Source organism: Eptesicus fuscus, chromosome 21 (assembly GCF_027574615.1).
Source record: "Eptesicus fuscus isolate TK198812 chromosome 21, DD_ASM_mEF_20220401, whole genome shotgun sequence".
Lineage (NCBI taxonomy): Eukaryota > Metazoa > Chordata > Mammalia > Chiroptera > Vespertilionidae > Eptesicus > Eptesicus fuscus.
Genome location: NC_072493.1, coordinates 40766444 through 40909834, shown reverse-complemented (window position 1 = coordinate 40909834; position 143391 = coordinate 40766444). Strand labels below are relative to the sequence as shown.

General features: G+C 45.7%; 5 protein-coding genes across 5 annotated transcripts; 2 read left to right on the top strand and 3 right to left on the bottom strand.

The window, feature by feature from the left end:
• Positions 1–21308: 21308 nt before the first annotated feature.
• On the bottom strand, positions 21309–25613 carry LOC129147786 (placental protein 13-like). The gene is made up of 4 exons (XM_054711139.1): positions 25575–25613; positions 23884–23960; positions 23180–23390; positions 21309–21422 (listed from the first exon to the last, which is right to left on the bottom strand). The coding sequence occupies exons 1-4, from the start codon at positions 25587–25589 to the stop codon at positions 21309–21311; spliced, it is 417 nt and encodes a 138-aa protein (XP_054567114.1). The 5' UTR covers positions 25590–25613.
• Positions 25614–52999: 27386 nt separating this feature from the next.
• LOC129147785 (galectin-10-like) lies at positions 53000–57880 on the top strand. Its single transcript, XM_054711138.1, has 4 exons — positions 53000–53014; positions 54625–54701; positions 55195–55405; positions 57767–57880. Exons 1-4 carry the CDS (start codon positions 53000–53002, stop codon positions 57878–57880), a joined length of 417 nt encoding a protein of 138 aa, XP_054567113.1.
• An 18385-nt stretch (positions 57881–76265) lies between these two features.
• LOC129147784 (placental protein 13-like) lies at positions 76266–80583 on the bottom strand. The gene is made up of 4 exons (XM_054711137.1): positions 80569–80583; positions 78877–78953; positions 78173–78383; positions 76266–76379 (listed from the first exon to the last, which is right to left on the bottom strand). Exons 1-4 carry the CDS (start codon positions 80581–80583, stop codon positions 76266–76268), a joined length of 417 nt encoding a protein of 138 aa, XP_054567112.1.
• Positions 80584–97130: 16547 nt separating this feature from the next.
• Positions 97131–101289, top strand: LOC103301426 (galactoside-binding soluble lectin 13-like). Its single transcript, XM_054710963.1, has 4 exons — positions 97131–97145; positions 98711–98787; positions 99280–99490; positions 101176–101289. Exons 1-4 carry the CDS (start codon positions 97131–97133, stop codon positions 101287–101289), a joined length of 417 nt encoding a protein of 138 aa, XP_054566938.1.
• Positions 101290–109018: 7729 nt separating this feature from the next.
• Positions 109019–114690, bottom strand: LOC103301429 (galectin-10-like). The gene is made up of 5 exons (XM_054711136.1): positions 114676–114690; positions 112982–113058; positions 112292–112496; positions 110529–110633; positions 109019–109087 (listed from the first exon to the last, which is right to left on the bottom strand). Exons 1-5 carry the CDS (start codon positions 114688–114690, stop codon positions 109019–109021), a joined length of 471 nt encoding a protein of 156 aa, XP_054567111.1.
• Between the last annotated feature and the right edge of the window lie 28701 nt (positions 114691–143391).

Sequence of the window (143391 nt, the reverse complement as noted above, 5' to 3'; positions counted from 1 at the left end):
CTGCGACCTGAGGGTGAAGGACTAGGCGATGGCAGGACAAACATGTGGTAGATGGTGTGTGAGCAGGGTGAGCCTGAATACCTGCTAGAAGTGGGCGGAGAGCTAAGTGACTCAGGTGACCTTGGATTCCCATCTGGAGAGCGGAATGTGGAGCTGTGTGGTGCGGGGGATGATGGCGATGCAGCTGCAGTCACGGTGGCAGAGGATGGAAAGGCGCCTGGGGTCCCAGGTGAGGAGAAGCCTCTTTGGCCTGGGTTCCTTGGCGAGGAGACTGGGAAGCTGAGTGAGGCTGACATGGAGTTTGGGAACGCAGGGCCTGGGGACCGATCCGGGGAGGAGCCAGACATGACCCACTCTCTACAGGTGCCCACCTGGTTGAGAAACCTGCGGCTCCCAGGACTCTCTGCCCCTCTTCTGTCTCCAGCAATGACGGGAGGTGTGTGTGTGTGTGTGTGTGTGTGTGTGTGTGTGTGATGTGTGAGCGTGTCCTCCAAAAAAAGGGGGGAAGTAAACAAAGGAGATAAACGGGCAGAAGGACTTTCACTTACCAAGTGCTCTGTCCAAGTTGCAGCCGCGGCTCAGACGCAGAGGTCCTCACACAGCTGTCCTCTGAGAGGATGTGAGCCCAGAGAGGCGGGCCTGGGTTTAAATACCAGTTGACACCGCCTGGGGGGAGCCGCGGAGGATCACGGGATACGAGGGGCGGGGTTTCACGCCTCCCCGCCCCCAGGTCAATCCGCTTTGTCAGTGACTCCCCTCAATAGAAAATTGCTCTCTTGACCTGACAGTCTATCTATTCTAAAATGCAAACACTGTAAGGGGAGAACGTAGGTGTTTCGTTTTAGACATTTACAGAGGCCCTGGCCCGTTTGTCTCAGCGGTGGAGTGTCCACCCGTGAACTCAGAGGTCACCGGGCAGTTGTGTCACATGCCCAGGTTGCAGGCTCCATGGCCAGTAGCGGTTGTCCAGGAGGCAGCTGAGCCATGATTCTCTTTCACCTTGGATGTTTCTATCTTTCTCTCCCTCTCACTTCCACTCTCTGAAATCAATTAAAACATTTTTTTTTTAAAAAAAGAAAGACTAGAAACACTCAAAGGTTAAAAGGGAAACCTTATTTAGGATAATTACCCATGATTAAGAAGAAGAAATAAAAAAGAAACGGATCCTTAACCCAAATATTTGTGCTTCCCATCATCGATGCACAAAAAGAAAATCAAATGACGGCTGGAGGGAACCCGCACCGAGTTTCCGTTCAGGAGGTGACCTTCCATGTCTGCGGTTAGACGCTTTTGCCAGATATTTTGCGAGGACATTTGAAAACATCTTTACGATATTTTCACTGGAAAACATCCTAGTGTGTAAAAGTACACACCTGAAGCAAATAATTGGAAGCCAAACGCAAGGTGTCCCCTACTGAAAAGCGGAGTGACATTTTTGAGGTCTACACTTGCCAGTATTTTCTGGGTCTACTCACAGACCACAACCCCGGTCTGATGGGCCCTGAGTGCTACTCAAACCGGCCTGACCCGAGGCCCTGGGCCATGCCCGCCCTCGGCATCAGCAAATCCGTGCCAGCCCCCACCGCCATCCACCAGGGCTTTGCCACCCAGTTTCCTGTCGCCTCTTTAGGACGCTTCCACTGTCCACTTCCACCCCAACAGACCGGGAAGCGCTTCCGGAGGTCCTGCACTCCCCGAATTACAGCACACGGGAGGGACCCGGGGTCACAGAGGCCCCACTTTCTAAAGAAGGACCGGGTTGAGGGAGGACGTCGGTGTCCACCGAGGGTCCCAAGGGCTGGGAGGAAGAGACGCCCTGGAGCCTGGAGGGTCTGCACCACAACCCCCACCCCCACCCGCCCCAGCTTGGATGGAGAGTTGGGCCTTGGGCAGGAAAATAGACGCCAGGACCCTGGACAGAGGCCCTCAGGGCCCCAGAATCTTCTCCAGGTGGATGAGTCCCTGAAACCTGGGGCTCCCAGGGAGAGGAAACCTCAGCGCCACCTGCAGCCCAGTGCTGCGACCCGCGCATGCGCACAACAGCGGACTCTGCCCTCCCCACCCACTCCCAGATGAGAACAAGATTAGAAAGGATTAAAGAGGGAAGGAGAGAGACCTGGCCTTGGAAAGTTGAAGAGAAAGAGGATGGGAAGAGAGAAGTGAAATGAGGAGAAGGATGGTGGGAAGTGAGAATCGAGAGGAAAGGGGTTGACATTGAGAAAGGGGAACTCTCAGCGAGTGAGAACTTGTGTTCAGTGAGGGAGTGGGGACAGGAAGGAGGCTGGGAGAGGAGATGCAGACACCCAGCAAAGGAGGAGAGACAAGGAGGCCAGAGAGAGGGGCCCAGGGAGGAGGGCTCAGGCCTTGAGCCCCTGGCGTGGAATAGAGAGAAAAAACGTGGCCTCAGGCAGAGGGTGAGCGGCACCGACGGAGGACAGCGGAGAGGCCCAGGCACGGGGAGGGCAGACACAGAAGGGCCAGCAGTGGGCCAGGGAAAACCAAGTGAGGAGGGGAAGGTGGGTGGACATGGTGAGACGCTGGGAGGCTGAGAGGGTGTGTGAAGGCAGGCCCAGGCTGATGTCAATAGTCACTTTGTCCCCCCACCCCCACCCCAAAAGGTGATATATGAGAGAGGGGACCCCTCCAGCAAGGACACAGGTATCCCAGGGAGACAAGTGGCTCAGCGTCGTCTCCCGCGTTGCCCACAAGGTCGCAGACATGCGGGAGGGTCTCGCTGGCGTGGTGGCCGGCAGCAGGGTCGGACGCAGGCAGGAGGGTCCCGCTGCACAGCTGAGGGGTGACGAGGGCCAGGGCGGTGCTCTCTGCCCCTGGAGGGGTGCCTTCTGTGAGCCAGTGAGTGACAATAGCAAGTGGGAGGGCAACGGTGTGAGTGAGGGAGGGTGCGAGCAGGGGCTCTCCCGCTGGTGGGTGTGTGACCATGACCAGACCCAGGCAGAGATGAATGCCACCGTGAGTCCTCCTGGCCCCTCCCTTGGCCCTCACATGTGGCAGTCATAGGACCATAACGGAGAGGAGCTGTGAGGGCCTGGGTGTGTCCGGGTGTGAAAGGAAAGCAGTTTGGGACTGGAGAACATCTGGGAGTCCCTGTGGTGTAAACGGGGGAGTAAACCTCCGAAGTCTGTGAGCACCGGGGGGGTTCCAGTGTGTGATGAGCTGACTGCCGCAGAAATCGGGGGACCGTGGGAGAGTAGCTCGGTGCCTCCGGAGAGTCCCAGAGGCCAATGGCTGAAGACATGGGAGACCTCGGGGAGGAACCTGGTGAGGTCTGTGAGTGACTCCCTGTTCCCTGTGTATGATGGGCTGACTCCCGCAGAAATCGGGGGACCGTGGGAGAGTAGCTCGGTGCCTCCGGAGAGTCCCAGAGGACAATGGGTGAAGACATGGGAGACCTCGGGGAGGAACCTGGTGAGGTCTGTGAGTGACTCCCTGTTCCCTGTGTATGATGGGCTGACTCCTGCAGAAATCGGGGGACCGTGGGAGAGTAGCTGGGTGCCTCTGGAGAGTCCCAGAGGACAATGGCTGAAGACATGGGAGACCTCGGGGAGAAACCTGGTGAGGTCTGTGAGTGACTCCCTGTTCCCTGTGTATGATGGGCTGACTCCTGCAGAAATCGGGGGACCGTGGGAGAGTAGCTGGGTGCCTCTGGAGAGTCCCAGAGGACAATGGCTGAAGACATGGGAGAGCTCGGGGAGGAACCTGGTGAGGTCTGTGAGTGACTCCCTGTTCCCTGTGTGTGATGGGCTGACCCCCGCAGAAATCGGGGGACCGTGGGAGAGTAGCTGGGTGCCTCCGGAGAGTCCCAGAGGACAATGGGTGAAGACATGGGAGACCTCGGGGAGGAACCTGGTGAGGTCTGTGAGTGACTCCCTGTTCCCTGTGTATGATGGGCTGACTCCCGCAGAAATCGGGGGACCGTGGGAGAGTAGCTGGGTGCCTCCGGAGAGTCCCAGAGGACAATGGGTGAAGACATGGGAGACCTCGGGGAGGAACCTGCTGAGGTCTGTGAGTGACTCCCTGTTCCCTGTGTGTGATGGGCTGACCCCCGCAGAAATCGGGGGACCGTGGGAGAGTAGCTGGGTGCCTCCGGAGAGTCCCAGAGGACAATGGGTGAAGACATGGGAGACCTCGGGGAGGAACCTGGTGAGGTCTGTGAGTGACTCTGTGTTTCCTGTGTGTGATGGGCTGACTCCTGCAGAAATCGGGGGACCGTGGGAGAGTAGCTGGGTGCCTCCGGAGAGTCCCAGAGGACAATGGCTGAAGACATGGGAGACCTCGGGGAGGAACCTGGTGAGGTCTGTGAGTGACTCCCTGTTCCCTGTGTATGATGGGCTGAATCCTTCAGAAATCGGGGGACCGTGGGAGAGTAGCTGGGTGCCTCCGGAGAGTCCCAGAGGACAATGGGTGAAGACATGGGAGACCTCGGGGAGGAACCTGGTGAGGTCTGTGAGTGACTCTGTGTTTCCTGTGCGTGAAGGGCTGACTCCCACAGAAACCTGGGGATGGTGGGAGAGTAGCTGGGTGCCTCCGGAGAGTCCCTGCGACCTGAGGGTGAAGGACTAGGCGATGGCAGGACAAACATGTGGTAGATGGTGTGTGAGCAGGGTGAGCCTGAATACCTGCTAGAAGTGGGCGGAGAGCTAAGTGACTCAGGTGACCTTGGATTCCCATCTGGAGAGCGGAATGTGGAGCTGTGTGGTGCGGGGGGTGATGGCGATGCAGCTGCAGTCACGGTGGCAGAGGATGGAAAGGCGCCTGGGGTCCCAGGTGAGGAGAAGCCTCTTTGGCCTGGGTTCCTTGGCGAGGAGACTGGGAAGCTGAGTGAGGCTGACATGGAGTTTGGGAACGCAGGGCCTGGGGACCGATCCGGGGAGGAGCCAGACATGACCCACTCTCTACAGGTGCCCACCTGGTTGAGAAACCTGCGGCTCCCAGGACTCTCTGCCCCTCTTCTGTCTCCAGCAATGACGGGAGGTGTGTGTGTGTGTGTGTGTGTGTGTGTGTGTGTGTGTGATGTGTGAGCGTGTCCTCCAAAAAAAGGGGGGAAGTAAACAAAGGAGATAAACGGGCAGAAGGACTTTCACTTACCAAGTGCTCTGTCCAAGTTGCAGCCGCGGCTCAGACGCAGAGGTCCTCACACAGCTGTCCTCTGAGAGGATGTGAGCCCAGAGAGGCGGGCCTGGGTTTAAATACCAGTTGACACCGCCTGGGGGGAGCCGCGGAGGATCACGGGATACGAGGGGCGGGGTTTCACGCCTCCCCGCCCCCGGGTCAATCCGCTTTGTCAGTGACTCCCCTCAATAGAAAATTGCTCTCTTGACCTGACAGTCTATCTATTCTAAAATGCAAACACTGTAAGGGGAGAACGTAGGTGTTTCGTTTTAGATATTTACAGAGGCCCTGGCCCGTTTGTCTCAGCGGTGGAGTGTCCACCCGTGAACTCAGAGGCCACCGGGCAGTTGTGTCACATGCCCAGGTTGCAGGCTCCATGGCCAGTAGCGGTTGTCCAGGAGGCAGCTGAGCCATGATTCTCTTTCACCTTGGATGTTTCTATCTTTCTCTCCCTCTCACTTCCACTCTCTGAAATCAATTAAAACATTTTTTTTTTAAAAAAAGAAAGACTAGAAACACTCAAAGGTTAAAAGGGAAACCTTATTTAGGATAATTACCCATGATTAAGAAGAAGAAATAAAAAAGAAACGGATCCTTAACCCAAATATTTGTGCTTCCCATCATCGATGCACAAAAAGAAAATCAAATGACGGCTGGAGGGAACCCGCACCGAGTTTCCGTTCAGGAGGTGACCTTCCATGTCTGCGGTTAGACGCTTTTGCCAGATATTTTGCGAGGACATTTGAAAACATCTTTACGATATTTTCACTGGAAAACATCCTAGTGTGTAAAAGTACACACATGAAGCAAATAATTGGAAGCCAAACGCAAGGTGTCCCCCACTGAAAAGCGGAGTGACATTTTTGAGGTCTACCCTTGCCAGTATTTTCTGGGTCTACTCACAGACCACAACCCCGGTCTGATGGGCCCTGAGTGCTACTCAAACCGGCCTGACCCGAGGCCCTGGGCCATGCCCGCCCTCGGCATCAGCAAATCCGTGCCAGCCCCCACCGCCATCCACCAGGGCTTTGCCATCCAGTTTCCTGTCGCCTCTTTAGGACGCTTCCACTGTCCACTTCCACCCCAACAGACCGGGAAGCGCTTCCGGAGGTCCTGCACTCCCCGAATTACAGCACACGGGAGGGACCCGGGGTCACAGAGGCCCCACTTTCTAAAGAAGGACCGGGTTGAGGGAGGACGTCGGTGTCCACCGAGGGTCCCAAGGGCTGGGAGGAAGAGACGCCCTGGAGCCTGGAGGGTCTGCACCACAACCCCCACCCCCACCCGCCCCAGCTTGGATGGAGAGTTGGGCCTTGGGCAGGAAAATAGACGCCAGGACCCTGGACAGAGGCCCTCAGGGCCCCAGAATCTTCTCCAGGTGGATGAGTCCCTGAAACCTGGGGCTCCCAGGGAGAGGAAACCTCAGCGCCACCTGCAGCCCAGTGCTGCGACCCGCGCATGCGCACAACAGCGGACTCTGCCCTCCCCACCCACTCCCAGATGAGAACAAGATTAGAAAGGATTAAAGAGGGAAGGAGAGAGACCTGGCCTTGGAAAGTTGAAGAGAAAGAGGATGGGAAGAGAGAAGTGAAATGAGGAGAAGGATGGTGGGAAGTGAGAATCGAGAGGAAAGGGGTTGACATTGAGAAAGGGGAACTCTCAGCGAGTGAGAACTTGTGTTCAGTGAGGGAGTGGGGACAGGAAGGAGGCTGGGAGAGGAGATGCAGACACCCAGCAAAGGAGGAGAGACAAGGAGGCCAGAGAGAGGGGCCCAGGGAGGAGGGCTCAGGCCTTGAGCCCCTGGCGTGGAATAGAGAGAAAAAACGTGGCCTCAGGCAGAGGGTGAGCGGCACCGACGGAGGACAGCGGAGAGGCCCAGGCACGGGGAGGGCAGACACAGAAGGGCCAGCAGTGGGCCAGGGAAAACCAAGTGAGGAGGGGAAGGTGGGTGGACATGGTGAGACGCTGGGAGGCTGAGAGGGTGTGTGAAGGCAGGCCCAGGCTGATGTCAATAGTCACTTTGTCCCCACACCCCCACCCCAAAAGGTGATATATGAGAGAGGGGACCCCTCCAGCAAGGACACAGGTATCCCAGGGAGACAAGTGCTCAGCGTCGTCTCCCGCGTTGCCCACAAGGTCGCAGACATGCGGGAGGGTCTCGCTGGCGTGGTGGCCGGCAGCAGGGTCGGACGCAGGCAGGAGGGTCCCGCTGCACAGCTGAGGGGTGACGAGGGCCAGGGCGGTGCTCTCTGCCCCTGGAGGGGTGCCTTCTGTGAGCCAGTGAGTGACAATAGCAAGTGGGAGGGCAACGGTGTGAGTGAGGGAGGGTGCGAGCAGGGGCTCTCCCGCTGGTGGGTGTGTGACCATGACCAGACCCAGGCAGAGATGAATGCCACCGTGAGTCCTCCTGGCCCCTCCCTTGGCCCTCACATGTGGCAATCATAGGACCATAACGGAGAGGAGCTGTGAGGGCCTGGGTGTGTCCGGGTGTGAAAGGAAAGCAGTTTGGGACTGGAGAACATCTGGGAGTCCCTGTGGTGTAAACGGGGGAGTAAACCTCCGAAGTCTGTGAGCACCGGGGGGGTTCCAGTGTGTGATGAGCTGACTGCCGCAGAAATCGGGGGACCGTGGGAGAGTAGCTCGGTGCCTCCGGAGAGTCCCAGAGGCCAATGGCTGAAGACATGGGAGACCTCGGGGAGGAACCTGGTGAGGTCTGTGAGTGACTCCCTGTTCCCTGTGTATGATGGGCTGACTCCCGCAGAAATCGGGGGACCGTGGGAGAGTAGCTCGGTGCCTCCGGAGAGTCCCAGAGGACAATGGGTGAAGACATGGGAGACCTCGGGGAGGAACCTGGTGAGGTCTGTGAGTGACTCCCTGTTCCCTGTGTATGATGGGCTGACTCCTGCAGAAATCGGGGGACCGTGGGAGAGTAGCTGGGTGCCTCTGGAGAGTCCCAGAGGACAATGGCTGAAGACATGGGAGACCTCGGGGAGGAACCTGGTGAGGTCTGTGAGTGACTCCCTGTTCCCTGTGTATGATGGGCTGACTCCTGCAGAAATCGGGGGACCGTGGGAGAGTAGCTGGGTGCCTCTGGAGAGTCCCAGAGGACAATGGCTGAAGACATGGGAGACCTCGGGGAGGAACCTGGTGAGGTCTGTGAGTGACTCCCTGTTCCCTGTGTATGATGGGCTGACTCCTGCAGAAATCGGGGGACCGTGGGAGAGTAGCTGGGTGCCTCTGGAGAGTCCCAGAGGACAATGGCTGAAGACATGGGAGACCTCGGGGAGGAACCTGGTGAGGTCTGTGAGTGACTCCCTGTTCCCTGTGTGTGATGGGCTGACCCCCGCAGAAATCGGGGGACCGTGGGAGAGTAGCTGGGTGCCTCCGGAGAGTCCCAGAGAACAATGGGTGAAGACATGGGAGACCTCGGGGAGGAACCTGGTGAGGTCTGTGAGTGACTCTGTGTTTCCTGTGTATGATGGGCTGACTCCTGCAGAAATCGGGGGACCGTGGGAGAGTAGCTGGGTGCCTCCGGAGAGTCCCAGAGGACAATGGGTGAAGACATGGGAGACCTCGGGGAGGAACCTGGTGAGGTCTGTGAGTGACTCCCTGTTCCCTGTGTGTGATGGGCTGACCCCCGCAGAAATCGGGGGACCGTGGGAGAGTAGCTGGGTGCCTCCGGAGAGTCCCAGAGGACAATGGGTGAAGACATGGGAGACCTCGGGGAGGAACCTGCTGAGGTCTGTGAGTGACTCCCTGTTCCCTGTGTGTGATGGGCTGACTCCTGCAGAAATCGGGGGACCGTGGGAGAGTAGCTGGGTGCCTCCGGAGAGTCCCAGAGGACAATGGGTGAAGACATGGGAGACCTCGGGGAGGAACCTGGTGAGGTCTGTGAGTGACTCCCTGTTTCCTGTGTCGGATGGGCTGACTCCTGCAGAAATCGGGGGACCGTGGGAGAGTAGCTTGGTGCCTCCGGAGAGTCCCAGAGGACAATGGGTGAAGACATGGGAGACCTCGGGGAGGAACCTGGTGAGGTCTGTGAGTGACTCCCTGTTCCCTGTGTATGATGGGCTGAATCCTTCAGAAATCGGGGGACCGTGGGAGAGTAGCTGGGTGCCTCCGGAGAGTCCCAGAGGACAATGGGTGAAGACATGGGAGACCTCGGGGAGGAACCTGGTGAGGTCTGTGAGTGACTCTGTGTTTCCTGTGCGTGAAGGGCTGACTCCCACAGAAACCTGGGGATGGTGGGAGAGTAGCTGGGTGCCTCCGGAGAGTCCCTGCGACCTGAGGGTGAAGGACTAGGCGATGGCAGGACAAACATGTGGTAGATGGTGTGTGAGCAGGGTGAGCCTGAATACCTGCTAGAAGTGGGCGGAGAGCTAAGTGACTCAGGTGACCTTGGATTCCCATCTGGAGAGCGGAATGTGGAGCTGTGTGGTGCGGGGGGTGATGGCGATGCAGCTGCAGTCACGGTGGCAGAGGATGGAAAGGCGCCTGGGGTCCCAGGTGAGGAGAAGCCTCTTTGGCCTGGGTTCCTTGGCGAGGAGACTGGGAAGCTGAGTGAGGCTGACATGGAGTTTGGGAACGCAGGGCCTGGGGACCGATCCGGGGAGGAGCCAGACATGACCCACTCTCTACAGGTGCCCACCTGGTTGAGAAACCTGCGGCTCCCAGGACTCTCTGCCCCTCTTCTGTCTCCAGCAATGACGGGAGGTGTGTGTGTGTGTGTGTGTGTGTGTGTGTGTGTGTGATGTGTGAGCGTGTCCTCCAAAAAAAGGGGGGAAGTAAACAAAGGAGATAAACGGGCAGAAGGACTTTCACTTACCAAGTGCTCTGTCCAAGTTGCAGCCGCGGCTCAGACGCAGAGGTCCTCACACAGCTGTCCTCTGAGAGGATGTGAGCCCAGAGAGGCGGGCCTGGGTTTAAATACCAGTTGACACCGCCTGGGGGGAGCCGCGGAGGATCACGGGATACGAGGGGCGGGGTTTCACGCCTCCCCGCCCCCGGGTCAATCCGCTTTGTCAGTGACTCCCCTCAATAGAAAATTGCTCTCTTGACCTGACAGTCTATCTATTCTAAAATGCAAACACTGTAAGGGGAGAACGTAGGTGTTTCGTTTTAGACATTTACAGAGGCCCTGGCCCGTTTGTCTCAGCGGTGGAGTGTCCACCCGTGAACTCAGAGGTCACCGGGCAGTTGTGTCACATGCCCAGGTTGCAGGCTCCATGGCCAGTAGCGGTTGTCCAGGAGGCAGCTGAGCCATGATTCTCTTTCACCTTGGATGTTTCTATCTTTCTCTCCCTCTCACTTCCACTCTCTGAAATCAATTAAAACATTTTTTTTTAAAAAAAGAAAGACTAGAAACACTCAAAGGTTAAAAGGGAAACCTTATTTAGGATAATTACCCATGATTAAGAAGAAGAAATAAAAAAGAAACGGATCCTTAACCCAAATATTTGTGCTTCCCATCATCGATGCACAAAAAGAAAATCAAATGACGGCTGGAGGGAACCCGCACCGAGTTTCCGTTCAGGAGGTGACCTTCCATGTCTGCGGTTAGACGCTTTTGCCAGATATTTTGCGAGGACATTTGAAAACATCTTTACGATATTTTCACTGGAAAACATCCTAGTGTGTAAAAGTACACACATGAAGCAAATAATTGGAAGCCAAACGCAAGGTGTCCCCCACTGAAAAGCGGAGTGACATTTTTGAGGTCTACCCTTGCCAGTATTTTCTGGGTCTACTCACAGACCACAACCCCGGTCTGATGGGCCCTGAGTGCTACTCAAACCGGCCTGACCCGAGGCCCTGGGCCATGCCCGCCCTCGGCATCAGCAAATCCGTGCCAGCCCCCACCGCCATCCACCAGGGCTTTGCCATCCAGTTTCCTGTCGCCTCTTTAGGACGCTTCCACTGTCCACTTCCACCCCAACAGACCGGGAAGCGCTTCCGGAGGTCCTGCACTCCCCGAATTACAGCACACGGGAGGGACCCGGGGTCACAGAGGCCCCACTTTCTAAAGAAGGACCGGGTTGAGGGAGGACGTCGGTGTCCACCGAGGGTCCCAAGGGCTGGGAGGAAGAGACGCCCTGGAGCCTGGAGGGTCTGCACCACAACCCCCACCCCCACCCGCCCCAGCTTGGATGGAGAGTTGGGCCTTGGGCAGGAAAATAGACGCCAGGACCCTGGACAGAGGCCCTCAGGGCCCCAGAATCTTCTCCAGGTGGATGAGTCCCTGAAACCTGGGGCTCCCAGGGAGAGGAAACCTCAGCGCCACCTGCAGCCCAGTGCTGCGACCCGCGCATGCGCACAACAGCGGACTCTGCCCTCCCCACCCACTCCCAGATGAGAACAAGATTAGAAAGGATTAAAGAGGGAAGGAGAGAGACCTGGCCTTGGAAAGTTGAAGAGAAAGAGGATGGGAAGAGAGAAGTGAAATGAGGAGAAGGATGGTGGGAAGTGAGAATCGAGAGGAAAGGGGTTGACATTGAGAAAGGGGAACTCTCAGCGAGTGAGAACTTGTGTTCAGTGAGGGAGTGGGGACAGGAAGGAGGCTGGGAGAGGAGATGCAGACACCCAGCAAAGGAGGAGAGACAAGGAGGCCAGAGAGAGGGGCCCAGGGAGGAGGGCTCAGGCCTTGAGCCCCTGGCGTGGAATAGAGAGAAAAAACGTGGCCTCAGGCAGAGGGTGAGCGGCACCGACGGAGGACAGCGGAGAGGCCCAGGCACGGGGAGGGCAGACACAGAAGGGCCAGCAGTGGGCCAGGGAAAACCAAGTGAGGAGGGGAAGGTGGGTGGACATGGTGAGACGCTGGGAGGCTGAGAGGGTGTGTGAAGGCAGGCCCAGGCTGATGTCAATAGTCACTTTGTCCCCCCACCCCCACCCCAAAAGGTGATATATGAGAGAGGGGACCCCTCCAGCAAGGACACAGGTATCCCGGGGAGACAAGTGGTCACCGTCGTCTCCCGCGTTGCCCACAAGGTCGCAGACATGCGGGAGGGTCTCGCTGGCGTGGTGGCCGGCAGCAGGGTCGGACGCAGGCAGGAGGGTCCCGCTGCACAGCTGAGGGGTGACGAGGGCCAGGGCGGTGCTCTCTGCCCCTGGAGGGGTGCCTTCTGTGAGCCAGTGAGTGACAATAGCAAGTGGGAGGGCAACGGTGTGAGTGAGGGAGAGTGCGAGCAGGGGCTCTCCCGCTGGTGGGTGTGTGACCATGACCAGACCCAGGCAGAGATGAATGCCACCGTGAGTCCTCCTGGCCCCTCCCTTGGCCCTCACATGTGGCAGTCATAGGACCATAACGGAGAGGAGCTGTGAGGGCCTGGGTGTGTCCGGGTGTGAAAGGAAAGCAGTTTGGGACTGGAGAACATCTGGGAGTCCCTGTGGTGTAAACGGGGGAGTAAACCTCCGAAGTCTGTGAGCACCGGGGGGGTTCCAGTGTGTGATGAGCTGACTGCCGCAGAAATCGGGGGACCGTGGGAGAGTAGCTGGGTGCCTCCGGAGAGTCCCAGAGGACAATGGCTGAAGACATGGGAGACCTCGGGGAGGAACCTGGTGAGGTCTGTGAGTGACTCCCTGTTCCCTGTGTATGATGGGCTGACTCCCGCAGAAATCGGGGGACCGTGGGAGAGTAGCTCGGTGCCTCCGGAGAGTCCCAGAGGACAATGGGTGAAGACATGGGAGACCTCGGGGAGGAACCTGGTGAGGTCTGTGAGTGACTCCCTGTTCCCTGTGTATGATGGGCTGACTCCCGCAGAAATCGGGGGACCGTGGGAGAGTAGCTCGGTGCCTCCGGAGAGTCCCAGAGGACAATGGGTGAAGACATGGGAGACCTCGGGGAGGAACCTGGTGAGGTCTGTGAGTGACTCCCTGTTCCCTGTGTATGATGGGCTGACTCCTGCAGAAATCGGGGGACCGTGGGAGAGTAGCTGGGTGCCTCTGGAGAGTCCCAGAGGACAATGGCTGAAGACATGGGAGACCTCGGGGAGGAACCTGGTGAGGTCTGTGAGTGACTCCCTGTTCCCTGTGTATGATGGGCTGACTCCTGCAGAAATCGGGGGACCGTGGGAGAGTAGCTGGGTGCCTCTGGAGAGTCCCAGAGGACAATGGCTGAAGACATGGGAGACCTCGGGGAGGAACCTGGTGAGGTCTGTGAGTGACTCCCTGTTCCCTGTGTGTGATGGGCTGACCCCCGCAGAAATCGGGGGACCGTGGGAGAGTAGCTGGGTGCCTCCGGAGAGTCCCAGAGGACAATGGGTGAAGACATGGGAGACCTCGGGGAGGAACCTGGTGAGGTCTGTGAGTGACTCCCTGTTCCCTGTGTATGATGGGCTGACTCCTGCAGAAATCGGGGGACCGTGGGAGAGTAGCTGGGTGCCTCCGGAGAGTCCCAGAGGACATTGGGTGAAGACATGGGAGACCTCGGGGAGGAACCTGGTGAGGTCTGTGAGTGACTCCCTGTTCCCTGTGTATGATGGGCTGACTCCCACAGAAATCGGGGGACCGTGGGAGAGTAGCTGGGTGCCTCCGGAGAGTCCCAGAGGACAATGGGTGAAGACATGGGAGACCTCGGGGAGGAACCTGCTGAGGTCTGTGAGTGACTCTGTGTTCCCTGTGTATGATGGGCTGACCCCCGCAGAAATCGGGGGACCGTGGGAGAGTAGCTGGGTGCCTCCGGAGAGTCCCAGAGGACAATGGGTGAAGACATGGGAGACCTCGGGGAGGAACCTGGTGAGGTCTGTGAGTGACTCTGTGTTTCCTGTGTGTGATGGGCTGACTCCTGCAGAAATCGGGGGACCGTGGGAGAGTAGCTGGGTGCCTCTGGAGAGTCCCAGAGGACAATGGCTGAAGACATGGGAGACCTCGGGGAGGAACCTGGTGAGGTCTGTGAGTGACTCCCTGTTCCCTGTGTATGATGGGCTGAATCCTTCAGAAATCGGGGGACCGTGGGAGAGTAGCTGGGTGCCTCCGGAGAGTCCCAGAGGACAATGGGTGAAGACATGGGAGACCTCGGGGAGGAACCTGGTGAGGTCTGTGAGTGACTCTGTGTTTCCTGTGCGTGAAGGGCTGACTCCCACAGAAACCTGGGGATGGTGGGAGAGTAGCTGGGTGCCTCCGGAGAGTCCCTGCGACCTGAGGGTGAAGGACTAGGCGATGGCAGGACAAACATGTGGTAGATGGTGTGTGAGCAGGGTGAGCCTGAATACCTGCTAGAAGTGGGCGGAGAGCTAAGTGACTCAGGTGACCTTGGATTCCCATCTGGAGAGCGGAATGTGGAGCTGTGTGGTGCGGGGGATGATGGCGATGCAGCTGCAGTCACGGTGGCAGAGGATGGAAAGGCGCCTGGGGTCCCAGGTGAGGAGAAGCCTCTTTGGCCTGGGTTCCTTGGCGAGGAGACTGGGAAGCTGAGTGAGGCTGACATGGAGTTTGGGAACGCAGGGCCTGGGGACCGATCCGGGGAGGAGCCAGACATGACCCACTCTCTACAGGTGCCCACCTGGTTGAGAAACCTGCGGCTCCCAGGACTCTCTGCCCCTCTTCTGTCTCCAGCAATGACGGGAGGTGTGTGTGTGTGTGTGTGTGTGTGTGTGTGTGTGTGTGTGTGATGTGTGAGCGTGTCCTCCAAAAAAAGGGGGGAAGTAAACAAAGGAGATAAACGGGCAGAAGGACTTTCACTTACCAAGTGCTCTGTCCAAGTTGCAGCCGCGGCTCAGACGCAGAGGTCCTCACACAGCTGTCCTCTGAGAGGATGTGAGCCCAGAGAGGCGGGCCTGGGTTTAAATACCAGTTGACACCGCCTGGGGGGAGCCGCGGAGGATCACGGGATACGAGGGGCGGGGTTTCACGCCTCCCCGCCCCCGGGTCAATCCGCTTTGTCAGTGACTCCCCTCAATAGAAAATTGCTCTCTTGACCTGACAGTCTATCTATTCTAAAATGCAAACACTGTAAGGGGAGAACGTAGGTGTTTCGTTTTAGACATTTACAGAGGCCCTGGCCCGTTTGTCTCAGCGGTGGAGTGTCCACCCGTGAACTCAGAGGTCACCGGGCAGTTGTGTCACATGCCCAGGTTGCAGGCTCCATGGCCAGTAGCGGTTGTCCAGGAGGCAGCTGAGCCATGATTCTCTTTCACCTTGGATGTTTCTATCTTTCTCTCCCTCTCACTTCCACTCTCTGAAATCAATTAAAACATTTTTTTTTTAAAAAAAGAAAGACTAGAAACACTCAAAGGTTAAAAGGGAAACCTTATTTAGGATAATTACCCATGATTAAGAAGAAGAAATAAAAAAGAAACGGATCCTTAACCCAAATATTTGTGCTTCCCATCATCGATGCACAAAAAGAAAATCAAATGACGGCTGGAGGGAACCCGCACCGAGTTTCCGTTCAGGAGGTGACCTTCCATGTCTGCGGTTAGACGCTTTTGCCAGATATTTTGCGAGGACATTTGAAAACATCTTTACGATATTTTCACTGGAAAACATCCTAGTGTGTAAAAGTACACACATGAAGCAAATAATTGGAAGCCAAACGCAAGGTGTCCCCCACTGAAAAGCGGAGTGACATTTTTGAGGTCTACCCTTGCCAGTATTTTCTGGGTCTACTCACAGACCACAACCCCGGTCTGATGGGCCCTGAGTGCTACTCAAACCGGCCTGACCCGAGGCCCTGGGCCATGCCCGCCCTCGGCATCAGCAAATCCGTGCCAGCCCCCACCGCCATCCACCAGGGCTTTGCCATCCAGTTTCCTGTCGCCTCTTTAGGACGCTTCCACTGTCCACTTCCACCCCAACAGACCGGGAAGCGCTTCCGGAGGTCCTGCACTCCCCGAATTACAGCACACGGGAGGGACCCGGGGTCACAGAGGCCCCACTTTCTAAAGAAGGACCGGGTTGAGGGAGGACGTCGGTGTCCACCGAGGGTCCCAAGGGCTGGGAGGAAGAGACGCCCTGGAGCCTGGAGGGTCTGCACCACAACCCCCACCCCCACCCGCCCCAGCTTGGATGGAGAGTTGGGCCTTGGGCAGGAAAATAGACGCCAGGACCCTGGACAGAGGCCCTCAGGGCCCCAGAATCTTCTCCAGGTGGATGAGTCCCTGAAACCTGGGGCTCCCAGGGAGAGGAAACCTCAGCGCCACCTGCAGCCCAGTGCTGCGACCCGCGCATGCGCACAACAGCGGACTCTGCCCTCCCCACCCACTCCCAGATGAGAACAAGATTAGAAAGGATTAAAGAGGGAAGGAGAGAGACCTGGCCTTGGAAAGTTGAAGAGAAAGAGGATGGGAAGAGAGAAGTGAAATGAGGAGAAGGATGGTGGGAAGTGAGAATCGAGAGGAAAGGGGTTGACATTGAGAAAGGGGAACTCTCAGCGAGTGAGAACTTGTGTTCAGTGAGGGAGTGGGGACAGGAAGGAGGCTGGGAGAGGAGATGCAGACACCCAGCAAAGGAGGAGAGACAAGGAGGCCAGAGAGAGGGGCCCAGGGAGGAGGGCTCAGGCCTTGAGCCCCTGGCGTGGAATAGAGAGAAAAAACGTGGCCTCAGGCAGAGGGTGAGCGGCACCGACGGAGGACAGCGGAGAGGCCCAGGCACGGGGAGGGCAGACACAGAAGGGCCAGCAGTGGGCCAGGGAAAACCAAGTGAGGAGGGGAAGGTGGGTGGACATGGTGAGACGCTGGGAGGCTGAGAGGGTGTGTGAAGGCAGGCCCAGGCTGATGTCAATAGTCACTTTGTCCCCCCACCCCCACCCCAAAAGGTGATATATGAGAGAGGGGACCCCTCCAGCAAGGACACAGGTATCCCGGGGAGACAAGTGGTCACCGTCGTCTCCCGCGTTGCCCACAAGGTCGCAGACATGCGGGAGGGTCTCGCTGGCGTGGTGGCCGACAGCAGGGTTGGAGGCAGGCAGGAGGGTCCCGCTGCACAGCTGAGGGGTGACGAGGGCCAGGGCGGTGCTCTCTGCCCCTGGAGGGGTGCCTTCTGTGAGCCAGTGAGTGACAATAGCAAGTGGGAGGGCAACGGTGTGAGTGAGGGAGGGTGCGAGCAGGGGCTCTCCCGCTGGTGGGTGTGTGACCATGACCAGACCCAGGCAGAGATGAATGCCACCCTGAGTCCTCCTGGCCCCTCCCTTGGCCCTCACATGTGGCAGCCATAGGACCATAACGGAGAGGAGCTGCGGCCTGGGGGTGAAGGACTAGGTGCTGGCAGGACAAACATGTGGTAGATGGTGTGTGAGCAGGGTGAGCCTGAATACCTGCTAGAAGTGGGCGTAGAGCTAAGGGACTCAGGTGACCATGGACTCCCATCTGGAGAGAGGAATGTGGAGCTGTGTGGTGCGGGGGATGGTGGCGATGCAGCTGCAGTCACCGTGGCAGAGGATGGAAAGGCGCCTGGGGTCCCAGGTGAGGAGCAGCCTCTTTGGCCTGGGTTCCTTGGCGAGGAGACTGGGAAGCTGAGTGGAGTTAACATGGAGTTTGGGAACGCAGGGCCTGGGGACTGATCCGAGGAGGAGCCAGACATGACCCACTCTCTACAGGTGCCCACCCGGTTGAGAAACCTGCGGCTCCCAGGACTCTGCACTCTCATCTGACTAGAGCAATGGCGGGAGTGGTGTTCCTTCGTGGGTGCGTGTGCGTGCGTGCGTTCGTGTGTTTGTGTGTGTGTGCGTGTGTGTGTGTTATGTGCGAGTGTGTCCTCCAAATAACATGGAAGTCACCAAAACAGACAGGCAGACGGACTTTCACTTCCCAAGTGCTCTGTCCTGAGTCCTGGAAATCCCCTTGCATCCCTGGCTCAGGTGAAGAGTCCAGTCCACACACTGCTGTCCTCTGAGTGGATGTGAGACCAGAGAGGCAGGTCTGGGTTAACTACCAGTGGGCTCCTCCTTGGTGGAGCTAAGGTGGATCATGGAATATGAGGGGCGGGGCTTCACACCTGTTTTGGTATCAGAACTCCCTATGCTCTTAAAAATTATTGAGGACCCCCAACGTATTTTGGGTTATGTGTATGATTTACAGTAAGGTGTCCTGGCAAACCAGCTCTCTGAGGGGAAAAATAACCCCATGCTATGTATTTCTGTGCAGTAAATACTCCCACCATGGTCCATCTCAAGCTACCAAAGAATTAACTACTGTCTTACATGCCTAAAAAGTGAACACTTGGCTCTTTGTGTCCAGGAGGGGTCAGCACCGGTGCACCATGGGATAGCTATTCATCTTTACCCTAAACAAATTCAAACCAAGTAATTTTTTTTAGAGATTTATATATTTGTCTAAAAATAGCAACAATGAATCCATTCCATGTTAATATAAGAGCAATGGCATTATCGCATATCACGTGGCCTCTGGAACACTTTGCCTCACATTGGGTGAAAGAGTGAGGAACAGAACCTCTCACATGAAAGGACGTCAGTGGCCACCAGTGGTTGGGGACCATACTTTGAGAACCACTGGCTTAGCCTTTCTGTCCTTAATCCTCTTCAATCCATTATCATCCTTTAGGCCCGATCCCCATCACAGTCTGGCCTCCCTTTTTGGGAAGCTACCAGGCTGATCAGGGGAAGGCAGCAGCCCCATCACCCCGCTGCTGCAGCCACTGCCAGTCACTGCAGCCACCAAGGTGTTTTCATCAACACGGACTCCAGTCCCGTCACTGTGAAAAAATGATAACTTTCTTTAGGCATTTTCAAGATGTGTCTTTCATAGATATGACATTTCTTTCCTTTCTTTTTTTTTTTTAATCCTCACCTGAGGATATATTTCCATTGATTTTTAGAGAATGTGGAAGAGATAGGAAAAGACAGAGAGAAACACCAAAGTGAGAGGAACACTTTGATTGGTTGCTTGCTGTATGAGCCCTGACTTGGGCCCCAGCCAGAGAGGAACCTGCAACCTAGGTACATGCCCTTGATCAGAATTGAACCGGGACCCTTCAGTCGGCAGGCTGAGGCTCTATATGATTGGACTCTGATCATTGGATCCCCACCTGGCACCTGGCTGAACTTAGATAATTACACCCACCCCCATGTGCCTGAGTTAAAGGTCAGGACTGACGCCATCCCTGCCTTTGGCGAGGTATGTCTCCAGGACATTGCTTTGCTGATGCCGCTGGACTCAGCCAAGGACCATTGGCTCCATTGCCCCCCAGGTGCTCTCTACATAGAAGAAAGGCCTGAAGAGTGCCATTAGCAATGTATTGCCACCTCAAGGCTTTTGGATGTTAGCATGGAGGAAGGCTAAGGAAAGAGTCATTCCAGTTAGTAAGGTTGGAGTTGAAGAAGACGCTGTGGCAATGGACATGGGGCTCACGAAGTATAACTTCTCGGTACAGTTCTTTTCAATGTGTTCACTAAAGGGGCAAAATACCTCATACATGACAAACCTACACGCAGTGGACATGGTGAGAGATGCCATGATTGATGCCTGAGGTAGTCCTATTGCTGCCTCTGAAAATGTGGATTGCATTTATTCTGTGTCTGTTTCAGCATGTAGGTTGGGCATGTATGAGGTATTTTGCCCCATTAGTGCACACATTGAAAAGAAGTGTCTGAGAAGTTATACTTCGAGAGCCCCAGGTCCTGGTTTAAATGGTGATACCCTGAACTTCTGTCTTGAGCTTGTTGCTGTTATTGTATTACACTTGGCAATTCCTTGGAGAGTGGTCCGAGTTTGGGGTATGTGGGAAGTGGGAACGTCTCTGGAGCCTGATGGTGGGACAGTACTAGTCTAGGATGACTGGTCATGAATCACAAGGCAACATACCCATGCCCTGGTGTAGTCTTCTCCACATGATTTTGGCCATCTCTCTGACTCACCTTTGAACAATAGGATGTGAAGGGAGTGACACTGTATGACTTCTAGAGCTAGGTCCAATTACACCTTGTACCTTCTGCTTGAGCTTTGTCAATGGCTCTCTGTGGCAGAAGCCAGCCACCATTCATTAAATCCCAAAACCCTGAGAACTCTGTGATTTGAAGAGGTCTAACACAACCATGAAGGTTATGTGAAGAGAGAAATAACCAGCCAGCCCCAAACTGTTCAGCCACCCCAAGTGAATTATCAGACATGAGGAAAGCATCCATCAGAAAACTTCACTTCCCACCACAATTTGATTAAGGCCACATGATACACTACCCATATGAGTGCGGTAAACCTGAAACACTAAGAGAGATCATAATAAATTATTGTATTAAACCAATTGTATTGCTATTCTGTAGCGATTAAGTGGGACAACATCAAAACCAGAGTCTGGTCACTGCATCCAGGTATATAAATTGTTGTTGTTTTTATAACAATTTTTATCTTTCCTGGTCTAAAGTGGTGAGAATTCATTACCAAACATGCCCCAGGCTTCTGCCCACATAAATTGAAAAATCTTGCAATTGCTTGAATAATAGAAAAATCTTTGAGGCAAATCTTTTTGGTTCTTGAAATAGTCTTTGGATTACAATTTTATAAGTGCACCCTAGCCGGATGGCTCAGATGGTTGGAATATCATCCTGTACACCAAAAGGTTGCGGGTTCGGCTCCCAGTCAGGGCACATATGGAAGGCAACCAGTTGATGTTTCTCTCTCTCTCAAAATCAATAAAAATATATCCTCAGGTGAGGATTAAAAAAATTTTAAGTGCCTGCCTTGTCATTTTCTTTATTTTCCCCAGTGCATCTTACACAAAACGAGGAACAGTATCAATATATATTAAACATCCTTATCATAAAGGAAGAATTAAGACTTTTCACTTGATTTTCCTCAAAGTACAAAGTTTCTTCCCCAAACCAACAATTATAGCACGATGTGTGCCGACAGATGCCTAAAGTCTCAGTTTAGCTATCTGAAATTGGGGAAGGATTTTGCTTCAGAGTTTCTAGCATATCCTAAGCACTACATCATAAGAATATGGTTCCAAGGTCTTCCCAGATATTTCATGAGCCTGTCACTCACTCCTTTGATACCCTGATCTCTCCCACAATATTCTTACATCCCTCTTACTGATAACCACATACTCTTTTTTTCCTCTCTCTTTTTTCCCCGCTAAAGCAAGAAGCAAATCTTTTTTTGTTTTTAGGAGTTTTAATGACCAAATATGGGGAAGGATGAGAACCCATATTGTTAGTGAGCTCTGGGAAGCACAGAGTCACTTGGGTGGAGGGATCTCCTTGACAATGGGGTGTCTGGTCACATCCTTCTCTAAACGACATTCACTGAGGTCAGGGACACATCTCTCCACACCTGGATCATCTTCACAGATCCTGGGTCAAATCGATGGGGAAAGGTGTAACATTGACGACCATTTACTGATACCTGGAAGAGAATATGTATCAGAAATATGGCATGCCATCAAACAAACTTACCATCTTCCTTTCCTTTTCTACCCTACACACACACCATCCACCAGAAACTCCTAGTCACACTCTAAATCCCAACAGACATGCTTCTTTCTATAGCCTACCTTTTGTGATGATTTCAGACAGTTATTCACCCTATTTTCTGTGTTTCTCTCATTCTTCCACTGAGGTGTTAGCACTCTATGTTGTACTGTCCATGTTTGCCTGGGCTTCTGTCTGGCCAGGAACTGTTTCATGAATCGTGAGTCTGGGTCTTGCACAGAGTGTCATAGGCTAATTGGTCATTAAGTGTTTATTGAGTGCATTCTTTTTAGCTCTGCTAAACTTTACTGCCATTTACTCCTGATGACTCAGTAGCTCAGATTTGGGTGGTAAAGGTAAAGAATAAAACTTTTTCCCCTTTTCTTTCCTATTTTTCATAGAGCAAGGGTGGAAGAAATGGGGAAGGGAAGAGTGAGAGAGAGAGGGAGAGAGAGAGAGAGAGAGAGAGAGAGAGAGAGAGAGAGAGAGAGAGATTGAAAGAAAGAAGAGTATTAGAGAGAGAGAGAGAGATGGATGTGAGACTCAATTAGTTGCCTCCTGCCTGTGTCCCGATGGGGTTAGGGATTGAACCTGCAACTGAGATACACACCCTTGATGGAGTATCAAATCTGAGACCCTCAGTGTGCTGGCCAATACACTAACTACTGAGCCAAAACTTGAATGTTCCTAAAGAGGAGGAATAATACATAAGATTAAAGTGAGAATATTTTTATTTAGCTTATAAGCAAATGAAACAATGCCTCACTTCCATCATAGAATATTAAATCTTTTTGCTTCTCCAATGATAGAAGGTTTAAGCATAGACTTTATGGGTGTGGCTATGGAGAAAAAGTGAACTTGTTAGGTCTTAATTTTTCAAATTTAAAATGCACACACTTTTTGAACCAGTTATTCAATTCCTCTAAATTATCCTTCCTTATAAGAATAGGGAGGTTAATAATTACAAAAATGAGATAGAGAATGAAGCATCATTCATGAGAGGAAAATATGGAAACCACCTTAATGTGCCTGAATAAAGGTTAATTTTAACTATTCTGAAAATGCTTCTATTGGAATATTATGCAAACATTAAATGATGTGGGGGCATCACAAATAGAATGATGTTAGTTTCTCTAACATACATTCTCTGACAACAAATAAAATCTAGTCACTAATGTGTGATTTCTAGAGAAAATTATGACATCATTTGTTTATAAATAAAAGCAGAAAGAGATGAATGATAGATAGATCAATAGAAAGGTAGATACATAGACTTGAACAAGCATATATTATCTCTGGAAGGAGCATAAAGGAATTAGTAAGTGTTGCTCTGGAGAGAGGGACTGGGTTTGGGAATGTAGGGAAGATTTAAGTTTAGAGTGATTATAATTATTTATAGGCATATCTTAACAATCTCCTATATGAAAACTGAAGGATTGACAGCATAGGTAGAAAGAGGCTGTGAGTGAAGAAAGAAACTTCTCCACCATGGAGAAAAAGACGTGTGTGCTGATCTTGACCTGTTTAGCTTTGGAAAAGGACCTGAGCATGGCAGTACAAGCAGAGGGTGCTCTGTGATGAGAGGGGCAGGAGATGAACCACAGGTGACTCTGGGGGCCAGGCCAGGGAGAGCTGTGTGCTCCTGTGAGAGCCCTGAGAGCCCATGGAGTGGATGTTCCTGGGCACACTCACCTGGTACTCATTTGACTGCACCGAGATGCACAGTTCAAAGGGTTGGCCATCCTTAAAGGTCATAACAGTGGATTTCACTTCTTCACCGCAGTTCCCACCCAGACGGCTGTTCATCACCACTTGCTTGCCAAAGTACACTCGGAATTGGAAGGCAATGTTTGAGTCCATTTCAATTCCAGTGTAGAAATCCACCTGCATTTCTGGGCCCATACTAAAGGCAAAGCACACAGCATGTTGAGCAGGACTCTTCCTCATGTGGGCCCACATTTGACACACACATACACACCCTTCCCAACTCCTCCTGGGGGATGGAAGGCCTTCCTGGGTGACACTGCAGTACGTGTCCCTGTGGGGTCCTTCTGCTTGTCCTGCCCAGGCTGGGGAGATGCCTCATCTCTTAGCTCAGTACTCACACTGAGCAGCAGTCACTGGCCTGGGGTTACTTTTCATGCCCTGGAAATACTGTGCCCCTTGATCATAAGCTTCAGCTCCAAAACTTGTTGATCCCAGCCCCCAGACTTCAACACTAGCCCTCAGACATGCATCTGTCGGTTTAATGCCTGTCACTATATGGGTCTCCAGGAACTGCAACTGCATTGGGCTTCCATTATGCTAATTACAAACTTTAACCTCAGTCATGCATGAAGTGACCTTCAAAGCTCTAGTAATCTCACTTCTCCTCCCCGTGGGCTATAGATACTCACTTGAAAGGCATGGCAGGTGTCGCTTTGATTTTCACTGCAGAATCAACAGACAAGGATATATTTTTTGTATATGGGACCTGCCATGGGAGACAAGAGTGGTTGAAAGGGTCAAGGCCAGGTGTGGTCACCAATTCTGTAACAGTTCCCAGTGGCAAAGCAGGTTATACATCAAAGGACATACTGTGAGGACCCTCTTCTTCCCACCTCACCACAGGCAGTTCCCTGGGTCTTTGAAGAAATGAGAAGGTTGAAGTTAACATCAAGAGTTCAAAAGCCAGGTGGCCTGGATTCTAATGCTGCTTCTGCCTCTTACTACCAATGAGAACTGAGTTCCATTACTTGAATGCCCCCTGCCTCCATTTTCTCAGTACAAGGAGGATCATAAAGATTCCTATTTCATAGGATGTTCTCAGGAATAGCTGAGCTACTAGATGTAAAACCTTTAGCATGGTCACTGGCAGGTATAGGGTCCATACAGGGGTGACTTAGCAGAAGCGGAGGGCCCTTTCTGGGATACTACCCTCCCATCAGTTTTTACCTGAAACTGTGAAGATAAGGCTTTAGAATGTAAAAATATAAAATATAAGAATTCACTCCTATATAAGGTAGTTGTTTAAAGGGAGAGGGAAATAATGGAAAAGGAGACTCCTGTGTGTGGCATGTATATGCATCAGAATTTTCAAGGGCAATGGTGTCCTTTCCGGAATGTGTACAAGTTGCTGAGGAGAGTCAGTACCTGCACACAGGGTGGGAGATAGGAAACTAATTAAATAGAATCTACAGGTTGTTCCCTGATATTGACTGTAAGCTTTATCTGGACTGAGGATGGTTTTGTTCCTTCCATCTTCAGGTGATCCATTCTATGAAACCAATTCTCCCAACAACATTCTCCAGAGAGCCAGGATCAGCTTACTCCCCCACCCCTGTTTTTTGTTAGGACAAAGGAAGACTGGCTGGGGAGGAGACCTGAGGCAGGAGCAGGGGTCACTGTGTTCTGACCTAGACAGGAGATCCTGTGCCCCACAGTCTGAGTTCACCTGCCCCCAGCCTTCTTGAGAAGAGGCATCTGAGGACTGACTCATTCTGCTCTCATTAATGCTCAGAGAGGAGTGCTGGGAAACCCACTCTCCCCAAGACCTCCAGTCCTGCCCAGCAGAAGCCACAATGCTATACATGGAAGGAAACACAGCTACTTAAACAGTCACTACCATTTACGGGAGAACCCTCACAAGTGGACACAGGTGCACACATATTCATAGTTTACGCAGTCATAGATCATCATACACACACAGTTATACAAGGACGTGGAACTCACTGTCTCACACCTCCCAACACTACTACTCATGATGACATGCACAGCTGTTCAACCACTGCCCCAGCTTCACTCACACACACACACTCAGAGGCATGAAGACAAATGTGCATTCTCACCCCTTGCACCCATGCACATACTGCCTCATCCCAGTAAGCTCTTTACTTTCCACACAAAGCCACAGGGCCTCAGTAGAGTTCACCCTCAGTCAGATGCCACCAAATGGTGAAAGTAGATACACTGGCCCATCCTCTCTCTTCCACCCACTCACAACCCCCAGTAAAATATTCCCAATATTTTCATCTCAGAAAATCTCAGACTCTTTCCTCCTTCCCTTATGGGACCTGGGATCATTGAGGGCTTTGCCTTATCAACTCACCTGTAGAGTAGCCATTGTTGTGCCTTTTGCTGGAAGCTCTTCCAAATTGTGTGTAGTTATGTGTGTGATCTCTGCAAGCAGCAGGTTATAAATGATTTCTGGAAGCCCCGCCCTCTGGCTCCCTTTCACTTGCTAAGTCTTTTCTAGAAACATTTCCAGCAGGTGAAAAGGTGTGGGGTATCATAAATAGAATCAATCACAACTATGTCCTTGAAAATAATCTGTTGTGATGCAATAGAAACTTCAGTGAGGAAGTTGTGGGTGAGGAAGGATTAGCAGGAAAAATTCATGAATAAGGGGGATGGAATGAGTGGGTGAGTGGGTCTATAATCCAGCCTACATGCCTCTCACCAAGAATTTATCCCTCTGAGCAGAACCCACCCAAAAGGTACACATGTTTCTGACTTGAACAATGGCAAAGAATTGGTGATCCTGGAGGTAAGGCCTCCCTTCCAGAGGTCCTGGGAGATCATTGAAGTTGATCCTCAGCAGACCTAGAGATAGAGACAGAGAAAGCCTTTGTGTCATTTCCTTTCCACAGGAGGTCCCTTGGCTCTGTTAATGCCAACAGTGTTTTAGCCTTTTTGTTTCACCTTCTTAGTCAACTTCCAACATACATCAATCAAGATTGGACATTTAAGATGAAAAATTCTGTGTATTAACAACACTTCAATAAGTATGATTTAATCACGATGACCTATTCAATAAATTATAGCATACCCAATTAATGACACCTTTTAGAGTCATTAAAAAAGTTAAATAAAACAATAAAAAACAAGTTAAATCAGAAAGCTTTTCAACATTAAGTTTTCCAAGTGGAACATAATGAACAAAATCAACTTATGGACAAAATAGAAACAGAGGCATGGATACATGGAACAGACTGACACTTACCGGAAGGAGGAGATGAAAGAAGGTGAAGGGTTAGCCAAAGAACATGATGCATAACCCCTAGACCCAGACAACAGTGTGGTGACGGCGAGAGGAAAGGGGGGCCAGGGGCTGGATTCAGATGGACAAATTTGGGGGGGCGAGAATGGGGACATCTGTGTCAACAGATGTCAACAATAAAAGTAAAGTTAAAAAATTATTTAATTAAAAGATTCCCTCTTGCCACAGGGAACTCATGGAATACTGACACAATGGGAACAACACCAAGCAAGCCTGCTGGAGAGGCCATGTGGAGAACTAAGGATCCTTGATCAACTGTCAGACATGTGAGTGAGGCCATCAGGGACTGTCCAACCCTAAAGAAGTCACCAGCTTACTACACCCACATGAGAGAGCAGACAAAACCTACAGAAGAACCGTTCAGCTGATCCCAGCCCAAATCGTCAACCCACAAATCATGATCTCACAGATTCATTACTGTTTCTAGCAACTAGACAACAGCAATAGATAAGTTATGTAATTCTGAAAATATTTACAGATGAGTTTACTGATGTTTAGGGATTTGCTTCAGAAGAAGCCAGGGGTGCTCTAGCCCAGTGGCTCAGTTGGCCAAAGCATTGTTCTGTACACCGAAGAAGAATAGCTGCAGATTTTGTTTGATTACCAGTCTGAGTACATACCTGGGCTTTGGGTTTGATCACCGTTCTGGGTGCATATGAAAAGCAACAAATCTCTCTCTCTCTCTTTCTCACTCTTTCTCCATCTCCCTTCCCCTTTCTCTAAAAAAAATCAATACACATATCCTTAGGTGAGGATTAAAAAAAAAAGAAGCCGGGGGTGAGGTGAGTAGAGTTATGGATGAACAAGATGGTTTATATGATGATAGCTGTTAAAGCTGATAAGTAACTGAGGGCTTATTATACTATTGTCTCTACATTTGGTGATGTTTGAAATGGAAATTTCCCATAATAAATAATTAAAGGAAAAGAAGGGAAGGAGATACTGAAATAGGGGAAATAGGAAGGAATGAAGGAAAATTACTCTTCTATTAAAGACAGTGAGTTCTGCAATGTAGCACAGCCAAGACATAGACAGATTCATTACTGAACAGACTGCTGACTCCTGGGCCAGGCCCTTTCCATCACACAACATGGTCAGGGGCAGGAAATTTCCACAGGAGAAGCAGTCCAGGTAGGAATATTTTCTTTTATTACTTGAGAAAATCCTCATGGCAGGTAGGTCTAAGTCATTAGTAATGGTGAGACCTTTGATGAAAAATTATCTTTATTTGTTGGGATGTATTGTTGATCTAGTTTTGGGGAAGAAACATTTGTCAGAATGAGACAGAATAGCAAGAAGCTAGGAAAATTCTTTGGCAAGTGGAATGGGGAAACTGAGACAAACAGCTGAACAAACTAGCCCAGCAATTACTGCCAGTTACAGAATGTCACCTCCCTTGAGATGATATCTAGGCCTCCGTTGTATTTGAGCTCCAGGCTCAGAAAAGCAGCAAAACTCTGTGGGCCAAGAAGGACCAGCTGTGATACCTGGTGCCAACCAATCAGTGGAGACCATGACCATGAAAGGAAAGACCCGGAAAACTCAAGAATAGTCCATTGAGATCTCCCCTAAGACCTCCCCTAAACTCCCAGCCTTTAAAAACCTTCAAAACAAAGGACTCAGCATGAGCCCTCTCCTTCCAGGGAGCACGCCCATGCCTTACCCTTTCTTCTCTCTTTCCCCCAGAGTGTGCATCACCTAAACTTTAAGGGACCCCCTAAACCTGTCTCTAGCCGCACCTTTCTCTGATTTTGCAGTGAGCTAACGGCACCTCCAACTTGGCCCACTTTATGATAGCGTTTCTAGTGACCCCAATCAGCCCCACCTAGGCCTTCTTCTTCCTAATAATGTTTTTATTGAACCCAATCAGCCCTACCTAGGTCTACTTCTTCCTGAGAACATTTCTGTTGACCCCAATCAGCCCCACCTAGGCCTTCTAATTCCTGATAACATTTCTAGTGAACTCAATCAGCCCCACCTAGGTCCACGTCTTCCTGATAACATTTCTAGTGACCCAAGCAGTCCCACCTTGTCCCACGTCTTCTTGAGAACATTTCTAGTGACCCCAATCAGCCCTACCTAGGCCTACTTCTTCCTGAGAACATTTCTAATGACCCCAAGCAGCCCCACCTTGGCTCTCTTGTTGCTTCATCTATCCTAAGCCCTTCCTTTATTTCACTATCCACAACTTCAATAATCAGTCTCACAATGACCTTGTGTTGTGAAGTCTTTCCTGCATGCAGTCAAAAACACACACATTACTGGAGGGCCCTAGGATTATAGACTCTAGGCCTGGTCACCATCCAGTGACAAAAGTGTCCACTCAGGACTGGAAAGCCTGTGGAAGCAAGTTCTCCCCTTGTGGATGGATTGTTTTGAGATCCAGCACAGCCACAGGACCTGGCTGATAGTACTTTTTCAACTTGTTATTTTCCAGCATGTTCCTTACATTAGACTCCCTGTTGGGCCTTGATGTGGTAGGACCCAAGTTTCTGAGCTCTTTGTCCTGCTCACACCTGCACTCACCCACCTGTGATTACACAAATTCTTCCTCTGAAGCCTAATTTCTCTCCTGATAAATGAAGTACAGGTGCATAGTAAATTCCAGAACATATGAAGACTTTATCAGATTTGGTCCAAATGACCAAAAGAACATGAGAATTTGATACTTTTCACTTATGTAGTAAGAATCATTCTCCAAATACTAAAAATCTTCCGACTTAAATCTGGAAATAAGAAGGGAAACTTTTCATTACTTGCCCAAGTCCCCTTCCACTCTGGGGTAGGAGCTGGGTGAGGTAGTGCACTCAGGCTTAGGAGTCTAGAGGGGCAAGAGAGGCACCGTTTGGGAGTAAAACAATTCACCACATGCCCCAGGGCTCAGGGAAGAACCTATCAAAGTGTAGCTGTGGTTTGTAACTGGGTCTGGATTTGGGATGCATGTGAAGAGGAATTTGAAACACTTTGTATCAGGAATTACCAACTGATGCACATTTCATATTCCATAAATCAGGCCTGCACAAAGGCTCATGCCTGCTTACATTCAGTGTCTCAAAGCAAGCTGGAGGAGGAACTCCAGACAAGTGTGGGTCCTGAATTGTATGAGGTGATTGGATACTTACTAAATTATTTAAATTCATTGGCATCATCATAGATGCCCCACAACTACCATAAAGCCTCCCGTTTCCCTTCTCAAAAGGACATTTAGAATACACACACACACACACACACACACACACACACACACGCACACGCACACACACACATCATTTATGCTATGAACTATTGATGACGGCCTCATCTGCCAATTGTTAGTTCAAAACGCACTTCCTCAGGGCACTCACTCACTCACTCACTCCTGAGATTATGTCAAGTCTCTTTGTTAGCAACTCCCTTTTGGTCCCTTTACAACTCTTTAAAAACGAGTTCAATACTTCTCTCTTTAATGTCTGTCCCCCGCCCTAAACTAACCTGTCTGCCTTGTTGCCAGCTATGCACTCTGCGTCCAGCACTGGGCCCTGCCAGAGTAGATGCTCTGTTTATTGACAACATTAGCAGCCATATCCAGGAAGGAAGTGCAGGTAAATTGGATCCAATTTGATAGTGAAGGGTCAGGAAGACCAAATACTTAGGAATAAATCTGATACAAATGGGCAAGGTCTTCACACTGGCAACTTCCAAACATTGCTGAAATATATTGAAGAATATAGAAATAAATTCAGACCTCTTCCATGCTCCTGGATTGGAAGTCTCAATATTCTTAAGGTGTAAATTCTCTCTAATAGATGTAGAGATTCCTTGCAATCAAACTCAAACACCCAACAGGTTTTCTTTATTTTTGCTACAAATTTCCTTGCTGAATGTTGCCAAAGGACCTAGAATAAGCAAAATAATTTTCTTTAGGAGAATAATGATTATGTGTATGATAATAGTAATAAGACAATATGATATCACTTCAAGGACAGACAAATAATCAGTGGGACAAGACAGAGAGCCCAAATGTAGACTATGAATTATATGGGATGAAATACCCATGTGGGAAAATGACAACCTCACACCAAATACAAAACTTAATTTTAAGTGAATTACAGGACTAACGTGAATAGTGAGACCAGGAATCTCCCGGAAAAACACTTGGATTTGGATTAAACAAAGAATCCTGTAAAGGACAAGAAAGCACTAACCATCACAAAATGAATTAATAATTGATAAATTGAACTTTATTCAAATTAAGACCTTCAGTTCATCAAAACAAATCAACATGAAGAGCGTGAGAAGGCAAGACACAAACTGTATTAGAAAAAGGAGGAGAGAGGAGCGAGGGACCAGGAAATACCACATCCAAGGTATAGAGCCAATAAGAAAAAGACCAACTGTGGGGAAAGCGCCTGGCCCTGCCTTGACTTTTCCAAACAAGTCTGAGCCCCCAAGTGTTTACTTAAACGTGTTCTTGCTTAAAGGACGTATGTGCTTTCTCAAGGATGCTTACCCTGCGGGTTGTATCTTGAGTGAGGCAGCGTCCTTACTTGGTCTGGACCCTGGAGGTGGGAGAGGTAGGGCACCGTGACTTCCTGCCCAGAACCTTCAATCTGACAACAAATCTCTTCTGGGGGCCAAGGACTCAGACAGCAGAGCTCAAAGCAGGGTCAGAAGTGCAGTTAGGGCCAAAGAGGTGGGTCCCGTTCAAGGGCAGGATGGTGTGATCCTCACAGCATTGCTCCAACAGTTTGTCCATCCGGTGCCCACATCTGGTTGCTCGCTGGCACAGCCACAGGCCAGAGGTGATGTGGGTCCCTGGACAGAAATTGCCAGTGACTTCAAGGAGAATCTCCATCCCCTGAATCAGGATCCTCTTTAACCCACTTCCCAAGGTAGCCTCATCCCTCTTCATTCTTCGCCATCCTGCACTCACCTGACTCTGAGCACTGGAGGAGGAGGAAGGCTAATATGCAGATGAAACCTGAAGAAGAAGGAAGGAGGGTTAAGGCTGAGGCTGGGATTATGGACCCAAGTGAAGGCAGGCCAGTGTGGGGAAGGCTTAGTTCCAGATTTGTTTTAAAGATTTGAATTTGGCAACACCTCTGCATAGGGTCTAGTTCCCGACACAGGTAAGCATTCAGAAATATGGGCCTGAACATACTGGATCCTTTGAAGGGAGAGAATGGGGGAATGGGGAACTCTTTGAACCATATGTTACAATTGTAAGAATTCAGTGAAGTTTCCCAGTTGGGAGAAGGGCAGAGCAGGTATTAAAGATATCAATAAAGTGATTTGGAAGGATGAAGGAAGCTGAGGTTAGACAGGAGGAGAATTTGGGTGCATGTTTGCTTTTGGGCATATGATTTGGCTTGACTAGGTCTTGGAGTTGGAGCTCTCCTGTATTTCAGCTTCTGGGTGCCATGACTACAGATGAAGTTTGAGAGATGAAGTTCAAAAGAATGAGACCTGAACGGATACTCACTTCTGTGTAACAGTGTGGTGATGGCCAGAGGGAAGTGCGGGTGGGGGATGTAGGCAAACGCAGGGGAAAGGGGACATCTGTAATAGTGTCAACAATACAAATAAACTTAAAGTATACACAACATTAGTGTATAATTCAATAACAGTTAGCAATTATTCTGAGTATTAAAATACTAATACTTTTTATTAATAAAGGGTCAGTGTAAAAGTTAACCAGAAATTGCAAGATATTTTAAGAAAAAAGAAGAGATAGCATTACCTATAATAGTACTTCGCACCCTTGGGAATCAATAAAAAAAAATCATCTTTTTGGTGCTTGGAGACAAAGATAACACATCTCTTTATATTTTAGAATTACAACAGCATAATGTACAGTTATCCCAATGTTTGGCAGCAATTTAAAAAGGACAGGAAAGGATTTAATCCCTTCCACTTTGTTATAGTCAAAGTGTGGTCCCCCCAAACTGCCCTGCCCTGCAGGCCTGGTTGCCACCAGCTGCTCTCCCCTGTAGGCCTGGTCCACCCCAAATGCCCTCCCCTGCTGACCTGGTCCCCCCCAACAGCCCTCCTCTACAGGCCTGGTCACCACCAACTGTCCTCCCTTGCCAGCCAGGTCACACCTAACTGCCCTCCCCTGCTGGCCTGATTGCCCACAACTGCCCTCCCCTGCCAGCCATCTTGTGCCTGTGGCTGCTGCCATCTTTGAGGGCGGGGCAGTCAATTAGCATATTCCCTCTTTATTAAATAGGATAACCCCAAAGAAGAAAGAACCCAAATATCAAAAATAGGTGCCCCTCTGCCCCAGCTGGTTTGGCTCAGTGGCTAGAGCATCAGCCTGAACACTGAAGGGTCCCAGGTTTGATTCCGGTTAAGGGCACATACCTCGGCTGCAGGCTCGATCCCCAGCCCTGGTTGGGGTGTGCAGAAGGCAACCAACCAATGTGTCTCTCTCACATCAATGTTTCTCTCTGTGTGCCTCTCCCCCTCCTTTCCACTCTGTCTCTCAAAATCTGTGGAAGGATAAACAACAACAACAAAATACATGTCCCTCCCCATTACCTCCTGTGTCCTCACCATCCCAAGAAAACTAAATCCTGAAATTATCATTCATTGTTTTTACTTAGAGTTTTACTACCTATGTCTGCAAAAACAATAATCAAGGAAACTATAAAACACATATAATTTACTGTAATAAGAAACCTGAATCTATAGACACATACACCATATTAATAGAAGAGAATCATTTTTTAAAAATTCCAGTTCTCCCCTAAAATAACCCAAGAAGTCATCAGTTTTTAAACAAAATCCCAATAGAATGTTTATAGAAATTTTCAGTGATTCAGTCTCACAGGATGTTAATAAATCATATATTATGTGTCTAACATAATTATAGTAAGACATTTTACATTGGAGTAGATAAGGAAATAAATTAATATAGAAGAATAAAAGTCCTAGAAAAAGACCAAAGCGTAGAGGTGGCATTACAAGTGAGATGGGATGGCAGATCCCCTAGAAGTTACAAGCTTTGTGAGTTGCAATTTGGGGTCTTACAACAGTGGGGTAAGCAGGGATGTCACCAGAGACTTGGAGTCAAGAGGGAGGGCAAGGAGGAGGAAAAGGAAGGAGGGAGGCATGGAGAAGAATGTGATAAAACATGAAAGAAGGGGAAAGGAGAGAGGATGAGGAGGGGTAAGACAGAGAGGTGGCCTAAGATTAATGCCCCTTCGCTCGATCCTGGCTCTTCTCTGATGTCCTTCAGTTTTGAATATTTTACCTTTTTGTTGTAGTGAAGTAAACTTTTTGCCTGGGGTAAAATGATACTCACTGAAAAGTGCAGAAATCTTTAGTTCAGGTGAATACATGTTCACATCCAGGTCAGTGGCCGGGGATATTGAGGCAAACAGTCACTGTTATGGTCCTAGAAATGGGTTCTTGTTCTCTAAATGCTTTCAAAAACAAACCTTTCAGATGTAGAAAAACATCAGAATGTCAATGTATAACTCTTTTCATATCATCCTTTAAGCATTTCTATTTTAGTGCATTTCCATTTACTTCCTTTTCTTTTTCTTTATTTTATTTTATTGTTGACAGTATTACAAAGGTCCCCTAATTCCATCTACCCCTTTCACCCCACTCCTCCCAGCCCCTGCCCCACCCCAAGCCTTCACCACACTATTGTCTATGTCCATTAGTTATGTATTTATGTATGAAAGTTCTTTGGTTAATCTCTTCCCGTCGCCCCCCACCCCTTCCCTCTGAGATCTGTCAGTTTGTTGCATGCTTCAATGTCTCTGGACCTATTTTGTTCATCAATGCATTATGTTCATTAGATTCCACATATAAGTGAGTTCACGAGATATTTTTCTTTCTCTTACAGGCTTATTTCACTCAGCATAATACTCTCCAGGTCCATCCATGCTCTCTCAAAGGTTAAGAAATCCTTCTTTTTTACCGCTGCATAGTATTCCATTGTGTAAATGTACCACCGCTTATTTATCTACGCCATCTACTGATGGGCACTTGGGCTGTTTCCAGATTGTAGCTATTGTGAATTGCACTGCTATGAATCCAGGGGTGCATATATTCCTTCTGATGAGTGTTTCTGATTTCTTGGGATACATTCCTAGAAGTGGGATCACTGGGTCCATTTTTAATTTTTGAGGAAACTCCATACTGTTTTCCACAGAGGCTGCACCACCAGCTGTGTATCAGGGTTCCCTTTTCTCCACAATCTCGCTTTGTTATTTGAATTGTTGATGATAGACATTCTGGCAGGTGTGAGGTGATACCTCCTTGTCATTTTGATTTGCATCTCTTGGATGATTAGTGACTTTAAGCATTGTTTCATATGCCTCTTGTCTTCTGTATTTCCACTTTGGAGAACTGTCTATTTAGGTCCTTTGCCCATTTTTTAATTGAATTGTTTATCTTCCTTTTGTTAAGTTGTATGAGTTCCCTATAAATTTTAGAGGTTATTCCCTCACTGGATGTATCATTGACAAATATGTTCTCCCATGCAGTGGGCTTTCTTGTTGTTTTGTTGATGGTTTCTTTTGCTGTGCAAAAGCTTTTTATTTAGATGTAGTCCCATTTGTTTATTTTCTCCTTAGTTTCCATTGTCCTAGGAGATGTATCCATGAACATACTGCTACAAGAGATGTCTGAGATTTTGTTGCCAATGGTTTCTTCTAGGTTTTTTAACTTACATTTAAGTCTCTTATCTATTTTGAGCTTATCTTTGTGTACTAGAGGCCCAGCGCATGAAATTTATGCATGGGTACGATCCCTAGGCCTGGCCTGTGATAAGGGCCATCTTTCCCAGCTGCCTGCACCCCCAGTTCCCATTCACCATCGGGTGATCAGTGCCTAACAGTGGGGGAGAAGGGACTGAGAGGTTGGCTGTTCCCGCCCACTAGCCAGCCACACCCCCGCCACGGGTGGCCATCAGGCGATCGGAGCCTGGCAGATGGGGAAAGGAACCAAGAGATGGTCAGTGCACCTCATAGTATCTGGTCCAGTGTTAGTTCTGCCTTCAGGGTAAATTTGCATATTACCCTTTTATTATATAGGATGGTATAAGTTGGTGGTCTAATTTCATTTTTTTTTTTCATGTATCTGTCCAGTTTTCCCAGCACCATTTATTGAAGAGACTCTCTTGACTCCATTGTATGCTCCTGGCTCCTTTGCTGAGAATTTGTATGTCCTTTCTCTGTTCTGTTCCATTGGACTATATGCCTGTTCCTGGGCCAGTACCAGGCTGTTTTGGGTACAGTGGCTTTGTAGTATAACTTGATATCTGGTATTGTGATCCCTCCAACATTGTTCTTCTTTCTCAAGATTGCTGTAGCTATTTGGGGTCTTTTTTTATTCCATACAAATTTTTGGAATATTTGTTCTAGGTCAGTGAAATATGCTGTTGGCATTTTATAAGGGATTGCATTGAATCTCTAGATTGCTTTGGTTAGTATAGCCATTTTAATGATGTTGATTCTACCAATCCATGAACATGGTATATTCTTCCACTCATGTATATCTTCCTCTATCTCTCTCTCTCTTTTTTTTTAACGTTGTGTAGTTTTTGGAGTACTGGTCTTTTATTTACCTCCATGGTTATGTTTATTCCTAAGTATATTAATTTTTTCTTTCAATGGTAAATGGGATTGTTTGTTTAGTTTCCTTCTGAGAGTTCATTATCCTATATAATAAAAGCCTAATATCCAAATTTTCCACTCGACTGGCAGTTTGACCAGAGGGTGGGGTCGGCCCACCAACGACCCGTGGCCCCTCCCCCTGGCCAGCTCGGCCTGATTGCCATATTTGGGCGGGCCAGGCTGACCCCACCCATGCACGAATTTGTGCACTGGGCCTCTAGTTGATGTATAAAAATGCCAGAGATGTCTGGGTGTTAATTTTATATCCTGCTACGTTGCCAGATTCATTTATTAAATCCAGTAGTGTTTTGATGGAATCTTTAGGATTTTCTATATAAAATATCATACTGTCTGCAAACTATGACAGTTTTACTTCCTCCTTTCCTCTTTGGATGCCTTTTATTTCTTCTTCTTGTCTGATCACTATGGCTAGCACTTCTAGTACTATGTTGAACAGGAATGGTGAGAGTGGGCATCCCTGTCTTGTCCTGTTCTTAGGGGAAATGGTTTTAGTTTTTGCCCACTGCATATAATGTTCACTGTAGGTTTGTCATATAAGGTTTTTATTATGTTGAAGTATGATTCCTCTATTCCCACTTTGCTGAGAGAGCTTATCAAAAAAGGGTGTTGGATTTTGTCTAATGCTTTTTCTGTATCAATTGATACGATCATGTGGTTTTTATCTTTCAGTTTGTTTATGTGAGGTATCACATTATTATTGATTTGCAGATATTTTACCAGCCTTGCATCCCTGGAATAAATCCCACTTGGTCATGGAGTATGATCTTCCTAATGTATTGCTGGGTCTAATTTGCTAGAATTTTGTTGAGGATTTTAGCATCTATGTTCATCAGGGATATTGGCCTGTAATTCTCTTTCTTTGTAGTGTTTTTATCTGATTTTGGGATTAGGGTAATGCTGGCTTGATAGCAAGAGCTTGAAGTATTCCTTCCTCTTGAATTTTTTGGAATAGTTTGTGGAGGATAGGTGTTAGTTCTTCTTTTAATGTTTGGTAAAGCTTCTCTGTAAAGCAATCTGAACCAGAGCTTTTGTTTGCTGGGAGTTTTTATTTATTTATTACTTCTTTAATTTCATCAGTAGTTATTGATCTAGTCAGGTTTTCTGATTCTTCCTCATTGAGGTTTGGGAGAATATATTTTTTTCTAGGAATATGTCCATTTGGTCAAGGTTGTTCAGTTTATTGGAATAGAATTTTTCATAGTATTTTTTTGTGACCCATGGTGCCATTTGTTATTTCACTTCTTTCATTTCTGATTTTGGGTCCACTTTCTTTGTTTCTTGATGAGTGTGGCAAAAAGTTCATCAATCTTGCTTATTTTTTCCAAGAACCAGTTATTGGTTTTATTGATCTGTTGTCTTTTTTTCTCCTTTTTTTTTTTTGTCTCTATGTCATTTATTTCCACTCTAATCTTTATTATTTCCTTCCTTCTACTTACTCTGGTTTCTTCTTGTTGCTCTCTTTCTAGTTATTTAACTTATAGCGTTAAATAACTTACTACAAGATTTTATTGTTGTTTTGAGGTAAGCCTGTAGTGCTATGAACTTCCCTCTCAGGATTGCTTTCACTGTGTCCCATAGATTTTGAATTGTTCTGTTTTCATTGTCATTTATTTCCAGGATATTTTTATATATTTTTTGATCTTTTGGTAACCCATTCATTGTTTAATAGCATGCTATTTAGCCTTCATGTGATTGATTATTTTTTAATGTAGTTGATTTCTAATTTTATGCCATTGTGATCTGAGAAGATCCATGATATGATTTTACTCTTGTTGAATTTGTAACGACTTAGCCAGTGTCCTAACATGTGGTCTATCTTTGAGAATGTCCTATGTGCACTTGAGAAGAATGTATGTTCTGTTGATTTGGGGTGAAATGTTCTGAAGATGTCAATTAGTTCCATCTGAATCATTTAGGATTGCTATTTCCTTGTTTATTTTTTGTCTAGAATATTTACCCAGTGATGTCAACTGGGTATTAAAGGGCTCTACTATGATTGTATTGCTGTCAATCTCTCCCTTGATATCTTCCAGAAGGTGGGTTTTTAAAAAAAATGTATTTGGATGCCCCTGTATTGAGTGCATATATGTTTATAGAATTATAATTTCTTGTTGTATCGACCCCTTTAGTGTTATGAAGTGGCCTTCATTATCTCTAGTTATGGCCTTCACTTTGAGGTCTATTTTGTCATATATAAGTATTGCTACCCCAGCTCTTTTTTCACTCCCATTTGCCTGAAAAAAAATTTTTTTCATCCCTTCACTTTTAGTTTGTGTGAGTTCTTTGTTCTGAGTTGGGTCTCTTGTAGACAGCATATATAAGGGTCGTGTTTTCTTTTTTAAAATATATTTTTATTGATATCAGTGAGGAAGGGAGAGAGAGAGATACATAGAAACATCAATGAGGAGAATCATTGATGGTCTGCTCCTGCACGCCCTCCACTGGGGACTGAGCTCGAAACCAAGGCATGTGCCCTTGACCAGAATCGAACCAGGGACCCTCAGTCCACAGGCCCATGCTCTATCCACTGAACCAATCCAGCTAGGATGGTCATGTTTTCTGATCCATGTGACTACCCTGTGTCTTTTTATTGGAGCATTTAATTCATTTATGTTTAAGGTTATTATTGGTAGGTACTTATTTCTTGACATTTTTATTCTATATGCCTGTGTTCCTCCCTCCCTTCTATTTCTTTTCTTACAGCAGACCCTTTAGGATTCCTTGCATTGATGGTGGCTTGGTGGTAATAAAGTCCCTTAGCCTTTGTGTGTGTGTGTGTGTGTGTGTGTGTGTGTGTGTGTGTGTGTGTGTGTCTGTAAAGCTCTTGATTTCACCATCAATTTTAAATGCCAGCTTTGCTGGATTGAGCATTTTTGGATTCAGCCCCTTGCTTTTCATCACTTTGTATACTTCATTGCATTCACTTCTGGCCTGATGTATTTCTGTTGAGAAATCAGTTGCTAGTCTAGTGGGAGATCCCTTGTAGGTAACTTTCTGTCTCTCTCTAGCAGCCTTTAAGATTCTGAGAGAGGATTACTCCACTTTCCACATAATACAATCTTTTCAAGAGCCCTGGGATTCCAAGGTGTATGTGTGTGTGTGTGTGTGTGTGTGTGTGTGTGTGTGTGTGTGCGCGCGCGCGCACGCATCCTGCAGAGTACAATTCTAACTGGGGACAAGCAATAGAACTAGGGTGCTGGGGAGAAGAGGGGAACTTTCTCAAGTAATTAAAAACTGGTCAGAGAAGCCTCCCAGGGATATTTATTTTAAGGGGATGAGGCCCTGCCTTGGAGGTCTACCTGCTGCCCAAATCCTAAGAGCTGAGTCTGCTGAGTTCTAAGGAGGCCAAGCTCTCCAAGGGTGCATTCCAAGGGGCGGGACCTCACACGTGATAGACATCTAAGCAGGGTGGGCACAGACCTTAGTAGGACGGGGCCTCACGAGGGTAGTGGATTCCTTAGGGGAGGTGCTGGGGCTCCTCTGGAAAGATGTGAGCGGGCGGGGTCTTGTCAGGACCTGGGTTCCTGGCTCAGGGGCCTCCCTGAGGTGTAGCTTTCCCAGGGCAGGACCTTGCAAAGGTTGGAATTCCCAGGGGCGGGGCTCACCTGCTGCACAGAGGCAGTGCAGGCGTAGGAAGCTGATGGTGATTTTTTTCAAAGTGAAGGCCATCCTATCTAATAAAAGAGTAATATGCAAATTGACCATCACTCCAACACACAAGATAGCTGCCCCCATGTGGTCAAAGATGGCTGCCTCTATGTGGACACAAGATGGCCACCACAAGATGGCCAGCAGGGGACGGCAGTTGGGAAGGATCAGGCCTGCAAGGGAGGGCAGTTAGGGGTGACCAGGTCTGCAGCAGAGGGAAGTTGGGGGCAACCGGGCCTGCAGGGAAGGGCAGTTATGGGCAATCAGGCTGGCAGGGGAGCAGTTAAGTATTAATCAGGCTGGCAGGGGAGTGGTTAGGGGGTGATCAGGCTGGCAGGCAGAAGCAGTTAGGGGCAATCAGGAAGGCAGGCAGGCAAGCAGTTGTGAGCCAGCAGTCCTGGATTGTGAGAGGAATGTCCCAGATTGGAGAGGGTGCAGGCTGAGCTGAGGGATAAACACCTCCCCCCCCCGTGCACAAATTTCATGCACCGGGTCTCTAGTAACAAGAGATAAGATGCATGATAGAGGCCTTGTCCAGGTGGTCACTGACCCCGCACGCAAATGGCAGCGTGTGTGCCAGAGGATACAGCACTTCAGTCTCCTGGCTGCACAGGCTGCGAGCCACATCCCAGGACTTCTCCTTGCTCAGCTCAGTGCTAGACCTGCAGGCAGGGGCAGCGTTCACGGGCGGCCCCCCGGGAAGGGAAAGAGGTGGACGGGACAAGCACGTGGGGCGCTGCCACATGGGGCGCGGGCTCACTGTAAGGCAGGAGCTAGTTCCAGAAGCGCTCTGGGCCTGGAAGGGCTACGCTTAGGGGCTGCTTCTAGCCTCAGGTTCTATCTGCCCTCCTGTGCCCCACAGGCCCGCTCTGCACCCTCCCTGACTTATCTGCTGTTTATTCCCTGGCTTGGGACACCTGGGGAATAGGGAGGCCTCTTACTGGGAGAGGGATGGCCCATCTGGCCAGGAGCCAGGAATGTCATACACATAGATGTCAGACAACAGGCTTCCATTAGCACACTAGTCAGTATCAACCCATGTGGATTCTGATGATACACATAGTAGCAAGATCTATGTCTTAGCCTTAGGTCTATAAGCATGCTTTTGATGTTGGCATGTGGGTGTATGTGGGTGGTGCACGCACTGAGAGTGAGTGACACTGATGCATATCTGGGTTCTGTCAATAAGGGCACCTGTCATTAAGAAAACTTGCGGAAGCTCACAGTCATTTCTGCGGTCACACACATGTAATAGTCTCATGCATGTCATGGTTCCCTGTGCGGGTGTTGTGGAATATGGTGGTGTTGCTGGTGGTGCAGGTAACTGCTCTGGACAGCGTTTTGATGGGTACTGTGGCCCAAGTCCCCTGCTCAGGCCCTCAGCACTCCGGCGCCTCCTAAAGGAGAATCTCTCACTCACAGCAGGGAGGCCAGGGGTCCTTCCCAGAGCCCTGAACCCCAACTCTGGTGCACACACCTCTCTCAGAGCTCAGTGAGCAAGTCTCAGCGGCCACGACAGGTTTCCAAGGTGTATGTACAGAGTCTAGTTGGTCCCTCAGAGAGCTGGTTTACCAGGACACCTTACTGTATATAACACACATAACCCAAAACACGTTGGGGGTCCTCAATAATTTTTAAGAGCATAAAGGAGTTCTGATACCAAAACATTTGAGAACCACTGGTCTTTTTAAATTACAATCAGTCAAGCCCTAACCTAAGGCTGATGCGCCCTCTGCTGGTACAAATTAGAATGGGTGTGATGTTACTAGTATACACCAACTTACTAGTACCTGTACACAACTGAAAATGTGTGTTGCTTGGGAAGAAATAACTACATACAAAGGTCACATTGGTTACATGTTTTAATGTCTTGATTTTATATCATAACATCTTCAATTTTTAAAAAATATATTTTATTGATTTTTTACAGAGAGGAAGAGAGAGGGATAGAGAGTTAGAAACATTGATGAGAGAGAAACATCGATCAGCTGCCTCCTGCACACCCCCTACTGGGGATGTGCCCGCAACCAAGGTACATGCCCTTGACCGGAATAGAACCTGGGACCCGTCAGTCCGCAGGCTGACGCTCTAGCCACTGAGCCAAACCGGTTTTGGCACGTCTTCAATTTTTGAAAGATTTTGTGCCAAGAACTTTATAAGATTTCACATCCTATCATTTAATCCTCACACCTATCCTTAGAGATGAATATTATTACCTCACTTGATCCCTAAACCATTTGAAAGTAAGTGGCCAACAGAATGCCTCATCACCTCACCTTTGCACCTGTTGGTTGGTGCAAACAAGGGTACCTCCTTACACAACCAAATCCAAGATAGGGAGGTTAACATAATGCAACACTACCATTTCATCCTTAGAGCTCATTCAAGTTTCACCAATTGCTCCCAAAGCTGCCTTTAGAACGGAAGCGCCACATTCAGAAGCACACGTTGCATTTCATTGTCACGTCTAACTTTCACCTGCATGGTCCTCACACTTTTGGAGATGAGAGGCCAATTATTTCTAGGATGTCCCTCAGTTTAGGTTTGTCTGATGTTTTCTCAGGATGAGCTTCGAGGTTTGCATAGCTTGTAGGAAATGCGCAGAAGTGACTCGTGTTCTCCTCGCCGCATCCTCTCGGGTGAGACGGGATTATGGTTTGTCCATTAACCATGAAATTCACATTGATCTCTTGGTTACCGTGGTGCCCACTGGGTTTCTCCTCTGTAAAGTGGATCTTTTTCTCTTTGCAGTTAATAAATATTTCATGGAGAGAAAATTTGATAGTATGCAAATATCTCTATATCTCTTCCTCATTAAACTGACCCCTATGTACAATTTCCATTAATGTGACTTGGATGAATTAATTAATACTATGAAACTTTGCACATGATAATTTTCTAATTCTCTCGTTATATTGTTGTTGTTAATCCTATTTAGAAGATATTTTTCCATTGATTTTTAGAGAGAGTGGAAGAGGTAGAGGTAGGTAAAGAGAGAGCCCTTTGTATTCAGCATCTCTCTATTGAAATCAAGTGGTAGTAAAAATAAAGGAAAAATTGCTGACGAACATCAACATTTCCAAGAAAGGTGGGAATTGGAGTATATTTGCTGTGAAGTAAAAAATAAAATAATCTGCTTGATATCTAATAATGCTATTAGTGTACCAAAGTTATATAACATTAATCATCACTATGAACAACATAAATCAAAATATGATTATTACGAGGGATTGATGAGATAAGAAAAGTTGAAAGAGCTCAAGTTGGGACTGAATAAACAATAGTTCATGGTTACTAACGTATCACAATAAAGTGAAGCGGCGGTGCATGAAAGCTACGTCTTGTCAGAGTTGATAGCTAAACACTCGAAACCTTTTACTGAAGGTGGTTTCATCAAGGACTGTCTAATTAAAGCTGCATAAATTGTTTGTCCTGGAAATGTGAAGTCTTTTCAAACAATCTTTGTCTCAAAATACAGTTGCGGAAAGAATTACTGATTTGGCCAACAATTTAAGTATTTAGATCAAAGCAAAATCATCTAGTTTTGAAGCTTTTTCCATTGCCTGTGATGAGAGTACGGACATTGGAGGTGTAGCTCAATTAGCTGTGTTTCTTTGTACTTGCGACCCGGTTCCCACCCCCCTTCTGCCCTTACCTCCCCCGTGCTGTCCTTATCCATAGGTGTATGGTTTTTGTCCAGTCTCTTCCCATACCCCCCACACAGAACCCCCTTCCCCCTGAGAATTATCAATCCACTCCCATTCTATGCCTCTGATTCTATTATGTTCACCAGTTTATTCTGTTCCTCAGATTTTTAATTCACTTGACTTTTAGATTCACTTGTTAATAGATATGTATTTGTTGTTCATAATTTTTATCTTTACTTTTTTCTTCTTTTTCCTCTTTTTAAAGAATAACTTTCAGCATTTCATATAATACTGGTTTGGTGGTGATAAACTCCTTTAGCTTTTTCTTATCTGTGAAGCTCTTTATCTGCCCTTCAATTCTGAATGATATCTTTGCTGGGTAGAGTAGTCTTGGTTGTAGGTTCTTGCTATTCATCACTTTGAATATTTCTTGCCACTCCCGTCTGGACTGCATAGTTTCTGTTGAGAAATCAGCTGATAATCGTATGGGTGCTCCCTTGTAGGTAACTAACTCTTTTTCTCTTGCTGCTTGTAAGATTCTCTCTTTGTCTTTTGCCCTTGGCATTTTAATTATGATGTGTCTTGGTGTGGTCCTCTTTGGATTCCTTTTGTTTGGGGTTCTGTGTGCTTCCTGGACTTGTAAGTCTATTTCTTTCATCAGGTGGGGGAAGTTTTCGGTCATTATTTCTTCAAATAGGTTTTCAGCATCTTGCTCTCTCTCTTCTTCTGGCACCCCCATAATTCTGATGTTGGTACGCTTGAAGTTGTCCCAGAGGCTTCTTACACTATCTTCAACTTTCTGAATTCTCTTCTCTTCTTGCTTCTCTGGAGGAGTGTCCTTGGCCTCTTTGTATTCCAAATCTTTGAGTTGATTCTTGTGATCCTCTAGTCTGCTGTTGGGTCTCTGTATAATATTTTTTATCTCAGTCAGTGTATGTTTAATTTCTAGTTGGTTCTTTTTCATATCCTCAAGGGTCTCATTAAATTTATCGACCTTTTCCAGGAAATTCTTGAAAAACCTTATAACCGTGGTTTTGAACTCTATGTCCATTCATTTCTTCTCCTCGATTTCTTTCGTTTGAGATCTGTTTCCCTGCCTCTTCATTTTCGCTGCTTGCCTGAGTTGGTTGGGTAGCTTTGTGTACTAGGTGTCCTATTGGTTCAACGGGTCAGCCTCCCAGTTACCTGAGGTGGACACTCTTGGTGTACCCCTTTGTGGACTGTTTGTACAGCCTTTTTGTAGTTAAGTTTTGAATGTTGTTGGTGTCACTGGGAGGAATTGACCTCCAGGCCAATTGGCTGTGAGGACTCGCTGTGTCTATAATGGAAGAATTGCTGTGCTGGAGACATGTTTATGGGGCAGGACTTGTTCCAGTAGGGCTTTGGTGCTCACTGAGTCTGCCTCTTGAATGTGTCCCTTATGAGAGTGGTTGAAATCTGGTGTCGTCTCAAACCGACTACTAGATACACTAGTGTCTGGATCTCCAATGGGGTGCAGGTCAGCTACTGTCTGAGGCCCCCCAGCAGGAGCTACAGCAAGAACTTCAGTTTTCTCCTCTTTGCTTGGGTAGTTTTGGAGCAGTCTTGACTGGAGCTGCAGTTTATTTGGTTAAACTTCCACAGAACAGGCCATTTATATGCAAGAGCCGCTGTGTGGAGCCTGAGCGGGTTTGTAGAGTGTGCGGGGCAGGGTCTCAGGGTGGGGCAGGGTCTCAGGGCGTCACTAGGCTAGGGCGTGGCAAACAGCGATGGCTGCCAGCCAGCTGTCTCTGCCTTTCCTCGTTTCCAAGTCCCTGCGTCCCGTGCTCCAGCACAGTAAACAATGATTGCTGGGCACACCTCTGCAAAAAAGTCACTCTCACTTTCCGACCCAATGGCCGAGAGTCCAGCTTTTCCCCGTAGGCGTCTGGGTCCCCCACATGTCCCCAGAAACTGGATTTCAGAGTGATTGGGAGCTTGTCTCCCTTCGGGTTGAAGAAAAGCTGCACGCCCATTCGCCCGCCACCAGCCTGATTCGCGCGCCTCCGTACCTCAGCTTTTCAGCGTTTGTACTCCTTTCTCTTCTTAGTTGTAAATCATTCACTCAGCCAGCTTTCCCGTGGTTCTGGGTGGTAGACGTTTTATCTTTTAGTTGTATTTTTGAAATTGTTGTTGAGGCAGCAGTTTAGTTGTTTAACTTTGCCGCCATCTTGGTTCCTCCTCCTAAATCTTTACAGTTTTGCCCAGATGTTACATAAATGGAATTACTCTGTCTGTAATCTCTGAGACTGGCTTCTTTCCAGCATAATACTTTTGCCGTCTGTCCAACTTGTTGGGTATAGCAATAGTTACTTGCTTAGATTGCTCAGTAGTGTCCATTTTAAGGATATTTCTACAACCTATCTATCAATTCATCTGTTGATGGACATTAGGGTTGGGGCTATTACAAATGAAACTGCTATAAACAATCACAGAAATTTTGTGGGACCATAAGGTTTTGTTTCTCTGGGGTAAATGCCCAAGAGTGTGCCTGCACACCTGAAAAGCTAATGGATATTCTGTTAAGACCCACCCGAGACCTCTATCGGACTCCAACCAGCCGAAGGAAGATAAAAGGCTACAAAGCAGCCCTGGCCAGTGTTTCTCAGTGGTGAGAGCCTCTGCCCACACACCAAAGGTTGAGGGTTTGATTCTCAATCAAGGGCACGTACCTGGATTGCAAATTCAATGCCCAGTCCCAGTCAGGGTGAGTACAGAAGGCAACCAATTCATGTGTCTTTCTCACATCGATGTTTCTCCCTCTTTCTGTCTCTATTCTGCCCCACACCCCTCTCTAAAAATCAATGGAAAAAATATCTTCAAGGGAGGATTTAAAAGTTTTTAAAGCTTCAAGACAAAGGTTCCGGGGCTCACTCTCCCTCCTGGGAGCACACCGGTACCTTTCCCTTCCTAAACTTCTTCCCCCACATGCATCTTCTGAACTCCAAAGGACCCCATGAGACTTGCAGCCAGGGGAACTGTGGGCAGAGGCAGCTTGACCTGGGCTAGCCATCTGAACCTGTCTCCAAGGCCCCTCCTCTCTTGACTTACTGCTTTTCCTTCCTTAAGCCCTTCCTTTGTTTCACTGTCTCCAGCTTTAATAAACATACTCTCAAAAGCCACCTGGACACCTGTTGTGAAATCTTTCCTACACGAAGTCAAGAACTCACACACTAGCAGTGTACCCTAGGCAGACCCTCCCCGCACCCAGATCCCCGTCCAGTAACAAACTGACATCTTAAGTATATTTATACTGCATCTTCCAAATCACAGTGTAAATGTCTCCCCCTTTATTTAGTTCATCTTTGATATCTTTCATTCATTAATTATAGATTCCTCATAAGCGTGGCGTACATGTTTTATTAGACTCACCCCTAAGTATTTCAATGGAGGGGTAAATGGTACTGTTTTTTTAAATGTCAATTTCCCATTGTTAATGCCCTGCTTCCAGCACTACTGCCTTGAGTCCTTGGGCTCCCAGAATCAGGCCGTTGTCAGGTTTAAGGTCCCAGGCACAAAGTCCAACTGCATTGCCGCCCCCCTCAGCAGGATCTGTGGCCAGGTAAGAGTCCAGTTCTGGCTGTGGGCAGGGCAGGGGATGGCATTTGTTGCATCAGTCTCTGCTGAGTTTCCCATCGCCCATCTCTGGATCAATATGTGATATTCTCTCTCTCTCTCTCTCTCTCTCTCTCTCTCTCTCTCTCTCTCTTTTTCTCTCTCGTTTACAGGTAATATGCTCCTGGGCCTAACCCCAAGGGCAATGGGGGAGAGTTTGGGGGTCCCAGAGCTCTGTGGTTCCATTTCTTTGTCTGAACACCACCACCCTGCCAGCAGTGGAGAGCCACATGGCAGAACCCAATGCTCTGTCAGGCAACTCCTGACTCAGACACTGTTTGCTCCCTTGCCACTGGCCCTGCTGGGCTGCCCCCTGCAGCTCTCTGTTCCCCCCAGACAAAGGAAATTCCTGCTACATCCACTTCCTCCCTCTCCAGGTCCGGCCATGAGTTTCCAGCTGCAGGGCTACTTCTCTGGGCCTTCTGCACTTTCCTCCCTTCTCCTCTCCCTGTTTATTCTCGTTTGCCCACCTTTAGATGGTTCTCCCAATTGGGAAACTTCACTGCATTCTTACAATTGTAACACATGGTTCAAAGACTTCCCCATTCCCCCATTCTCTCCCCTCCAAGGTTCCAGTATGTTCAGGTCCAGATTTCTGAACTCCTTCCTTCTTCTTCAAGTTTCATCTGCATATTAGCCTTCCTCCTCCTCCAGTGCTCAGAGTCAGGTGAGTGCAGGATGGCGAAGAATGAAGCTACCCTTAGGAAGTGGTTTAAAGAGGATCCTGATTCAGGGGATGGAGTTTCTCCTTGAAGTCACCAGCAATTTCTGTCCAGGGACCCACATCACCTCTGGCCTGTGGCTGTGCCAGCGAGCATCCAGATGTGGGCACTGGATGGACAACCCCTTGGAGCAATGCTGTGAGGATCACACCATCCTGCTCTTGAACGGGACCCACCTCTTTGGCCCTAACTGCACTTCTGACCCTGCTTTGAGCTCTGCTGTCTGAGTCCTTGGCCCCCAGAAGAGATTTGTTGTCAGATTGAAGGTTCTGGGCAGGAAGTCACGGTGCCCTACCTCTCCCACCTCCAGGGTCCAGACCAAGTAAGGACGCTGCCTCACTCAAGATACAACCCGCAGGGTAAGCATCCTTGAGAAAGCACATAAGTCCTTTAAGCAAGAACACGTTTAAGTAAACACTTGGGGGCTCAGACTTGTTTGGAAAAGTCAAGGCAGGGCCAGGCGCTTTCCCCACAGTTGGTCTTTTTCTTATTGGCTCTATACCCTGGATGTGGTATTTCCTGGTCCCTCGCTCCTCTCTCCTCCTTTTTCTAATACAGTTTGTGTCTTGCCTTCTCACGCTCTTCATGTTGATTTGTTTTGATGAACAGAGGTCTTAATTTAAATAAAGTTCAATTTATTACTTATTAATTTGCTTTTTGATGGTTAATGCTTTCTTGTCCTTTACAGGATTGTTTGTTTAATCCAAATCCAAGTGTTTTTCCGGGAGATTCCTGGTCTCACCATTCACCTTAGTCCTATAATCCATTTAAAATTCATTTTTGTATTTGGTGTGAGGTTGTCATTTTCCCACATGGGTATTTCACCCCATACAATTCATAATCTACATTGGGCTGTCTTGTCCCATTGATTATTCATCTGTCCTTAAAGCGATATCATATTGTCTTATTACTATTATCTTACACAAAATCATTATTCTCCTAAAGAAAATTATTTTGCTTATTCTAGGTCCTTTGGCAACATTCAGCAAGGAAATTTGTAGCAAAAATAAAGAAAACCTGTTGGGTGTTTGAGTTTGATTGCAAGGAATCTCTACATCTATTAGAGAGAATTTACACCTTAGGAATATTGAGACATCCAATCCAGGAGCATGGAAGAGGTCTGAATTTATTTCTATATTCTTTAATATATTTCAGCATTGTTTGGAAGTTGCCAGTGTGAAGATCTTGCCGACTTGTATCAGATTTATTCCTAGGTATTTGGTCTTCCTGACCCTTCACTATCAAATTGTATCCGGTTTACCTGCACTTCCTGCCTGGATATGGCTGCTAATGTTGATGTCAATAAACAGAGCATCTACTCTGGCAGGGCCCAGTGCTGGACGCAGAGTGCATAGCTGGCCAAAAGGCAGACAGGTTAGTCTAGTGCAGGGGACAGAATTAAAGGGAGAAGTATTGAACGCTTTTTTTTTGAAATGCATGTAAAGGGACCCCAAGGGAGTTGGTAACAAAGAGACTTGACATAATCTCAGGAGTGAGTGAGTGAGTGAGTGAGTGCCCTGAGGAAGTGCATTTTGGACTGACAATTGGCAGATGAGGCCGTGATCAATAGTTCATGGCATAAATGATGTGTGTGTGTGTGTGTGTGTGTGTGTGTGTGTGTGTGTGTGTGTTCTAAAGGTCCTTTTGAGAAGGGAATAGGGAGGCTTTATGGTAGTTGTGGGGCATCTATGATGATGCCAATGAATTTAAATAATTTAGTAAGTAACCAGTCACCTCATACAATACAGGACCCACACTTGGTTGTCTGGAGTTCCTCCTCCAGCTTGCTTTGAGACATTGACTGTAAGCAGGCATGAGCCTTTGTGCAGGCCTGATTTATGGAATATGAAATGTGCATCAGTTGGTAATTCCTGATACAAAGTGTTTCAAATTCCTCTTCACATGCATCCCAAATCCAGACCCAGTTACAAACCACAGCTACACTTTGATAGGTTCTTCCCTGAGCCCTGGGGCATGTGGTGAATTGTTTTACTCCCAAACGGTGCCTCTCTTGCCCCTCTAGACTCCTAACCCTGAGACCATTACCTCATCCCGCCCTCACCCCAGCGTGGAAGGGGACTTGGGCATGTAATGAAAAGTTTCCCTTCTTATTTCCAGATTTAAGTCGGAAGATTTTTAGTATTTGGAGAATGATTCTTACTACATAAGTGAAAAGTATCAAATTCTCATGTGCTTTTGGTCATTTGGACCAAATCTGATAAAGTCTTCATATGTTCTGGAATTTACTATGCACCAGTATTTCGTTTCTCAGGAGAGAAATTAGGCTTCAGAGGAAGAATTTGTGTAATCACAGGTGGGTGAGTGCAGGTGTGAGCAGGACAAAGAGCTCAGAAACTTGGGTCCTACCACATCAAGGCCCAACAGGGAGTCTAATGCAAGGAACATGCTGGAAAACAACAAGTTGAACAACTACTGTCAGCCAGGTCCTGGATCTAAAAACAATCCATCCTTAAGGGGAGAACTTGCTTCCACAGGCTTTCCAGTCCCGAGTGGACACTTTTGTCACTGGACGGTGACCAGGCCTGGAGTGAATAAACCTAGGGCCCTCCAGTAACGTGTGTGGGTTCTTGACTGCATGCAGGAAAGACTTCACAACACAAGGTCATTGTGAGACTGTTTATTAAAGTTGTGGATATTGAAACAAAGGAAGGGCTTAGGATAGATGAAGCAACAAGAGAGCCAAGGCGGGCTGCTTGGGGTCACTAGAAATGTTATCAGGAAGAAATGGGACAAGGTGGGGCTGATTGGGTTCACTAGAAATGTTCTCAAGAAGACTTGGGACAAGGTGGGACTGCTTGGGTCACTAGAAATGTTATCAGGAAGAAATGGGACAAGGTGGGGCTGATTGGGTCACTAGAAATGTTATCAGGAAGAAGTGGAACAAGGTGGGGCTGATTGGGGTCACTGGAAACGTTATCATGAACAAGTGAGCCAAGTTGGGGGTGCCGTTAGTTCACTGGAAAATCAGAGAAAGGTGGGGCTGGAGACAGTTTTAGGGGGCCCCTTAGAGTTTCAGGGGTCCTCAAACTTTTAAAACAGAGGGCCAGTTCACTGTCCCTCAGGCCGTTGGAGGGCCGGACTATAGTTTAAAAAAAACTATGAACAAATTCCTATGCACACTGAACATATCTTATTTTGAAGTAAAAAAACAAAACAGCAAAAACACCGGCATGTGGCCCGCGGGCCGTAGTTTGAGGACGCCTGGGTTAGGTGATGCACACTGTGGGGGAAGGAGAAAGGAAAGGTTAAGGCATGCGTATGCTCCCAGGAAGGAGATGGCTCATGCTGGGTCCTTTGTTTTGAGGGTTTTTAAAGGCTGGGAGTTTAGGGGAGGTCTTAGGGTAGATCTCAATAGAATATTCTTGAATTTTCCATGTGTTTCCTTTCAGGGTCATGGTCTCCACTGATTGGTTGGCACCAGTTATCACAGCTGGTCCTTGTGTGGCCCACAGAGTTTTGCTGCTTTTCTGAGCCTGGAGCTCAAATACAATAGAGGTCAAGAGGTAGAGAGAGAGAGAGAGAGAGAGAAGAGAGAGAGAGAGAGAGAGAGAGAGAGAGAAGTTGCTTCCCGTATGCATCCCAACCAGTGATCAAACCCAAAACCCAGGTAAGAACTCAGACTGGGAAACAAACCAAATCTTCAACTTTTTTCCCACTATACAGGACAATGCTTTGACCAAATGAATCACTGGGCTAGAGCACCCCTGGCTTCTTTTGAAGCAAATCCCTAAACATCAGTAAATTCATCTGTAAATATTTCAGAATTACATAACTTATCTATTGCTGTTGTCTAGTTGCTAGAAACAGTAATGAATCTGTGAGATCATGATTTGTGAGTTGACGATTTGGGCTGGGATCAGCTGAACGGTTCTTCTGTAGGTTTTGTCTGCTCTCTCATGTGGGTGTAGTAAGCTGGTGACTTCTTTAGGGTTGGACAGTCCCTGATGGCCTCACTCACATGTCTGACAGTTGATCAAGGATCCTTAGTTCTCCACCTGGCCTCTCCAGCAGGCTTGCTTGCTGTTGTTCCCATGGTATCAGTATCCCATGAGTTCCCTGTGGCAAGAGAGGCCCAATTGGGAATCTTTTAATTAATAAAAAAAATTTAACTTTACTTTTATTGTTGACATCTGTTGACAAAGATTTCCCTATCCCCCTCCCCTCCTTTGTCCACCTGAAACCAGCCCCTGGCCCCCCTTTCCTCTCGCCATCACCACACTGTTGTCTCGGTCTAGGGGTTATGCATCATGTTCTTTGGCTAACCCCTTCACCTTTTTTCATCTCCTCCTTCCGGTAAGTGTTAGTCTGTTCCATGTATCCATGCCTCTGTTTCTATTTTGTTCATCAGTTTATTTTGTTCATTGTGTTCCACTTGGAAATCTTAATGTCGAAAAGCTTTCTGATTTAACTTGTTTTTTACTGTTTTATTTCACTTTTTTAATGACTCTAGAATGTGTCATTAATTGGGTGTGCTATAATTTATTAAATAGCTCATCATGATTAAATCATACTTATTGAAGTGTTCTTAATACAAAGAATTTTTCATCTTAAATGTCCAATCTTGATTGATGTATGTTGGAAGTTGACTAAGAAGGTGAAACAAAAAGGCTAAAACACTGTTGGCATTAACAGAGCCAAGGGACCTCCTGTGGAAAGGAAATGACACCAAGGCTTTCTCTGTCTCTATCTCTAGGTCTGCTGAGGATCAACTTCAATGATCTCCCAGGACCTCTGGAAGGGAGGCCTTACCTCCAGGATCACCAATTCTTTGCCATTGTTCAAGTTAGAAAAATGTGAACCTTTGGATGGGTTCTGCTCTGAGGAATAAATATTTGGTGAGAGGCATGTAGGCAGGATTATAGACCCACTCACCCAATCATTCCATCCCCCTTATTCATGAATTTTTCCTGATAATCCTTCCTCACCCACAACTTCCTCACTGAAGTTTCTATTGCATCACAACACATCCTTTTCAAGGACATAGTTGTAATTGATTCTATTTATGATACCCCACGCCTTCTCACCTGAATCTTTCTAGAAGAGACTTAGAATCTAAAAGGGAGCTAGAGGGCGGGGCTTCCAGTAATCAGTTATAACCTGCTACTTGCAGAGATCACACACACACAAAACTACACACAATTTGGAAGAGCTTCCCAGCAGAAGGCACAACAATGGCAGCACTACAGGTGAGTTGAAAAGGCAAAGCCTTCAATGATCCCAGGTCCCATAAGTGTCTGAGATTTTCTGAGGTGAAAATATTGGGAACGTTTTACTGGGGGTTGTGAATATGTGGAAGAGAGAGGATGAGCAAAGTGTATCTACTGTCAGATTTTGGTGGTATCTGACTGAGGGTGAACTCTATTGAGACACTGTGACTTTGTGTGGGAAGTGAACTGCTGACTGGGATGAGGGAGTGTGTGCATGGGTGCAAGGAGTGAGATTGCACATTTGTCTTCATGCCTCTGAGTATGTGTGTGTGAGTGCACCAGGTGCAGTGGTTGAACAGCTGTGCATGTCATCATGAGTAGTAGTGTTGGGAGGTATGTGGGAGATGGTGAGTCCCATGTCTTGGTGTAACTGTGTGTGTATGATGATCTATGACTGCGTGTTGAACTATGAATATGTGTTCACCTCTGTCCACTTGTGAGGGTTCTCCCGTACATGGTAGTGACTGTTTAAGTGGCTGTGTTTCCTTCCATGTATATCATTGTGGCTTCTGCTGGGCAGGACTGAAGGTCTTGGGGAGAGTGGGTTTCCCAGCACTCCTCCCCGAGCATTAATGAGAGCAGAATGAGTCAGTCCTCAGGTGCCTCTTCTCAAGAAGGCTTGGGGGCAGGTGAACTCAGACTGTGGGGCACAGGATTTCCTGTCTGGATCAGCACACAGTGACCCCTGCTCCTGCCTCAGGCCTCCCCAGAGCCAGTCCTTCCTTTGTCCTAATAAAAAGCAGGGGGAGGGGGAGTAAGCAGATCCTGGCTCTTTGGGGAAGGTATTTGGGAGAATTGCTTTTAGAGAATTGATCACCTGAAAATGGAAGGGAAAAAACCATCCTCAGTTCAGACAAAGCTTACAGTCGATATCAGGGAACAACCAGTAAATTCTATCTAATCAGTTTCCTGTCTCCCACCCTGTGTGCAGGTACTGACTCTCCTCAGCAACTTGTACACATTCCGGAAAGGACACCATTGCCCTTGAAAATTCTGATGCATATACATGCCACACACAGGAGTCTCCTTTCCATTATTTCCCTCTCCCTTTAAACAACTACCTTATATAGGAGTGAATTCTTATATTTTATATTTTTACATTCTAAAGCCTTATCTTCACAGTTTCAGGTAAAAACTGATGGGAGGGTAGTATCCCAGAAAGGGCCCTCCGCTTCTGCTAAGTCACCCCTGTATGGACCCTATACCTGCCAGTGACCATGCTAAAGGTTTTACATCTAGTAGCTCAGCTATTCCTGAGAACATCCTATGAAATAGGAATCTTTATAATCCTCCTTGTACTGAGAAAATGGAGGCAGGGGGCATTCAAGTAATGGAACTCAGTTCTCATTGGTAGTAAGAGGTAGAATCAGCGTTAGAATCCAGGCCACCTGGCTTTTGAACTCTTGCTGTTAACTTCAACCTTCTCATTTCTTCAAAGACCCAGGGACCTGCCTGTGGTGAGGTGGGAAGAAGAGGGTCCTCACAGTATGTCCTTTGATGTATAACCTGCTTTGCCACTGGGAACTGTTACAGAATTGGTGACCACACCTGGCCTTGCCCCTTTCAACCACTCTTGTCTCCCATGGCAGGTCCCATATACAGAATATGTATCCTTGTCTGTTGGTTCTTCAGTGAAAATCAAAGCGACACCTACCATGTCGTTCGGGTGAGTATCTATAGCCCACGGGGAGGAGAAGTGAGATTACTAGAGCTTTGGGGTCACTTCATGCATGACTGAGGTTAAAGTTTGTAATTAGCATAATGGAAGCACAATGCAGATGCAGGTTCTGGAGACCCATACAGTGCCAGGCATTAAACCGACAGGTGCATGTCTGTGGGCTAGTGTTGAAGTCTGGGGGCTGAGGTCACTCAAGCATTGGAGCTGAAGCTTATTATCAAGGGACACAGTGTTTCCAGGGCATGAAAAGTAGCCTCGGGCCAGTGACTGCTGCTCAGTGTGAGTCCTGGGCTAAAGAGATGAGGCATCTCCCCAGCCTGGGCAGGACAAGCTGAAGCACCCCACAGGGACACGTACTGCAGTGTCACCCAGGAAGGCCTTCCATCCCCCAGGAGGAGTTGGGAAGGGTTTGTATTTGTGTGTGGAATGTGGGCCCCATGAGGAAGAGTCCTGCTCAACATGCTGTGTGCTTTGCCTTCAGTATGAGCCCAGAAATGCAGGTGGATTTCCACACTGGAAATGAAGTGGACTCAGACATCGCCTTCTATTTCCGAGTGTACTTTGGCAACAATGTGGTGATGAACAGCCGTCAGGATGGGAAATGGGGTGAACAAGTGAAATCCTCTGTTATGCCCTTTGAGGATGGCAAACCCTTTGAACTGTGCATCTTGATGCTGACAAAGGAGTACCAGGTGAGTGTGCCCAGGAACATCCACTCCATGGGCTCTCAGGGCTCTCACAGGAGCACACAGCTCTCCCTGGCCTGGCCCCCAGAGTCACTTGTGGTTCATCTCCTGCCCCTCTCATCACAGAGCACCCTCTGCTTGTACTGCCATGCTCAGGTCCTTTTCCAAAGCTAAGCAGGTCAAGATCAGCACACACGTCTTTTTCTCCATGGTGGAGAAGTTTCTTTCTTCACTCACAGCCTCTTTCTACCTATGCTGTCAATCCTTCAGTTTTCATATAGGAGATTGTTAAGATATGCGTATAAATAATTATAATCACTCTAAAATTAAGTCTTCCCTACATTCCCAAACCCAGTCCCTCTCTCCAGAGCAACACTTACTAATTCCTTTATGCTCCTTCCAGAGATAATATATGCTTGTTCAAGTCTATGTATCTACCTTTCTATTGATCTATCTATCATTCATCTCTTTCTGCTTTTATTTATAAACAAATGATGTTATAAGTTTCTCTAGAAATCACACATTGATGACTAGATTTTATTTGTTGTCAGAGAATGTATGTTAGAGAAACTAACATCATTCTATTTGTGATGCCCCCACATCATTTAATGTTTGCATAATATTCCAATAGAAGCATTTTCAGAATAGTTTAACTTGACCCTTATTCATGCACATTAAGGTGGTTTCCATACTTTGCTTTCATGAATAATACTTCATTCTATATCACATTTTTGTCATTATCAACCTCCCTATTTTTTAAAAATATATATATTTATTGATTTTAGAGAGGAAGGGAAATGGAGAGAGAAATAGAGACATCAATGATGATAGGGAATCACTGATCGGCTGCCTATTGCACACCCACTACTGGGGATCGAGCCTTCAACGCAGGCATGTGCCCTTGAACGGAATTGAACCCGGGACCCTTCAGTCCGCAGGCCAATGCTCCATCCACTGAGCCAAACCGGCTAGGGCAACCTCCCTATTTTTATAAGGAAGGATAACTTCAGAAGAATTGAATAACTGGTTCAAAAAGTGTGTGCATTTTAAATTTGAAAAATTAAGACCTAAAAAGTCCACTTTTTCTCCATAGTCACACCCATAAAAGTGTATGCTTAAACCTTCTATCATTGGAGAGGCAAAAAGATTTAATGTCCTATGATGGAAGTGAGGCATTGTTCCATTTGCTTATAAGCTGAATAAAAATATTCTCACTTTAATCTTATGTATTATTCCTCCTCTTTTGGAACATTTAAGTTTTGGCTCAGTAGTTAGTGTATTGGCCTGCACACTGAGGGTCTCAGGTTTGATTCTCCATCAAGGGGCGTGTATCTGGGTTGCAGTTCAATCCCCGACCCCATCGGGGTGCATGCAGGAGGCAACTAATTGAGTCTCACATCCGTCTCTCTCTCTCTCTCTCTCTCTCTCTCTCTCTCTGCCCTTCCCCCTTTCTTTCACCCTCACTCTATAAAAACTAGGAAAAAAAGACTTTTATTCTTTACCTTTACCACCACACATCTGAGCTATTGAGTCATCAGGAGTAAATGGCAGTAAAATTTAGTAGAGCTAAAAATCAATGCACTCAATAAACACTTAATGACCAATTAGCCTATGACACTCTGTGCAAGACCCAGACTATCAATTCATGAAACAGTTCCTGGCCAGACGGAAGCCCAGGCAAACATGGACAGTACAATATAGAGTGCTAACACCTCAGTGGAAGAATGAGAGAAACACAGAAAATAGGGTGAATAACTGTCTGAAATCATCACAAAAGGTAGGCTATAGAAAGAAGCATGTCTGTTGGGTTTTAGAGTGTGACTAAGAGTTTCTGGTGGATGGTGTGTGTGTAGGGTAGGAAAGGAAAGTGTTGTGGAGCGGATGCGAGTGAACGACCACTGGAGCCCAGACCAAATTAAAATTTAGGGAGCCTTTATTAGCCGGGCGGCCGGGAGACCCGGCGACTGCTCTGCCATTCTCCATGCAGGGAGACCAGAGAGCAGCAGCGACCCTTTGTGTAGGACCGCTTTTAAGCACATTAACCACATCCGGTTTTTGCAGAACAAGTAACCCAAGACAAAACAGTTTTTCCCAAGCAACGTCAGGATCATGCCAATGACGACCATGTTATTCACAGGGTCATCCTGTTCTTCAGAAAGCTGACAGTGTTCTATGAAAGAAGGCTACGTGCTGGGAAGGGGCCATGAGATCATATCTCAAGGCCTGGCCTGGTGTCAGCACTGACATCTCTATCTGGGGCATAGTCCACGGCCTCAGTAGTGCTCAAAAATTCCCACTCTCCAACAAAAGGAAGACGGTAAGTTTGTTTGGTGGCATGCCATATTTCTGACACATATTCTCTTCCAGGTAGCAGTAAATGGTCTCCAATGTTACACTTTTCCCCATCGGCTTGACCCAAAATCTGTGAAGATGATCCAGGTGTGGAGAGATGTGTCCCTGACCTCACTGAATGTCGTTTAGAGAAGGATGTGACCAGACACCCCATTGTCAAGGAGATCCCTCCACCTAAGTGATCCTGTGATTCCTGGAGCTCACTAACAACATGGGTTCTCACGCTTACCCACACTTGGTCATTAAAACCCCTGAAAACATAACAAGATTTGCTTCTTGCTTTAGAGGGAAAAAGGAGAGAGGAAAAAAAGAGTATGTGGGTTATGACCAAGAGGGGTGTGAGAATATTGTGGGAGAGATCAGGGAACAAAGTGGATAAACATTTCTCTGATACAAGGAGTGAGTGACAGGCTGATGAAATATCTGAGAAGACATTGGAACAGTGGCTCTCAACCTTCCTAATGCTGCCACCCTTTAATACAGTTCCTCATGTTGTGGTGACCCCCAACCATAAAATTATTTTCGTTGCTACTTCACAACTATAATTTTGCTACTGTTATGAATCATAATGTAAATATCTCTGTTTTCCAATGGTCTTAGGCGACCTCTGACATCGGTTCTCAACCTGTGGGTCGCGACACCTTTCACAGGGGTCGCCTAAGACCATTGGAAAACACAGATATTTACATTATGATTCATAACAGTAGCAAAATTATAGTTATGAAATAGCTGGTGGCAATGCAGACTGGTGCGGCCATTGTGGAGAACAGTATGGAGTTTCCTCAAAAAACTAAAAATAGAACTCACATTTGACCCAGTGATCCCACTTCTAGCGATATATCCCAAGAAACTAGAAACACCAATCAGAAAGGATATATGCACCCCTATGTTCATAGCAGCACAATTCACCATAGCTAAGATTTGGAAACAGCCAAGTGCCTATCAGCCGATGAGTGGATTAAGAAACCGTGGTAGCCGAAACCGGTTTGGCTCAGTGGATAGAGCGTCGGCCTGCAGACTGAAAGGTCCCAGGTTCGATTCCGGTCAAGGGCATGTACCTTGGTTGCGGGCACATCCCCGGTAGGGGGTGTGCAGGAGGCAGCTGGTCGATGTTTCTCTCTCATCAATGTTTCTAGCTCTCTATCCCTCTCCCTTCCTCTCTGTAAGAAATCAATAAAATGTATTTGAAAAAAAAAAAAGAAAAGAAACTGTGGTACATCTACACAATGGAATACTACACTGCAGTAAAAAAGAAGGAATTCTTACCATTTGCAACAGCATGGATGGAACTGGAGAGCATTATGCTAAGTAAAATAAGCTAGTCAGAGAAAGATAAATATCACATGATCTCATTCATTTATGGAATATAATGAACAACAAAAACTGATGAACAAAAAACGATCCAAAGATAGAGAAGCATTGATCAGACAGTCAAAACTCAAAAGGAAGGTAGGCGGGGTGGGGTAAGGGGGCGAGATCAACCAAAGGACTTGTATGCATGCATATAAGCCTAACCAATGGACATAGACAACAGGGGGTTGAGGGCATGAGTGGGGGTGTCAGGGGAGTAATGGGGGGATAAGGACACATATGTAATGCCTTAATCAATAAAGAAATTTAAAAAAGAAACTACTTAATAAGTAGAACAATTCATGAAAACCAAGTGTCTACCACCCCTGAAGATGGTCCCATTCCCAGGACCCCTACTGTGATAGCTGTCACATGGAGAGAAGACCTGGTTTGGGAATCATGGATGTGAATTTTGTGGGGCCTCCAACGAGAAGCTACTTAAAGTATATGTGAGGAGGGAGTGCAGGAGCAACTGAATGACTGAGTGTGCCTCAGTCCTAACCTAAATATCTAAACAGGGACATTGCTTAATGCTCATAGCAACATTATTCATAATAACCCCAAAGAAGAAAGAACCCAAATATCAAAACTAGGTGTCCTTCTGCCCCAGCTGGTTTGGCTTGGTGACAAGAGCATCGGCCTGAGCACTGAAGGGTCCCGGGTTTGATTCCAGTTAAGGGCACATACCTCGGCTGCAGGGTCAATCCCCAGCCATGGTTGGGGTGTGCAGAAGGCAACCAACCAATGTGTCTCTCTCACATCAATGTTTCTCTCTGTGTGTCTCTCCCCCTCCCTCTCTCAAAATCTGTGAAAGGATAAACAACAATAACAAAATACATGTCCCTCCCCATTACCTCCTGTGTCCTCACCTTCCCAAGAAACTACATCCTGAAATTATCATTCATTGTTTTTTACTCACAGTTTTACTACCTATGTCTGCAAAAACAATTATCAAGGAAACCATAAAAACACATATAATTACTGTAATAGGAGACCTGAATCTATGGGCCCATACACCATATTAACAGAGGAGAATCATTGTTTTTAGAATTCCAGTTTTCCCCTAAAAATAACCCAAGAAATCATCTGTTTTTTTAAACAAAATCCCAGTAGGATTTTCAAAATGATTAAATCTCACAAGATGTTAATAAATTATACATCAATGTGTCTAACATAATTATAGTAAGACACTTTGCATTGGAGTAGATAAGGAAATAAATTAATATAGAAGAACAAAAGTCCCAGAAAGACCAAAGCCTAGAGGTGGCATTACAAGTGAGCTGGGATGGCAGATCCCCTAGAAGTTACAAGCCTTATGGGCTGCAATTTGGGGTCTTACAACAGTGGGGTAAGCAGAGATGTTGCCAGAGACTTGGAGTCAAGAGGGTGGGCAAAGCGGAGGAAAAGGAAGGGAGGGAGGCATGGAGAAGAATGTGATAAAACATGAAAGAAGGGGAAAGGAGAGAGGATGAGGAGGGGTAAAGACAGAGAGGTGGCCTAAGATTAATGCCCCTTCGCTCGATCCTGGCTCTTCTCTGATGTCCTTCAGTTTTGCATATTTTACCTTTTGGTTGTAGTGAAGTAAACTTTTTGCCTGGGGTAAAATGATACTCACTGAAAAGTGCAGAAATATTAAGTTCAGGTGAATACATGTTCACATCTAGCTCAGTGGCCAGGATATTGAGATGAACAAGACAGATTGTCACCTGTCTTGTGGAACTCACAGTCACTGTTATGGTCCCAGAAAAGGGTTCTCTTTCTCTAAACGTTTTCAAAACAAACCTTTCAGGTGTAGAAAAATATCAGAAAGTCAAAGTATAACTATTTTCATAACATCCTTTAAGCATTTCTATTTTAGTGCATTTTCATTTACTTATTTTTCTTTATTTTATTGTTGACAGTATTACAAAGGTCCCCTAATTCCACCTATTCCCTTCACCCCCTCCTCCCAGCCCCTGCCCCACCCCAAGCCTTCACCACACTATTGTCTATGTCCATTGGATATGTATTTATGTATGAAGACTCTTTGGTTAATCTCTTCCCATCTCCCCTGACCCCTTCCCTTTGAGATCTGTCAGTTTGTTGCATGCTTCAATGTCTCTGGACCTATTTTGTTCATCAATGCATTATGTTCATTAGATTCCACATATAAGTGAGATCATGAGATATTTTTCATTCTCTGATAGGCTTATTTCACTCAGCATAATACTCTCCAGGTCCCATCCATGCTGCCTCAAAAGTTAAGAAATCTGTGTGTGTTTTTTTACTGCTGCATAGTATTCCATTGTGTAAAAGTGCACCATGTATTTATACACGCCATTTACTGATGGGCACTTGGGCTGTTTCCAGACCGTAGCTATTGTGAATTGCACTGCTATGAATATAGGAGTGCATATATTCCTTCTGATGAGTATTTCTTATTTCTTGGGATATATTCCTAGAAGTGGGATCCCTGGGTCCATTTTTAATTTTTGAGGAAACTCCATACTGTTTTCCACAGAGGCTGCACCTGTCTGCATCCCACCAGCTGTGTATCAGGGTTCCCTTTTCTCCACAATCTCGCTTTGTTATTTGAATTGTTGATAATAGACATTCTGGCAGGTGTGAGGTGGTATCTCATTGTTGTTTTGATATGCATCTCTTGGATGATTAGTGACTTTAAGCATCTTATCTAATAAAACAGTAATATGCAGATTGACCGCACCTTCGCTACACCCATAAGCCACGCCCACCAACCACGCCCACCAGCCAATCAGAAGCAAATATACACGTTAAACCAGCAAAGATGGCAGGGGGAGAGGGCAGCACCCATGCCAGTGAGATCCAAGCCATGATGGTGGACTGGGGCAGGCGGTTAGTGCTGGCAGCCGGCTGACCAGGTCCGCCATCACCGATCGCGGACCAGGGCAGGCAGCATGGGTTAATGCCTGCAGCAGGCTGCCCAGGTCCCCGATCACGGATCCAGGTGGCGTGGGTTAGCACCCACAGCCATCTGACCAGGTCCCCGATAGGGACTAGGAGTCTAGCATAACGAAAAGAATAGTCAGCAAAAGCAGGAGACAAGGTTTCATAAGTTCTCCCCCAGGTCACCACTGTTCTCTTATACATTTTAATTATCCCAGACTTTGCATGATGGGATTTGATTTGAATTATGCCTGATAGAGATTACATGGCATGAATTGTAGGCTCATTCTTTCTTTTTGTGGTTGCCTGACTGAGAAAGGCCTTGGAATGAGAGAAGGCACTTTTATTCTCCTTTTTCATTCTTTAGAGGCTGAGGAATTACAGTTATATGAAGAACTTAGTGAGAGAATGAAAGTCTCATGCTGTATTTTTCTGTAAGTTTTATCATGTGGACTATCAAAAACTTGGTGGGATCCTTTTCAAGAGGTGTTACAAAAATTATGTTGGAATTAACATTCAAGAGTAAAAGGAGAGAAGTGAGTGGTGGGTAAAGGAAAGAACTTTGTCCTAGAAACCAAATAGAAGCCACATAAACCTTCAGATTCTTACTTATTGTGCTTTGGAGGTATTAAAGGATAATTTAAAAAAAAAATTAAAATCATGACTTATAATCTGTATAGATAAAAGGCTAAGTGACCGACATTTGTCCATCCGTCCGACCAACTGGTACATATGATGCACTGGAAATATAAAAATAAACTTTGACTCGCACACGTGCCATACATATAAAGCTCTCGCTGGCGCTAATTTGAATGTGCATTTGGTGGGAAAGTTCTTTTCAGAGGGGATTTTTGTGTTGCCATGCTATAAGATTGGCCATAGTACAAATAAGTTTTAAAGTACTGTAGTGTTTGGGGATGTTTCAGACAGTTGTCTCTTAAAACAAATATGAGATCAGAGGATTCTGCTTATAGTGAATGGTTAGTAAAACTTGGAGATGGCAAACTTGATAGCAGTTTTCATTTAGGAATGGATATTATTGAAATTCCCCATGAAGTGATTTTTAATGGATCTATTATTTAAGCCATCTTTGGAAATAGTATATCTATAGATAATATTAATAATATATCTAAACATGCAATTCTTTGTTCAAAAAATGAGCACGTTCAAAAATTAAATGAAGAAATTTTGGATATACTTGATGGAGATTTTCACGCCTATTTGAGTGATGATTCCATTGACTCAACAGATGATGCTGAAAAGGAAAATTTTCCTATTGAATTTCTTAATAGTATTATTCCTTCTGGAATGCCGTGTCATAAATTAAAATTGAAAGTGGGTGCAATCATCATGCTATTGAGAAATCTTAATAGTAAATGGGGTCTTTGTAATGGTACCAGATTTATTATCAAAAGATTGCAACCTAACATTATCGAAGCTGAAATATTAACAGGATCTGCAGGGGGAGAGATTGTTCTGATTCCAAGAATTGATTTGTCCCCATTTGACACTGGCCACCCATTTAAATTAATTCAAAGATATTTTCCTGTTATGCCAGCATTTGTGATGACTATTAATAAATCACAAGGACAAACTCTAGACAGAGTAGGAATATTCCTACCTGAACCCATTTTTGGACATGGTCAGTTATATGTTGCTTTCTCTCTCGCTTTTATAAAAGTATTTTTAAAAAATATTTTATTGATTTTTTTTACAGAGAAGAAGGGAGAGGGATAGATAGTTAGGAACATCGATGAGAGAGAAATATCGATCAGCTGCCTCCTGCACACCTCCTACGGGGGATGTGCCCACAACCAAGGTACATGCCCTTGACCGGAATTGAATCTGGAATCTTTCAGTCCACAGGGCGACTCTCTATCCACTGAGTCAAACCAGTTACAGCTGTTGCTTTCTCTTGAGTTCAAAGAGCATGTTACGTTAAAGTTAAAGCTGTAAATACTTTCTCTCAAGGGAAATTAGTCAAGCACTCTGAAAGTGTTTTTACTCTTAATGTGGTATACAGGAAGATATTAGAATAAGTTTAATCACTTTATCAATCATTATTTGCATCAATGTTGTTTTTATATTACAAGTTTGTTATTGTTATATCAGTTTGTTATTGTTATATCATTTTGTTATTGTTTACTTATTAATAAATTTATGTATTATTTTCATATACATTGTACTCATTTCCTTTTATCTCTCACACTTTTATTATAGAGAAAGGGCAAATAGCAATATTAAAATATTTCATCTAATTAATTCCCTTTCAATGTGCACGAATTTCGTGCACCGGGCTACTAGTTGTTTCATATGCCTCTTGGTCTTCTGTATTTCCACTTTGGAGAACTGTCTACTTAGGTCCTTTGCCCATTTTTTAATTGAATTGTTTATCTTCCTTTGTTAAGTTGTATGAGTTCCCTATAAATTTTGGAGGTTAATCTCTTACCGGATGTATCATTGGCAAAATGTTCTCCCATGCAGTGGTCTTTCTTGTTGTTTTGTTGATGGTTTCTTTTGCTGTGCAAAAGCTTTTTATTTAGATGTAGTCCCATTTGTTTATTTTCTCCTTAGTTTCCATTGTCCTAGGAGAAGTATCCATGAACATACTGCTACAAGAAATGTCTGAGATTATGCTGCCAAAGGTTTTGTCTAGGATTTTTATGGTTTTACAACTTACATTTAAGTCTTTTATGTATTTTGAGTTTATCTTCATGTATGGCATAAGTTGGTGGTCTAATTTCTTTTTTTTTTTCATGTGTCTGTCCAGTTTTCCCAGCACCATTTATTGAAGAGACTCTTTTCACTCCATTGTATGCTCCTGGCTCCTTTGCTGAGAATTTGTATGTCCTTTCTCTGTTCTGTTCCATTGGACTATATGCCTGTTCCTGGGCCAGTACCAGGCTGTTTTGGGTACAGTGGCTTTGTAGTATAACTTGATATCTGGTATTGTGATCCCTCCAACATTGTTCTTCTTTCTCAAGATTGCTGTGGCTATTTGGGGTCTTTTTTTATTCCATACAAATTTTTGGAATATTTGTTCTAGGTCAGTGAAATATGCTGTTGGCATTTTATTAGGGATTGCATTGAATCTCTGGATTGCTTTGGTTAGTATAGCCATTTTAATGATGTTGATTCTACCAATCCATGAACACAGTATATTCTTCCACTTGTGTATATCTTTCTCTATCTTTTTTCAACATCCTGTAGTTTTTGGAGTACAGGTCTTTTATTTACCTCCTTGGTTAATTTTATTCCTAAGTATCTTAATTTTTTGTTGCAGTGGTAAATGGGATTTTTTTGTTCAGTTTCCCCTTCTGAAAGTTCATTATTAGTGTATAAAAATGCCATAGATTTCTGGATGTTAATTTTATATCCTGCTATGTTGTTGGATTCATTTATTAAATCTAGTAGTGTTTTGATGGAGTCGTTAGGGTTTTTGATGTACAATATCATATCATCTGGGAATAATGACAGTTTTACTTCCTCCTTTCCACTTTGGATGCCTTTTATTGCTTCTTCTTGTCTGATCACTATGGCTAGCACTTCTAGTACTATGTTGAACAGGAGTGGTGAGAGTGGGCATCCCTATTTTGTTTCTGTTCTTAGGGGAAATGGTTTTAGTTTTTGCCCATTGCATATAATGTTTGCTGTAGGTTTGCCATATAAGGTTTTTATTATGTTGAGGTATGATTTCTCTATTCCCACTTTGCTGAGAGTTTTTATCAAAAAAGGGTGTTCGATTTTTTTGAATGCTTTTTCTGCATCAAAGGATATGATCATGTGGTTTTTATCTTTCAGTTTGTTTATGTGAGGTATCACATTATTATTGATTTGCAGATATTTTACCAGCCTTGCATCCCTGGGATAAACCCCACTTGGTCATGGCATATGATCTTTCTAATGTTTTGCTGGGTCTAATTTGCCAGAATTTTGGTGAGGATTTTAGCATCTATGTTCATCAGGCCTGTAATTCTCTTTCTTTGTAGTGTCTTTATCTGATTTTGGGATTAGGGTAATGCTGGCCTCATAGAAGGAGCTTGAAGTATCTCTTACTCTTGAATTTTTTGGGATAGTTTGAGGAGGATAGGTGTTAGTTCTTCTTTTAATATTTGGTAAAACTCCCCTGTGAAGCCATCTGGACCAGGGAGTTATTATTATTATTATTATTATTATTATTATTATTATTACTAATAGCCCATTTGCAGGAAAATCCTGCAAGCGGCTGTTGCGGCCGCATGTGCGGCCGCTGCCGCCGCCTTTGCGGCCACTGCCGCCCACCCCGCTCTGCCCCGCTCCGCCCCGTTCCACCCCACTCCGCCCCACCCAGCTTTCCCTCTGGCAGCCACCTTACTTTCTGCTTTTCCTCCCTCTTCCTTCTAAGTTGTCTTCAGTCTTCACTCCTCCCTCTCTCAGTGTATGCAAATTAACCGCCATATTTGTTGGGTAATTTGCATACTCGCCCTGATTGGCTGGTGGGTGTGGCTTTGGCTGGTGGGAGTGGCTTGGGCATAGCAAAGGTGCAGTCAATTTGCATATTACTATTTTATTAGGTAGGATTATTATTATTATTAATGCTTTAATTTCATCAATAGTTATCAGTCTAGTCAGGTTTTCTGATTCTTCCTGATTGAGATTTGGGAAATTGTATTTTTTCTAGGAATATGTCCATTTGGTCAAGGTTGTTCAGTTTATTGGAATAAAGTTGTTCATAGTATTTTTTTGTGATCCGTGGTGCCAGTTGTTACTTCACCTCTTTCATTTCTGATTTTGTTTATTTGGGTTCACTCTCTTTGTTTCTTGGTGAGACTGGCAAAGGTTCATTATCCTTCCCCAAGAGCCAGTTCTTGGTTTTATTGATCTGTCATCTTCCTTCCTTCTTTCTTCCTTTCTTTCTTTGTGTGTGTCTATATTATTTATTTCCACTCTAATTTTTATTACTTCCTTCCTTTTTCTTACTCTGGTTTCTTCTTGTTGCTCTCTTTCTAGTTATTTAAGTTATAGGGTTAGATAACTTACTACAAGGTTCTTGTTTATTTTTTTAGGTAATCCTGTAGTGCTTTGAACTTCCCTCTTAGGATTGCTTTAAATGTGACCCATAGATTTTGGATTGTTCTGTTTTCATTGTCATTTGTTTCCAGGAAGTTTTTCATGTATTCTTTGATCTCTTTGGTAAACCATTCATTGTTTAATAGCATGCTATTTAGCCTCCATGTGTTTGATTGCTTTTTAATGTTGTTGATTTCTAATTTTACACCATTATGATCTGAGAAGATGCTTGATATGGTTTCAATCTTGTTGAATTTGTAAATACTTAGCCAGTGTCCTAACATGTGGTCTATCTTTGAGAATGTCCTGTGTGCACTCAAGAAGAATGTATGTTCCATTGCTTTGGGGTGAAATGTTCTGAAGATGTCATTTCATTCCATCTGATCTAGTAAATCGTTTAGGATTGTTATTCCCTTGTCGATTTTTTGTCTAGAATATTTACCCAGTGATGTCAATGGGGTATCAAAGGGCCCTACTATGATTACATTGCTGTCAATCTCTTCCTTGATATCTTCCAGAAGTTTTTTTTATGTATTTGGATGCTCCTGTATTGAGTGCATATATGTTTATAGAATTATGTCTTCTTGTTGTATCGACCCCGTTAGTATTATGAAGTGGCCTTCATTATCTCTAGTTATGGCATTTACTTTGAGGTTTATTTTGTCATATATAAGTATTACTACCCCAGCTTTCTTTTCATTTCTATTTGCCTGAAAATTATTTTTTCATCACTTCACGTTTAGTGTGTGTGAGTTCTTTGTTTTGAGGAGGCTCTCTTGTAGACAGCACATATGTGGGTCCTGTTTTCTTTTTTAAAAATATATGTTTATTTATTTCCTTGAGGAAGGGAGAGGTAGAGAGAGAGAGAAACATCAATGATGAGAATCATTGATTGGCTGCCTCCTGCACGCACTCTCCTCCCCCCCCCCGCCCCCCGCCACTGGGAATTGAGCCCACAACCAAGGGCATGTATGTGCCATTGACCAGAATCGAACAAGGGACCTTCCATCCACAGGCCGGCGCTTTATCCACTGAGTGAAACAGGCTTGGGCAGTCATGTTTTCTTATCCATTTGGCTACCCTATGTCTTTTCATTCGATCATTTAATTCATTTGTGTTTAAGGTTATTATTGATAGGTACTTATTTGTTGCCATTTTTATTCTATATGCCTGTGTTCCTTCCTCCCTTCCTTTTTCTTCTTTTTACAAAAGTCCCTTTAGGATTTCTTGCATTGCTGGCTTGGTGATAATAAACTCTCTTAGCCTTTTGTGTGTGTGTGTGTGTGTGTGTGTGTGTGTGTGTGTGAAGCTCCTGATTTCATCATCAATTTTAAATGCTAGCTTTGCTGGATTAAGTATTCTTAGATTCAGCCCCTTGCTTTTCATCACTTTGTACACTTCATTGCATTCACTTCTGGCCTGATGTGTTTCTGTTGCGAACTCAGTTGCTAGTCTAGTGGGAGATCACTTGTAGGTAACTTTCTGTCTCTCTCTTGCAGCCTTTAAGATTCTGAGAGAGGATGACTCCACTTTCCACATAATACAATCTTTTCAAGAGATTCCAAAAGGTGTGTAGGTGTGTCTAAGCCCCCTGCAGAGTAGAATTCTAACTGGGAACAAGAAATAGAAATAGGGAGCTGGGGAGAGGAGGGGAACTTTCTCAAGTAATTAAAAACTGGTCAGAGAAGCCTCCCAGGGATACTTATTTGAAGGGGACGAGGCTCTGCCTAGGAGTTCTACCTGTGGCCCTAATCCTAAGCGCTGAGACTGCAGAGTTCTAAGGAGGCCAAGCTTTCCAAGGGTGCATTCCAAGGGGCGGGGCCTCACGCAGATAATGGATTCCTTAGGGGAGTAGTGGGGTAGCAGGGGGCGGTGCTGGGACTCCTCTGGAAAGATGTGAGCGGGCGGGGCCTTGTTTAGTCCCGGATTCCTAGTCCAGGGGCCTCCCTGAGGTGTAGCTTTCCCAGGGCAGGACCTTGCTAAGGTTGGAATGCCCAGGGGCGGGGCTCACCTGCTGCACAGAGGCTGTACAGGCGTAGGAAGCTGATGGTGATTTTTTTCCAAGTGAAGGCCATAACAGGAGATAAGATGCATGATGGAGGCCTTGCCCAGGTGGGCGCTGACCCCGCGCGCAAAGGGCAGTGTTGATACAGCACTTCATTCTCCTGGCTGCCCAGGCTGTGAGCCGCATCCTATGACTTCTCCTTGTTCAGCTCTGTGCTAGACCTGGGGGCATGGGCAGAGTTCATGGGCGGCCCCTTGGGAAGGGAAGGAGGTGGACAGGACAAGCATGTGGGGTGCTGCCACATGGGGTGTGAGCTTGCAGTATGGCCAGGGCCAGTTCCCAAAAGCGCTCTTTTCAGGAAGGGTTATACTCTGGAGCTGCTCCTAGCCTCGGGTTCTATCTGCCCTCCTGTGTACCACAGGCCCACTCTGCACACTCCCTGACTTATCTGCTGTTCATTCCCTGGCTTAGGACACCTGGGGGACAGGGAGGCCTCCTGCTGGGAGGGGGCTGGCCGATCTGACCAGGAGCCAGGAATGTCACGCACATAGGTGTCGGACAACAGGCTGCCATTAGCACACTAGTCAGTATCAACCCATGTGGATTCTGATGATACACATAGTAACAAGATCTATGTCTTAGCCTTAGGTCTATAAGCATGCTTTTGATGTTGGCACGAGGGTGTATGTGGGTGGTGCACGCACTGAGAGTGAGTGACACAGGTGCATATCTGGGTTCTGTCAATAAGGGCACCTGCCATTAAGAAAACATGCGGAAGCTCACAGTCATGTGTGTAGTCACACACATGTAATAGTCTCATGCATGTCATGGTTCCCTGTGCGGGTACTGAGTTATATGTTGTTGGTGGTGCAGATAACTGCCTTGGACAGCCGTTTGATGGGTACTGTGCCCAAGTCCCCTGCTCAGGCCCTCAGCGCTCTGGCGCCCCCTAAAGGAGAATCTCTCACTCAAGCAGGGAGGCCAGGGGTCCTTCCAATAGCCCTGAACCCCAGACTCTGGTGCACACACCTCTGTCAGAGCTCAGTGAGCAAGTCTCAGTGGCCACGACAGGTTTCCGAGGTGTATGTACAGCCCTCAGAGACTAGTTGGTCCCTCAGAGAGCTGGTTTACCAGGACACCTTACTGTATATAACACACACAACCCAAAACACATTGGGGGTCCTCAATAATTTTTAAGAGCATAAAGGAGTTCTGATACCAAAACATTTGAGAACCACTGGTCTTTTTAAATTTCAATCAGTCAAGCCCTAACCTAAGGCTGATTCATCCTCTGCTGGTACTAATTAGAATGGGTGTGATGTTACTAGTATACACCAACTTACTAGTACCTGTACACAACTGAAAATGTGTGTGTTTCTTGTGAAGAAATAACTACATATAAAGGTCACATTGGTTACATGTTTTTAATGTCTTGATTTTATATCATAACATCTTCAATTTTTGAAAGATTCTGCGCAAAGAACTGTTATAAGATTTCACATCCTATCCTTTAATCCTCACATCCATCATTTAAGATGAATGTTATTACCTCACTTGTTCCCTAAACCATTTGAAAGTAAGTGGCCAGAATTGAGATTTTCAATGGCTGCCGATGGGAAGGCAGACTGCAAGATAGTGTGTGAGTGAGAAACAAAGGGAAAGTGTGTGGTCACACGGGAAGTGTTTGTTGGTGAGTTGAGGGACAGCTATACTCCAGGAGACTGTGGGGGACTGCTGGACTGGGCTCCCCTGACTGGGCAGCCCTCACTGCTGCTGGGTTCCCTCCCTGAGCGATCCGCTGGGACGCGGAGACTGAGCCATCTTGAAGGGGAAAGTGGATGTTATCGGACGCATGAAAAGCCTGGGGAATCTACAACTAAGGCACCCACCGAACAGATGCGAACCCGAGAACACCGGTCCCCAATTGGCGCAAGCATGCGGATTCAGAGGAGCTCTACACTCCCCCATGGAAAGGTCAGATTTCGCCTGCGATGAGGTGAGGTTTGTGATCCCTGCAGGAGAGAGAAACGCGCGCACAGCAGGAGCTGGAGAACCGGGAGAAGTCTGCGCCTAAAAAAATCCATGGCCTTTGGGGCTGGCGTGATCAGTGAATGTGGAAGAGGTCCTCAGAGCTGCTACCAAAAAGGAACTCTAAAAAGAACCCATTTTGATCTGATGCAAAAGGACAGCCTAAAAATTTTAAAAGTGTGCTGGCTGCATAGACCCAAGGGGGAAAAAAGACTGCACAGACTTGCGCACAGCCCCGGAGTTCCCACACTTACGCTGACTCTCCCTCTTTTTTTTCTCTCTTTTTTCTTTTTTCTTTTTAAATCCTTGCTTCTGAATACTAAGCCCAATACGTAGGATAACCCAATTGGGGACACCCTAATTGGGAAAGTTGTTTTTCTGGAACCTGGGGATCGGAGCGGGGAGTGACCATCAGAGAACCAGCTCTGGGGCAACCCACTCCCACAAACCGGTATTGAGTGCCACAGGGAAAGCAGGATCTAAGCACTGGCTAGAGAGGACCTATAGACCCAGAGGTCAATCCAGAAACACTGCCACCCAGGGGCTGAATCACAAATTGACTCTTGTGTAATCACAAATAAAGGAATACAAGAAATTAAGATGCACTGCCTGCTTAAAAATCAGAACTGGCTTACAACACTGAGGACCAGTGGACACAGGGAACTGAAATACTGTCCTGACTGGGAAACAGGCGAGCCACACAGAACAGCAGAGGAAGGGAATGACCTTCACTAGTGCACATTTTACTTTTTATTATTTTTATTTTTTTCATCTTAAGAAACTAATTTTTTTCTTTTTTCCTCATTTGATTTTACCTTTGTAATTATTACATTTTTATTTTCAATCAGTATTATTACTACCACTATTTTACCTTTGTTTTAAAAAAGTGTCCTTTTATTTTCTCTTTATTTTACTTTGGGATTAATGTTCTACATCCTATTTTCATCTTTCCTTTAGCATCATTTTACTCTATCTCAACTTTACTCTTATGCCATCACTCTCTTCCTAACTTTTCCCCTTTGTTGTCCTATTCCTGCTTTAGATTTTCCCTATTCCTTCTTTTTACCCCCTGTTAAAATTTCGCCCTACTTATGTATCTAATTTCCAATTCCCTGCTCCAAGTCCATACACACCTTTCTTTTCTCTTTCTTCACTATCCAAATTTTTTTCTCTGTGTCCTTTTGTTGTTGATTATATCGATTTTTATGCTTGTTTGTGAGATTGATTTGCTTATTATTTTTGTTTGTTTAGTTTTTGTTTGTATTTTGCTTCTGTTTTCCCTCGCCTCGCTTGATATTAGTTGTTGTTTGTAGTTTGCATTCATCTCCAGGTACTTGTTTCTGGCATTTGTTGGGATTAGTGGCTGTTCAATTGGAGTTTTCTCCCCATATATATAGTTTGTTCCCCTCTTCTTTCTTATTCTCTTTCTTTTCTCTCTTACTTTTTTTTTCCTTTTCCCAATTTCATTTTTGCACTCCTTTTTAATTTTTTTCCCCTCTTCTTCTTTCTCTCCTATCCTCTAATTCGCCTTTCTCTGGTAGTCACATTTTTGGGGGGTTATTAATATCGTGAATACATTTTTATTCAGTGACCTGTGCATTGTACCTGGTTGTGTTCTATTTTGTGCATTTAAATCAACACAGGAGAGAGACAACTACATAACCAGACTCCTGGATAAGAGAGAAGAGAGACCATGGGGAGACAAAGAAAAAGCCCACATATGAAAGAACAGCAGGCATCACCAGAAAAGGAAATAAACGAAATGGAGGCAAGGAACCTGTCAGAGAAAGAATTCAGAGAAATGGTCATAAGATGGATGAAAAGAATGGAAGACAAATTCAACAATATGTGTGAGAACCAAGAGGAAATTAAGAAGAACCAAGAAGAAATGAAAAATGACATCACTACTGTAAGGAACTCAATAGAAAGCATGAAGAGTAGACTAGAAGAAGCAGAGGACCGCATCAGTGAGCTAGAAGACAAGGTAGGAAAAAATACCCAAGTAGAGCAACTTTTAGAAAAAAAATTAAAAAGCAGGAGGAGAACCTAAGGCAGTGATGGTGAACCTATGACACGCGTGTCAGCACTGACACGCGTAGCCATTTCTGATGACACGCAGCTGCTAAGGCAGCCGCATGCCGAGGATGAAACATTTGCTGCTCCTCAGGATGAAACATTTGCGACTAGAGTCTTGGAGCTAACTTCAAGACTCTAGTCGCAAATGTTTCATCCTTCCCTATTAGACACTCTGTGCCAGAGGTCTGTAGGCCAAAACAACAGAAGTCTGGCACAGAGCATCTAGTTCTGGGACTTCCAGTTAAGCCAGGATCTTTGCCCTCACTTCCGCCGGCAGAGCAGGGAGCAACTGAATGCAGCGGGGGACGCATCTCTGGGGGCCCTGCCATTACCAGTAACCAAATAACAGTTAACCACAACAACCATTATCTACTATTCTGGGGTGTCATGGATTTCTAATCCATCATTACTGAGATAAGTGAGGGGGAGGCTGGGAGAGGCGAGGGTTTGTGGTGTGCTATGGGTGCCGTTTCCCACCATTAGAAATAGTGGCAGCCATTTTAATTCACATAAGGAACACCATCTTGCTCCATAGTGCAGACTCCATTTCACCACTATTACTGTTGTGCATCCTTATTAACCCCTATTTCTGCTTATTAACCCTGCCCTTTCCTAAAAGACAGTTATATGCACCATTTTGTGGTTAGTTAGGCAAGTTAACCCCTAATTGCCTGCAGGCCTAACAAGCTATCTATAATTCTATCTTCTGTCACTGCCCCCCTGATGGAGAACCCAAAAAATAAAAAACTAAGGTTAAGTAAAGGAAGTGGTAGTAGCAGTGGCCAACCCTTTCAAGAGACATGGACCGAGATGTATGGCTTTATAGAAAAAAATGGCAGATCATTTTGCGTTCTATGTACTGAAATGGTAGTAAGCAGAACGTGGAATATAAATTGACATTTTGAAAATAATCATTCCCAGCTCTTGGAAAAAAAGTGAGGATGAAAGGAAGGAATACATTTCCAGGCAGCTACACCTTTATAAGAGCCAATCTAATTCCAACCTTAAATTTATGAAAGGCTCTACAAATTTAACATCTGCAAGTATGAGCATTGCTCACTCTATAGCTCAGCATGGAAAAGCGCTCAGTGAGGGAGAATTTATTAAAGAAACTCTCCTAAGATGTGTACCAGTTCTATTTCACGATATGCAGAATAAAGATGCAATTATTAAGAGAATATCTGAGTTACCACTCAGTAGAAATATCATAAAAGACCGAATAATGAGACTGAACACAAACGTACAACATCAATTAAAGAGAGACATAAGGAAGTGTAAATATTTTTCGATCTCTCTTGATGAAACTACTGATGTCACATCACATGCTCAGTTGGCCATTATTGGCCGATATTCTGATGGTCTCACAATGAGAGAAGAGTTGATAAAGTTAGTATCAGTGTCAACAAGTAAATCAGGAAGCGAAATATGTAAGGTTGTTATACAAACATTTCGTGACCTAAGCATTGCTATCTCTAAAGTTGTGTCAGTGATGACAGATGGGACACCAAATAAGGTGGGGGGGAAAGTTGGATTTGTCAAATTGTTTACAGAAGCTATTGGACATCCGATTGTGCCTTTTCATTGTATTATCCATCAGGAGGCTTTATGTGCCAAGGCAGGATTCACCGACTTAAACGACTTAATGTCACTTGTTACAAAAATAGTCTTAATCTTGGTCACTTCTCTTCTTTGTGATTAAGACAAAGAAGGTGAAAGGAGAAGATTGTCCCTAATCAAAGCTCAAGAGTTTATGGATACTGCAGGGGGACATTTTATTCCAGTATGAAATGAAACCCAGAAGTATAAGTGTTCTCCCTTAGCTGAGACCAGTATAGTTGGAGAGTGGATGATTCCGAAGTAGAGGTGATGGGGGATTGAGAAAAAAAAAAGAGACAGACACAGAGACAGTAGATAAAGCTGGGAACAGGTGGGACACTATTCTTGGATGGAGAGACAATGACTCAGAGGTAGTGCAGCATGTTTAGTAGATACAACATTATACCAGAAAGTTTTACTAGAGTTTAAGACAAAGGAAATTATGTGGAATCATGCTTAAAGATCAAGCTGCAATTCTTCCTTCTTGTGGCTTCTTGGAATCATCAGGACTGATTGAACCCTGATAATTGGATCCCCACCTGGCACCTGATTATGACCATCTCTCTGAGTCACCTTTCAACAATAGAATGAGATAGGAGTGACACTGCATGACTTCTAGAGCTAGGTCCCATTACACCTTGTACCTTCTGCTTGAGCTTTTTCAAGGGTTCTCTGTGGCAGAAGCCAGTCACCATTCATTAAATCTCAAAACCCTGAGACCTCCAAATAGTCCTTGGATTACAATTTTTTAAGTGCACCCTGGCCAGGTGGCTCAGTTGGTTGGAATATCATCCTGTACAGCAAAAGGTTGCGGGTTTGGCTCCCAGTCAGGGCACATATGGAAGTCAACCAATTGATGGTTTCTCTCTCTCATTGATGTTTCTCTCTCTCTCTCTCAAAATCAATAAAAATATATCCTCAGGTGAGGATTCAAAAAAAATTTTAAATGCTGGCCTTGGCATTTTCTTTATTTTCCCTAGTGTATCTTACACAAAACCAGTCACAGTGTCAGTATATATTAAACATCATTATCATAAAGGAAGAATTAAGACTATTCACCTGATTTTCCTCAAAGTACAAAGTTTCTTTCCCAAACCACCAATTATAGCACGATGTGTGCAGACCGATGCCTAAAGTCTTAGTTTAGCTATCTGAAATTGGGGAAGGATTTTGCTTCAGAGTTTCTAACATATCCTAAGCACTACATCATAAGAATATGGTTCCAAGGTCTTCCCAGATATTTCATGAGCCTGTCACTCACTCCTTTGATACCCTGATCTCTCCCACAATATTCTTACATCCCTCTTACTGATAACCACATACTCTTTTTTTCTCTCTCTTTTTTCCCCGCTAAAGCAAGAAACAAATCTTTTTTTGTTTTCAGGAGTTTTAATGACCAAATATGGGGAAGGATGAGAACCCATATTGTTAGTGAGCTCTGGGAAGCACAGAGTCACTTGGGTGGAGGGATCTCCTTGACAATGGGGTGTCTGGTCACATCCTTCTCTAAACGACATTCACTGAGGTCAGGGACACATCTCTCCACACCTGGATCATCTTCACAGATCCTGGGTCAAATCGATGAGGAAAAGTGTAACATTGACGACCATTTACTGCTACCTGGAAGAGAATATGTGTCAGAAATATGGCATGCCACCAAACAAACTTACCGTCTTCCTTTCCTTTCCTACCCTACACACACACCACCCACCAGAAACTCCTAGTCACACTCTAAAACCCAACAGACATACTTCTTTCTATAGCCTACCTTTTGTGATGATTTCAGACAGTTATTCACCCTATTTTCTGTGTTCCTCTCATTCTTCCACTGAGGTGTTAGCACTCTATGTTGCACTGTCCATGTTTGCCTGGGCTTCTGTCTGGCCAGGAACTGTTTCATGAATTGTGAGTCTGGGTCTTGCACAGAGAATCATAGGCTAATTGGTCATTAAGTGTTTATTGAGTGCATTCTTTTTAGCTCTGCTAAACTTTACTGCCATTTACTCCTGATGACTCAGTAGCTCAGATGTGGGGTGGTAAAGGTAAAGAATAAAACTTTTTCCCCTTTTCTTTCCTATTTTTCATAGAGCAAGGGTGGAAGAAATGGGGAAGGGAAGAGAGGGAGAGAGGGGAGAGAGAGAGAGAGAGACTGAGAGAGAGAAGAGTATGAGAGAGAGAGAGAGAGAGAGAGAGAGAGAGAGAGAGAGAGATTGAGAGAAAGAAGAGTATTAGAGAGAGAGAGAGAGAGAGATGGATGTGAGACTCAATTAGTTGCCTCCTGCATGTGTCCCGATGGGGTTACGGATTGAACCTGCAACTGAGATACACACCCTTGATGGAGAATCAAATCTGAGACCCTCAGTGTGCTGGCCAATACACTAACTACTGAGCCAAAACTTGAATGTTCCTAAAGAGGAGGAATAATACATAAGATTAAAGTGAGAATATTTTTATTTAGCTTATAAGCAAATGGAACAATGCCTCACTTCCATCATAGAATATTAAATCTTTTTGCTTCTCCAATGATAGAAGGTTTAAGCATACACTTTATGGGTGTGGCAATGGAGAAAAAGTGAACTTGTTAGGTCTTAATTTTTCAAATTTAAAATGCACACACTTTTTGAACCAGTTATTCAATTTCTCTGAAATTATCCTTCCTTATAAGAATAGGGAGGTTAATAATTACAAAAATGAGATAGAGAATGAAACATCATTCATGAGAGGAAAATATGGAAACCACCTTAATGTGCCTGAATAAAGGTCAATTTTAACTATTCTGAAAATGCTTCTATTGGAATATTATGCAAACATTAAATGATGTGGGGGCATCACAAATAGAATGATGTTAGTTTCTCTAACATACATTCTCTGACAACAAATAAAATCTAGTCATTAATGTGTGATTTCTAGAGAAAATTATGACATCATTTGTTTAAAAATAAAAGCAGAAAGAGATGGATGATAGATAGATCCATAGAAAGGTAGATAGATAGACTTGAACAAGCATATATTATCTCTGGAAGGAGCATAAAGGAATTAGTAAGTGTTGCTCTGGAGAGAGGGACTGGGTTTGGGAATGTAGGGAAGATTTAAATTTAGAGTGATTATAATTATTTATAGGCATATCTTAACAATCTCCTATATGAAAACTGAAGGATTGACAGCATAGGTAGAAAGAGGCTGTGAGTGAAGAAAGAAACTTCTCCACCATGGAGAAAAAGACGTGTGTGCTGATCTTGACCTGCTTAGCTCTGGAAAAGGACCTGAGCATGGCAGTACAAGCAGAGGGTGCTCTGTGATGAGAGGGGCAGGAGATGAACCACAGGTGACTCTGGGGGCCAGGCCAGGGAGAGCTGTGTGCTCCTGTGAGAGCCCTGAGAGCCCATGGAGTGGATGTTCCTGGGCACACTCACCTGGTACTCATTTGACTGCACCGAGATGCACAGTTCAAAGGGTTGGCCATCCTTAAAGGTCATAACAGTGGATTTCACTTCTTCACCGCAGTTCCCACCCAGACGGCTGTTCATCACCACTTGCTTGCCAAAGTACACTCGGAATTGGAAGGCAATGTTTGAGTCCATTTCAATTCCAGTGTAGAAATCCACCTGCATTTCTGGGCCCATACTAAAGGCAAAGCACACAGCATGTTGAGCAGGACTCTTCCTCATGTGGGCCCACATTTGACACACACATACACACCCTTCCCAACTCCTCCTGGGGGATGGAAGGCCTTCCTGGGTGACACTGCAGTACGTGTCCCTGTGGGGTGCTTCAGCTTGTCCTGCCCAGGCTGGGGAGATGCCTCATCTCTTAGCTCAGGACTCACACTGAGCAGCAGTCACTGGCCTGGGGTTACTTTTCATGCCCTGGAAATACTGTGCCCCTTGATCATAAGCTTCAGCTCCAAAACTTGTTGATCCCAGCCCCCAGACTTCAACACTAGCCCTCAGACATGCATCTGTCGGTTTAATGCCTGTCACTATATGGGTCTCCAGGAACTGCAACTGCATTGGGCTTCCATTATGCTAATTACAAACTTTAACCTCAGTCATGCATGAAGTGACCTTCAAAGCTCTAGTAATCTCACTTCTCCTCCCCGTGGGCTATAGATACTCACTTGAAAGGCATGGCAGGTGTCGCTTTGATTTTCACTGCAGAATCAACAGACAAGGATATATTTTTTGTATACGGGACCTGCCATGGGAGACAAGAGTGGTTGAAAGGGTCAAGGCCGGGTGTGGTCACCAATTCTGTAACAGTTCCCAGTGGCAAAGCAGGTTATACATCAAAGGACATACTGTGAGGACCCTCTTCTTCCCACCTCACCACAGGCAGTTCCCTGGGTCTTTGAAGAAATGAGAAGGTTGAAGTTAACATCAAGAGTTCAAAAGCCAGGTGGCCTGGATTCTAATGCCGCTTCTACCTCTTACTACCAATGAGAACTGAGTTCCGTTACTTGAATGCCCCCTGCCTCCATTTTCTCAGTACAAGGAGGATTATAAAGATTCCTATTTCATAGGATGTTCTCAGGAATAGCTGAGCTACTAGATGTAAAACCTTTAGCATGGTCACTGGCAGGTATAGGGTCCATACAGGGGTGACTTAGCAGAAGGGGAGGGCTCTTTCTGGGATACTACCCTCCCATCAGTTTTTACCTGAAACTGTGAAGATAAGGCTTTAGAATGTAAAAATATAAAATATAAGAATTCACTCCTATATAAGGTAGTTGTTTAAAGGGAGAGGGAAATAATGGAAAAGGAGACTCCTGTGTGTGGCATGTATATGCATCAGAATTTTCAAGGGCAATGGTGTCCTTTCCGGAATGTGTACAAGTTGCTGAGGAGAGTCAGTACCTGCACACAGGGTGGGAGATAGGAAACTAATTAAATAGAATCTACAGGTTGTTCCCTGATATTGACTGTAAGCTTTATCTGGACTGAGGCTGGTTTTGTTCCTTCCATCTTCAGGTGATCCATTCTATGAAACCAATTCTCCCAACAACATTCCCCAGAGAGCCAGGATCAGCTTACTCCCCCACCCCTGTTTTTTGTTAGGACAAAGGAAGGACTGGCTGGGGAGGAGACCTGAGGCAGGAGCAGGGGTCACTGTGTTCTGACCTAGACAGGAGATCCTGTGCCCCACAGTCTGAGTTCACCTGCCCCCAGCCTTCTTGAGAAGAGGCATCTGAGGACTGACTCATTCTGCTCTCATTAATGCTCAGAGAGGAGTGCTGGGAAACCCACTCTCCCCAAGACCTCCAGTCCTGCCCAGCAGAAGCCACAATGCTATACATGGAAGGAAACACAGCTACTTAAACAGTCACTACCATTTACGGGAGAACCCTCACAAGTGGACACAGGTGCACACATATTCATAGTTTACGCAGTCATAGATCATCATACACACACAGTTATACAAGGACGTGGAACTCACTGTCTCACACCTCCCAACACTACTACTCATGATGACATGCACAGCTGTTCAACCACTGCCCCAGCTGCACTCACACACACACACTCAGAGGCATGAAGACAAATGTGCATTCTCACCCCTTGCACCCATGCACATACTGCCTCATCCCAGTAAGCTCTTTACTTTCCACACAAAGCCACAGGGCCTCAGTAGAGTTCACCCTCAGTCAGATGCCACCAAATGGTGAAAGTAGATACACTGGCCCATCCTCTCTCTTCCACCCACTCACAACCCCCAGTAAAATATTCCCAATATTTTCATCTCAGAAAATCTCAGACTCTTTCCTCCTTCCCTTATGGGACCTGGGATCATTGAGGGCTTTGCCTTATCAACTCACCTGTAGAGTAGCCATTGTTGTGCCTTTTGCTGGAAGCTCTTCCAAATTGTGTGTAGTTGTGTGTGTGATCTCTGCAAGCAGCAGGTTATAAATGATTTCTGGAAGCCCCGCCCTCTGGCTCCCTTTCACTTGCTAAGTCTTTTCTAGAAACATTTCCAGCAGGTGAAAAGGTGTGGGGTATCATAAATAGAATCAATCACAACTATGTCCTTGAAAATAATCTGTTGTGATGCAATAGAAACTTCAGTGAGGAAGTTGTGGGTGAGGAAGGATTAGCAGGAAAAATTCATGAATAAGGGGGATGGAATGATTGGGTGAGTGGGTCTATAATCCTGCCTACATGCCTCTCACCAAGAATTTATCCCTCTGAGCAGAACCCACCCAAAAGGTACACATGTTTCTGACTTGAACAATGGCAAAGAATTGGTGATCCTGGAGGTAAGGCCTCCCTTCCAGAGGTCCTGGGAGATCATTGAAGTTGATCCTCAGCAGACCTAGAGATAGAGACAGAGAAAGCCTTTGTGTCATTTCCTTTCCACAGGAGGTCCCTTGGCTCTGTTAATGCCAACAGTGTTTTAGCCTTTTTGTTTCACCTTCTTAGTCAACTTCCAACATACATCAATCAAGATTGGACATTTAAGATGAAAAATTCTTTGTATTAAGAACACTTCAATAAGTATGATTTAATCACGATGACCTATTCAATAAATTATAGCATACCCAATTAATGACACCTTTTAGAGTCATTAAAAAAGTTAAATAAAACAATAAAAAACAAGTTAAATCAGAAAGCTTTTCAACATTAAGTTTTCCAAGTGGAACATAATGAACAAAATCAACTTATGGACAAAATAGAAACAGAGGCATGGATACATGGAACAGACTGACACTTACCGGAAGGAGGAGATGAAAGAAGGTGAAGGGTTAGCCAAAGAACATGATGCATAACCCCTAGACCCAGACAACAGTGTGGTGATGGCGAGAGGAAAGGGGGGCCAGGGGCTGGTTTCAGGTGGACAAATTTGGGGGGGTGAGAATGGGAACATCTGTGTCAACAGATGTCAACAATAAAAGTAAAGTTAAAAAATTATTTAATTAAAAGATTCCCTCTTGCCACAGGGAACTCATGGAATACTGACACAATGGGAACAACACCAAGCAAGCCTGCTGGAGAGGCCAGGTGGAGAACTAAGGATCCTTGATCAACTGTCAGACATGTGAGTGAGGCCATCAGGGACTGTCCAACCCTAAAGAAGTCACCAGCTTACTACACCCACATGAGAGAGCAGACAAAACCTACAGAAGAACCGTTCAGCTGATCCCAGCCCAAATCGTCAACCCACAAATCATGATCTCACAGATTCATTACTGTTTCTAGCAACTAGACAACAGCAATAGATAAGTTATGTAATTCTGAAAATATTTACAGATGAGTTTACTGATGTTTAGGGATTTGCTTCAGAAGAAGCCAGGGGTGCTCTAGCCCAGTGGCTCAGTTGGCCAAAGCATTGTTCTGTACACCGAAGAAGAATAGCTGCAGATTTTGTTTGATTACCAGTCTGAGTACATACCTGGGCTTTGGGTTTGATCACCGTTCTGGGTGCATATGAGAAGCAACAAATCTCTCTCTCTCTCTTTCTCACTCTTTCTCCATCTCCCTTCCCCTTTCTCTAAAAAAAATCAATACACATATCCTTAGGTGAGGATTAAAAAAAAAAAAGAAGCCAGGGGTGAGGTGAGTAGAGTTATGGATGAACAAGATGGTTTATATGATGATAGCTGTTAAAGCTGATGAGTAACTGAGGGCTTATTATACTATTGTCTCTACATTTGGTGATGTTTGAAATTGAAATTTCCCATAATAAATAATTAAAGGAAAAGAAGGGAAGGAGATACTGAAATAGGGGAAATAGGAAGGAATGAAGGAAAATTACTCTTCTATTAAAGAAAGACAGTGAGTTCTGCAATGTAGCACAGCCAAGACATAGACAGATTCATTACTGAACAGACTGCTGACTCCTGGGCCAGGCCCTTTCCATCACCCAACATGGTCAGGGGCAGGAAATTTCCACAGGAGAAGCAGTCCAGGTAGGAATATTTTCTTTTATTACTTGAGAAAATCCTCATGGCAGGTAGGTCTAAGTCATTAGTAATGGTGAGACCTTTGATGAAAAATTATCTTTATTTGTTGGGATGTATTGTTGATCTAGTTTGGGGGAAGAAACATTTGTCAGAATGAGACAGAATAGCAAGAAGCTAGGAAAATTCTTTGGCAAGTGGAATGGGGAAACTGAGACAAACAGCTGAACAAACTAGCCCAGCAATTACTGCCAGTTACAGAATGTCACCTCCCTTGAGATGATATCTAGGCCTCCGTTGTATTTGAGCTCCAGGCTCAGAAAAGCAGCAAAACTCTGTGGGCCAAGAAGGACCAGCTGTGATACCTGGTGCCAACCAATCAGTGGAGACCATGACCGTGAAAGGAAAGACCCGGAAAACTCAAGAATAGTCCATTGAGATCTCCCCTAAGACCTCCCCTAAACTCCCAGCCTTTAAAAACCCTCAAAACACAGGACCCAGCATGAGCCCTCTCCTTCCAGGGAGCACGCCCATGCCTTACCCTTTCTTCTCTCTTTCCCCCAGAGTGTGCATCACCTAAACTTTAAGGGACCCCCTAAACCTGTCTCCAGCCGCACCTTTCTCTGATTTTGCAGTGAGCTAACGGCATCTCCAACTTGGCCCACTTTATGATAGCGTTTCTAGTGACCCCAATCAGCCCCACCTAGGCCTTCTTCTTCCTAATAATGTTTTTATTGAACCCAATCAGCCCTACCTAGGTCTACTTCTTCCTGAGAACATTTCTGTTGACCCTAATCAGCCCCACCTAGGCCTTCTTCTTCCTGATAATATTTCTAGTGAACTCAATCAGCCCCACCTAGGTCCACGTCTTCCTGATAACATTTCTAGTGACCCAAGCAGTCCCACCTTGTCCCACGTCTTCTTGAGAACATTTCTAGTGACCCCAATCAGCCCTACCTAGGCCTACTTCTTCCTGAGAACATTTCTAATGACCCCAAGCAGCCCCACCTTGGCTCTCTTGTTGCTTCATCTATCCTAAGCCCTTCCTTTATTTCACTATCCACAACTTCAATAATCAGTCTCACAATGACCTTGTGTTGTGAAGTCTTTCCTGCATGCAGTCAAAAACACACACATTACTGGAGGGCCCTAGGATTATAGACTCTAGGCCTGGTCACCATCCAGTGACAAAAGTGTCCACTCAGGACTGGAAAGCCTGTGGAAGCAAGTTCTCCCCTTGTGGATGGATTGTTTTGAGATCCAGCACAGCCACAGGACCTGGCTGATAGTACTTTTTCAACTTGTTATTTTCCAGCATGTTCCTTGCATTAGACTCCCTGTTGGGCCTTGATGTGGTAGGACCCAAGTTTCTGAGCTCTTTGTCCTGCTCACACCTGCACTCACCCACCTGTGATTACACAAATTCTTCCTCTGAAGCCTAATTTCTCTCCTGAGAAACGAAGTACTGGTGCATAGTAAATTCCAGAACATATGAAGACTTTATCAGATTTGGTCCAAATGACCAAAAGCACATAAGAATTTGATACTGTTCACTTATGTAGTAAGAATCATTCTCCAAATACTAAAAATCTTCAGACTTAAATCTGGAAATAAGAAGGGAAACCTTTCATTACATGCCCAAGTCCCCTTCCACGCTGGGGTGGGAGCAGGGTGAGGTAGTGCACTCAGGCTTAGGAGTCTAGAGGGGCAAGAGAGGCACCGTTTGGGAGTAAAGCAATTCACCACATGCCCCAGGGCTCAGGGAAGAACCTATCAAAGTGTAGCTGTGGTTTGTAACTGGGTCTGGATTTGGGATGCATGTGAAGAGGAATTTGAAACACTTTGTATCAGGAATTACCAACTGATGCACATTTCATATTCCATAAATCAGGCCTGCACAAAGGCTCATGCCTGCTTACATTCAGTGTCTCAAAGCAAGCTGGAGGAGGAACTCCAGACAAGTGTGGGTCCTGAATTGTATGAGGTGATTGGATACTTACTAAATTATTTAAATTCATTGGCATCATCATAGATGCCCCACAACTACCATAAAGCCTCCCGTTTCCCTTCTCAAAAGGACATTTAGAATACACACACACACACACACACACACACACACACACACACACACACACACACACACACACACATCATTTATGCTATGAACTATTGATGACGGCCTCATCTGCCAATTGTTAGTTCAAAACGCACTTCCTCAGGGCACTCACTCACTCACTTACTCACTCACTTCTGAGATTATGTCAAATCTCTTTGTTAGCAACTCCCTTTTGGTCCCTTTACAACTCTTTAAAAAAGAGTTCAATACTTCTCCCTTTAATGTCTGTCCTCTGCCCTAAACTAAACTGTCTGTCTTGTTGCCAGCTATGCATTCTGCGTCCAGCACTGGGCCCTGCCAGAGTAGATGCTCTGTTTATTGACAACATTAGCAGTCATATCCAGAAAGGAAGTGCAGGTAAATCGGATCCAATTTGATAGTGAAGGGTCAGGAAGACCAAATACTTAGGAATAAATCTGATACAAGTGGGCAAGGTCTTCACACTGGCAACTTCCAAACATTGCTGAAATATATTGAAGAATATAGAAATAAATTCAGACCTCTTCCATGCTCCTGGGTTGGAGGTCTCAATATTCTTAAGGTGTAAATTCTCTCTAATAGATGTAGAGATTCCTTGCAATCAAACTCAAACACCCAACAGGTTTTCTTTATTTTTGCTACAAATTTCCTTGCTGAATGTTGCCAAAGGACCTAGAATAAGCAAAATAATTTTCTTTAGGAGAATAATGATTATGTGTAAGATAATAGTAATAAGACAATATGATATCACTTCAAGGACAGACAAATAATCAGTGGGACAAGACAGAGAGCCCAAATGTAGACTATGAATTATATGGGATGAAATACCCATGTGGGAAAATGACAACCTCACACCAAATACAAAACTTAATTTTAAGTGAATTACAGGACTAACGTGAATAGTGAGACCAGGAATCTCCCGGAAAAACACTTGGATTTGGATTAAACAAAGAATCCTGTAAAGGACAAGAAAGCACTAACCATCACAAAATGAATTAATAATTGATAAATTGAACTTTATTCAAATTAAGACCTTCTGTTCATCAAAACAAATCAACATGAAGAGCGTGAGAAGGCAAGACACAAACTGTATTAGAAAAAGGAGGAGAGAGGAGCGAGGGACCAGGAAATACCACATCCAGGGTATAGAGCCAATAAGAAAAAGACCAACTGTGGGGAAAGCGCCTGGCCCTGCCTTGACTTTTCCAAACAAGTCTGAGCCCCCAAGTGTTTACTTAAACGTGTTCTTGCTTAAAGGACGTATGTGCTTTCTCAAGGATGCTTACCCTGCGGGTTGTATCTTGAGTGAGGCAGCGTCCTTACTTGGTCTGGACCCTGGAGGTGGGAGAGGTAGGGCACCGTGACTTCCTGCCCAGAACCTTCAATCTGACAACAAATCTCTTCTGGGGGCCAAGGACTCAGACAGCAGAGCTCAAAGCAGGGTCAGAAGTGCAGTTAGGGCCAAAGAGGTGGGTCCCGTTCAAGGGCAGGATGGTGTGATCCTCACAGCATTGCTCCAACAGTTTGTCCATCCGGTGCCCACATCTGGTTGCTCGCTGGCACAGCCACAGGCCAGAGGTGATGTGGGTCCCTGGACAGAAATTGCCAGTGACTTCAAGGAGAATCTCCATCCCCTGAATCAGGATCCTCTTTAACCCACTTCCCAAGGTAGCCTCATCCCTCTTCATTCTTCGCCATCCTGCACTCACCTGACTCTGAGCACTGGAGGAGGAGGAAGGCTAATATGCAGATGAAACCTGAAGAAGAAGGAAGGAGGGTTAAGGCTGAGGCTGGGATTATGGACCCAAGTGAAGGCAGGCCAGTGTGGGGAAGGCTTAGTTCCAGATTTGTTTTAAAGATTTGAATTTGGCAACACCTCTGCATAGGGTCTAGTTCCCGACACAGGTAAGCATTCAGAAATATGGGCCTGAACATACTGGATCCTTTGAAGGGAGAGAATGGGGGAATGGGGAACTCTTTGAACCATATGTTACAATTGTAAGAATGCAGTGAAGTTTCCCAGTTGGGAGAAGGGCAGAGCAGGTATTAAAGATATCAATAAAGTGATTTGGAAGGATGAAGGAAGCTGAGGTTAGACAGGAGGAGAATTTGGGTGCATGTTTGCTTTTGGGCATATGATTTGGCTTGACTAGGTCTTGGAGTTGGAGCTCTCCTATATTTCAGCTTCTGGGTGCCATGACTACAGATGAAGTTTGAGAGATGAAGTTCAAAAGAATGAGACCTGAACGGATACTCACTTCTGTGTAACAGTGTGGTGATGGCCAGAGGGAAGTGGGGGTGGGGGATGTAGGCAAACGCAGGGGAAAGGGGACATCTGTAATAGTGTCAACAATACAAATAAACTTAAAGTATACACAACATTAGTGTATAATTCAATAACAGTTAGTAATTATTCTGAGTATTAAAATACTAATACTTTTTATTAATAAAGGGTCAGTGTAAAAGTTAACCAGAAATTGCAAGATATTTTAAGAAAAAAGAAGAGATAGCATTACCTATAATAGTACCTCGCACCCTTGGGAATCAATAAAAAAATCATCTTTTTGGTGCTTGGAGACAAAGATAACACATCTCTTTATATTTTAGAATTACAACAGCATAATGTACAATTATCCCAATGTTTGGCAGCAATTTAAAAAGGACAGGAAAGGATTTAATCCCTTCCACTTTGTTATAGTCAAAGTGTGGTCCCCCCAAACTGCCCTGCCCTGCAGGCCTGGTTGCCACCAGCTGCTCTCCCCTGTAGGCCTGGTCCACCCCAAATGCCCTCCCCTGCTGACCTGGTCCCCCCCAACAGCCCTCCCCTACAGGCCTGGTCACCACCAACTGTCCTCCCTTGCCAGCCAGGTCACACCTAACTGCCCTCCCCTGCCTGCCGGGTCGCCCCTAACTGCCCTCCCCTGCTGGCCTGATTGCCCACAACTGCCCTCCCCTGCCAGCCATCTTGTGCCTGTGGCTGCTGCCATCTTTGAGGGCGGGGCAGTCAATTAGCATATTCCCTCTTTATTAAATAGGATAACCCCAAAGAAGAAAGAACCCAAATATCAAAAATAGGTGTCCCTCTGCCCCAGCTGGTTTGGCTCAGTGGCTAGAGCATCAGCCTGAGCACTGAAGGGTCCCAGGTTTGATTCTGGTTAAGGGCACATACCTCGGCTGCAGGCTCGATCCCCAGCCCTGGTTGGGGTGTGCAGAAGGCAACCAACCAATGTGTCTCTCTCACATCAATGTTTCTCTCTGTGTGTCTCTCCCCCTCCTTTCCACTCTGTCTCTCAAAATCTGTGGAAGGATAAACAACAACAACAACAAAATACATGTCCCTCCCCATTACCTCCTGTGTCCTCACCATCCCAAGAAAACTAAATCCTGAAATTATCATTCATTGTTTTTACTTAGAGTTTTACTACCTATGTCTGCAAAAACAATAATCAAGGAAACTATAAAACACATATAATTTACTGTAATAAGAAACCTGAATCTATAGACACATACACCATATTAATAGAAGAGAATCATTTTTTAAAAATTCCAGTTCTCCCCTAAAATAACCCAAGAAGTCATCAGTTTTTAAACAAAATCCCAATAGAATGTTTATAGAAATTTCCAGTGATTCAGTCTCACAGGATGTTAATAAATCATATATTATGTGTCTAACATAATTATAGTAAGACACTTTGCATTGGAGTAGATAAGGAAATAAATTAATATAGAAGAATAAAAGTCCTAGAAAAAGACCAAAGCGTAGAGGTGGCATTACAAGTGAGATGGGATGACAGATCCCCTAGAAGTTACAAGCTTTGTGAGTTGCAATTTGGGGTTTCTCCCCGAGGTCTCCCATGTCTTCACCCATTGTCCTCTGGGACTCTCCGGAGGCACCCAGCTACTCTCCCACGGTCCCCCGATTTCTGCGGCAGTCAGCCCATCACACACTGGAACCCCCCCCCCCCGGTGCTCACAGACCTCGGAGGTTTACTCCCCCGTTTACACCACAGGGACTCCCAGATGTTCTCCAGTCCCAAACTCCTTTCCTTTCACACCCGGACACACCCAGGGCCTCACAGCTCCTCTCCATTATGGTCCTTTGACTGCCTCACGTGAGGGCTCAGGGAGGGGCCAGGAGGACTCAGGGTGGCATTCATTTCTGCCTGGCTCTGATCATGGTCACACACCCAGCAGCGGGAGAGCCCCTGCTCGCACCCTCCCTCACTCACACTGTTGCCCTCCCACTTGCTATTGTCACTCACTGGCTCACAGAAGGCACCCCTCCAGGGGCAGACAGCACCGCCCTGGCCCTCGTCACCCCTCAGCTGTGCAGCGGGACCCTCCTGCCTGCCTCAGACCCTGCTGCCGGCCACCACGCCAGCGAGACCCTCCCGCGTGTCTGCGACCTTGTGGGCAACGCGGGAGACGACGGTGACCACGTGTCTCCCCGGGATACCTGTGTCCTTGCTGGAGGGGTCCCCTCTCTCCTATATGACCTTCGGGGGGTGGGGGTGGGGGACAAGGTGACTATTGACATCAGCCTGGGCCTGCCTTCACACAACCTCTCAGCCTCCCAGCCTCTCACCATGTCCACCCACCTTCCCCTCCTCACTTGGTTTTCCCTGGCCCACTGCTGGCCCTTCTGCGTCTGCCCTCCCCGTGCCTGGGCCTCTCCGCTGTCCTCCGTCGGTGCCGCTGACCCTCTGCCTGAGGCCAGGTTTTTTCTCTCTATTCCACGCCAGGGGCTCAAGGCCTGAGCCCTCCTCCCTGGGCCCCTCTCTCTGGCCTCCTTGTCTCTCCTCCTTTGCTGGGTGTCTGCATCTCCTCTCCCAGCCTCCTTTCTGACCCCACTCTCTCACTGAACACATGTTCTCAATCTCTGAGCGTTCTCTTTTCTCAACTTCCGTCCCTTTCCTCTCATTTCTCACTTCCCACCATCCCTCTCATCATTTTACTTCTTTTTCCCCATCCTCACCCTCTTCAACTTTCCAAGGCCCCCATCTCTCTCCTTCCCTCTTTAATCCTTTCCCCCATTGATCACTCATCCACTCCGTGCCCCTGTGTCAGTCCCTCCAATCTCTGTGGTTACACTGTCTGAGTCCCACCCCGGTTCCTTCCCTTGAACCCCTTACCTTATCCCTCCCTCCACCACTGACCCTGATCCTCCCCAAACCATATATATCATTAGGCCCTTTACCGTCTAATCATATTCACCCTGGAATTAGAACCAATCCTGTGGTTCTGGTGTGTATGATCATTTTAGTGTTTAGAAACCTTTGCTTGGTCACACAGCTTTAGACCATGCTCACTTCAGCCTGTGTTTGTGTGAGCAGGGCGGGCCCCAGCTGGTACAGCCAGGTCCGGAGCTCCTCTGTCTCAGTACAGCCAGGTGAGGGTACAGGGACCTTCCTGGCTTGGTGGCCCATTGCCTGACTGGGGTCTGGGTCAGGGAACCCAGGGAGGGTGGTGACTATAAATTCAGGAAACTCCTGGCCTTCAGCTCCCACCTCTGTCAGAGCCGCTGATGAACTGTGGTCACTCTGGGCTGAGTGCCATGAGGATTCAGCGCACATGGATCCAGGGCCCCCTCAGCAAGTGTCCCTCATGCTGAGAGGTGTTCGGACAGACTCTCCTGTGGCCTCCATCAAAGCGCAACAAGATGGAACTTTCATTCAACGTGGCCTCGGCTCAGAGTTCTGTGGTCCTTTCCCGACTGGTTTCAGAGTCAATCCAGCAGAACTAGGGATTCTCTAAAGGGCGGGACTCCCATCTCTGCCCGGATGCCGGGGCCTTGTGTGCGCATGCGCATGTGGTTTTAGCACAAGCCACAGGTGAGACGCTGGGGTAAATGAATTACAGGTGCAGGTGTAGGGAGGCCCCAGGTGGACAGAGGCTTGTGTGTCTCCCGGATGCTCCTCCCAGATGAAGCCCTGCTCACAGCTCAGTACTGTGTCTGCGGGAATGGAGGCACAATGGGCCCCAGGTCCAGGGACTCCACATCCTTTCAGGACAAAGTGCTGCTGCAGGTGGTTGGCCTGAGGTGGGCGGGGACTTGGCCGGAACCACAGAGTGAATGCATGAGGGTGTGTATGTGGGCACTTTCCCACCTGAATGGCAGTTATGATCTGAGAGTCGATGGGGAGGGCACCCTCCCCTGTTGTGCACATGCGCGGGTTCCTGCAAGTGGGTGGCAGGTGGCGCTCAGGCTTCCTCTCCAGGGAAGCCCCAAGTTCCAGTGACTCATCCACGTGGAGAAGAGTCTGGGGTCCTGAGGGCCTCTGTCCAGGGTCCTGGGCGTCCCTTTTCCTGCCCAATGCCTGACCCTCCATCCAAGCTGGGTGGTTCCTCCCAGCCCTTGGGACCATTGGTGAACAGCAATGTCCTCCCTCAACCTGGTCCCTCCTTAGGAAGTTGTGCTTCTGTGACCCCGGATCCCGCCCCGTGCGCTGTAGTTCGGGGAGTCCAGGACCTCCGGAAGGGCTTCCCTGTCTGTGGAAGTGGACAGTGGAAACGTCCTAAAGGAGGCGACATGAAACTGGGTGACAGGGCCGTGGTGGATGGTGGGTGGGGGCGGGCACGGATTTGCTGATGCAGCGGGCGGGCATCGCGCAGGGCCTTGAGTCAGGGGGCTTTGAGTAGCACTGAGCGGTCATCAGACTGGGGTTTTGGTTTTTGATTTTTAAATCAGATTATATGTACACTTCTAAGAGTGGACACAGAAAATACTTGGAAGTGTAGACCTCAAAAATGTCACACCACTTTTCAGTGGGGGAAGCATTCTGTTTTGCTTCCCATTATTTACTTCTTGTGTGTACTTTCACACACTAGAATGTTTTTCAGTGAAAATATTTTAAAGATGTTTTCAAATTTCCTCACAAAATATTTTGCAAAAGCGTTTAACCGTAGAAATGTAAAGTCACCTACCGAATGGAAACTCGGTGAGCAGAGTAATATACTCTAAAGAGCGTTTTCTCCAGCTGCCATTTGATTTTTCTTTTGTGCATCCATGATGGGAAACACAAATATTTGGTTTAAGGATCTGTTTTTTCTTTTTCTTCTTCTTCTTCATAGGTAACTAAAGTAAGTAAATTTTTATTTTTAATCTTTGAATGTTTCCATTCTTTTCTTTTTAAAACAATGTTTTAGTTGATTTTAGTGAGAGGGAGAGAAAGATAGAAACATCAAAGGTGAACAAGAATCATTGATCAGTTGCCTCGTGGACAACCCCTACTCGCGATGGAGCCTGCAACCTGGGCATGTGACAGAATTGACCCGGTGACCTCTTAGTTCATGGGTGGACACTCAACCACTGAGACACACCAGCCAGGGCCTCTGTAATTTCTAAAACCAAATACCTACGTTCTCGCCTTGTGGTGTTTGACATTTTAAAATAGACTGTCAAGTCAAGAGAGCAATTATTTATTGGGCGGAGTCAGCCAGACAAAGCAGGAATAACCTGGGGGTAGGGAGGTGTGAAACCTCACCTCTCCTCTCCCATGACCTACCACGGCTCCCCCCAGGTGGTGCCCACTGGTATTTAAACCCAGGCCTGCCTCTCTGGTCTCACATCCTCTCAGAGGACAGCAGTGTGTTGACCCCTTCATCTGATCTGAGGCTGGGAGCGAATTTCCAGGGGAGAGGAGAGAGCACTTGGGAAGTGAACATCTGCCTGCCTCTCGGTCTGCTTTGTTGACTTCCCTGTTTTTTTTTGGAGGACACACTCCCACACAATACACACACACACACACACACATGCGCGCGCGCGCACCACTCCCACATTGCTGTCGTCAGAAGAGAGGACAGAGAGTCCCCGGAGCAGCAATTTTCTCAACCAGGTAGGCACCTGAAGAGAGGGGGTCATGTCTGGCTCCTTCCCAGAACGGTCCCCAGGCCCTGCGTTAGATTTCAGCAACGTTTGGAAGTTGCCAGTGTGAAGACCTTGCACACTTGTATCAGATTTACTCCTAGGTATTTGGACGTCCTGACCCGTCATTATCAAATTGTTTCCGGTTCACCTGCACTTGGTTCCTGATTATGGCTGATGATGATGATGTCAATAAACAGAGAGCATCTGCTCTGGCAAGCCCTGTGCTGGACGCAGACTGCATAGCTGCCAACAAGGCAGACAGTTTAGTCTAGGGCAGGGGACAGATTAAAGGGATAAGTATTGAACTCTTTTTTAAGGTGCATGATAGGGAGCCAAAGGGAGTTGGTAACAAAGAGACTTGACATAATCTCAGGAGGGAGTGAGTGAGTGCCCCGAGGAAGTGTTTTTTGGACTGACACCTGGCGGACGAGGCCGTGATCCATAGTTCATGGCATAAATTGTGTGTGTGTGTTCTAAATGTCCTTTTGAGAAGGGAAAAGGGAGGCTTTATGGTAGTTGTGGGGCATCTATGATGATGCCTATGAACTTAAATAATTTAGTAAGTACTCAATCGCCTCATACAATTCAGGACCCACACTTGGTTGTCTGAAGTTCCTGCTCCAGGCTGCTTTGAGCACACTGAATGTAAGCAGGCATGAGTCTTTGTGCATGCCTGATTTATGGAATATGAAATGTGAAATTACCTATCAGTTGGTAATTCCTGATACAAAGTGTTTCAAGTTTCTGTTCACATGCCACCCAAATCCAGACCCAGTTACAAACCACAGTTGCACTTTGATGGGTTCTTCCTTCAGCCTGGGGTCATGTGATTAATTGCTTTATTCCAAAAAGGTGCCTGTCTTTCCCCTCTAGACTCCTAAGCCTGAGTGCACTACCTCACCCTGCCCTCACCCCAGCGTGGAAGGGGACTTGGGCAAGTAATGAAAGGTTTCCCTTCTTATTTCCAGTTTAAGTCTGAAGATTTTTAGTATTTGGAGAATGATTTTTCAACATTGTAAATTAATCCTTCTTACTACATAAGTGAAAAGTATAAAATTCTCATGTTCACATGTGCTTTTGGTCATTTGGACCAAATCTGATAAAGTCTTCATTTATTCCTGAATTTATGTACCTGTACTTCATTTTCCAGGAGAGAAATTAGACTTCCGAGAAAGAATTTGTGTAATCACAGGTGGGTAATTATAGGTGTGGGCAGATCAAAGAGCTCAGAAACTTGGGTCCTACCACATCATGGCCCAACAGGGAGTCTAATGCAAGGAACATGCTGGAAAATAGCAAGTTGAACAAGTACTGTCAGCCAGTTCCTGTGGCTGTGCTGGATCTAAAAACAATCCAACCTCAAGGGGAGAAGTTGCTTCCACACGCTTTCCAGTCCCAAGTGGACAATTTTATCAATGGACAGTGACCAGGTCTGGAGTGAATAAACCTAGGGCCCTCCAGTAATGTGTGGGTTCTTGACTGCATGCAGGAAAGATTTCACAACAGAAGGTCATTGTGAGACTGTTTATTAAAGTTGTGGATATTGAAAAAAGGAAGGGCTTAGGATAGATGAAGCAACAAGAGAGCCAAGTTGGGGCTGCTTGGGGTCACTAGAAATGTTCTCAAGAAGACGTGGGACAAGGTGGGGCTGATTGGGTCACTAGAAATGTTCTCAAGAAGACGTGGGACAAGGTGGGGCTGAGGGGTTCAATAGAAATGTTATCAGGAAGAAGTGGACCTAGGTGGGGCTGATTGGGGTCACTAGAAACGTTATCAGGAAGAAGAAGGCCTAGGTGGGGCTGATTGGGGTTCACTAGAAATGTTATCATGAAGAAGTTTGCCAAGGTGGGGGTGCCCTTAGCTCACTGGAAAATCAGAGAAAGGTGGGGCTAGAAACAGGTTTAGGGGGTCCCTTAGAGTTTAGGTGATGCACACTCTGGGGGAAGGAGAGAGGAAAGGGTAAGGCATGGGCGTGCTCCCTGGAAGGAGAGGGCTCATGCTGGGTCCTTTGTTTTGAGGGTTTTTAAAGGCTGGGAGTTTAGGGGAGGTCTTAGGGGAGATCTCAATGGACTATTCTTGAGTTTTCCGGGTCTTTCCTTTCAGGGTCATGGTCTCCACTGATTGGTTGGCACCAGGTATCACAGCTGGTCCTTCTGTGGCCCACAGAGTTTTGCTGCTTTTCTGAGCCTGGAGCTCACATACAACAGAGGCCTAGATATCATCTCTAGGGAGGTGACATTTTGTAACTGGCAGTAATTGCTGTGCTAGTTTGTTCAGCTGTCTGTCTCAGTTTCCCCATTCCACTTGCCAAAGAATTTTCCTACCTTCTTGCTATTCTGTCTCATTCTGACAAATGTTTCTTCCCCCAAACTAGATCAACAATACATTCCAACAAATAAAGATAATTTTTCATCAAAGGTCTCACCATTACTAATGACTTACACCTACCTGCCATGAGGATTTTCTCAAGTAATAAAAGAAAATATTCCTACCTGGACTGCTTCTCCTGTGGAAATTTCCTGCCCCTGACCATGTTGGGTGATGGAAAGGGCCTGGCCCAGGAGTCAGGAGTCTGTTCAGTAATGAATCTGTCTATGATTTGGCTGTTCTACATTGCAAAACTCGCATTCTTTCTCTAATAGAATAGTAATTTTCCTTCTTTCCTTCCATTTTTCCTATCTCCTTTCCTTCCCTTCTTTTCCTTTAATTATTTATTATGGGAAATTTCCATTTCAAACATCACCAAATGTAGAGACAATAGTACAATAAGCCCTCAGTTACTCATCAGCTTTAACAGCTATCATCATATAACCCATCTTGTTCATCTATACCTCTACATGTGTATTGGTTTTTTAGAGAGAGGGGAAGCAAGAGAGAGAGAGAGAGAGAGAGAGAGAGTTTGGTTGCTTCTCCTATGTGCCCCAAACAGTGATCAGACCTAAAAGAAGCCAGGTATGTACTCAGTCTGGGAATCAAACCATATCTGATTTTTATTATTATTATTATTTTTTTTTTTAGTGTACAGGACAATACTTCGACCAAATGAGCCACTGGGCTAGAGCACCCTTGGCTTCTTTTGAAGCAAATCCCTAAACATCAGTAAATTCATCTGTGAATATTTCAGAATTACATAACTTATCTATTGCTGTTGTCTAGGTGCTAGAAACAGTAATGATTTTGTGAGATCATGATTTTTTGGGTTGACGATTTGGGCTGGGATCAGCTGAACGGTTCTTCTGTAGTTTTTGTCTGCTTTCTCATGCGGGTGTAGTAAGCTGGTGACTTCTTTAGGGTTGGACAGTCCCTGATGGCCTCACTCACATGTCTGACAGTTGAGCAAGAAGCTTTAGTTCTCCACCTGGCCTCTCTAGCAGGCTCACCTGGGCTTGCTCCCATGGTGTCATTATCCCATGAGTTCCCTGTGGCAAGGGAGGCCCAATTGGGAATCTTTTAATTAATAAAATTTTTTAACTTTACTTTTATTGTTAACATCTGTTGACACTGATTTCCCTATCCCCTTCCCCTCCTTTGTCCACCTGAAACCAACCCCTGGCCCCCTTTCCTCTCGCCATCACCACACTGTTGTCTGGGTCTAGGGGTTATGCATCATGTTCTTTGGCTAACCCCTTCACCTTCTTTCATCTCCTCCTTCCGGTAAGTGTTAGTCTGTTCCATGTATCCATGCCTCTGTTTCTATTTTGCTCTTCAGTTTATTTTGTTCATTGTGTTCCACTTAAAAATCTTAATGTTGAAAAACTTCCTGATTTAACTTGTTTTTTCATTGTTTTATTTAACTTTTTAATGACTCTAAAATGTGTCATTAATTGGATGTCTATAATTTATTGAATAGGTCATCATGACGAAATCATACTTATTCAAGTGTTCTTATTACAAAGAATTTTTCATCTTAAATGTCCAATCTTGATTGATGTATGTTGGAAGTTGACTAAGAAGGTGAAACAAAAAGGCTAAATCACTGTTAGTATTAACAGAGCCAAGGAACCTACTGTGGAAAGGAAATGACACAAAAGACTTTCTCTGTCTCTATCTCTAGGTCTGCTGAGGATCAATTTCTATGATCTCCCAGGACCTCTGGAAGGGAGGCCTTACCTCCAGGATCACCAGTTCTTTGCCATTGTTCAAGGTATAAATATGTGTGCCTTTTGGGTGGGTTCTGCTCAGAGGGATAAATTCTTGGTGAGAGGCATGTAGGCTGAATTATATACCCTCTCATTCTATCACCCTTATTCATGAATTTTTCCTGCTAATCCTTCCTCACCCACAATTTCCTCACTGAAGTTTCTATTGCATCATGACAGATTATTTTCAAGGACTTAGTTGTGATTGATTATATTTATGATACCTCACACCTTTTCACCTGAATCTTTCTAGAAGAGACTTAGCAAGTGAAAGGGAGTCAGAGGGCGGGGCTTCCAGAAATCATTTATAACCTGCTGCTTGCAGAGATCACACACACAACTACTCACAATTTGGAAGAGCTTTCCAGCAGAAGGCACAACAATGGCAGCGCTACAGGTGACTTGAAAAGGCACAGCCTTCAATGATCCCAAGTCCCATAAGGGAAGGAGGAAAGAGTGGGATTTTCTGAGATGAAAATATTGGGAACGTTTTACTGAGGGTTGTGAATATATGGAAAAGAGAGGATGGGCCAGTGTATCTACTGTCAGCATTTGGTGGTATCTGACTGAGGGTGAACTCTATTGAGACACTGTGACTTTGTGTGGGAAGTGACAGCTGACTAGGATGAGGGAGTGTGAATGGGTGCAAGGAGTGAGATTGCACATTTGTCTTCATGCCTCTGAGTATGTGTGTGTGTGAGTGCAGCTGGGGCAGTGGTTGAACAGCTGTGCATGTCATCATGAGTAGTAGTGTTGGGAGGTATGTGTGAGACAGTGAGTTCCATGTCTATGATTGCGTGTTGAACTATGAATATGTGTGCACCTGTGAGGGTTCTCCCGTACATGGTAGTGACTGTTTAATCAGATGTGGTTCTTTCCATGTGTAACCTTGTGGCTTTTGGTGGGCAGGACTGGAGGTCTTGGGGAGAGTGGGTTTCCCAGCACTCCTCTCTGAGCATTAACGAGAACAGAATGAGTCAGTCCTCAGATGCCCCTTCTCAAGAAGGCTGGGGGAAGGTGAACTCAGACTGTGGGGCACAGGATCTCCTGTCTAGGTCAGAACACAGTGACCCCTGCTCCTGCCTCAGGTCTCCTCTTCCAGCCAGTCCTTCCTTTGCCGTAACAAAAATAAAGGGGGGTAAGCAGATCCTGACTCTCTGGGGAAGGTTGTTGGGAGAATTGGTTTCAGAGAATGGATCACCTGAAGATGGAAGGAACAAAACCAGCCTCAGTCCAGACAAAGCTTACAGGAACAACCTGCAGATTCTATCTAATTACTTTCGTGTCTCCCACCCTGTGTGCAGGTACTGACTGTCCTCCGCAACTTGTACACATTCCTGAAAGGACACCATTGCCCTTGAAAATTGTGATGCATATACATGCCACACACAGGAGTCTCCTTTTCCATTATTTCCCTCTCCCTTTAAACAACTATCTTATACAGGAGTGAATTATTATATTTTATATTTTTACATCCTAAAGCCATACCTTCAGAGTTTCAGATAAAATTGATGGGAGGGTAGAATCCCAGCAAGGGCCCTCCCCTTCTGCTAAGTCACCCCTGTATGGACCCTATACCTGCCAGTGACCATGCTAAAGGTTTTACATCTAGTAGCTCAGCTATTCCTGAGAACATCCTATGAAATAGGAATCTTTATAATCCTCCTTTACTGAGAAAATGGAGGCAGGGGGCATTCAAGTAACGGAACTCAGTTCTCATTGGTAGTAAGAGGCAGAATCAGCATTAGAATCCAGGCCACCTGGCTTTTGAACTCTTGATGTTAACTTCAACCTTCTCATTTCTTCAAAGACCCAGGGACCTGCCTGTGGTGAGGTGGGAAGAAGAGGGTCCTCAGAAGAAGGTCCTTTGATGTATAACCTGCTTTGCCACTGGGAACTGTTATAGGATGGGCGGCCACACCTGGCCTTGCCCCTTTCAACCACTCTTGTCTCCCATGGCAGGTCCCATATACAAAATCTGTATCCTTGTCTGTTGGTTCTTCAGTGAAAATCAAAGCGACACCTACCATGCCTTTCAGGTGAGTATCTATAGCCCATGGGGAGGAGAAGTGAGATTACTAGAGCTTTGAAGGTCACTTCATGCATGACTGAGGTTAAAGTTTGTAAATAGCATAATGGAAGCCCAATGCAGTTGCAGTTCCTGGAGACCCATATGGTGCCAGGCATTAAACCTACAGGTGCATGTCTGTGGGCTAGTGTTGAAGTCTGGGGGCTGGGATCAACAAGCTTTGGAGCTGAAGCTTATGATCAAGGGACACAGTGTTTCCAGGGCATGAAAAGTAGCCTCGGGCCAGTGACTGCTGCTCAGTGTGAGTCCTGGGCTAAGAGATGAGGCATCTCCCCAGCCTGGGCAGGACAAGCTGAAGCACCCCACAGGGACACGTGCTGCAGTGTCACCCAGGAAGGCCTTCCATCCCCCAGGAGGAGTTGGGTAGGGTGTGTATGTGTGTGTGGGATGTGGGCCCCATGAGGAAGAGTCCTGCTCAACATGCTGCGTGTTTTGCCTTCAGTATGAGCCCAGAAATGCAGGTGGATTTCCACACTGGAAATGAAGAGGACTCAGACATCGCCTTCTATTTCCGAGTGTACTTTGGCAACAATGTGGTGATGAACAGCCGTCAGTGTGGGAAATGGGGTAAAGAAGTGAAATCCACTGGTATGCCCTTTGAGGATGGCCAACCCTTTGAACTGTGCATCTCGGTGCAGTCAAATGAGTACCAGGTGAGTGTGCCCAGGAACATCCACTCCATGGGCTCTCAGGGCTCTCACAGGAGCACACAGCTCTCCCTGGCCTGGCCCCCAGAGTCACTTGTGGTTCATCTCCTGCCCCTCTCATCACAGAGCACCCTCTGCTTGTACTGCCATGCTCAGGTCCTTTTCCAAAGCTAAGCAGGTCAAGATCAGCACACATGTCTTTATTCTCCATGGTAGAGAAGATCCTGTCTTCACTCACAGCCATCATTTCTACCTATGCAGTCATTCCTTCAGTTTTCATATAGGAGATTGTTAAAATATGCGTATAAATAATTATAACCAGTCTAAATTTAAATCTTCCCTACATTCCCAAACCCAGTCCCTCTCTCCAGAGCAACACTTACTAATTCCTTTATGCTCCTTCCAGAGGTACTATATGCTTGTTCAAGTCTATCTATCTACCTTTCAATCAATCTATCTATCATTTATCTCTATCTGCTTTTATTTTTAAACAAATGATGTTATAAGTTGCTATGGAAATCACACGTTGATTACTAGATTTTATTTGTTGTCAAAGAATGGATATTAGAGAAACTGACATCATTCTATTTGTGATGTCCCCACATAATTTAATGTTTGCATAATATTCCAATAGAAGTATTTTAAGAATAATTTAACTTGGTCTTTCTTCATGCACATTTAGGTGGTTTCCATATTTTGCTCTCATGAATGATGCTTCATTCTATATCTCATTTTTGTCATTATCAACCTCCCTATTCTTATAAAATAGGATAATTTCAGAGGAATTGAATAACTGGTTCAAAATGTGTGTGCATTTCGAAATTGAAAAATTAAGACCTAACAAGTTCACTTTTTCTCCATAGCCACACCCATAAAGTGTATGCTTAAACCTTCTATCATTGGAGAAGCAAAAAGATTTAATGTCCTATGATTGAAGTGAGGCATTGTTCCATTTGCTTATAAGCTGAATAAAAATATTCTCACTTTAATCCTATGTATTATTCCTCCTCTTTAGAAACATTCAAGTTTTGGCTCAGTAGTTAGAGAATTGGCCTGTACACTGGAGGGTCTCAGGTTCGATTCTCCATCAAGGGCGTGTATCTGGGTTTCAGGTTCAATCCCCAACCCCATGGGGGCACATGCAGGAGGCAACCAATTGAGTCTCATATTGGTCTCTCTCTTTCTGTCTGTCTCTATTCTCTCCCCGATCCCCTTTCTCCCACCCACGCTCTATAAAAAAATAGGGAAAAAATAGTTTTATTTTTTACCTTTTACCACCCCAAATCTGAGCTACTGAGTCATCAGCAGTAAATGGCAGTAAAGTTTAACTGAGCGAAAACAAATGCACTCAATAAACACTTAATGACCAATTAGCCTATGATACTCTCTGTAAGACCAAGACTCAAAATTCATGAAACAGTTCCTGGCCATAGGGAAGCCCAGGCAAACATGGACAGTACAATATAGAGTGCTAACACCTCAGTGGAAGAATGAGAGAAACACAGAAAATAGTGTGAATAACTGTCTGAAATCATCACAAAAGGTAGGCTATAGAAAGAAGCATGCCTGTTGGGTTTTAGAGTGTGACTAGGAGTTTCTGGTGGACGGTGTGTGTGTAGGGTAGGAAAGGAAAGGAAGACAGTAAGTTTGTTTGGTGGCATGCCATATTTCTGACACATATTCTCTTCCAGATATCAGTAAATGGTAGCCAATGTTGTGCTTTCCCACATCGATTTGACCCAGCATTGTTGAAGATGATCCAGGTGTGGAGAGATGTGTCCCTGACCTCAGTGATTGTCGCTTAGAGAAGGATGTGACCAGACACCCCATTGTCAAGGAGATCCCTCCACCTAAGTGACTCTGTGATTCCTAGAGCTCACTAACAACATGGGTTCTCACCCTTCCCCGACACTTTGTAATTAAAACCCCTGAAAACTTAACAAGATTTGCTTCTTGCTTTAGAGAGGGAAAAAAAAGAGTCTGTGGTTATCACCAAGAGGGGTGTGAGAATATTGTGGGAGAGATCAGGGAACAAAGTGGAGAAACATTTCTCTGATACAAGGAGTGAGTGACAGGCTGATGAAATATCTGAGAAGACATTGGAACCATATTCTTATGATGTAGTGCTAAGGGCATGTGAGAAACTCTGAAGCAAAATCCTTCCCCAATTTCAGATAGCTAAACTAAGACTTTAGGCGTCTGTCTGCACACAAAGTGCTATAATTGGTGGTTTGGGAAAGAAACTTTGTACTTTGAGGAAAATCAGGTGAATAGTCTTAATTGTTCCTTTTTGATAGGGATGTTTAATATATACTGACGCTGTGCCTGGTTTTATGTAAGATGCACTGGGGGAAATAAAGAAAGTGACAAGGCCAGAACTTTAAAATAATTTTTTTAATCCTCACCCGAGAACATATTTTTATATATTCAGCACTTTGTCCTAAAAGGATGTGGAGTCCCTGGACCAGGGGCCCATTTTGCCTCCATTCCCCCAGACACAGGACTGAACTGTGAGCAGGACTTCATCTGGGAGGAGCATCCGGGAGACACTAGGAGTCTCACTCCACCTGGGGACTCCCTACACCTGCACCTGTAATTCATTCACCCCAGCGTCTCACCTGTGCCTTTCTGCTCAAATACATGCGCATGCGCACACAAGGCCCCGGCATCCGGGCAGAGATGGGAGCCCTGGCCTTTAGAGAATCCCTAGTTCTGCTGGATTGACTCTGAAACCAATTGGGAAAGGACCACAGAACTCTGAGCCGAGGCCACGTTGAATGAAAGTTCCATCTTGTTGCGCTTTGATGGAGGCCACAGGAGAGTCTGTCCGAACACCTCTCAGCATGAGGGACACTTGCTGAGGGGGCCCTGGATCCATGTGCGCTGAATCCTCATGGCACTCAGCCCAGAGTGACCACAGTTCATCAGCGGCTCTGACAGAGGTGGGAGCTGAAGGCCAGGAGTTTCCTGAATTTATAGTCACCACCCTCCCTGGGTTCCCTGACCCAGACCCCAGTCAGGCCATGGGCCGCCAAGCCAGGAAGGTCCCTGTACCCTCACCTGGCTGTACTGAGACAGAGGAGCTCCGGACCTGGCTGTACCAGCTGGGGCCCGCCCTGCTCACACAAACACAGGCTGAAGTGAGCATGGTCTAAAGCTGTGTGACCAAGCAAAGGTTTCTAAACACTAAAATGATCATACACACCAGAACCACAGGATTGGTTCTAATTCCAGGGTGAATATGATTAGACGGTAAAGGGCCTAATGATATATATGGTTTGGGGAGGATCAGGGTCAGTGGTGGAGGGAGGGATAAGGTAAGGGGATCAAGGGAAGGAACCGGGGTGGACTCAGACAGTGTAACCACAGAGATTGGAGGGACTGACACAGGGGCACGGAGTGGATGAGTGATCAATGGGGGAAAGGATTAAAGAGGGAAGGAGAGAGATGGGGGCCTAAGATAATTGAAGAGAAAGAGGATGGGAAGGGAAAAATGAAATGATGAGAGGGATGGTGGGAAGTGAGAAACGAGAGGAAAGGGGTTGACATTGAGAAAGGGGAACTCTCAGAGAGTGAGAACATGTGTTCAGTGAGGGAGTGGGGACAGAAAGGAGGCTGGGAGAGGAGATGCAGACACCCAGCAAAGGAGGAGAAACAAGGAGGCCAGAGAGACAGGCCCATGGAGGAGGGCTCAGGCCTTGAGCCCCTGGCGTGGAATAGAGAGAAAAAGCCTGGCCTCAGGCAGAGGGTCAGTGGCACCGACGGATGACAGCAGAGAGGCCAAGGCACGGGGAGGGCAGACACAGAAGGGCCAGCAGTGGGCCAGGGAAAACCAAGTGAGGAGGGGAAGGTGGGTGGATATGGTGAGACACTGGGAGGCTGAGAGGGTGTGTGAAGGCAGGCCCAGGCTGATGTCAATAGTCACCTTGTCCCCCCCACCCCCGAAGGTCATATATGAGAGAGGGGTCCCTTCCAGCAAGGACACAGGTATCCCGGGGAAACACGTGGTCACAGACACGCGGGAGGGTCTCGCTGGCGTGGTGGCCAGCAGCAGGGTCGGAGGCAGGCAGGAGGGTCCCGCTGCACAGCTGAGGGGTGACGAGGGCCAGGGCGGTGCTCTCTGCCCCTGGAGGGGTGCCTTCTGTGAGCCAGTGAGTGACAATAGCCAGTGAGAGGGCAACGGTGTGAATGAGGGAGGGTCTCTCCCGCTGGTGGGTGTGTGACCATGACCAGAGCCAGGCAGAAATGAATGCCACCCTGAGTCCTGCTGGCCCCTCCCTTAGCCCTCACGTGAGGCAGTCAAAGGACCATAATGGAGAGGAGCTGTGAGGCCCTGGGTGTGTCCGGGTGTGAAAGGAAATGAGTTTGGGACTAGAGAACATCTGGGAGTCCCTGTGGTGTAAACGGGGGAGTAAACCTCCGAGGTCTGTGAGCACCGGGGGGGTTCCAGTGTGTGATGGGCTGACTGCCGCAGAAACCTGGGGATGGTGGGAGAGTAGCTGGGTGCCTCCGGAGAGTCCCTGCGGCCTGGGGGTGAAGGACTAGGCGATGGCAGGACAAACATGTGATAGATGGTGTGTGAGCAGGCTGAGCCTGAATACCTGCTAGAAGTGGGCGTAGAGCTAAGGGACTCAGGTGACCATGGATTCCCATCTGGAGAGAGGAATGTGGAGCTGTGTGGTGCGGGGGATGGTGGCGATGCAGCTGCAGTCACCGTGGCAGAGGATGGAAAGGCGCCTGGGGTCCCAGGTGAGGAGAAGCCTCTTTGGCCTGGGTTCCTTGGCGAGGAGACTGGGAAGCTGAGTGAGGTTGACATGGAGTTTGGGAACGCAGGGCCTGGGGACCGATCCGGGGAGGAACCAGACATGACCCACTCTCTACAGGTGCCCACCTGGTTGAGAAACCTGCGGCTCCCAGGACTCTCTGCCCCTCTTCGGACTACAGCAATGACGGGAGAGGTGTGTGCGTGCGTGTGTGTGTGTGTGTGTGTGTGTGTGTGTGTGTGTGTGTTTGTGTTGTGTGTGAGGGTGTCGTCCAAAAAAAAAACACCCACAAAAACGTGGAAGTCAACAAAGCAGACAGACAGGCAGTCAGACTTTCAAGTCCCAAGTGCTCTGATCTCTCTCCTAGAAATCCACTGCTGTCAGCTGAGAGGATGTGAGCCCAGAGAGGCGGGCCTGGGTTTAAATACCAGTGGGCACCGCCTGGGGGGAGCCGCGGTGGACCATGGGATAGGAGGCGGGGTTTCAAACTTCACCTGCAGGTTATCCCCGGCTGACTTCGCCCAATAGAAAATTGCTCTCTTGTCTTGACATTCTATTTTAAAATGTCAAACGCTGTAAGGGGAGAATGTAGGTATTTGGCTTTAGAAATGTACAGAGGCCCTGGCCGGTTTGTCTTAGTGGTTAGAACGACACCCCTGGGACTGAAAGGTAGCATGTTTGATTCTCGGTCAAGGGCACCTGGTACTCCCCTTACAGCTCCAGGAGGGGGCCTGTGGGAGGCAATCACTGGATGTTTCCCTGTCCTCTCTCCCCCTCCCTTCCATTATCTCTAGAAAAATCAACAGAACAAATGTCTTTTGGTGAGAATGAAAGAAATATAGAGATTTACATTAGAAACAGTGAATTATTTTCTAGTCCCAAAGCTACAGTGGAATTATTGAATCAATCTTTTTTTTTTTTTTTTTGGAACCAATCTTTCATAACGGTTGCCAAAGATAATATTTTTATCTTTAATTGAGTGTATTTGCCATATAACACTGTGCAAATATCAAGTGTAAACTTGTTACTTTGACACTTTTATATGTTGTAATATGAGTGCTGTTGTAGCAAGATTTATTACAATTCATGATTATAATCTCCTGTTTTTACTATTTGCATTTGTATTTATAGAGTTGACGTTCTGCTCCGTAGTCAAAATATTTATTTCCCCCCTCTCTTTTTATCTTCAAAATTGATAATTCAGCCTGTGCATTTGGGTTGTTGCTCCAGGTCCGCCAAGTTGATACAAGGATCTTTTTAGTGCTGGCTTTCTTGTCTTCTAAAATTTCCCAGTTCTTTTCTAGAATGTCTTCACTTTTTGTATCAACAATAAATGTCAGACTCCGCTGGTCCTTTCTTACCCAGACCTGGAATCAGCCATTTCCCCAAGAAGCTGGGTCCTCCGGGTGGGGTGGGGGGTCTTCAGAGACAGAAGGGCTCCCAATACCCATCCACTGCCCCCGAGATCCTCCCTCACCCCCCGTGTTTCTGACTTCATTCTCCCACAGAGGAAACCACGGCCCTTTGCAACACGTCAACGTACATTATCGTTTGCTCAGTCCTACACACGAAATATTAAGATTTTAGTCTGAATAGAATCTGATTCATAAACCTTTTCACATAGGCCTTTATAAGGCATTTTTAACCAACCTGCTTAAACTCATTCCCGTATATTTTCTTCTAATAATTTTGTTGCTTGTTGATATTTATCATTGTATCCCAGATCACTTTATAGTTTTATGAATGCTGTGAAGTTGGCATCTAAGTATTTTCCTTAAAATTGATGGCCATGTGTCAGATACTATTTTTAAATGTTCTATTGAGCTCCTGCCTAGGAGCTAAGTTGATTACAGCAATGTCCCAATACGTCAAGGTTGTGGGTTTGATGTCCGGTCAGGGCACATACAAGAAGCCACCCAATGAAAGCATAAGGAAATGCAACAACAAATTGTTACTTCTCTCGCTTTCTCTGTCTGTCTGTCTCTCTCTCTCCCCTATCCTATCCTCCCACCTTCCCTTCCACTCTCTCTAAAAATCAGTGGGAAAATGTCCTCCAGAGATGATTAACAGAAAAAAAAATTAGAAAATTCTCATGGGACAAGTTTCATACTATTAATTAATTCAGCCAAATAACGTCAATGGACACTATATAGAGAGGTCAAAGTTTGAAGAGGAAGAGATACTTGCATACAGTCTAATTTTCTCTCCACCAAATATTTATTAATTACAAAGGGAAAAGGAGCCACTTTACAGAGGAGAAACCGGGCAGGCACCACCTTAACCAAGTGGTCAACGTGAATTTCATGGTTAATGGACAAACCATAATCCCGTCTCACCCGAGAGGATGCGGCAAGGAGGACACGAGTCACTTCTGTGCTTTTCCTACAAGGGATGCAAACCTCGAAGCTCATCCTGAGAAAACATCAGACAAACCTAAACTGAGGGACGTCCTAGAAATAACTGGCCTCTCATCTCCAAAAGTGTGAGGACCATGCAGGTGAAAGTTAGACGTGACAATGAAATGCAACGTGTGCTGCTGAATGTGGCGCTTCCGTTCTAAAGGCAGCTTTGGGAGCAGTTGGTGAAACCTGGGTGAGCTGTGAGGATGAGATGCTAGTGACGTGTTATGTTAATTTCCAGGTGTTGGATCTGGTTGTGTAGGGAGGTGCCCTTGTTTGCACCAACCACCATATGCAAAGGTGAGGTGATGAGGCATTATGTTGGCCACTTACTTTCAGATGGTTTATGAAACAAAAGCGACATAATAAGATTTATCTCAAAGGATAGATGTGAGGAGTAAATTACACGATGTGAAATCTTATAAAAGTTCTTGGCACATAAAACTTCAATAAATTGAAGATGTTATGATATAAAATCAAAACACTGAAAACATGTGACCTTTGTATGTAGTGGCTTTTTTTTTTTTTTTCCACAAGAAAGACACGTTTTCAGTTGTGAAAGTTTGTGTATATAACATTGAATCCATTCTAATTTCTACCAGCAGAGGGCGCATCAGCCATAGGTCAGGGCTTGACTGGTTGTAATTTAAACAGACCAGTGGTTCTAAAATGTTTTGGTATCAGAACTCCTTATGCTCCTAAAAATTATTGAGGACCCCCAACGTATTTTGGGTTATGTGTGTGATTTACAGTAAGGGGTCCTGGTAAGCCAGCTCTTTGAGGGGAAAATAACCCCATGCTATGTATTTCTGTGCAGTAAATACTCCCACCATGGCCCATCTCAAGCTACCAAAGAATTAACTACCGTCTTACATGCCTAAAAAGCGAACATTTGGCTCTTTATGTCCAGGAGGGGTCAGCACCGGTGCACCATGGGATAGCTATTCATCTTCATCTTAAACAAATTCAAACCAAGTAATTTTTTAGAGATTTATATATATGTCTAAAAATAGCAACAATAAATCCATTCCATGTTAATATCAGAGCAATGACTTCATCTCATATCACGTGGCCTCTGGAACACTTCACCTCACACGGGGGGGAAGAGTGAGGAGCAGAACCTCTCACTATTGTTATGAGACTAGTTTTGACCTTGTGGACCTCACGAAAGGACGTCGGTGACCCCCAGGGGTCGGGGACCATGCTTTGAGAACCACTGGCTTAGACTTTCTGCTCTGAGGTCTCTTCAATCCATTACCCTCCTTTTAAAAAATTAATGTTTTATAATATTTCCTTTAAAAATCAATGGGATAAAATATCCTTGGGTGAGGATTAACAAAACAATAACAAAAAGAAGAGAAGTGACCAAGATTAAGACAAAGAAGGTGAAAGAAGGAGATTGTGCCTAATCAAAGCTCAAGAGGTTATGGATAGTGAGGGGGACATTTCATTCCAGTATGAAATGAAACCCAGAAGAAATGCCTGAAGAGTGCCATTAGCAATGTGTTGCCACCTCAAGACTTCTGGATGTTAGATTGGAGGAAGGCTAAGGAAAGAAGCATTCCAGTTAGTAAGGTTGGAGTTGAAGAAGACGCTGTGAAAGTGGACATGGTGAGAGATGCCATGATTGATGCCTGAGGTAGTCCTTGTGGACAAAGACGCTATTTCCAGAAGACTTTCCTTTGTCTTGATGTACCAGGCCCTGTTTTATTTTTTATCTTTGTAGTTGAAAGTATTACAGATGTCCCTCCCCCCCCCTCTCTCATTGACCCCCCTCATTCCCACTTTCTTAAATCTGCCTTGGTATGTTTTTAGGAATAGTGTCTCCTGAATAGTGTGTCTGCTAAGTGGTTCTCTGGACTTGATAACAAGCTGATGATCAATCAGAGCCCCTGGTGTTGTCATTCTGAAATCTTGGCAAGAACTCAAAGAAGCTGAGAATGGAGGGTGGACTCAATCGCTACAGAGCAAACAGTCCTAGAGAGAAGGGGAGATATGAGCCTGACTGGTTGTCATATGTGATAGGAAGCTGCAGGTGCTATACATCTCCTATTGCTGCCTCTGAAAATGTGGATTGCATTTATTCTGTGTCTGTTTCAACATGTAGGTTTGGCATGTATGAGGTATTATGCCCCATTAGTGCACATATTGAAAAGAACTGCACCTGAGAAGTTATACTCAGTTCACTTTGCCAGCCCCAGGTCATAGTTTAAATGGTGAAATCCTGAACTTCTGTCTTGAGCTTGTTGCTGTAATTGTATTGCACTCGGGAATTCCTTGGAGAGTGGTCCGAGTTTGGGGTATGTGGGAAGTGTGAACGTCTCTGGAGCCTGATGGTGGGACAGTACTAGTCTAGGTTGTCTGGTCATGAATCACAAGGCAACATACCCATGCCCTGGTGTAGTCTTTTCCACTTGATTATGGCCGTCTCTCTGACTGACCTTTGAACAATAGGATGTGATGGGAGTGACACTGCATGACATCTAGAGCTAGGTCCAATTACACCTTGTACCTTCTGCTTGAGCTTTGTCAAGGGTTCTCTGTGGCAGAAGCCAGTCACCACTCATTAAATCCCAAACCCCTGAGACCTCTGTGATTTGAAGAGGTCTATGACAGCCAAGAAGGTCATGTGAAGAGAGAAATAACCAGCCAGCCTCCAGCTGTTTCAGCCAGCCCAAGTGAAGTGTCAGACATGAGGAAAGCATCCATCACAAAACTTCACTTCCCACCCCAATTTGATTAAGGCCACATGATACACTACCCATATGAGTGCGGTAAACCTGCAAAACGGAGGGAGACAATAATAAATTATTGTTTTAAACCAATATATTTTGAGGAGGTTTGTTAATCTGTAATGATTAATTGGGACAACATCAAAACCAGAGTCTGTTCACTGCATCCACGTGTGTCATTTGTTCTTGTTTTAATAACAAAGTTTAGCCTCCCTGGTCTAGAACGGTGACAATTACCAAAACATGCCCAGGCTTCTGCCCACATAAATTGGAAAAAATCTTGCAATTGTTTGAATAATAGAAAAATCTTGGAGGCAAATCTTTTTGGATCTTCAAATAGTCCTTGGATTACAATTTTATAAATGCACCCTGGCCAGGTGGCTCAGTTGGTTGGAACATCATCCTGTACGCCAAAAGGTTGTGGGTTCAGCTTCCAGTCAGGGCACACATGGAAGGCAATCAATTGATGTTTCTCTCTCTCTCAGTGATGTTTCTCTCTCCCTCTCTGAAAACCAATAAAATTATATCCTCAGGTGAGGATTAAAAAAAAAAATTAAGTGCTGGCCTTGTCATTTTCTTTATTTCCCACAGTGCATCTTACACAAAACCAGGAACAGTGTCAATACTATATTATACATCCTTATCATAAAGGAAGAATTAAGACTTTTCACCTGATTTTCCTCAAAGTACAGTTTCTTCTTCAAACTATGAATTACAGCTTTATGTGTGCAGACAGACGCCTAAAGTCTCAGTTTAGCTATCTGAAATTGGGGAAGGATTTGGCTTCAGAGTTTCTAACATGTCCTAAGCACTACATCATAAGAATATGGTTCCAATGTCTTCTCAGATATTTCATGAGCCTGTCACTCACTCCTTGTATCAGAGAAATGTTTATCTTCTTTGAAACCCTGATCTCTCCCACAATATTCTCACACCCCTCCTGGTGATAACCACATACTCTTTATTTCCTCTCTCTTTTCCCCCTCTAAAGCAAGAAGCAAATCTTGTTATGTTTTCAGGAGTTTTAATGATCAAGTGTGGGGAAGGGTGAGAACCCATGTTGTTAGTGAGCTCCAGGAATCACAGGATCACTTAGGTGGAGGGATCTCCTTGACAATGGGGTGTCTGGTCACATCCTTCTCTAAACGACATTCACTGAGGTCAGGGACACATCTCTCCACACCTGGATCATCTTCACAGATTTTGGGTCAAATCGATGGGGAAAGGTGTAACATGGGCTGCCATTTACTATTACCTGAAAGAGAATATGTGTCAGAAAGATAGCATGCCACCAAACAAACTTAACGTCTTTCTTTCCTTTCCTACCCTGTACACACACCATCCACCAGAAACTCCTAGTCACACTCTAAAACCCAACAGGCATGCTTCTTTCTATAGCCTACCTTTTGTGATGATTTCAGACAGTTATTCACCCTATTTTCTGTGTTCCTCTCATTCTTCCACTGAGGTGTTAGCACTCTATATTGTACTGTCCATGTTTGCCTGGGCTTCCCTCTGGCCAGGAACTGTTTCATGGATTGATAGTCTGGGTCTTGCACAGAGTATCATAGGCTAATTGGTCATTAAGTGTTTATTGAGTGCATTCATTTTAGCTCTGCTAAACTTTACTGCTGATGACTCAGTAGCTCAGATTTGGGGTGGTAAAGGTAATGATAAAACTCTTTTTTTTCCTCTTTTTTATAGAGCGAGGGTGGAAGGAAGGGGAAAGGGGAGAGAGAGAGAGAGAGAGAGGGAGAGAGATGAGTCTCAATTGGTTGCCTTCTCATGTGCCCCATTGGGGCCGGGGATTGAACCTGCAACCCAGATACATGCCCTTGACTGAGAACCAAACTTGAAACCCTCCAGAGTGCAGGCCAATACTCTAACCACTGAGCCAAAACTTGAATATTCCTAAAGAGGAGGATTAAAATGATTAAAATGAGGATTAAAATGAGGATATTTTTATTCAGCTTATAAGTAAATGGAACAATGCCTCACTTCAATCATAGGACATTAAATCTTTTTGCTTCTCCAATGATAGAAGGTTTAAGCATACACTTTATGGGTGTGGCTATGGAGAAAAAGTTAACTGTTTAGGTCTTAATTTTTCAAATTTAAAATGCATACACTTTTTGAACCAGATATTCAATTCCTCTGAAATTATACTTCCTTATTAGAATAGGGAGGTTGATAATGACGAAAATGTGATATAGACGGAAGCATCATTCATGAGAGCAAAATATGGAAAACATCTAAATGTGCATGAATAAGGGCCAGTTAAATTATTCTAATAATGCTTCTATAGAAATATTATGTAAACAAATAATGTGGGGGCATCACAAATAGTATGATGCTAGTTTCTCTAACATACATTCTTTGACAACAAATGAAATCCAGTCATCAATATGTGATTTCTAGAGAAACATATTTGTTTAAAAATAAAAGCAGACAGGGATAAATAATAGATAGATAGATAGATAGATAGATACATAGACTTGAACAAACATATAGTATCTCTGGAAGGAGCATAAAGGAATTAGTAAGTGTTGCTCTGGAGAGAGAGACTGGGTTTGGGAATGTAGGAAAGACTTAATTTTAGACTGGTTATAATTATTTATATGCATATTTTAACAATCTCCTACATGAAAACTGAAGGAATGACAGCATAGGTAGAAATGAGGCTGTGAGTGAAGACAGAAACTTCTCCCCCATGGAGAGTAAGGCATGTGTGCTGATCTTGACCTGCTTAGCTTTGGAAAAGGACCTGAGCATGGCAGTACAAGCAGAGGGTGCTCTGTGATGAGAGGGGCAGGAGATGAACCACAGGTGACTCTGGGGCCAGGCCAGGGAGAGCTGTGTGCTCCTGTGAGAGCCCTGAGAGCCCATGGAGTGGATGTTCCAGGGCACACTCACCTGGTACTCCTTTGTCAGCACCAAGATGCCAAGTTCAAAGGGTTGGCCATCCTTAAAGGGCATAACAGAGGATTTCACTTCTTCACCCCATTTCCCACCCTGACGGCTGTTCATCACCACACACTTGTCAAAGTACACGCGGAAATGGAAGGCGATGTTTGTGTTCGCTTCAGTGTGGAAGTCCACCTGCAGTTCTGGGTTCATGCTGAAGGCAAAGCATGCAGCATGTTGAGTAGGACCCTTCCTCATGGCGGCCCACATTCAGCACACATATACCGACCCTTCCCAACTCCTCCTGGGGAAGGAGAGCCTTCCTGGGTGATACTAGTCCCTGTGGGGCTTCTTCAGCTTGTCCTGCCCAGGCTGGGGAGATGCCTCATCTCTTAGCCAAGGACACACACTGAGCAGCAGTCACTGGCCTGGGGCTACTTTTCATGCCCTGGAAAGACTGTGTCCCTTGATAATAAACCTCAGCTCCAATGCCTGAGTGACCTCAGCCCCCAGACATCAACACTAGCCCACAGACATGCACCTGTCGGTTTAATGCCTGGCACCGTATGGGTCTCCAGAACCTGCAACTGCATTGTGCTTCCATTATGCTAATTACAAACTTTAACCTCAGTCATGCATGAAGTGACCCCAAAGCTCTAATAGTCTCACTTCTCCTCCCCGTGGGATATAGATACTCACCTGAAAGACATGGCAGGTGTCCCTTTGATTTTCACGAAAGAACCAACAGGCAAGCATACAGATTTTGTATATGGGACCTGCCAAGGGAGACGAGAGTGGTTGAGAGGGGCAAGGCCAGGTGTGGTTGCCCATCCTATAACAGTTCCCAGTGGCAAAGCAGGTTATACATCAAAGGACCTTCTTCTGAGGACCCTCTTCTTCCCACCTCACCACAGGCGGGTCCTTGTGTCTTTTAAGAAGTGAGAAGGTTGAAGTTAATAGCAAGAGTTCAAAAGCCAGGTGGCCTGGATTCTAATGCTGATTCTGCCTCTTACTACCAATGAGAACTGAGTTCCGTTACTTGAATGCCCCCTGCCTCCATTTTCTCAGTAAAGGAGGATTATAAAGATTCCTATTTCATAGGATGTTCTCAGGAATAGCTGAGCTACTAGATGTAAAACCTTTAGCATGGTCACTGGCAGGTATAGGGTCCATACAGGGGTGACTTAGCAGAAGGGGAGGGCCCTTTCTGGGATTCTCCCCTCCCATCAGTTTTTATCTGAAACTGTGAAGAAAAGACTTCAGGATGTAAAAGTATAAAATATAAAAATCCACTCCAATATAAGATAGTTGTTTAAAGGGAGAGGGAAATACTGGAAAAAGAGACTCCTGTGTGTGGCATGTATATGCATCAGAATTTTCAAGGGCAATGGTGTCCTTTCAGGAATGTGTACAAGTTGCTGAGGACAGTCGGTACCTGCACACAGGGCGGGAGACAGGAAAGTAATTAGATTGAATCTGCAGGTTGTTCGCTGATATCGACTGTAAGCTTTGTCTGGACTGAGGCTGGTTTTGTTCCCTCCATCTTCAGGTGATCCATTCTCTGAAACCAATTCTCCCAACCGCCTTCCCCAGAGAGCCAGGTTCTGCTTACCACCCCCTTTTTTTTTTTTGTTAGGATAAATGAAGGACTGGCTGGGGGAGGAGACCTGAGACAGGAGCAGGGGTCACTCTGTGCTGACTTAGACAGGAGATCCTGTGCCCCACAGTCTGAGGTCACCTTCCCCCAAGCTTCATGAGAATAGGCACCTGAGGACTGACTCATTCTGCTCTCTTTAGTGCTCAGAGAGGAGTGCTGGGAAACCCACTCTCCCCAGGACCACCAGTTCTGCCTACAATAGTCACAATGGTACACATGGAAAGAACCACATCTGATTAAACAGTCACTGCCATGTACGGGAGAACCCTCGCAAGCAGACACATCTACACACATATTCATAGTTCAACACACAGGCATAGATCATCATACACACAGTTACACAAAGACATGGGTCTCACCATCTCACACATAACTCTCAACACTACTACTCATGATGACATGCACAGCTGTTCAACCACTGCCCCAGCTGCATTCACACACACATACGCAGAGGCATGAAGACAAATGTACAATCTCACCCCTTGCACCCATGCACACACTCCCTCATCCAAGTCAGCTGTCACTTTCCACACAAAGTCACAGTGTCTCAATAGAGTTCACTCTCAGTCAGATACCACCAAATGCTGATAGTAGATACACTGGCCCATCCTCTCTCTTCCACCCACTCACAACCCCCAGTAAAACATCCCCAATAGTTTCATCAGAAAATCTCAGACTCTTTGCTCCTTCCCTTATGGGACCTGGGATCATTGAAGGCTGTGCCTTTTCAACTCACCTGTAGTGCTGCCATTGTTGTGCCTTCTGCTGGGAAGCTCTTCCAAATTGTGTCTAGTTGTGTGTGTGATCTCTGCAAGTGGCAGGTTATAAATGATTTCTGGAAGCCCCACCTTCTGCCTTCCTTTCCGTGTCTAAGTCTCTTCTAGAAAGATTCCCATCAGGTGAGAAGGTGTGGGATATCATAAATAGAATAAATCACAGCCATGTCCTTGAAAAGGATGTGTTGTGATGCAATAGAAACTTCAGTGAGGAAATTGTTGGTGAGGAAGGATTAGCAGGAAAAATTCATGAATAAGGGGGATGGAATGATTGGCGAGCGGATCTATAATCCAGCCTACATGCCTCTCACCAAGTATTTATCTGTCAGAGCAGAACCCACCCAAAAGTACACATTTTTCTAACTCGAACAATGGCAAAGAATTGGTGCTCCTGGAGGTACGGACTCACTTCCAGAGGTCCTGGGAGATCATAGAAATTGATCCTCAGCAGACCTAGAGATAGAGACAACGTCTTTGAGCCATTTCCATTCCACAGTATCTTCCTTGGTTCTGTTCATGCCAACTGTGTTTCAGCCTTTGTGTTTTACCCTCTTGGTCAGCTTCCAACATACATCAATGAAGATTGGACATTTAAGTAGAAAATTACTTGTAATAACACTTGAATAAGTATGATTTAATCATGATGACCTATTCAATAAATTATAGCACATCCAATTAATGACACATTTTAGAGTCATTAAAAACGTTAAATAAGACAATAAAATGCAAGTTAAATCAGAATGTTTTCAACATTAAGATTTCCAAGTGGAACATAATGAACAAAATAAACTGATGAACAAAAATAGAAACAGAGGCATGGATACATGGAACAGACTGACACTTACTGGAAGGAGTAGATGAAAGACGGTGAAGGGATTAGCCAAAAAACATGTATGCATAACCCATAGACACAGACAACAGTGTGGTGATGGTGAGAGGAAAGGGGGGCCAGGGCTGGGTTCAGGTGGGGAAAGTGAGGGGGGGATGGGGTCATCTGTGTCAACAGATGTCAACAATAAAAGTAAAGTTAAACTTTTTTTTTTAATTAAAAGATTCCCAATTGGGCATCGCTTGCCACAGGGAACTCATGGGATACTGACACCATGGGAGCAAGCCCCAGCGAGCCAGCTGGAGAGGCCAGGTGGAGAACTAAAGCTCCTTGGTCAACTGACAGACATGTGAGTGAGGAAATTAGGGACTGTCCGACCCTAAAGAAGTCTCCAGCTTACTACACCCGCATGAGAGAGCAGACAAAACCTACAGAAGAACCGTTCAGCTGATCCCAGCCCAAATTGTCAACCCATGAAATCATGATCTCACAGATTCATTACTGTTTCTAGCAACTAGACAACAGCAACAGATAAGTTATGTAATTCTGAAATATTTACAGATGAATTTACTGATGTTTAGGAATTTGCTTCAAAAGAAACCAGGGGTGCTCTAGCCCAGTGGCTCAGTTGATCAAAGCATTGTCCTTTACACTGAAAAATAAAAGTTGCAGATTTGGTTTGATTCCCAGTCCGAGTACATACCTGGGTTTTGGGCTTGATCGCCAGTCAGGGCACATACAGGAAGCAACCAATTTCTCTCTCTCCCTTTCCATATCCATCGCCCTTTCTCTAAAAAAAAAAAAAAAAAAAAAAAAAACACATATCCTTGGGTAAGGATTATAAAAAAAGAGGTCAGGGGTGAGGTGAGTAGAGGTATGGATGAACAAGTTGGTTTATATGATGATAGCTGTTAAAGCTGATGAGTACTGAGGGCTTATTGTACTATTGTCTCTACATTTGATTATGTTTGAACTGGAAATTTCCCATAATAAGTAATTAAAGGAAAATAAGGGAAGGAAAGGAGATAGGGAAAAAGGAAGGAAAAAAGGAAAATTACTCTTCTATTAAAGAAAGACAGTGAGTTCTGCAATGTAGCACAGCCAAGACATAGACAGATTCATTACTGAACAGACTCCTGACTCCTGGGCCAGGCCCTTTCCATCACACAACATGGTCAGAGGCAGGAAAGTTCCACAGGAGAAGCAGTCCAGGTAGGAATATTTTCTTTTATTACTTGAGAAAATCCTCATGGCAGGTAGGTCTAAGTCATTAGTAATGGTGAGACCTTTGATGAAAAATTATCTTTATTTGTGGGGATGTATTGTTGATCTAGTTTGGGAAAAGAAACATTTGTCAGAATGAGGCAAAATAGTAAGAAGCTAGGAAAGTTCTTTGGCAAGTGGAATGGGGAAACTGAGACAGACAGCTGAACAAACCAGCCATGCAATTTACAGGCAATTACAGAAGGTCGCCTCCCTAGAGATAATATCTAGGCCTCTGTTGTATTTAACCTCCAGGCTCAAAAAAGCAGCAAAACCCAGTGGGCCACACAAGGACCAGCTGCGATGAGTGGTGCCAACTATTCAGTGGAGACCATGACCCTGAAAGGAAACACATGGAAAACTCGAGAATCTTTTATTGAGGTCTCCCCTGAGATCTCCCCTGAACTCCCAGCCTTTAAAAACCTTCAAAACTATGGATGAACAAGTTGGTTTATATGATGATAGCTGTTAAGGAACCAGCAGGAGCCCTCTCCTTCCTGAAGCACACCCAAGCCTTACCCTCTCCTCTCTCCATCCCCAGAACGTGTATCACCTAAACTCTGAAGGACCTTCCTAAACCTGTATCCAGCCCCACCTTTCTCTGACTTTACAGCAAGCTAACAGCAACCCGACCTTGGCCCACGTCTTCCTGATAATGTTTCCAGTGAACCCAATCAGTCGCACCTTAGATCCATTTCTTCCTGATAACATTTCTAGTGAACACAATCAGCCCTACCTAGGCCTCCTTCTTCCTGATAACGTTTTAGTGACCCCAAGCAGCCCCGGCTTGGCTCTCCTGATGCTTCATCTCTCCTAAGCCCTTCCTTTGTTTCACTATCCACAACTTTAATTAACAGTCTCACAATGACCTTGAGTTGTGAAGTCTTTCCTGCATGCAGTCAAGAACACACACATTACGGGTGGACCCTAGGTTTATCCACCCCAGGCCTGGTCACCTTCCAGTGACAAACGTGTCCACTTGGGCCTGGAAAGCCTGTGGAAGCAAGTTCTCCCCTTGAGGTTGGATTGTTTTTAGATCCAGCACAGCCGCAGGACCTGGCTGATAGTTCTTGTTCAACTTGCTATTTTCCAGCATGTTCCTTGCATCAGACTAATTGTTGGGCCATGATGTGTTAGGTCCCAAGTTTCTAAGCCCTTTGACCTGCCCACACCTACAACCCCCGACCTGTGATCACACAGATTCTTCCTCTGAAGCCTAATTTCTCTCCTGGAAAATGAAGTATAGGTACATAAATTCAGGAACATATGAAGATTCAAATCAGATTTGGTCCAAATGACCAAAAGTACATGTGAACATGAAAATCTTATACTTTTCACTTATGCAGTATGAAGAATTCATTAACAATATTGAAAAATCAGTCTCCAAATACTAAAAACCTTCAAACTCAATCCTGGAAATAAGAAGGAAAACTCTTCATTACTTGCCCAAGTCCCCTTCCACCCTGGGGTGGGAGCAGGGTGAGGTAGTGCACTCAGGCTTAGGAGTCTAGAGGGGCAAAAGAGGCAAGGTTTTGGAGTAAAGCAATTCATCACATGCCCCAGGGGCGAGGGAAGAACCCAGCAAAGTGCAGCTGTGGTTTGTAACTGGGTCTGGATTTGGGTTGCATGTGATGAGGAATTTGAAACACTTTGTATCAGGAATTACCAACTGATGTACATTTCATATTCCATAAATCAGGCATGCACAAAGACTCATGCCTGCTTACATTCAGTGTGCTCAAAGCAGCCTGGCGGAGGAACTCCAGACAAACAAGTATGGGTCCTGAATTGTATGAGGTAATTTGGTACTTACTACATCATTTAAATTACTTGGCATCATCAGAGATGCACCACAACTACCACTAAAGGCTCCCTTTTCCCTTCTCAAAAGGACCTTCAGAACACACACACACACACACACACACACACACACACATCATTTATGCTGTAAACTATTGATCACGGCTTCATCTGCCAGGTGTCAGTCCAAAAATCACTTCCTCAGGGCACTCACTCACTCACTCCTGAGAATATGTCAAGACTCTTTGTTACCAACTCCCTTTGGCTCCCTATCATGCACCTTAAAAAAGAGTTCAATACTTATCCCTTTAATCTGTCCCCTGCCCTAGACTAAACTGTTTGCCTTGTTGGCAGCTATGCACTCTGGGACCAGCACAGGGCCTGCCAGAGCAGATGCTCTCTGTTTATTGACAACAACATCAGCAGCAGCCATATCCAGGAGGGAAGTGGAGGTGAACGGGATTCAATTTGACAAGGAAGGGTCAGGAAGAGCAATTACCTAGGAGTAAATCTCATACAATTGTGCAAGGTCTTCCCACTGGCAACTTCCAAACATTGCTGAAATCTAACGCAGGGCCTGGGGACCATTCTGGGGAAGAGCCAGACATTCCCTCAGGTGTCCTCCTAGTTGAGAAACGTGCCGCTCCTGGGACTCTCTGCCCCCTCTTCTGACTACAGTAATTAAAGGAGTGATGTGCATGCATGCATGCCTGAGTGTGTGTTTTGGGAATGTGTCCTCCAAAAACTGAGGAAGTCAACAAAGCAGAGGGACAAGCAGACAGATTCACTTCCCAAGTGCTCTGTCCTCTGTCCTGGAAGTTCATTTGCAGCCCAAGCTCAGAGGAACAGATCCACACACTGCTGTCCTCTAAGAGAATATGAGCCCAGAGAAGCAGGCCTGGGTTTAAATCTCAGTGGGCACCGCCTGGGGGGAGCCGCGGTGGATCATGGGAGACACAGGGCAGGGTTGCACACCTCCCTACCCCCAGGTTATTCCGTTTTGTCAGGCTGACTCCGCCCAATAGAAAATTGCTCTCTTGACTTGAAAGTATATTTTAAAATGTCAAACACTGAAAGGCAAGAACGTAGGGATTTGGTTTTAGAAATATACAGAGGCCCTGGCTGGCTTTTCTCAGGGGTAACTGTCCACCCATGAACTAAGAGGTCACCGGTTCAATTCGGTCACGTGCCCAGGTTGCTAGCTCCATCGGCAGTAGGGGTTGTCTGCGAGGCAGCTAATCAATGATTCTCTTTCACCTTGGATGTTTCTATCTTTCTCTCCCTCTCACTTCCTCTCTCTGAAATCAATTAAAACATTTTTTTAGAAAAAGGAAAGAATAGAAACACTCAAAGATTAAAAAGGAAACTTTATTTATGATAATTACCTATGATTAAGAAGAGCAAATAAAAATTAAACAGATCCTGAAACCAAATATTTGTGCTTCTCATCATCGGTGCACAAAAAGTAGGTGACTTTCCATTTGTACGGTTTAACGCTTTTGCCGGATATTTTGTGAGGCCATTTGAAAACATCTTTACGATATTTTCACTGAAAAACATCCTAGTGTGTAAAAGTACACACATGAAGCAAATAATTGGAAGCCAAACGCAAGGTGTCCTCCACTGAAAAGCGGAGTGACACTTTTGAGGTCTACACTTGCCAGTATTTTCTGGGTCTACTCACAGACCACAACCCCGGTCTGATGGGCCCTGAGTGCTACTCAAACCGGCCTGACCCGAGGCCCTGGGCCATGCCCGCCCTCTGCATCAGCAAATCCGTGCCAGCCCCCACCGCCACCCACCAGGGCCCTGCCACCCAGTTTCATGTCGCCTCCTTTCGGACACTTCCACTGACCACTTCCACCCCCAACAGACCGGGAAGGCCTTCCGGAGGTCCTGCACTCCCCGAATTACAGCACACGGGAGGGACCGGGGGTCACAGAGGCCCCACTTCCTAAAGAAGGACCGGGTTGAGGGAGGACATCGGTGTCCACCGAGGGTCCCAAGGGCTGGGAGGAAGAGACGCCCCGGAGCCTGGAGGGTCTGCACCACAACCCCCACCCCCACCCGCCCCAGCTTGGATGGAGAGTTGGGCCTTGGGCAGCAGGCAAAGCGACGCCAGGACCCTGGACAGAGGCCCTCAGGGCCCCAGAATCTTCTCCAGGTAGATGAGTCCCTGAAACCTGGGGCTTCCAGGGAGAGGAAACCTCAGCGCCACCTGCCGCCCATTGCTGCGACCCGCCCTTGCGCACAACAGCGGACTCTGCCCTCCCCACCCACTCCCAGATGAGAACAAGATTAGAAAGGATTAAAGAGGGAGGGAGAGAGACCAGGCCTTGGAAAGTTGAAGAGAAAGAGGATGGGAAGAGAGAAGTGAAATGAGGAGAAGGATGGTGGGAAGTGAGAATCAAGAGGAAAGGGGTTGACATTGAGAAAGGGGAACTCTCAGCGAGTGAGAACTTGTGTTCAGTGAGTGAGTGGGGACAGAAAGGAGGCTGGGAGAGGAGATGCAGACACCCAGCAAAGGAGGAGAGACAAGGAGGCCAGAGAGAGGGGCCCATGGAGGAGGGCTCAGGCCTTGAGTCCCTGGCGTGGAATAGAGAGAAAAAGCCTGGCCTCAGGCAGAGGGTCAGCGGCACCAACGGATGACAGCGGAGAGGCCCAGGCACGGGGAGGGCAGACACAGAAGGGCCAGCAGTGGGCCAGGGAAAACCAAGTGAGGAGGGGAAGGTGGGTGGACATGGTGAGACGCTGGGAGGCTGAGAGGGTGTGTGAAGGCAGGCCCAGGCTGATGTCAACAGTCACCTTGTCCCCCCAACCCCAAAAGATCATATATGAGAGAGGGGACCCCTTTAGCAAGGACACAGGTATCCCGGGGAAACACGTGGTCACCGTCGTCTCCCGCGTTGCCCACAAGGTCGCAGACACGCGGGAGGGTCTCGCTGGCGTGGTGGCCAGCAGCAGGGTCGGAGGCAGGCAGGAGGGTCCCGCTGCACAGCTGAGGGGTGACGAGGGCCAGGGCAGTGCTCTCTGCCCCTGGAGGGGTGCCTTCTGTGAGCCAGTGAGTGACAATAGCAAGTGGGAGGGCAACGGTGTGAGTGAGGGAGGGTGCGAGCAGGGGCTCTCCCGCTGGTGGGTGTGTGACCATGACCAGAGCCAGGCAGAGATGAATGCCACCCTGAGTCCTGCTGGCCCCTCCCTTGGCCCTCACATGTGGCAGTCAAAGGACCATAACGGAGAGGAGTTGTGAGGGCCTGGGTGTGTCCGGGTGTGAAATGAAATGAGTTTGGGACTGGAGAACACCTGGGAGTCCCTGTGGTATAAACGGGGGAGAAAACCTCCGAGGTCTGTGAGCACCGGGGGGGTTCCAGTGTGTGATGGGCTGACTGCTACAGAAATCGGGGGACCGTGGGAGAGTAGCTGGGTGCCGCTGGAGAGTCCCTGCAGCTTGGGGGTGAAGGACTAGGCGATGGCAGGACAAACATGTGATAGATGGTGTGTGAGCAGGGTGAGCCTGAATACCAGTTAGACGTGGGCGTAGAGCTAAGTAACTCAGGTGACCATGGATTCCCATCTGGAGAGAGGAATGTGGAGCTGTGTGGTGCGGGGGATGGTGGCGATGCAGCTGCAGTCACCGTGGCGGAGGATGGAAAGGCGCCTGGGGTCCCAGGTGAGGAGAAGCCTCTTTGGCCTGGGTTCCTTGGCGAGGAGACTGGGAAGCTGAGTGAGGTTGACATGGAGTTTGGGAACGCAGGGCCTGGGGACCGATCCGGTGAGGAGCCAGACATGACCCAGTGTCTACAGGTGCCCACCTGGTTGAGAAACCTGCGGCTCCCTGGACTCTCTGCCCCCTCTCCTAAAGACAGCAATGGAGGGAGTGGCGTGTGTGCGTGAGTGCGTGCGTGCATGCGTGTGTGTGCGTGCGTGCGTGCGTGCGTGCGTGTGTGTGTGTGTGTGTGTGTGTGTTATGTGTTGTGTGGGAGTGTGTTGACCAAGAAAACGTGGAAGTCAATAAAGCAGACGGGCGCTTCCCCTGTCCTCTGTCCTGGAAATTCGCTTGCAGCCCAGGCTCAGAGGAAAAGGTCCACACACTGTGATCCTCCGAGAGGATGTGAGGCTTGAGAGGGGGGCCTGGGTTTAAATCCCAGTGGGCGGGGCCTGGTTGGAGCCGCGGTGGATCCTGGGAATGAGGGGAGGGGAGGGGTTTTATCCCTCTATCCCTAGGTTCTTCCAGCTTTGTCAGGCTGCCTCCACCCATGGGACAGGAAATTGCTTTTTTTTTTTTTAATATTTTATTGATTTTTCACAGAGAGGAAGGGAGAGGGATAGAGAGTTAGAAACATCTACGAGAGAGAAACATCGACCAGCTGCCTCCTGCACACCCCCCACTGGGGATGTGCCCACAACCAAGGCACATGCCCTTGACCGGAATCGAACCCGGGACCCTTCAGTCCACAGGCCGACGCTCTATCCACTGAGCCAAACCGGTTTCGGCAGAAATTGCTTTCTTGACTTGATAGTGTATTTATAATGTGAAACAATTTAAGGCAAGAACTTAGATATCTTGTTTGGCAAATTAATCATGATGCTTCATGTAGGTTCATCAGTTGTAACAAATCGTCACTTCCCTGGGATTTGGGGGTGGGGCGATGGTGTGTGGAGATGTTGATAATGAGGCCGCTATGCTTGGGTGGGTACAGGCTTTGAAAAATCTCTGTACCTTCCTCTAATTTTTTTACTCCTAATCTACAACTGCTCTAAGAAATTAATTTCTTTTAAAATGTTAGAAAGTAAGAGAGGTGATTGAAATAGAGCAAGCGGTGGGTTTAGAGTGGATTCTCTGGAAGAGCAAAAACTATGTAGGTTCCTCCAAAACTGAAACATAGAGCTATCATAGCAGTCCCACCTTGGGGCCCTTCTCTGAAAGAATTGAAATGATCATCTGAGAGATACTCGCGCTGCCATGTTGATTGCACCACTATTCACCATAGCTGAGATGTGGGAACCACCCAACTGTCCATGGGAAGATGAGAAGATCATGACAAGGTGGTATGTACACAACATGGAATACTGTTCAGCCATAAAAAGACAGAAAGTCTGCACTGTGCAACAACATGGGGGAGTCTGGAGGACATTTTGCTAAGTAAAGAAGCCAGTCATGGAAAGACAAACACAGCATGATGCCATTAACTGAGGTATCTAAAAGAGTGAAATTCATGGAATCCAAGGGTGGTCGCCTGGGGCTTAGGCGAGGGAAAATCAAAGTTACTAATCAATGTGCATAACGTTTCTGGTAAGCAAGAGGTATACTGAGTTCTAGAGAGCTGCTATACAACACTGTACCTGTGGTTAACAACACTGTATTGTACTAAAAAATGTGTTCAGAGGGTAAGTCCCATGGTAAGTGTCTTTACCTCAATAACATCTTTTTTTTCTTTTTTTTTTTAATTAAAGGGAGAATGGGCCCTAGCCGGTTTGGTTCAGTGGATAGAGAGTTGGCCTGCTGATTGAAGGGTCCCGGGTTCTACTCTGGTCAAAGACATAGGCCCGGGTTGCAGGCTCAATCCCCAGTGGGGGTTGTGCAGGAGACAGCTAATCAATTATTCTCTGTCATCGTTGATGTTTTTATCTCTCTTTCCCTCTCCCTGCCTCTCTGAAATCAATAAAAGTATAGTTTTAAAAATGTCTATCTCCGTTTTAAAAATGTAATAATTAAAATAAAAGAAACAGAGAATGGGAGAGGAGATGCAGACAGAGGGAGAAATGGAGAAATGGGGGAAGGGAGGGACAGAGAGAGAGGCACAGATAGCGAGCTTGGCTTTTTGTCCCTTTTTGCCATTTTGCGGGAGAGAAAAGCTAGGCCGCAGCCATGGAACAGAGCAGTGATGGATGGCAAGAAAAGATGCAAGACCTGGGAGAGGGCAGAGCACGGACAGAGGGAGCAGCGTTAAGCGGGAAGATCAAAGGTGAGGGACCGATGCTTTGAGGAGGAGAGGTGGTGTGCGGGCAGAGAAAGGGGACATCAATCACCGCCTTGTTCCTGGCAATCAGTCACCGAAAGAAACAGTCCAGCAGTGATGCAGGCACACCACCATCCAAACCCCTGTCTTGAGAGGCTTGGCCAAACTCTAGCATGGCTTCTATGGCAGAAGGCTGTGTCCTAGGATGACCCCAGTCATCCCACCCGCACCCCCAATAGAACGCCTGTCTGAGAAAGCTCAAGGCCGACAGGGTGACTTCCTGTTTGTTCCCGACATCTGATGACTGGCCCTGGCCTCCCTTTCTTAGTGCATTCATTTAAAGGAGCTGGTACACTAGTTGCACAGCCCACCAGTGACCTCTCAGCCATCTTATCCCTAGAAAGCCTTTTGACTTTCCCGTTCCCGGGAACAAAATATGTGCAAATGTATTTTTGGTTGTTGATCCTCTTCACCTGAGGATATATTTTCCCATTGATTTTTAGAGAGAGTGGAAGCAAGGGAGGGAGGGGAGAGGAAGAGAGAGAGAGAGAGAGAGAGAGAGAGAGAGAGAGAGAGAGAGAGAAACATCAATCTGTTGCCTCCTGCTGGGTCTGGGGATCAAAGCTGCAATCCAGGCACATGCCCTTAACTGGGGATCGGACCCTCCACCCTTTGGTTCGAGGGCCGTTGCTCCAACCACTGAGAACACCGGCCAGGGCTATGCAACTGTATTTCTACCCGTAGTTACCACTGTGTCCCTATAGACCTTTAGTTTTTCTTGGCAAAAGCCTCCATTCTCCTGAGGGGGCTTGTATTCAGTGCATCGCATGTCCATTTAGAGAAACAACGTCCTAATTTAATTAATTCATTTGCCAAGCTTGATTGCTTGGTGTGGCAAGGCTTTGTGTTACCTGGGGTTAGATAACATGCAACCAAAACGCTTGACATTTTCCTCTTATTTTCTTTCTTTCTTTGTTTAATCCTCACCCAAGGATATTTTTTTTTTCCATTCATTTTTAGAGAGAGTTGACGGGAAGGAGGAGAGGGGAGAGAGAGAGAAACATGGTCTTGAGAGCCAAACTGGCCAAGGCTCTTCTCCTATTTTCATGGAACTGTAGACTAACTTGAGCCCAGCCAGCATGGCTCAGTGGTTGAACATTGACCTATGAAGAAGGTCATGATTCTATTCCCGATCAGGGCACATGCCCAGGTTGCAGGCTCAATCCCCAGTAAGGGGTGTGCAGGAGGCAGCCGAGCAATGATTCTCTCTCATCACTGATGTTTCTTTCTCTCTCTCCCTTCCTCTCTGAAATCAATAAGAATATATATTTTTTAGAAGAAAGACTAACTTGAATGCCAAATAAACTGTTTTTTTTCTTGGTTCTGGGGGTAGCGGTGGGGCAAGGGCTTGTAATTGTGAAAATGCATCTCTTGCAACTCAGAAGCATCTCTGTCAAGGACTTGAGAGCCACCCCTTTGAAATGTAATCATTAAAAAAGATAAGGCAACGATATTGTGATAACTTTAGCAGGGTGACAGATGGGTACCAGACTTAGTGTGGTGATCACATGGAAAGGTGTATACTGTAAATGTCAAATCACTATATTGTACACCTCAAACTAATATTGTATGCCAGCTATACCTGATGGGATTGTAACTTCCCCATCAGCTGACAAACAGCTGGCTCCACTTACTAGTATTTACACTTGCCAGCCCCTTGAATTTTTTCACATCTTTGAATCCACTCAGCTTTTTCCCCTAGTGTCATCATTTACTGAATAAAATCTATTTTTGACTCTCTCTCACTAATATCTTGCTATGTCTACCTTTTGTTGTTGTTGTTTGTTTGTTTTGTTAATCCTCACTGGAGGGTTTTTTTCCATTAATTTTTAAAGAGTGGAAGGGTGGGGGAGAGAAAGAGAGAAATGTCGCCCTAGCCGGTTTGGCTCAGTGGATAGAGCGTGGGCCTGTGGACCAAAGAGTCCCGGGTTTGATTCCAGTCAAGGGCACGCACCTTGGTTGTAGGCTCCATCTGGTCTTGGGCGCTGGTTGGGGCTTCTGTGGGAGGCAACCCGTACTTTCATTTCACTCACATTGATGTTTCTCTCTGTCTTTCCCTCTCTCTTCCACTCTCCCTAACAATCAATGGGAAAATATCCTCGGGTGAGGATTAGCAGAGAGAGAGAGAGAGAGAGAGAGAGAGAGAGAGAGAGAGAGAGAGAGAGAGAGAGAGAGATGTCGATATGAATGAGTCCTGACTGGGGCCTGGGAGGATTGAACCAGCAATCTAGGTACATGCCCTTGACTAAGAATTGAACCCAAGACCCTTAGGTGTGCAGGGTGATGCTCTAACCACTAAGCACACTGGCCAGGGCATTAAAGACATTCTTGAATAACAATGCCCATTGGGGATCCTTGGATATCCCCAAACCAGTCCCCCTCAGGGATCCCTAAGGCAGAAAGGCACAAAAATCAGGAACAAGCAATAGACTTCTTATTTCACCTGCTGTGAAGAAACTGAAAAACAGCAAAATAATTCAGACCTCACTCAAACTATCGAGGCTTTAAAGCTGTCTAACAGAAATATCTTCCTGTCCGAGTAAACCCCACAGAGACGCCATGTTCTTCTCCCAGCTCTCCCCTGTATCCTTCCGTCCCAGAATATCCTCCGCTGGTGGAAGTCCCAGCCCCTCAACTCCCTGGAACCCTGAGACTCACTGGGCCCCCATCTCGGGAAGATGAAGCCCAGGGGCAGCTGGTACCCATTCCCAAGTGACACTGACAGAAGAAATAACACTTAAACCTTGGTCAGGTCCGAATTTCGTGACACCACCAAGGCCTTTCTGTCCCCAAAAAGGAAAGGACACAATTGACCAAACCATCTAGTTGCTCTGGAAGCACACTCCCCAGGGTTCCCCAGCGTATATCAACGTAGCCAATAGGGTGGAGCTTCCTTTTAATTTGCAAAAGCCAAAGGGATCGATCACCACCCCTGAGGAACTTCAAGAGTCTCAGACTCCCCCTGATTCCCACCGAAGACTGAGAAATCAGAGAAAACGTAGCACCCTTCTGCCTAAGGACTTAAGTAAGCTGCAAAACAATAACCTTCCTTCTTGTGGTCAACAAACTTCACAGATATTGAACATATATGGGACGTAACGCTCCTTAAGGTAGAATAAGGGCCTTTATTCTTTATGTCCACTTCCCAAGATTTGCCAATATCATTTAAAACTGGAGTAATTTCAGAGGCGCAGGCCATGATCCAAGATTTATGGGATAACAAACTCCTAATCCCCACTTCCAGTCCATGCCAACACGCCCATTCTGGCCATTAAAATGTCAAATGGAAAAGGATATCGGCTAGTCCAAGATCTGAGCTCTATCAATAAATCATCATGCCGAAACCGGTTTGGCTCAGTGGATAGAGCGTCGGCCTGCTGACTCAAGGGTCCCAGGTTCGATTCCAGTTAAGGGCATGTACCTTGGTTGCGGGCACATCCCCAGTAGGGGGTGTGCAGGAGGCAGCTGATCGATGTTTCTCTCTCATCGATGTTTCTAACTCTCTATCCCTCTCTCTTCCTCTCTGTAAAAACTCAATAAAAAATAAATAAATAAATAAATAAATAAAAATCATCAAGCCCAGATTTCCCCTGGTGCCTCATCCTAATACCTCCCCCCTTGCTGGTAACCTCTCCCAACACTTGATATCTCATCATCATCAATTTGTGTTTGGCTTTTTGTTTGTTTGTTTGTTTGTTTGTCTTAGTATTCCTGTCCATAAAGATTCCCAGTACTTACGTGCCTTCACCTGGGAAAATCAGCAATATATTTGGATTTTATGTCCCAAGACTCACTGAGGCCCCTGCCCCCTTCTTGCACACCCTAAATATAAATTTCAGGGACATACAATTTCCAGGAAACTCCACTTTAATACAGTATGTGGATAATCTCATCTTATGTTCTGACAGTTCTGACAGTTCACTTCTTGACCCAGAGTACACTCTTTTTAAATAAATAAATATTTACTGTTGAAAGTATTATATATGTCCCCTTTTTCCCCCCATTGACCCCTTCTAGCCCACCCCACCTGCTGCCCCAGGCCTTCATCACCCTATTTTCTATGTCCACGGGTTATGCAAATATGCATACAAGTTCTTTGGTTGATCTCTTCCCACCCACTCACCCCTGCCTTCCCTCTGAGATTCCAGTCTGTTCCATGCTTCTATGTCTCTGGGTCTCTTTTGGTCATCAGTTTATTTTGTTCATTAGATTCTACATATGAGTGAGATCATGTGATACTTGTCTTTCTCTGATTGGCTTATTTCACTTAGCTTAATACTCTCCAGGTCCCTCCATGCTGTCTCAAAGGGTAAGAGATCCTTCTTTTCTTACTGATGCATTCTATTCCATAAATGTGCCACAGCTTTTTTAAAAAAAAAAAACACATTTTTTAAAATATATTTTTATTGATTTTCAGAGAGGAATGGAGAGGAAGAGAGAAATAGAAACATCAATGATGAGAGAGAATCATTGATTGGCTGCCTCCTGCAGCCCCCTACTGGGGATCGAGCCTACAACCCAAACATGTGCCCTTGGCCGGAATCGAACCTGGGACCCTTCCATCCACAAGCCAACGCTCCATCCACTGAGCCAAACCAGCCAGGGCTGTGCCACAGCTTTTTTATTCACTCATCTGTTAATGGGCTGCTAATGGGCACTTGAGCTGTTTCCAAATGTTAGCTATTGTAAATTGTGCTGCTATGAACATAGGGGTGCATACATTCTTTCTGATGGGTGTTTCTGATTTCATAAAATATATTCCTAGAAGTAGGATCACTGAATCAAATGTCAGTTCCATATTTAATTTTTTAAAGGAAACTCCATACTGTTTTCCACAGCGGTTGCACCAGTCTGCATTCCCACCAGCAGTGCACTAGGGTTCCCTTTTCTCCACATCCTCACCAGCACTTGTCCTTTGTTGATCTGTTGATGGTAGCCATTCTGACAGGTGAGAGGTGATACCTCATTGCCTTTAATTTGCATCTACCTGATGATTAGTGACTTTGAGCATGTTTTCATATGCTTCTTGCCATTTGTATGTCCACTTTGGAAAAGTGTCTATATAGATCCTTTGCCCATTTTTTAATTGGATTGTTTGTCTTCCTTTTGTTAAGTTGTATGCATCCCTGATATATTTTAGATATTATCCTTTATCAGATGTATCATTAACATATGTCCTCTCATACAGTGGGTTCCCTTTTCATTTTGCTGATGTTTTCTTTTTCTGTGCAGAAGCTTTTTATTTTGATGTAGTCCCACGTGTTTATTTTCTCCTTAGTTTCTTTTGCCTTAGGAGATGTATCTGTAAACATATTGCTATAAGAGATGTCTGGGATTTTGTTGCCTATGGTTTCTTTTTTTTTCTTTTTTAAATATATTTTATTGATTTTTTTTACAGAGAGGAAGGGAGCGGGATAGAGAGTTAGAAACATCGATGAGAGAGAAACATCGATCAGCTGCCTCCTGCACACCCCCTACTGGGGATGTGCCCGCAACCAAGGTACATGCCCTTGACTGGAATCGAACCCAGGACCCTTCAGTCCGTAGGCTGACGCTCTATCCACTGAGCCAAACCGGTTTTGGCTGCCTATGGTTTCTTGTAGGATTTTTATGGTTTCCCAACTTACATTTAAGCCCTTTATCCATTTTGAGTTTATTGTTGTGTATGGTTAAGTTGGTGGGCTAGTTTCATTTTTTTTGCATGTATCTGTCCAATTTCCCCAACACTACGTAGTGAAGAGACTGTCTTGACTCCACTATACGTTCTTGCCTCCTTTGTCAACTATTAATTGAGTGTAATGAGTTGGGTCGATTTCTGGGATCTTTGTTCTGTTCCATTGATCCACATGCCTGTTCTTGTGCCAGTACCAGGCTGTTTTGATCGAAATGGCTTTGTAGTATAACTTGAATTCTGGTATTGTGATTCTTCCAACTTTGTTCTTCAGAGTACATTCTTAAGGCAATGGCAGCGAAGAGCCACAAGGGGGCTCTCACTCTGCATAAGAGCATCAGGGATGCAGGTTAACATCTGTATGACAGGCCCAGGCCTTTGGGGAAGAATGGGACTTTGGTGTGTTAGGGAAACAGAGGCTATTTGACAGCAGCTGATACCCCCATTGATAATGGACCCCAAATAGTAGGAATTCTGGAGGTACGGTTAATACCCCCAGCAAATTGCCATCGTTAAAACCGAACTCAGCCGAAACCGGTTTGGCTCAGTGGCTAGAGCGTCCCCAGGCTAGAACCTGAAGGGTCCCAGGTTCGATTCCGGTCGGGGGCATGTACCTTGGTTGCGGGCACGTCCCCGGTGGGGTGTGTGCAGGAGGCAGCTGGTCGATGTTTCTCTCTCATCGATGTTTCTAGCTATCTGTCCCTCTCCCTTCCTCTCTGTAAAAAATCAATGAAATATATTAAAAAAAAAAAAAAACCTAACTCAGAGGAACCTCAGGGAAATAAAGTGGTTGCTAACTGTGCCAAACTAGAAGCCTCATCCCCAACCACTTGAGAAATTCAAGTCGTTTCCAGACTTTGAGATTTCATCCTCGAGTCCACGCTGAGGCCCCAGACCCCTGGTGAGATTATTCACCTTCCGAGAGGAAACGCCTTTTTTTTTTTTTTTTTTTTGCCTCCCTATGGAATTAATAAAGGAGATCCTCGTGGCTTAAATAACTGAGGAAGAAAGGGATGGGGACAGGCCAGAACTTTAATCCACTCGGATGGACTTTGGAAACACCGAGATGGCCACTGGGTGGCGCCCGAGACTATCTCCGGAGTCACTGTGTACAATCAACATAACTTTTCACATAACATGTGGAATATTCTTATCCCCGGTTTCATTTTCTGCGGTTTCAGTTACCCACAGTCAACTGTGATGCAAAAGTATTAAGTGGGAAATTCCAGAAATAAGCCATTTATAAGGTTTACATTGTGCAATGTTCTAAACAGTGTGATGAGATCTCCATACTGTCCTTCCCACCCAGGGTCTGAATGGTCCCTTTGTCCAGTGACTCCACACTGTACACGCTACCCACCTGGTAGTGACTTAGTGGCCATCTTGGTTCTCAGATTGAATGTTGGGGTGTCACAGTACTTGTGTTCAAGTCACCCTTATTTTACTTGCTATCGGCCCCAAAGCACAAGATTAGTGATGCTGGCGATTCAGATAGGCCAATGAGAAGCCTTAAAGCGTTTCCTTTAAGTGAAAAGGTGAACGTTTTCAACTCCATAAGGCAAGAAAAGGAAAATTGTATGTTGAGGTTGCTAAGATCTACGGTAAGAATGAACCTTTAACCTGTGAAATTGTGAAGAAGGAAAAAGAAATTCGTGTTAGTTTTGCTGTCACAACTCAAACTGAAAAAGTTATAGCCAAGTGTGTGATAAGGGCTTGTTAAGATGGAAAAGGACACAGACAGTAGCGGGGTGAGGGCATGTGCTGGGGGGTGGGAGTGTCTGGGGTGAGGTCGATGGGGGGGAAAGGAGACTTATGTGATATATAAACAATAAAGAATTTAAATTTAAAGGAAGACATGAATGGAAAACGTGTTTCTATTGCGACACGTGGTGCTCCAGAGAGCATAGAACTTAAGCGTTACCTTTAGCAGGGACCCCCTGGAAGGAGTGACACCAAGCCATTTCCTGCCACTGAGGGATGGTTACACAGATTCAGGAATAAAGGCAAACTGAAAAATATAAAAATTGCTGGAGAGGCTGTGCCTGCGATGAAGAGGCCGCTGGCAGAGTTGAAGAAGTTGATGAGGGCTCGGTACCATCCGTGGTTTCAGACATCCACTGGGGCTCTTGAAAGGTACCCCCACTGGCGAAGAGACTTGGCCCAGTTATCAAAAGGCCAACACCCTTTCTAACGTTCTCTCCTGTGAAATATCTTACTATCTAGGTTTTACCTTTTTATTATATTTGTTTCGCCTGTGAGGATAAAATAATGTATCAATGTATTTACATGCACATTTTTTTTCTCTTAAACTTGAGAGGGGACTCCATAAGAGCAGGCATCTTGTCTGTCTTATTTCCTGGTTTCCTTGTGCTTAAAACAATGCCGGGCACATAATAGGCACTTAAGAATATTTTTCTTCTTTTTAATGTTATTTATTGATTTGATAGAGAGACAGAGAGAAACACTGGTTTGTTGTTCCACTTATGTAGGTATTCATTGGCTGATTCTGGTATGTGCCCTGACAGGGGATCAAACCCGAAACTTAGGCATATCCCAGGCAGGGGTAAGAATATATTTTTAAAATATAATTTTATTGATTTCCAAGAGGAAGGGAGAGGGAGAGAGATAGAAATATGGGTGATGAGAGAGAATCATTGATCGGCTGCCTCCTGCACTTCCCCTACTGGGGATCGGGTATGCAACCTGGGCATGTGCCCTGACCAGGAAAAAAACCCAGGACCCTTCAGTCCGTGGCCAACGCTCTACCCACTGAGCCAAACCGGCTAGGGCAAGAATATTTTTTGAATGTACAACAGACAGAGAGAGAAGGGATAGAAGGAACATCAACATCTAATTCTCTAATTAAGACCTCACACCTGTCCCTTGTGCTGCTTGTCACCAAAATCTATGCACAGCTGAAGTCCTTCCTCTTGTCTGAAAGCTCAGGACTAGAAACTATCCGTGGATTTTCCTGAAGGAAGGGAAATAAGGAGGAGGAAGGCAAGGGAGATTTCCATTTGAGTTATTTCTCTGCTGGATTTGAATAAACTGGGGCGGGGGGGAGGCAGGCTGAAGGTCCAACAGCCAGATTCCATGTGTGACCAATGCATGAGTGCAGAGGCCCTCCTCCCTCACCCCGCAGCCTGGGTGGGTCCTGAGGGGAGCCTCTGAATGGCCCCAGAGCAGCACCCGGGAGAGTGGTGATGTCCCCTGCTCCCACCTGTTTGCAGGCACTGTGCCCTGAGGAGTTCCTTCCGCGCTGGAACGTGGCCGAGACCAGCTGACTCTGCCATCCCTGCCAAAGTGCTCCTGGAGGATGCCAGAGGGAGTCTGGTGCTTACAGTGACTCAGGGACTGGCATGAAAGTGACTCCCACGGATGAGAATCTGGGACTGTATTTACCCCAAGCTCTGTCTGCCTTTGGCCTTTTGGAGGAAAATGTGTCCAGGAGGTACTAGACCCAGCTGCAGTCCTGCTCACTTGCCTCCCAGAGGATGCCCCTCGAAGCCCTCAGTTCCCCACCTCCCCCTCAGCGGCTGCCAGCATCCTCACCTTCCTGAGTGCACTTACGGTGGGAACACAGGTGAGCACAGCGGGGAGTGAGGAGAGAGGAGATGTTTCTGGAGAGGAGGGTGAGCCTGCTTGGGGTTCTCTACCACGTGGGCTCTCAGTCTCCAACAGGCTGATCAGGGAGTGTTCGCATTATTCTAGTTTCCTGAGCGAGAAAGAGGAATCACCAAGGTCTTAGACTGGCCCGTGACACTCCACGGTGTTCTCTGGACCACAAGTTATGAGGACAAATCTTTTTTTTTAATTTTTTTTTTTTATTGATTAAGGTATCACGTATTTGTCCTCATCCCCCCAGGAAAGGGGGAGAGATCAACCAAAGGACTTGTGTGCATGCATATAAGCCTAACCAGTGGTCATGGACCACAGGGGGGTGGGGGCATACGTGGGGAGGGGTTTGGGATGGGAATGGGGGGATGAGGACAAATATGTGATACCTTAATCAATAAAGAAATAAAAAAAAAAAACATGAAAAAAAAGGAGTCACCTTTTTCTGTGGCTTCTCATGACTCTCAGGAAGGGTCCCGAGCTCCTCACCATGGCTGCCTTCACCTGCCTCACCTCGCTCACTCCCTCTCCCTGCGTCCCCCAGCCACCCGCCCTTCTGGCTGCCCTTGAAGATGCTGTGACTGCCCTGCCCCTGAGCGGACTTTTGTACACACACTGTGCACAGCTTTGAACAGAGGAAGCTTGTGAAACCCAGGAACTTTGTACCTTAGCCTTCAGGTTACAAAACACGCAGCTAGCCTTTTGTAAATATTTGCACGCCAGGTTCCTTCATGATAAGACGATAATTATTAGCCGGGTGGGGTGGCGGTGAGGTCTTCCCTTGTTGGAATTTTATCTAGTCTGCATCTTGCCAGCCTGAAATGGTGACGTGCACTTGTGAGCATTTACTGAAACGTTAGTCATTGGGCAGTTGTTCTATTGCCTTTCATCTTGGGGTTTTCTAATAGGGAATTAAATTAGATTTACTCCTCAGAATGCTTTAGGAAGTTAACATTTTAAATATTTAACTTATCTACTGCCTTTATTGGGTCGTGTTACAGTTCATTCAGCCAGTATAAAGCCTGACCAGGCTCTCTTGCAGTTAGTAAACAACACGTGTGTTCCTTGTTGTATCGACAATGGTAGGAATGAGATTAAATGGTGGTTATAACAAGGGCAAGTGCAAAACACAATGCAGAATTTTTATTTTTTTTCCCCTTGACATTCCCAAGCCTGGAATGCTCTCCCTGCTCACTTTCCTTTCCCCATCCTAACTGTCACCGACGATTCCTTCCCGGTTACCTCTGAGGAGGTGACCAATCCCCTTATTGGCTTTCCCTGCATGGTTTCTGCTCCTTCACATCTATCATAACTGTGGTTATTAACTTACCTGTGCAATCTTTTGATTCACTTCTGTCTCTGCTGTACAGTGAGGTCTATACGTGGGGTCATGGTATACTTTATTTATTTATTTTTTAAATTTTTATTTTTTATTTTTTTATATTTAAATTTCTTTATTGATTAAGGTGTCACATATTTGTCCTCATCCCCCCATTCCCATCCCCCACCCCTCCCCCCTGTTGTCCTTAACCATTGGTTAGGCTCATATACATGCACACAAGTCCTTTGGTTGATCTCTCCCCGCTACCCCCACCCTCCCCTACCCTCCCTCTGAGGCCCAACAGTCTGATCTATGCTTCCTTGTCTCTGGGTCTGTTCTTGTTCATCAGTCTATGTTGTTCATCATTTCCCCTAGATGAGTGAGATCATGTGCTATTAGAAATACACTTATAAGAACCAAAAAGAGACAAGCAATAATGGTTATGCTGAGAGGCAAATGAATCAGTCTGTAGTGAGTTTCTTTCTGGGCCAACAGTTCTTTTGAGTCTCAATTTCAATGTCAAACAGTTCCTTATGCGTACATGTCAGCAATGATATTTCCGTTCTGGATGGTGGACAAATGGTGGTAATGCAGGTCCGACCCTCTCTGGTTTGGTCCTGGGCAACCTGCAGTGACGCACAGCTGCTGACTGCTAGTATGGCAAGGCGTAGTCAGCGTCTTCCATCTCTGGACTGTTTCTCTTCTGTCTTCATGGCTGGAGTAGTTCTGTCAATTCCTCTCTGTTGCAGGAATCCACATGGTCTCGGAGTTGTTTTCTGAAAATATACAAACATATTCTCGACCAAAAGATAATAAAGAAATCTTTTCTATAAATTTGACTTGCGATCCTTTTTCATTTTTTTGCCCAAACGATTTTCCTTTGGCTTGTTTTGATACCATGTATGTTTTACATGGGTGTCTTGCTGTTAGCATTACAAATGAACGTTAATTTTCTAAAGTAAAATTTTTCTAGATGTAATTTACTTACAGGATATTTTTCCTTACATGATATTCTTCTACTATTCCCCCCTTTTTTAATTTAAATATTAGGAGGCTTTGGGAAATTTTATAATGTAATCTTGATAGCTTTTAAATTTTAATTTTTTTGCACTAAAATATGACTGCTTTAGGTTCATTACATGTTATGCAATTTTACTATGAGATGAACTACCAATAAAAATTTTAGTTAACACTTTAGGAACAGCTTTTTGTCCAGTACAATTAATTTTTCTAGAATATTTGCTTATTTCAATTAGCCAATTTAAATTAGCCTGAAAACTTGACTACTATTTTACTGTCAAATTTAATACTCTAACAACAATCTTATTTTACCCTGTAAATATTAGTGGAAAGGATTATTTGCCTTCTTGAGTAGGCCCTGAGCATTCCTGGTACTAGGTTGGATTTAGGTATCAAAAACCCACTTCCCCATACCATGGGTACAAGACAACTCAAACAAGTCTTATTACAGTGAGAGGGCAGCTGCTGTCAGCCAAGTCTCTGTCTGTTACCTGGGTCCCGATTTGAGCTGGGCATGGGAAGCTAAGCAGCCATGGGGGCAGGAAACCTCCCTTAGAAGGAGTGAGGGTTCAGGCCCCTGCAAAGTTGGGGGGGTGAGGGTCTGTGCCCCACCTCTGTTGACCCCCAACTTCTCTCCTGATAGCCCCTCTGAGACTGTGCCTATCTTAGTTCCTTCCCTGAGGAATCTTACACGTCTCTGGCTAACCAGCCATCCTCCGGGGCCAAGCGGGGTGTGAGGACAAATCTTGAAGGGAGGAGATACAGTCACATTGAAATTGTGTGACTAAGGAAGGAAGTAATGAAGAAGGCTGAGGATATTGATAACACTCCCTGATAATCCCACACCCTTTCCTGAAATTCAGAGGCATATGCCACTCCCCAGTCCTGTAATACCAGTCGCCAGACCCAAACAAGCCAAACCCTGTTCAGAGTGCTCCATCCTCTCCCAAACCCACTTGGCCCCACCATCCAATAAATAGTGGTGTTGGGTGGATGAGGGGATTGAGACTCTCATGATGTGGGATCATTTTTACCTCCAAAGTGGGTTTGAGTTGAAGAGACCAGAGAGGTATAAGGCTTATAGGATTCTGGAAAATTATGTATCTGGATCTAGTAAAACAAATAAGCAGAGCACAGAGGATTTTTAGGGCAGTGAAAATACTCTGTAAAATACACTGATGCTATTATACATTTGTCCAAATATATTAAATGCATGACACCACGAGTGAATGTATTTTACACTGAGTAGTATTCCATTGTGTAAGTGCACCACAGCTTTTTTATCCACTCATCTACTGATGGAAACTTGGGCTGTTTCCAGATCTTGTCTGTTATATATATTTTTAAAATATATTTTTATTGATTTCAGAGAAGAAGGGAGAATGAGATAGAGATAGAAACATCAATGATGAGAATCATCTACCAGCTGCCTACTGCACACCCCTTACTGGGGATTGAATCTCCAACTAGGGCATGTTCCCTGAGCAAGAATTGAACTGTGACTTTCTGGTTCATAGGTTGGTGCTCAACCACTGAGCCACACCAGCTGGGCCAGATCTTGGCTATTAATAAATAATGCTGCAATGAACATAGGGGTGCATATATTCTCTTGAATAGTGTTTCAGGTTTCTTTGGATACATTCCCAGAAGTGGGGTTGCTGGGTCAAAAGGCCATTTCATTTTTAATTTTTTTAGGACCGCCCCCCCTACTGTTTTTCACAATGGCTGCACCAATCTGCATTCCCACCAGCAGTGCACTAGGGTTCCCTTTGCTCCACATCCTCACCAGCATTTGTCTTTTGTTGATTTGTTGATGATAGCCATTCTGACAGGTGTGAGATGATACCTCATTGTCATTTTAATTTGCATCTCTCGGATGATTAGTGACTTTGAGCATGTTTTCATATGTCTCTTGGCCTTCTGTATGTCCATTTTGGGGAAGTGTCTATTTAGGTCCTTTGCTCATTTTTTGATTGGATTATTTATCTTCCTTTTGATGAGTTGTACGAGTTCCCTGTAAATTTTGGAGATTAAATGCTTGTCAGAGATAACATTGGCAAATACATTCTCCCATGCAGTGGGCTTTCTTGTTGTTTTGTTGATGGTTTCTTTTGCTGGGCAGAAGCTTTTTATTTTGATGTATCTGTAAACATATTGCTATGAGAGATGTCTGAGATTTTACTGCCTATGGTTTCTTCTAGGATTTTTATGGTTTCCCAACTTATATGTAAGTCTTTGGTCCATTTTGAGTTTATTGTTGTGTATGGTGAAATTTGGTGGTTTAGTTTCATTTTTTTGCATGTATCTGTCCAATTTTCCCAACACCATTTATTAGAGATTGTCTTGATTCCATTGTGTGCTCTTGCCTCTTTTGTCAAATATTAATTGAGCGTGCTGGCTTGGGTAGCTTCCTGAGGTCTCTGTTCTGTTCCGTAGATCTATATCCCTGTTCTTGTGCCAGGACCTGGCTGTTTTGATTACGGTGGCTTTATAGTATAACTTGAAATCTGGTATTGTGATTCCTCCAACTTTGTTTTTCTTTATCAAGATTGCTGCAGGTAGTCAGGGTCTCTTTTTATTCCATAAAAAAATTTGGAGTGTTTTTTCTAAATCTGTGAAATATGCTGTGGTGTTTTGTTTTTTTTAAATAGGGATTGCATTGAATTTGTAGATTGCCTTGGGTAGTATGGACATTTTAATGATGTTGATGCTACTAATCCAGAAACACAATATATTTTTACACTTGTTTATATCTCCTTCTATCTCTTTTTTCAACATCCTGAGTACAGCTCTTTTGCCTCCTTGGTTAAGTTTACTCCTAAGTATTTTAATTTTTTTGTTGCAATGGTAAATGGGATTATTTATTTAGTTTCTCTTTCTGAGAATTCATTATTGGTATATAAAAAAGCCACCAATTTGGGGGGGGAGGGTGTTGATTTTGTATCCTGCCACATTGCCAAATTCCTTATTAAATCTAGTAGTTTTTTGGTGGAGTCTTCAGGGTTTTCTATGTACAATATCATGTCATCTGCAAATAATGACAGTTTTACTTGCTCCTTTCTAATTTGGATGCCTTTTATTTCTTCTTCTTGTCTGATCACTGGCTAGGACTTCCAGTACTATGTTGAATAAGAGTGGTGAAAGTGGACATCCGCGTCTTGCTCCTGTTTTTAGGGGAAATGGTTTTAGTTTTTGCCCTTTGAATATGATGTTCAATGTAGGTTTATCATATATGGCCTTTATCATGTTGAGCTATGTTCCCTCTATTCCCACTTTGCTGAGAGGTTTTATAAAAAATGGGAGTTGGATTTTGTCAAATGCTTTTTCTGTGTCTATTAATATGGTCATGTGATTTTTGTCTTTCATTTTTTTTATGTGATGTATCACATTTATTTATTTGCATGTATTGTACCAGCCTTGCATCCCTAGAATAATCCCACTGGGTCATGATGTATAATCTTTTTAATATATTTCTGGATGCAATTTGCTAATATTTTGTTGAGGATTTTAGCATCTATGTTCATCAGGGATATTGGCCTGTAATTCTCTTTCTTTGTAGTGTCTTTATCTGGGTTTGGAATTAGGATAATGCTGGCCTCATGAAAAGAGCTTGGAAGTGTTCTTTCCTCTTGGATTTTCTGAAATAGTTTGAGGAAGATAGGTGTTAGTTCGTCTTTGAATGTTTGGTAAAACTCCCCAATGAAGCCATCCAGACCCGGGCTTTTGTTTGCTGAGAGTTTTTTTGTTTTGTTTTGTTTTTTATTACTGCTTCTATTTGATCAGTTGTTATTGGCTTATTCAGGTTTTCTGATTCTTCCTGATTCAGTTTTTGGAGATTGTATTTTTCTAGGAATTTGTCCATTTCATCCATATTGTCCAACTTGTTGGCATATAGTTGTTCATAGTATTTTCTTAGAATCCTTTGTATTTCTGTGGTGTCAGTGGTTACTTCTCCGCTTTTGTTTCTGATTTTGTTTATTTGGGTCCTCTGTTTCTTGAGAAGTCTGGTTAACAGTTTATCAATCTTGTTTATCTTTTCAAAGAACCAGCTCTTGGTTTCATTGATTGCTTGCATTTTTTTTTTTTTGCTTGTTTTTGTTTTTTAGTCTCTGTCATTTCTTTCTGAACTAATCTTTATTATTTCCTTTCTCCCACTTACTCTGGGCTTTTGCTGTAATTGATTTCTAATTTCATTCCACTATGATTTGAGAAGATGGGTGCTATGATTTAAATCTTCTTGAACTTGTAGAGACTTGTTTTTTGTCCTAATATGAGGTCTATCATTGTGAACGATCCATGTGCATTTGAGAAGAATGTCTGCAGCTTTGGGGTAAAGTGTTCTATAAATGTCAATTAAATCCATCTGATCCAGTGTGTCCTATAGAGTCAGTGTTTCCTTATAAAATTTTGTCTGGAAGATCTATCCAGTGAAGACAAAGGGGTGTTAAAGTCCTCTATTATGACTGTATTTTTGTCTCTCCCTTAAAGTCCTCTAGACGTGATTTAAAATATATTTAGGTGCTCCTATATTGGATGTATATATGTTTAGCAGGGTTATATCCTCTTGTTGGATGAATCCCTTTAGTATTATGTAGTGACCTTTGTTTTCTCTTCTGATGGCCTTCATTTTAAAGTCTATTTTGCTGGATATGAGTATTGCTACTCCAGCTTTTTTTTTTTTATCTCCATTTGCATGGAAAATTTTTTTACCATCCCTTGAGTCTCATCCTGTGCATCTCTTGTAGACAGCATATTTGTTTTTGTATTCATTCTGTTATCCTGTTTTTATGGGGGCATTTAGTCCATTTATATTCAAGATTATGATTGATAGTTATTTACTGCTATTTTAATTCTGTATTCCTAGGTTTCTCTTTTTCTACTTCTCATTACAGCAGTCCCTTTAGCATTTCTTGTATTGCTAGCTTGGTGGTGATATACTCCTTTAGTTTTTTGTTGTTGTTTTTTTTGTGTGTGTGTTTTTGGTTTTGGTTTTTTTGTGTGTGTGTTTGTTGTGTTTTGTTGTTTTTTTTTTTTGTCCAGGAAGCTCTTTTATTTGACCATCTAATTTGAATGATAGCCTTGCTGGATATATTGGTTTTAGATATCAGTCTTGGTTTCAGATCCTTGTTTTCCATTACCTTGAGTACATCATCCCATTCTCTTCTGGCCTGTAGAATTTCTGATGTGAAATCAAGTATCAGCCTTATGGGAGTTCCTTTGTAGGTAACAGTTTGCTTTTCTCTTGCTGCCTTTAAGATTCTCTCTTTGTCTTTAATTTTTGGCATTTTAATTATGATGTGTCTGGGCGTGGGCCTGTTTGTGTTCTTTTGCCAGGTCTCCTGGCTACTACTGTTCCAAGTCTCCCCACAATGCTTCCCCCACACACTCACACCCCGGCCCAGCCTCTTCTCAGGCAACTCCAGTCTGCACCATCCTCCCTCCACCCTAGCCTCCTGTGAGTGGCTGCAAGTGAAAATCCTGTGCTCTGGGTTTCTGTTTTTGTTGTTGTTGTTTTGTGGGTTTTGTTTGTTTTTATGTGGCTTTATCTCTTATCAGCTCTGGCTCTCCCCTGTGGCCAGAAGACACACTGCCTTTCATGGCTGGATGTTACATGGGCCGCTGTTCTCAGTTTTGCTGCTCTGGGCTGGGGAACCCAGCCTGGGGTCCAGGCCTCCCTTCTCTCAGGGAAACCCCATGCTCCTGACAGCTGATAAATTCCTTCTCACCCTCAGCCTGATGACCTTGGACTAGGCCAGCCGCTCTTATGACTCCACCATCCTACCTGTCTCCAGGTGGTTTCTGCCATTCCTTGATCTGGCTGTACCTCCAAACTAACGTTTCATTTTTCTCCTATCCTTTGACAAAGCAAACAACTGAAATCAAGGCCAGTGAACCTAGGGGGCCCCCTAGTGTCCTTGCTTGGAATTCTCCATTTCATCAGACAATCCGTCATAATTCCTGTCATTCTAGCTTTTGCCCCAATAACATTAAGTGTAACACACTTTGCCTCCACCAGGTTACAAACCCTACATATACTCTGGGAATGCTGACTCTAGACACCATCACAACCTCCTTCCCTGATCAGGCCTCATCATTCTTCTGACAGAGAGCAAGGATCACTTGGCTCTGAAGGAAATCTCACCCCTCTTCAGCAGGAAGTAGCTACAGAAAGGACCCTAAACCCCTTTCCCTTAAATAAGAGCTAAGAGATCTTGAGGGAGAATGTAGTTGGCAGTTAGGCATGTGCAGAACAAGGACGATAGGACAGATACAGAAGGTCACCTGGGCCCAGCAACAGACAATTGTAGGGTGGGACTTTACCCCCAGGTTACCTTTGCTTCCTTAGCATATCGCAGTTTAGACCCCCCTGACCTTTCATATTACTGGTCAAGTGGTTCGGACCCTCGCCTAACCTTTCCTTCCCTGGAAGGTTGCCAGCCATGTGGTAGACCGCCTTAGAGGAAGAACAAAGGGACTGGAGAATATACTTATACAACCCCTGTACAAGCCCCTGTATGACCACACCCTTAAGCATTAAGCCCTAGTGACAATATCTAGGCTTAACATCAGTTGTGTTTCAGCTCCAGGCCCAGAAAAGCAGCAAGGCCAGGCAAATGACCCCTTGCCCTGTCGCTGACCAGTCAGTGGTAACCGTGAACCTGAGAGGACACCATGGACAGGTGATGAATATTCTATTGAGTTACTCCCCTGATACTTCTTTCTGCAACTTCCTCTCTCCTTCCCCTAGGTGAATATATCCTTGCTTTCTTTTTACTATGTTTCAAGGGCTCTTCTTTTACCTCTGTAAATTGTTTCCTGAGCCCACACAGCCCAGAAGGCTCACTTTTTCTACCTCTGTAACTTTATTTTTTTTAAGAAAAGATTCAATTACCATATGACTTGGCACTCACATTCCTGGGCACTTATCCCAGAAACACAAAAACGGATGTTACCACAAACATATTACATTAATGGTCCTCACAGTTTTATTTATAATAGCCCCAATATACCCAGAAGTGGAAATGGTGGGTCATAAGGCAGTTACATTTTTGTTTTGTTTTTCAAGGAACCTCCATGCAGTTTTCCATAGTGACTGCACCAATTGGCATTTCTCCAACAAGGGTTCCCTTTCCTCTA

Coding starts and splice junctions, on each gene's coding strand:
- LOC129147785 (XM_054711138.1), top strand. Junction 54,702..55,194: donor ACACCTACCATGTCGTTCGG/GTGAGTATCTAT, acceptor CTTTGCCTTCAG/TATGAGCCCAGAAATGCAGG. Junction 55,406..57,766: donor TGCTGACAAAGGAGTACCAG/GTGAGTGTGCCC, acceptor ATTCTCTTCCAG/GTAGCAGTAAATGGTCTCCA.
- LOC129147784 (XM_054711137.1), bottom strand. Junction 78,384..78,876: donor ACACCTGCCATGCCTTTCAA/GTGAGTATCTAT, acceptor CTTTGCCTTTAG/TATGGGCCCAGAAATGCAGG. Junction 76,380..78,172: donor TGCAGTCAAATGAGTACCAG/GTGAGTGTGCCC, acceptor ATTCTCTTCCAG/GTAGCAGTAAATGGTCGTCA.
- LOC103301426 (XM_054710963.1), top strand. Junction 98,788..99,279: donor ACACCTACCATGCCTTTCAG/GTGAGTATCTAT, acceptor TTTTGCCTTCAG/TATGAGCCCAGAAATGCAGG. Junction 99,491..101,175: donor TGCAGTCAAATGAGTACCAG/GTGAGTGTGCCC, acceptor ATTCTCTTCCAG/ATATCAGTAAATGGTAGCCA.
- LOC129147786 (XM_054711139.1), bottom strand. Junction 23,391..23,883: donor ACACCTGCCATGCCTTTCAA/GTGAGTATCTAT, acceptor CTTTGCCTTTAG/TATGGGCCCAGAAATGCAGG. Junction 21,423..23,179: donor TGCAGTCAAATGAGTACCAG/GTGAGTGTGCCC, acceptor ATTCTCTTCCAG/GTATCAGTAAATGGTCGTCA.
- LOC103301429 (XM_054711136.1), bottom strand. Junction 110,634..112,291: donor TGCTGACAAAGGAGTACCAG/GTGAGTGTGCCC, acceptor ATTCTCTTTCAG/GTAATAGTAAATGGCAGCCC. Junction 109,088..110,528: donor TGTCCCTGACCTCAGTGAAT/GTCGTTTAGAGA, acceptor TATTGTTCAAAG/GTCAGTCAGAGAGACGGCCA.